This window comes from Haliotis rubra, unplaced genomic scaffold, assembly GCF_003918875.1.
Source record: "Haliotis rubra isolate DU_JTF1 unplaced genomic scaffold, ASM391887v1 Scf937, whole genome shotgun sequence".
Lineage (NCBI taxonomy): Eukaryota > Metazoa > Mollusca > Gastropoda > Lepetellida > Haliotidae > Haliotis > Haliotis rubra.
In genome coordinates, this window is record NW_025767676.1 from 252,698 (window position 1) to 379,061 (window position 126,364).

At 38.9% G+C, this 126,364-nt stretch overlaps 7 protein-coding genes across 7 annotated transcripts; 6 read left to right on the top strand and 1 right to left on the bottom strand.

Moving 5' to 3' along the window:
• The first annotated feature begins 13,071 nt into the window (after positions 1–13,071).
• On the top strand, positions 13,072–34,983 carry LOC124264676 (protein mono-ADP-ribosyltransferase PARP14-like). Its single transcript, XM_046699433.1, has 18 exons — positions 13,072–13,661; positions 14,097–14,951; positions 16,066–16,112; positions 16,640–16,870; positions 18,710–18,931; positions 19,509–19,590; positions 19,928–20,001; positions 21,064–21,294; positions 21,973–22,194; positions 22,385–22,460; positions 24,762–24,869; positions 25,735–25,905; positions 26,294–26,506; positions 27,494–27,660; positions 29,393–29,795; positions 31,043–31,179; positions 31,909–32,080; positions 33,330–34,983. The coding sequence occupies exons 1-18, from the start codon at positions 13,331–13,333 to the stop codon at positions 33,617–33,619; spliced, it is 4,032 nt and encodes a 1,343-aa protein (XP_046555389.1). The 5' UTR covers positions 13,072–13,330; the 3' UTR covers positions 33,620–34,983.
• A 3,691-nt stretch (positions 34,984–38,674) lies between these two features.
• Positions 38,675–39,562, top strand: LOC124264678 (innexin unc-9-like). The gene has a single exon (XM_046699434.1). The coding sequence runs from the start codon at positions 38,675–38,677 to the stop codon at positions 39,560–39,562; it is 888 nt and encodes a 295-aa protein (XP_046555390.1).
• Positions 39,563–47,519: 7,957 nt separating this feature from the next.
• LOC124264680 (innexin unc-9-like) lies at positions 47,520–60,213 on the top strand. The gene is made up of 2 exons (XM_046699436.1): positions 47,520–47,680; positions 58,512–60,213. Exon 2 carries the CDS (start codon positions 58,518–58,520, stop codon positions 59,688–59,690), a length of 1,173 nt encoding a protein of 390 aa, XP_046555392.1. The 5' UTR covers positions 47,520–47,680; positions 58,512–58,517; the 3' UTR covers positions 59,691–60,213.
• LOC124264679 (innexin unc-7-like) lies at positions 48,935–49,561 on the top strand. The gene is made up of 2 exons (XM_046699435.1): positions 48,935–49,156; positions 49,244–49,561. Exons 1-2 carry the CDS (start codon positions 48,935–48,937, stop codon positions 49,559–49,561), a joined length of 540 nt encoding a protein of 179 aa, XP_046555391.1.
• Positions 60,214–75,645: 15,432 nt separating the features above from the next.
• On the top strand, positions 75,646–80,500 carry LOC124264683 (innexin unc-9-like). Its single transcript, XM_046699439.1, has 2 exons — positions 75,646–75,865; positions 79,119–80,500. Exon 2 carries the CDS (start codon positions 79,125–79,127, stop codon positions 80,295–80,297), a length of 1,173 nt encoding a protein of 390 aa, XP_046555395.1. The 5' UTR covers positions 75,646–75,865; positions 79,119–79,124; the 3' UTR covers positions 80,298–80,500.
• Positions 80,501–104,280: 23,780 nt separating this feature from the next.
• LOC124264681 lies at positions 104,281–109,210 on the bottom strand. Its single transcript, XM_046699437.1, has 6 exons — positions 108,773–109,210; positions 108,552–108,566; positions 107,726–107,871; positions 107,410–107,413; positions 105,295–105,418; positions 104,281–104,514 (listed from the first exon to the last, which is right to left on the bottom strand). The coding sequence occupies exons 1-6, from the start codon at positions 109,185–109,187 to the stop codon at positions 104,286–104,288; spliced, it is 933 nt and encodes a 310-aa protein (XP_046555393.1). The 5' UTR covers positions 109,188–109,210; the 3' UTR covers positions 104,281–104,285.
• Positions 109,211–109,606: 396 nt separating this feature from the next.
• Positions 109,607–114,516, top strand: LOC124264682 (innexin unc-9-like). Its single transcript, XM_046699438.1, has 3 exons — positions 109,607–109,628; positions 113,340–113,597; positions 113,629–114,516. Exons 2-3 carry the CDS (start codon positions 113,346–113,348, stop codon positions 114,514–114,516), a joined length of 1,140 nt encoding a protein of 379 aa, XP_046555394.1. The 5' UTR covers positions 109,607–109,628; positions 113,340–113,345.
• The last annotated feature ends 11,848 nt before the right edge of the window (positions 114,517–126,364 follow it).

The following is a 126,364-nucleotide window of genomic DNA, read 5'->3' on the forward strand; positions in this document are numbered from 1 at the left end:
TCCTTTTTTCAAAATATTTGATACGAAAATCATTCCTATTCTATTATATGGTTCAGGGGTATGGGGGTTTAATCATTTTGACGTAATTGAGAAAATACATGTATAGGTGAGGTGAGGTGAAATTGGGTTTAACGTCGTGCTTGAGAACATTTCGCTCATATGACGACGTGCATGCGTGTGTATGTGTATGTGCGGCTGCTTGTACTAGCCCAGACTTAAGCTGGTTTTATAGTGCTAGCCCACTGAGATACCATGCCGCAGTGAAGCATGAATACCCCACTCAGACACATTATACTGACTCCGAGCCGACCAGTCCTTGTTGTACCCATTAATGCCGAGCGCCAGGCAGGGACCAACAAGTACCATATTTTAACGTGTTTTGGTATGACAAGGGGATCGAACCCGCGACCTTCCGCTCTCCGGGCGGACGCTCTAACCACTACACCACGGAGGCGGTCAGAAAATACATTTATATACTTGCAAGAAATGTTTAGGAGTGAAAGCAAGTACACCTAATGCCATGGTATATGGAGATTGTGGAAGATTTCCCATGAACATTTTTTGCTAAAACTAGAATAAAACAAAATATATTGGATGTTATATATGCCATCTGATGCCATCACACTAGACAGTGTTATGATATGACTGGGTGACTAACATTTGAGAATTGTTAAATACAGTAGGTTTTGGGGATGTATGACAAAGGCAAAATGTTGACTGTCATACAAATTTTGTGAATAATGTTACTCAATGGATTGTAGCACTGTCATTGTCAAGCAAATGTTTCTATTATAGAATGTTTAAATCCCATATATACTAAGAGAATTATCTGTTTTCACTTAATATCAAGAAATTTCGAAAGGCATTTGCTCGGTGAGGTGTTCCTCACATGACTTGGCAATCGAAACAGGGAGATATCATAAAATAGAGAGATAACATAGAATTTGTACATTTTGTGATCTTAATTGTGTAGAAGATGAATATCACTTCCTCTTAAGTTGCCCATTCTATTGTGAGTTAAAAAAAATGTACCAACATATTATTCTTTATATCCCGATAAGGTGAAATTTTCTTTGTTAATGAGTACTGATGACAATGTTCTTATCCGCAAGTTGTCAACCTTTATCTATCAAGCATTGTCTCTAAGAAATAAACATAATAATTCATAGAATGTTTGTACTTATATTGTTATTTGATATGATATGGTATGATGTGGTGCGATATGATATGATATGATACATGGTATGATATGATATGAAACGACAAAGTATGTGAAATGCGATGTTATATGATGTGATACATTTTGATGTGATATGACATTGTGATGTGACTATATTATTCTTTTCTATGATATTGTGTACTATGTTCTTGTATACTATGGGCCTGTGGCCTTCAGTATGAATAAAGATTGATTGGTTTATAGTATGTGTAGGGGATGAAAAGTGGTGTCACAGATTTGTTTGAGCGCTACTTTACAATGCATTCCGACAGGGCTGGGTAACCGCAACGTCGTATTGGCCAGGCCAGTACCAAGATCAGTATACAATCCAATTACTTCGATTAAAAGTGGAAGTTAACAAGATAAATACATAATATCCTGAAGGCACGAAAGAGAGTCTGAAAAGAATATATTTTGTTTATATTTACGGCATTTTTAATATATACTCATAGAAACGAATAAAGGAACACATGAAAGTACAAGTGTTCCTTTATTTATTTCCAGAATTTCACTCGCAGTGCAATACATACCTTGTGAAGAAACTTATTTGTTTCCATGAGTATATTTAAGAACTGTTAAAATGGCGTTTGCCTCGGCTATGAAAATAGAGCTATCGTCTTGTAATCTATAAGATAGCTTTTGTTGCATGATCAGACACCACGTTACCATACATTCCCAGAAGACTTGGTAACCAAAACAAAACTATGTCATATTGGCCCCGAGCAAAAGCATTCAATTTGTTATTAATTTCAATTATAAGTGGATGTTTAGAAAACATGTTTTTAGTAGCTGAGAGAAAAGAAACAAATAAGGTGCCCGTTAAACATTTATTCATATTATTCCTGCACGACAATAGATGTTGTTGACGTTGTTGGGTATTCTTGTAGGGACTGTGTACCACTTAAATGGATATTGGTGCGGCGATAATTAAACAAACAAGACCAAGATTGATGGTGATTGCTGCTTTGGAGAACTACTACTTTGGACAGCTAGTATAGAAAACGTATACCTATTATATGCAGCAAAGGGCATGACATCGTTGTTTTCGATTTCATAGCATCAATATTCGCTAGATAGATTCTCGTGTGGTGTATAGGCTAATTATCAATATGTTTACTCATTGTTATGAACCATTGTTATACATCGACATTTTGATCAGTCGTGCCACGAATCAATGAAGTTGCCTGATGATGTGGAGTCTTGGATTGTCTGGTGGTTAATGAGTTCTTTCGTAACGACGACGGCGCAGGCTCGTGTGAAGTCTTTTGTCGCCCGCCTTTATACTGCTGAAGTGTTGCTAAAACCGACGCAACGCGATACTCTTTGGGTCCTCTAATAGTAATTGAACATGCCGGCGAGAAGGAGAGACTGACACGGTTCGTGTTTGTCTTAGTTGCTTTTAATCACGTGTGTGATTTCCGGTTGCGAAGATAATGTGTTCCATACAACTTATTACAAATATTAGTGAGTGAGTTAAAATTTATAGTCACATCGGCAATATTTCAGCCGTATTGTGACTAAAACAGTTAATATGATAACAAGAAATATTATAAAATCTGTCGACAAAGGACAGTAAAACATCTAGAATATCACAATTTGAGGTATTAAAACTAGCATTTAACTTAAAAATATATGAACATGAGGGACAATAATAAATAAAAATGGGCTAGATATCGCCAACAATTGAAGGTAAATCACCATACTAAGGACCAAGGGGACTTGCAGTACCTTTGCTACCTGCATGGACCTTAGCTGGATTTACACCATCCCTTCAGCCACTGGCGATTGTAGGGAAATTTAGCCATGATTTAAAATCACAAAGATACTACCATTTAAAAAAACTGGTTAATTTAAATTCCTTTGAAAGTTTCTGGGCTTACGTACCCTCTCAGGAGGACAATACTTTTACGATACTTTAACCCTAGCCACTAACAATCCAAGTTACTAAGCTAAACTACTAATCGTTAAAAAGCATCTATCTACAAAACATAATCCATCAATTAATTCAATTTCTTTTAAAGAACCACCATACAGATATGAAAAGCATATGAATTTCTGTTGAATACGTTGCGACACTTCATTTCCCCAAGTGTAGTCATCTACTCACAGAATGTATGTATTTACTTAAAAAACTTGATTCAGATTATTAACTGACAATAGCTGTAAATATAACATTAGTAGATACAAGTGTTTATCAACTGTATAATGATGTACAATAATAATAATCATATACCTATCATAACGAACACTTTCATCCAATAAACCATTGAGAATGAAGACGTATCCAGGAACGTCATGCTAAACATCATACATTTGACATCATATACAAAGCAAAATATCCCAAACGGTTCCATAGTTTCTGCTGTCCATGTCCTTCGAAATGTTCGGTCGTTCTTGACAATGGGAAATCTTTAAAGTGTTTATCACAGGTTCCTAATGAAATAATTTTGATAAGCGATCTAGAATCCACATGGTTATGTTGCTTCCATTCACAAAGGACCCGTGAAGATCCGGGTTATAATTGGGCTTCAGCAATCCATGCTTGTCGTAAGAAGCGACTGATCGGGTGGTCAGGCTCGCTGTCTTGGTTGATACATGTCATCTTATCCCAATTGCGTAGATCGATGCTCATGATGTTGATCTCTGGATTGCCTGGCCCAGAGTCGATAAGTTACAGACCGCCGCCATACAGCTGGAATATTGCAGGGTTAAACAACCAACCAACCAACCACATTACCAATCTAACAATCTAAACTCACTATTACACAATGAACCGCGATTCTCGACACCACCCCACGTTGTGGATACAGCCACATTTATTTTATACCTGCTTTTCTATTGTTACAAAAATACTTAATACCTGTGATTTATCAGAAGTTTTCTCAAACCCCACAATTTCCCTACTTCATGGCTGGTTTTAAAAGTTGAAGCTATTTTAGAAGATCAGTTTTTACAACATTGGCGTTGCTCCATAGAAACTAGTTCTAAAGGTCAATTTTATAAATGTTTTATAAATTTTATAATTTTGAAAATTACGTATACTTACCCAGAGATATATATTTTCCCACATTAAAACTGAGAACCTGCAACAATAATCTACCAATTGAAACCGGGCAATGGCATTCTATTCCAAAAGAAGAAAGGTTATGTAAACTGTGAAAAGCTAACGTTGTTGGAGATGAGTTTCACTATCTCTTTAGATGTGAAACCCTTCTCCAACAGCGAAATACCTATCTCGCGACACATTGTATGGCTTCAAAAAACATTTAATGTTAAAAAAATTGTTATGTAATAAAACCACAAAACATTTAAAGAACTTAAAGTCATTTATGAATGTACTGTTTAAATCGCTTTATAAGTAATATTCAAATGATCCTGTCCAGTCACTTGCCATGTATATATTTGTTTACCGATGTATTTATATATTCTCATGTACCACCGGTGGTTGGTAGAGGAATAGTGTCTGTCTGCTTCCTTACTATGGACTCATGATCAGCTTCTTCACTGGGAATTTGTAAATAAATGTGGCGAACAAAGCTATTATTACATACATGTTCTGTCTTCAGAGGTTCAGGACAATGTGTCAAAAGTTAAAGTAAACGCAACTTGACGTTTACTGAGAAAACAACAACATGTGAAATGCTGAAATCATGACACCCTTTGAGGAACGATCGGGCATGTTGTTCCTCCAAGATTTCAAAGAGCGTCACACGACTCTTCCTGTTGTTCGATCAAGGTTAGACATACAAAGTTCTCGAATTTCAAGCCTTTGCATAAGTTTATGACAGATGCTACCATTAGGACAGGGTATGCTCACCTGTTCGCAAAATCCTGGTATCGTCACTATTTGATAGGGATTCATAAACGCATGATCATATCTCATAGTGTTAATATCACATCTCATAGTGTCATTCACTTGATTGTCTGGTCCAGGCTTAACTGTTTGCAGACCGATTTGTATAGCAGCAATACTTCTGAATGCGGCGTCAAACAAACACATATTAATGATACAGTCGCAATCGTACAATCGACTCTGCTGTTAGCGGAAGTTTCTTACGAACGTCGAAATGGTTTTGTCGTCTCTATTTATCGGCCTATTCACCCTTTAGAATTTAATCAAATTAAGTGTTATGTGTCAAAAGATTGGCAGCTTTGCTTTATTGTGCCTAAAGTATTGTGACCTGTTTCCTTACAAACACGTATGCAAAAGCGAGGTTACGCTCTGTGCAGTTCTCGCAATTGGATTACTCAACTTTTGCAACGTATGTGAATTACTCAATCAACGACAACCATAATAGGACTTCCCGTAATTGCACAGACATTTGCTATATAAACCTGGTAGACTATCTACATAAATATAAGTTTATCTTCTATTTCAACATATAAAGGTTGCCAGTTCATAGAAAATGTCATACATTTTCCAATGCATGTGTCAACGGGCAATGGTAGGGTTCTTCACATTCTCCAAGTATATTTCTTACTTCAACTGATTTATCAATAAATCAGGGTTCTATGAAAACTGGTTATTGTACAGTCGAACAATTTGTAAACAGAGTAAATATTGTCAATGAAAACAGACTGCGCATTGTTCGTGATAAAAACTTGGAGTCTCTCACGTGGGTTAAATTGAATTGCTGACATGGAAACACTGTTATCGTGGCATGTTATGTATGTACTTTACAAGAATCGATTAATGAATGTATGCCCTTACATGTTGCTAGGCATGTCCGTGGGATGGACATCAATAAATGTGATCAATGGTGAACAAGGACCTCTTGTAAGAATTCCAGAGGGCTATTTTGGTATAACGCCTGAAGCGAAGAGATCGAATCCCTTTCAACTTTGGTGAAGCCACCATCTCACTGAATGAATCCGGTTTAACGGCTGAGGTGAAGCAGATCTTGGACCTTTTCACTTTGGCGAAGCCAGCATTTCACTGAATGAGTCTGGTTTTACGCCTGAAGCGAAGAGATCGAATCCCTTTCTACTTTGGTGAAGCCACCATTTCACTGAATGAATCCGGTTTAACGGCTGAGGTGAAGCAGATCTTGGACCTTTCACTTTGGTGAAGCCAGCATTTTACTGAATGAGTCTGGTTTTACGCCTGAAGTGAAGCAGGTTGAATCCCTTTCTACTTTGGTGAAGCCACCATTTCACTGAATGAATCCGGTTTAACGGCTGAGGTCACATCACATCCACTTTGGCAAACCTAGAGACATAATTTCACTAAATGAGTCTGGTTTAACGCCGCCTGAAGTGAAGCAGATCAAATCCCTTTTCCACTTTATTGAAGCAACCATTTCCCTTTCCATTTTGATGAAGAGTAGACTTTGCTCAAAGTGACATGAAATGTCCATTTTTCACACCAGAAATGGGCTTCAGCCATTATACCCATGTGGAAAATCAATGTGACGAGCGAACTCTTTAACCATTAGGCTACCCATCGCCCTCATTAAGTGAAACAGATCGAGGACCTTTACCTCTTTGGTGAAGTCGATGTTCACAGGCAGGATGCTGACAAACCTGGAGACATAATCACACAACAATGTACAGGTTGTACCCGTCAAACCTGGTTGGCAAGACCTTGTATTCCAGCTCTGTACGCACAGGATTACAGGGGGATACCAATATCCGCTAGCGAGGTAGTGCTTCTACGTGACTATCCACCTCAATACCTCCAGTGGCCTCTCTACAACCCTAGACTGATACACAACAATGCTTCCTGGATCTAGTGAAATCATTTAAGCCAGTGGAGGGCGACACAAGATGAAAAGTATAACACAAATTAGTGGACACGTCCCCAGGGGAAGGGAAAAGTATGTAACAGACTGAATGACGGTCGTTGTAGCAGGGAGAATGCCGCCCGTTATCGACGACGGCTGTGACACGAGAGACTGGACGGTAGTTGTAGCAGGGGCACTGACGATCGTTGCTGACAACAGCTATGACACGAGGGACTGGATATTAGTTGAAGCAGGGGCACTGACGGCCGTTGTCGACAACAGCTGTGACACGAGGGACTGGACGGTAGTTGTAGCAGGGGCACTGACGATCGTTGCTGACAACAGCTATGACACGAGGGACTGGACGGTAGTTGTAGCAGAGGCAATAACGGCCGTTGTTGACAACAGCTGTGACAGCAGGGGCTGGACGGTAGTTGTAGCAGGGGCACTGACGGCCGTTGCTGACAACAGCTGTGACACGAGGGACTGGACGGTAGTTGTAGCAGGGGCACCCACTGACGGCCGTTGCTGACAACAGCTGTGACAGCAGGGTCTGGATGGTAGTTGTAGCAGGGGCACTGACGGCCGTTGTTGACAACAGCTGTGACAGCAGGGGCTGGACGGTAGTTGTAGCAGGGGCACTGACGGCCGTTGCTGACAACAGCTGTGACAGCAGGGGCTGGACGGTAGTTGTAGCAGAGGCACTGACGGCCGTTGTTGACAACAGCTGTGACACGAGGGACTGGACGGTAGTTATAGCAGGGGCACTGGCAATCGTTGCTGACAACAGCTATGATACGAGGGACTAGACGGTAGTTGTAGCAGGGGCCGTGATATTACTGGAATACTCACTCACAAGCATTTTAAGTGTCACATAAAACGGAGTTTGATTTAATAAATTACGTGCAATATCTGACCCTCAGGGCTGTGAGATACTCATTTCTCTGTAAATAATATTGATGTGACATAAAAAGTGCACAGCGGAGGAATTTGTACAAGTTGATGACCAAGTAGAAATGGTTATCTCAAAAATCGATACGCAACAAACTAATGCAAAATCAATATCACGACACCTCATCTATGAATAATTAACACGTTCTATTGATACACACATGATAACATTCACAAAAGAAAAGCGCAATACAATGGATCAAAGATGTGACAGTAGTGATACATGATAGGACCTATTACATACATCACTGGACTTGTCCCGAATTTGTCACGGTTGAATGTCTTGAATGGGACAATTTCTCTGTTGTTGAATCCAGAAAACTATTTGAAGCAGAAACGGCGGCAGAAATCGTCGGTGACTTCATACCGATGCCTCGTCCCTGGTAACGTTCACCCCAGCACAGTTTCACTCCATACAGTTTCACCCCATTTAGTGGTTGTTTCACCCAAGCAAAAACATATTACATGTATTATTATTATCAACTATAACATTGTTTCAATATTCTATTCATCTATGTATAGGGTCTAAACAGCATATTCAAATTGTCAAACAGTTGTTACGACTAAATATTATCTGTGCCATATATTCTGTGTTGAGGGCGATGACACGTTTCACACTGCAGACCATCTTGATGTGGTCTTACTCTCTTCTTTCAGCTGAGGCAGATCTCCAAACATGCAGACGCCATGACACAAATGCAAGTGTAATGTCTAACTCAGTGTTGACTAATTTAAATGTTCATTCAAGTTTTAAGCGTGATGAGATGAGATGTATACTCAATTTTTGGGGGGTGAGACAACTCTTGATTAGGGGTTAAACGACCCCTGATGTGGGATGAATTGACCTAGTTTGGAATTGGGATGGAACAATCTGGGCAAAACGACTTTGGGTGAAACGACCCGGAAGCCTCGTCCCTGCTAGGCTTGAACATAAGACACAAGACTGGTCATAGGATGCCTCGATTTGTCCTCATCTCGTCAGGTACAGCCAGCTCTTAGTTCAACTGTGCATCAACAACTGAGCACGGAGCACACAGCTCTATATCTCGAAGTTGTCAAGCGTCGAGACGGAGCTTGCGTAAATAAGGACAAAGGGAGGTCACTCTGGAGAGACTAGCTGCCGCAGACCACTAGGAAAGCTCGGGACTTTACGATATCCTCATGTTTGCTGCAACTTACATTCATCAGAAATAGACAGGCAACATTCTGCATACGGCTTATCCTTGTGAACCATTATGCATATAGTCGGTTGTGATACACCTGCCATACAAAATATACAATACACCTGTCATACAAAATATACCATACACCTGCGCTATACGCCTGCAATACAATGTAAACCATACACCTGCAATAAAACTTATACCATAAACCTGTTATTTAAAATATATCATACAGTGTTTTACAAAATATGCCATACAAAATATACCATACACCTCATTCACAAAATATACCATACACCTGCAATACAAAATAAACGATACACTTGCTATACAATATACCACACAAAATATACCATAAACCTGCTATACAAAATAAACCATACACGTGCTACACAAAATATGCCGTACACCTGCCATACAAAATATACCATACACCTGCCATACAAAATATACCATACACTTGCTATACAAACTATGTCATACACCTGCTATTCAAAATATACCATACACTTTTTACATAAAAAAATATCATACATCGGCTATACAAAACATATGTATACCATACACCTGCAATACAAATATACTGAACATCATTGAAAACGCACCACTTATAAAATTTCAGATTGTTATAAGCACGTGTAAGGAATTGATATGTCTTGAGTGGATAATAACAGATGGACGACTGACAAAAACAACAACACAGAAAAGACGCTCATTCATTGAAAGGTTCCACAGTCAGAAAGGATCAAACAGACGTGGGGTCAAATCGAAAAGTCAATATCGCGTGTGACCGGCATTTGCATTGAGTCAGTAAGCGTCCGAATAGAGTTTTTGGGGATGACATTCCACTTCTGCAGTAGTGCAGCCTCAAGTTCCCGGATGTTTCGCATCTGTTGTCACCGCGAAAGACTTTGACCAATTTCGTCCCACAAGTGCTCCATGTGGGATACATCTGGCGACTGTGCTGGCCAATGAATAACCTGGATGTGTTGCTGGGCCAGATACTGCATGGAAAGTCTTGTTGTGCGTTGTCCTGTTGGAAAGTATGGACATCTTGGTGGTGATTGAAGACAGATACGATGTGATTCTGAAGAATCTGCTCACGGTAATTAAAAGGGCATTAACTCTCCCTTGACAGACATGAAGGCAGTCCTGTGATTGTAATTTATTCCACCCCAGACCATGACGCTCCCACCACCATTAGGTCTGTCTGAACCACACACTCATCAGCATAACGCTCACCACGTCTACCCCAAACACGTAATCGGCCGTCAGCATTACGTAGATGAAGACGTGACTCGTCCGTGACTACCACACCATGCCATTGTTGTAACCTTTACTGAAAATGCCTGCTAGCCCATTGTAGCCAACCTTGAACTAGTGCAGCAGTCCTGGCAGTCGGCAGTGTTCAATCACTGATATGGACAAGGTCAATATGGCGATCCTGATGGAGCGTCGTAACACGTTGTTGCCAAGGTCTTTGAAGGTCACGGGTGCTGCCTGTCTACTGATGTCGTCTATCAAGCCTAACGATGGTGGAGTGGCCAAGTCCAAGTTATCGAGCAATATCCCTGCTGCTGGTGCCAACCTGAATCATGCCTAGTGCACGTTCTCTTTCGTTAGGTGTTAACCTCGGCATCTCTGTCCTCTTTTAACAATTGTTAGTCAAGCAATTGGAATCGGTTCTCTTACACCTGCTTTTAATGTGACAGTCAGTATGATTTCAGAATGAAAATCGTGCTTTTTTCATGGCGTGGCTGCATGTTGATGCATTTTGGAATTAAGAGTCATACTGTGGACAGGAATTTGTTTCTTAAGCATTTTTTCAACTGGACATGCCTTTCGACTTCATGCTAGTTATATTCATTGATCATTGTCATGCTGAAATCCATCTTGATGAAAATATGGACAATTTTAGACTGGTGTGTTTTCAATGATGTTCAGTATATATAATACACCTACTATACAAAATATACCATATACCTGTTGTACAAAATATACCATACACCTGCTATACAAAATGAACCATGTACTTTTTATGCACAAAAACAATTTGCCACATTTGCATGATGCAGCATCTTAAGGTTCACTCTCACCTAGCCAGAGTGTACCCAGAAAGATATTGTCAAGACAACATTCCTAAGTAAGAGGACACAATCTTAAAGAGAAAGAGATGTATTGATTGTGCTTTGAAACATTACAGACACAGTCACAGACAGGAATCTTTTACAGGTTCGCACCACATCAGAATCTCTAACTTGTCGACAGTTGAGAAATAAGGAAAACGCCAACCCAGAGGGATAACTCGTTTCATATGAAACATCTTAATTCAGAGAAGAACTGATTTTCTATTCCATTACAAAATATCTGGAAAAAGTGGGTATCGAGAGGTGTGGATGGACATCCGAAACGACCGAATCAATTTCTTCTGGCATGGTGCCACAACATAATTTAGCTCATAGTTCGAATCACTGTTTGGACAATATTTTTTGTATAATAGACATCTTGACTTTTGCAATCATTTATTGTTTGTATATGTTATGATTAAGATATATTTCAAAATTTGAACGAAATCGGTGAAGAAATAGAGATTTTAGAAAATTCTACCGCTGCACTCATTACATAAAATACACTTGTGTAGCGATAGAATTTTCTGAAATCTTTATTTCTTCGCCGATTGGAAAGGTATATTAATCATGACGTATATAAACAATAAACGATTGCAAAAGTCTAGATTTTTATTTTTAAAATTATTGCCCAAGCAGTGATTCGAACCCCTGTGATTTAGCTAACGTACCTCGCTCATTTATATTTAAAGATTACAAAGAGTTAAAGCGTTAACACAAGTTCGAGAATATAGACCATATTTGAATAACATGTATGTTCTTTGTATATTCCTGCGACCCTGTGTTCGGTCACTCCATTTGTATCGGGGTTTGGCTTGTTTGATGTTTCACGCTGCACACAGCATGATTCCAGCTATATGGCGGCGGTCTATAAATAATCGAACCTGAACTAGACAACCCAATGATCAACATCATTAGCATCGATCTCCGCATTTGGGATACGATGACATGTGTTAACCCGATCCCGTTAGTTGTCTCTTAGGACAAGCATGGGTTGCTGACGACCAGTTCTAACCCGGATCTTCACGCGTCTACAAACGTCAGTGCGATGGTGAAGGCTAGTGGATAGTTTGTGAGTGGCTAGTCACAACAAAGATCCGGGTTCGACTCCCCATACGGATACAATGTGTGAAGCCCATTTCTGATGTACCCCGCCGTGATATTGCTGGAACGTACAAGAAGTCTCTAAAACATTTTTGTTTAGCCATTAACTCTTTTCCACAGCTTTCCTCAAAAGCGCCGATGAGCAGGCCTAGCCTGGAAATTAGGCGCTATACAAGTGAATTATTTTATGTTTTATTCTATAAATGATCAATCTCACATCCCATTTTCAGCATTGTTCGTTGACAACCACTCATTACCAGCTCGAGAGTATATTATAACCATACCGTTCTGATGTGCCTCGAATAGCGTATGGCGTATGGACATAAACCAACATTCACTCCATCTACAATGGAGACGATCTGAATGTTTACTTACGTTGTGTGCTGATTTGTGTGTTTATGGGTTGATGTGTACAATCTTTTGTTGTCATGCCATTGAGTAAGATATTCAGAGACGAAGATGACCTGGATTTCATACCACACTGAAAGATGAGGTGAGGTGAAATTGGGTTTAACGTCGCCACACTGAAAGAGGCAAACGTGAAAACACAAACATAAACTGCGTCACATTCTATGATACAAGCTGCGGAGCTAACAAACCATTCATGCGTAAACAGTGGCATTGGTGGGTGTGTTGCATTCAGATCGAAAGGCTGCCTTGGTGAAAGTGGGTCAGATCTTTTCATTTCTTGAATCGTGGTGAAATATAATAATAGTGTCAGGTGGGCGCTGGCAACTGCGCATAACGTGTGTGTGCTGTGTTTAAAATGGGAAGATTAGTACGCTGTTATTTTTAGAACAGGGAATTCAGGTAAAATTTCCCTGTGAACCTCCACACCACATGTCATTGGTTGGTTGTATGGTCTCTTTGTACAGAAGCTATTTTGTCACAAGATCATGTTTGTAATCAGTTGCAAGTATAGCTTGTGGCATTCACCATACAGGTTCGACTCGACATTGGACAACTAAGAATAACGGTAGTTGGTCTACCTGTCGGTGTATACTGTGGAGAAAATAACCAGGTCGAACAAACTCATACATACCGATGGCGGAAGACGTTAAACGTTCCGGACAGCAGATCGGGCGCCTGCCCAATGATAAACAGTTGGGTGTGACAGATGTTCTCTTTCCAAGGCATGTACGTGGAGTTAACAGTGACAATGTCGTTGAGGAGAGGCAAGATGATGATAATAATGACGATGGTGTTGTCGTCTATGAAGAAATTGCTCGCAGATTGTTGCTTGACATCCCACGGGAAGAACGGGTGTCTCCAACGGGCAGGCCCGGAGAATCACCACATGCTGCCGTCTCGCTCATCTCGTCTGAAATAAGCTCAATACTCTCTATAGATGGACCTTTATGTTGTGATTTAGCGGGTAAGTACAACATCTGGGTGGGTAAGTAGGCAGGTGGGTAGGTGGTGCTATTCGTTAAACCCCAATAGTACTCACTAATGACTTCGTCATACAGTGTCGTTTATTAACGATGTCTTTAATGTGCACAGCCTTCGATTTCTTCTATATTCACAGTAGCTTTTACCACTACAATGCCTAACGCTGTGACGCTCAAAGGCACATACATGTTTGCATTCAAGAAGAAATGGAAATGTCTATTCAAGGACTGTGGAAATCCCTCATTTGCGAATTGATCTTTTTGTAATCCGAATGCTTTCAACATTTGCTAGTATTAGAGAGACAGATTTCCTTAATCTTGTTCCTTAAGTAGTTTCAACGGTTACTGGGTTTCATGTGAATCGTGGCCAATGTGGTATTTTATTACTTTAATGGGTGTCATTGTTTCCTCTAAAACAGATACTCACTACACGGTCCGGAACCTTGATGTGGATAAGGTTGCTTTCGTCCAGCAATCAAATCTTTACAAGAACATACTTACAACCGCATTACACGATAGGTATGCATCTGTTGAGATTTGCTGGGATCAGAATGGTATAGATACACTTACTGTAGCGATCGGAACGGACGAAACAGACTTGAGTTGTGATCTACAGACATTTACGCGTGACGTTGAAACGACCATCACGAATGTCTTCGGGGACATCAATACAACCCATCTGACCATGTCCCCTAAAGTATGGAAGGAGGTGAACCAGAGAGATTTGTCAGCTTGCTTTCCTCATACTTCTGAAGATGTTTTGGTGATACCCTCTGAGGACATGTCTGGTTTCACCGTGACAGGGACTTCCCACAAAGTTACTTCAGTTATTGCAGCTTTGAGAAATCTCGCTCAACAGGCAGAGGAAAAGTGTATCTATGGACTGGCTCAGAGGATGGTTTCACAAGCGTCCTCTGCACCATACACAAGGGAAGCGCCCAATGAAAGACGCATCTCAGTAGAACGGAGCATATTATTGTTTCTCCAGACACATCGTTCACAAGAAATAGATCTGATCCACAAACTGACAGTTGGTATATCTTTTGATCTGAACACCAACACTATCATCATCCGTGGACAAGAAGGTCACGTTAAAGGAGCAGGGGGACAAATTAATTCGCTCATCTCCAAGGTGATAGCATATTCGTACATTTCCCGGATGGCTGGAGCTAAGAAATATTTCAGGTCGCTAGCTGGCAAAAAAACTATAGAAGCCGCGGAGAAAACCTCCATGTGTATCGTGGATATGATAGACAACTATCCTGAACGGCATGGTGAGTAGAAAAACTTGACTTCTCTGAGTGGCCTTTTTAGAAGTTAAGGTCAAATAAGGACAAACTTTATGGTGAGTGAGTGAGTGAGTTAAAGTTTATAGTCACAGCGGCAGTGTTTCAGCCATATCGTGACTTAAGACAGTTATAAATTCATGACAAATGCACAAATTTTAAAAACCTGTCGACGAAGGACAGTAAAACCAACTAGTATATCACAGTAATAGGAAATAAAACTAGCGTATATCTCTAAAATAGGATTTCAAATTAGGACAATACAATATAAAATAAGGCTGAGGATCGCCAACAACTGAAGGTAGATCACCACTCTAGGGACCACGGGGACTTACAGTACTTTGGCTACCTGCATGGACCCTAGCTGGATTTTTACCATCCCTTCAGCGATTGTACTGATATTTAGCCATAATAAAACAACAAATATTCTACGATTAAAGAGGTGTGCAGAACTAAATTGACTTGGGAAGTTTTGGGACTTACGTACCCTCTCAGGAGGACAATAATTTTACAGTACTTTAACCCCCTTCGAGGATACAGCCACTAACTATCTTAGTTGCTAATTTATTCAACCGATTATAAAATATCATTTATCTATTCACAAAACATATAAATCAAAATTATCAATCAATTCTATTTCTTTTAAACACTCAATGATTAAATGATAGTAAATTTTACTAAAAAGATCCTTCACAGTTTTAACATTGAAATATTTATCCCTTGTGATGGAAAAATCAAACTTCATGGATGAAGAACTTCTTTATTCAGGTGATGCGACGTTTCGATACAGATTCTTGTATCGTTGTCAAGAATCTGTATCGAAACGTCGCATCACCTGAATAAAGACGTTGTTCATCCATAAAGTTAGTCCTTATCTAGGACAACTTGTTCACTTTCGTCAATCGATGACTAGGTTAAGAGGGTTTAATCAATACGTTCGGCTCCATTTGTAATTTACTAAAGTGAGCATTTTTTATAAGCTTTTAGATTAGCAATCCTTCTCATACTCCCATACATCTAGTTGTGTCCAACAAATACATCACATTTCGTATTTTTGAAAAGGTGATACACGTATTTTAAGACCCAACAATATTTGTTTCAGGTGAGACACACGTTCTCCTAAAAGTTGGGAATCTACATACAACAAAGGTATGTTTTAGTACAGACGAATGTAGGGATCGGATGGTAAGTCTTGCTGACTTGGTTGATTACACGTCATCGTGTACCAGTTGGTTTTATCGATGCTCATTGAACCACTTTAATGATCTTCCCGTGATAATCCAAGTCCAGGCTTGTCGTAAGAGGAGACTAACGGGATCGGGTGATCAGGCTCGTTGACTTGGTTGACACATGTCATCGTATCCCAATTGCGGAGATCGATGCTCATGCTGTTGATCACTGGATTGTCTGGTCCAGACACAATTATTCATACACCACCTCTGAATGGGGCGCTAAACAACAAATGCATCCAATTAAAGTGAACAACGTTCAAAATCTTGGGGTATCACGTGAATCCCACTGAAAATGTTGGACAGAAAATATTTTACATGAGTGCTTGCAGTTTGTCTGTTGTATAATTGATTCAAATATCATCTTAAAAATGATTAACATTAGTCTGTATTAATTTTATTATCAATTTTTTTAAAAGTTACTAATTTTGTTTTTATGTTGTTCAGGCTGATGTGATTGTTAACTCGACGAATGAGAAACTTGAACTGTCTTCCGGGCCCTTAACCAAGTCCTTAATCCGCTTTGGAGGCTCTTCCATACAAGGGCAGTGCAAGATGCTTTATCCTCACGGCATCAATGAAGGGGATGTGGTCAGGACAGGCCCTGGAAATCTACGCTGCAAGGAGCTGTATCACTGCTGTCTTCCAAAGTGGAAATCTGGTCATGACACTGACAAGGTGACGATATCAATTATTTAATCATAACCTTTTCATATTTTTCACAGTGATTTCTAACATGCCAGTTACGGAAATTTGGTAATTTAGGTTTTCTGTCTGGTGAGTTAAATAGTTGATGTAATGTGTTGTGTACAGCTGGGATGATGTGTCGTGTGTAGCCGTGAATGACACACCTGACATAATGTGTTGTGTACAGCTGGGATAATGTGTTGTGTGTCCTTGTGAATGACAGACCTTACATAATATGTTGTGTACAGCTGGGATGATGTGTTATGTGTCCTTGTGAATGGCACACCTGACATAATGTGTTGTGGGTCCCTGTGAATGACACACCTGACATAATGTGTTGCGTACAGCTTGGATGGTGTGTTGTGTGTCCTTGTAAATGACACACCTTACATAATGTGTTGTGTACAGCTGGGATGATGTGTTGTGTGTCCTTGTGAATGACACACCTTACATAATGTGTTGTGTACAGCCCGGATGATGTGTTGTGTGTCCTTGTGAATGGCAAACCTTACATTATGTGTTGTGTACAGCTTGGATTATGTGTTCATTGTCCTTGTGAATGACACACCTTACATAATGTGTTGTGTACAGCTGGGATGATGTGTTGTGAATGTGTTGTGTGTCCTTGTGAATGGCAAACCTTTACATAATGTGTTGTGTACAGCTATGATGATGTTGTGTGTCCTTGTGAATGACAAACCTTACATAATGTGTTGTGTACAGCTGGGATGATGTGTTGTGTGTCCTTGTGAATGACAAACCTTACATAATGTGTTGTGTACAGCTGTTTACAGGATGATGTGTTGTGTGTCCTTGTGAATGACACACCTTACATAATGTGTTGTGTACAGCTGGGATGATGTGTTCAGTGTCCTTGTGAATGACACACCTTACATAATGTGTTGTGTACAGCTTGGATGATGTGTTGTGTGTCCTTGTGAATGACACACCTTACATAATGTGTTGTGTACAGCTTGGATTATGTGTTCAGTGTCCTTGTGAATGACACACCTTACATAATGTGTTGTGTACAGCTAGGATGATGTGTTGTGTGTCCTTGTGAATGACAAACCTTACATAATGTGTTGTGTACAGCTGGGATGATGTGTTGTGTGTCCTTGTGAATGACAAACCTTACATAATGTGTTGTGTACAGCTGGGATGATGTGTTGTGTGTCCTTGTGAATGACAAACCTTACATAATGTGTTGTGTACAGCTGGGATGATGTGTTGTGTGTCCTTGTGAATGACAAACCTTACATAATGTGTTGTGTACAGCTGGGATGATGTGTTGTGTGTCCTTGTGAATGACACACCTTACATAATGTGTTGTGTACAGCTGGGATGATGTGTTGTGTGTCCTTGTGAATGGCACACCCTGTGGTGATGCGGTTTGGGTGTCTGTGGTGTTGTGTACACCCGTGGCGATTTGTTGTGTATCAGCTTGAATCACTTTGTGACTTCATGTATTATTTGCAACCGTTAATGTCTTGAACGTCCCTGTGTTTGTTGATTTGTTGTTCACGCCGCACCCAGCAATATTCCAGCTATTTGGCTAATCGACTCGTGACCAGTCCAGTGATCAATACCATGAGCATTGATCATCTTGGATACGATGACATGTGTCAACTAAGTCAGCGGCCTGACCACCCGATCCCGTTAGTCGCCTCTGACGACAACCATGGGTTCTAATTCATGGGTTGGTGTCACTGTGATTTACGCACCTGCTGTACGCGTGTAGTGATATGCCGTATGTCTCTGTGAATCCCACATTTTACGTTATGTGTGTCAGGACATTTGTTGTGATGTGCCATGTGTTCTTGTGTTCAGGTGTTGCGGCAGATAATACGCCAGTGTCTACGGAAAGCTTCGGAAGCATCACACAGCAGCATAGCATTCCCTGCCCTTGGCACCGGCACCGCCAAATATCCGGCTGATGTGGTGGCCAGGGTCTTTAAAGATGAAGTTAGAGAGTATTTGACATCCAACCCTTGCTGTTCCCTGAAAGAAGTTGTCGTTGTCTTGTTTCACAAAGATGAAAAGAAGCTTGAGGTTTGATTTGGTTTTGATTGTTTTTAACGCTGTATGGCGGCGGTCTGTAATAAATCGAGTCTGGACCAGACAATCAAGTGATCAACAGTATGAGCATCGATTTACGCAACTGGGATACGATGACATGTGTCAAACAATTCAGCGAGCCTGACCGCCCGATCCCTTTAGTCGCCTTTTACGACAAGTATGGGTTACTGAAGGCCAATTCTAACATAGATCCTCACCGGTCCTTGAGGTTTGATATTCTAAAGAAGAAGTTGTATTGTATTGAAAGTTTGAGGGCTTTTGCTTCGGAAGTAGTATCTCGAAAGCTGTTGTACAATCAACACAGAACAAATACTGCTCTCTATACTATATAAGTTAGTGAGTGAGTGAGTTTAGTTTTACGCCGCACTCAGCAATATTCCAGCTTTATATCGGCGGTCTGTAAATATTCGAATCTAGACCAGACAATCCAATGATCAACAGCATGAGAATCGATCTGCGCAGTTGGGAACCGATGACATCTAGACTATATAAGATGTATGTTTGTCGATTAATACAATACCATCCTAATGCTGAATAAATTTCCTTACAGATATTCAAGAAGACATTCGGAGATGATACAAAACGGAAAAGAGTTACCTCCCTTCAAGACGAACCCGCGGAGGTACAAAATGGTGAGATGACATACAGTCAATAATGACGTATTGTACAACTTTGCAAATCAGAAATTTTCAGTGTAAGGGAATGTCGATGTAGAATATCTGCGACCACATTCCATAGGGTGTAAGAGGCAAAATAATGAAGACAAGTGTGTTGAAGGTAACACTACTTAGACAATGGTGTCAGTATGTATAGCCGCAGCTTTGTTTGACGTCCGTTAATGACAGCCATTATGATAACAGAACCATGTGATTTGCTGATTGTAGCAAAACAAGTGAAAATCAGTTTGATCATTGACCATCCAGCTTTTGATAAATGTCACAGCTGTATTTGTATAACATATGTTTTAAGGATCAGCAATGACAACCGGCTTTGCTTCCCCTGGTGGTATCCTCTTCAAAGTCGGAGATCTGGCGAAAACAGAGGTACGACATAACTGCATGCTTTACTTATTACACTTCAAAAGGATCGAGTCAGTGCTAACCTTCAGTCCAAAGTGTGATTCCAGATTCTGATTCTGTCATATGTGGTATTTGGTCATTGAGTATGTCCGATTGCTTTAAGGGTGTTTTGATGTGTTGTCATTATGTGACGTCATGTTTCCTTCACGGAGAATAGACCTTTCGAGTCCTTTAGCGTATAGCACTCTTGCGAAACACACAGCAGTGGTTTTATGTTAAGAAAGAATCATAATCAGCGCGATTCGGGATTCGAACCCACGATAATGTTTCTGGCACGCCACTTATCTAAATGTCATAGGACGAATAAACTACCCATGCCCCCATCTGAATATGGGAAGACAGCCTCCGTGGTGTAGTGGTTAGATCGTCCGCCCGGAGAGCGGAAGGTCGCGGGTTCGATCCCCGACCGCGTCATACCAAAAGACGTTAAAATATGGTACGTGTTGGTCCCTGCCTGGCGCTGGGCATTAATGGGTACAACAAGGACTGGTCGGCTCGGAGTCAGAATAATGTGTCTGAGTGGGGTATTCATGCTTCACTGCGACATGGTATCTCAGTGGGCTAGCACTATAAGACCAGCTTCAGTCTGGGCTAGTACAAGCAGCCGCACATACACATACGCACCCATGCACGTCGTCATATGAGCGAAATATTCTCTAGTACAACGTTAAACCCAATTTCACCTCACCTCACCTCTGAATATGGGATCAAATGGATTTGACGTAATGGGGCCAATGGGTATTTGACTTACGTAAAATATTTCATTATGATTTGTTTTGACTTGTCCGTTCAAGCATAGTAGGCTTCTTTTCTGTACTAGACAAATTAGTGATTGATATTATGAACCATGATCACATCCGTCGGTGGATGGTGACAACCACTACGGAGCGTGGTCATCCGATCCATCAAGTCACTCTCTTTTGGGCCACCGTGTTCAGCCCAGAATCGCAAAGAGTTAATTATTGTATGAAGAAAAAACGAATTACTACTATTTACTAAAACATTGAAATATGTTCCTGTTTTCAGAGTGACGTTATTGTGAACACCGCCAACGAGCACCTTGATCTGTCAGTTGGGGGCTTGAGCAAACACTTGGTCAGCGTAGGTGGCGCTATCATACGGACGCAATGTAAGAAGCTATATCCAAACGGTATAAGGGAAGGCGATGTCGCAAGCACTGGGTCTGGCAAACTCCACTGTAAGGAGTTGTATCACTGCTGTCTCCCAGAGTGGAAATCGGCGGAGTATACTGGCAAGGTACATATGGCATTGTTTATGAAAATTATTTAAAAAATGGTTAACCAATCTATCCAAAAGATACTTTATGTGCTTGTGAAATAACATCCTCTCAATTGCTTTACGAGAGGCCAGTGGAATTTGTGTGGTCAAAGGTAAATGGGAATATTTGTTATCTATTTTCTAACCATTATGCTAATGAAGAAGACTGTCGTTTCGGCATTAGGTCAGATTGCACACTCATGGATAACCTGTTATTTCACTTGAGATTTATGTCTTTCAGACAAATGCAGTATTTGAAACTTAAAACAAAAACGGTTGTTCTTGGTCCGTTTTTAAAGTAAATCCAGTATGTCTTCACTTGTATCTGCATTTTAACATTTTCCGACAGATAACTTTAATATTGGTTTGTAGTGAGTGAGTGAGTGAGTGAGTTTGGTTTTATGCCGATTTTAGCAATATTCCAGCAATATCACGGCGGAGGACACCAGAAATGGGCTTCACGCTTTGTATCCATGTGGGGAATCGAACCCGGGTCTTCGGCGTGACGAGCGGTCGCCTTAACCACTAGGCTATCACAACGCCCCCAATTTGCAGCCATTACGCTACACCCGCACACTGACTCATCGACTATGTAACTGTCGATTCCTCTATCATAGATTTCTCTCATTTTTAATGAAATGTGTTTATCCATAACAGTTGCTTCGGTTGACAATACACCTGTGTCTACATAAGGCAGATATAGGAAAACGTCGAAGCATAGCATTCCCTGCCCTTGGAACCGGACTCCGAAAATACCCAGCAGAGGTTGTAGCGACGGCCTTCAGAGATGTTGTCACAGAATATCGCAAAACAAATCCGCACAGTTCACTCAAGAATATTGGAGTTGTCTTGTTTGAAAAGGACAGAAAAACAATGGAGGTAAATATGTTTTTCTCTGTGGTAGGCAAATGAAAGTAGTTTATGGGGCGATCGGAACACACTATAAACGTGAGGCCATTCTTTGACGTCTAAGAGAGAATCGTTCTTTTTTTAAACAAATGCCTAGTGTTTTCTCACTGATGAAACTACCAAAATAGTATAATTAACATGATGGATCTTTTATTTACAGATATTCAACACCATATGTATCAAAAACGTTGAGTGTTGTAGAGAAACCTTCCTCCCCGACGTGAAGAAACAGAGAGGTAAGACAATAAATATTTCCAATTGTTATGTCGTTAATGCTTAGTGGAGACTGGTTACAGTCTGTCAGCAGTAACTGATAACTGAGACTAAATTGTCTGGCGCTGACCGGGTCGTCTTCGGTGACGTTGGTGAATCCTGCATGTCGGTATGGACGTTTGGACGGCTCCTACCAACCTCCTGTTCCATTTGACAAACTGGTGTATTTACGATGTGGTCAGAAAATATCACAAAATAAATTCGCACAGTTTACTCAAGGATATTGGAGTTGTCTTGTTTGAAAGGAATGACAACCCATGGAGGTATAAACAGTTTTGTTCTGTGGTGGACGTTTGGAATTGGGTTATGAGGCGATAGGAACCCGTTCAAAAACGTGCGGCAATTCAATAAGCCATTAAATTAGCATGACTGAATGTACTCTGAGCGGCATGATCAATAGGGGGTATTCATGGAGACTGGGACGACGGTGGTTCGATCTCTTGCCGCGTTACAAAATAGTACTTGTTGTGCCCATCCTTGGTATTACAGGAATGAAATAAGGATTAGTCGCGATCTCGCATTCTCGCACTTTTGGCATTTTTAGTTTGTTTCCAAAGGTCGAGATCGCGAGAATGCGAGATCGCGAGAATGTCCCTTAGAGTATTCCATAGTAAGCTGTGTCTAGGTTAAAGCCTATGATCTTGATCACGACAATCAACCCCCAAATCAACTTGCATTACAACAGTACACTCGATTATATGTTATTCCTATGTGGTATTATATGTGGTATTACCATGTGTTATGGGGGTATTGTATGTGTTATTCCCATGTGTTATGATGGTATTCTATATGTGTTATTCCTGTGTTTTATGGTGGTATTATATGTTATTATAATGTGTTATATGGCGTTATATGTGTCATTCCTATCTGTTATAGATGGTATCATATCCGTTATTCTTATGTGTTATATATTGTATTACATGTGTTATTCATATGTGTTATAGGTGGTATTATGTATGTTATTCCTGTGTTATGGTGGTGTTATTCCTGCGTGTTATGGTGGTATTATATGTGTTATTCCCATGTGTTATAGGTGGTATTATATGTGTTATTAATATGTGTTATAGGTGGTATTATATGTGTTATTATTATGTGTTATATCTCGCATTACATGTGTTTTTCCCATGTGTTATAGGTGGTATTATGTATGTTATTCCTGTGTTATGGTGGTGTTATATGTGTTACTCCTGTGTGTTATGGTGGTATATGTGTTATTCCCATGTGTTATAGGTGGTATTATGTGTGTTATTCTTATGTGTTATATCTCGCATTACTTGTGTTATTCCTGTGTGTTATGGTGGTATATGTGTTATTTCTATGTGTTATGGTGGTATTATGTATGTTATCCCTGTGTGTTATGGTGGTATTATATGTGTTACTCCTGTGTGTTATGGTGGTATTATATTTGTTCTTTCTATGTGTAATAAGTGGTATTATGTATGTTATTCCTGTGTGTTATGGTGGTATTATATGTGTTACTCCTGAGTGTTATGGTGGTATTATATGTGTTACTCCTGAGTGTTATGGTGGTATTATATGTGCTATTTCTATGTTTAATAAGTGGTATTATATGTGTTACTCCTGTGTGTTATGGTGGTGTTATATGTGTTATTCCCATGCGTTATAGGTGGTATTATATGTGTTATTCTTATGTGTTATATCTCGCATTACATGTGTTATTCCCATGTATTATAGATGGTATTATATCTGTTAATCCTATATGTTATAGGTGGTTTTATATGTGTTATTCCTATGCGTTATAGTTGGTATTACTTGTGTTATTCCTGTGTGTTATGGAGGTATTATATTTGTTATTACCATATGGTATGGTGGCAATATATGTGATATTCCGATGCGTTATAGGTGGTATTATATGTGATATTTCTATGTGTTATGGTGGTATTATATGTGTTTTTTCTATGTGTAATAAGTGGTATTATGTATGTTATTCCTGTGTGTTATCGTGGTATTATATGTGTTACTCCTGAGTGTAATGGTGGTATTATATGTGTTATTTCCATGTTTAATAAGTGGTATTATATGTGTTATTCCCATGTGTTATAGGTGGTATTATATGTGTTACTCCTGTGTGTTACGGTGATATAATATGCGTTTTTACCATGTGTTATAGGTGGTATTATATGTGTTATGTATGTTTTGTTATACGTGCCAGTATATGTGTTGTTGCTATGTGTTATGTGTGCTATTGTATGTGTTATTCCTATATATGTCAGACGTGTCACTTTATGTGTTATTCTCTTCAGAATTCCACGTCGGAGATTTACAGCTGGAGGTGAAGGAAGGACACATCCTGGAGGAAGAGGTAGATGCTGTTGTAATTCCGACTGAACTGAACGACATGGCTGTACCTGGTGAGTGATATTATCACAGTTAGATAATAACATAAACACTATACATACTGAATACAAAAAGTAATTGACCATGAATACTTGGGAGGATATGAGAGCTAAGTCCTCGCTTCAAAAAACATATAAGAAAAATAATGATCCCCCAATTTATTTTTTCATACATTTCATAGGTAAATTCAGAATATTTTGTCTATGATTTAGATTATGTTAATATGGTCGTTTTCGTAGTTCAAGCACCATTATTCAGTTGCTGTGACAGTGGCTAATTATGACGTACAGTCAAACAAGTGAACCAGTCTCATGGTTCTGATCAAAGAACTTGATATGGGAAGTTAGTGAGTGAATGTGGTTTTACGCCGCCTTTAGCAATATTCCATCAATATCACGGCGGGGGACACCAGAAATGGGCTTCATACGCTGTACCCATGTGGGGAATCGAGCCCAGGTCTTCGGCGTGACGAGCGAACGCTTTAACCACTAAGCTACCCCACTGCCCCTGATTAGGTGAACGACTCACAATGAGGTTTACCTTGGCACGGAATGCAGAGACAAAATTCTTTGTCATAGTCCAGTGAGTCCAGTGGAAGTTGTTGACTTTACAGGGGTTGGGGGCTTGTTTGTTGTTTAATGCCGCACTCAGCAAATATTACAGCTATATGACGGCGGTCTGTAAATAATCGTGTCTGGACCAGACAACCCAATGATTGACATCATGAGCATCGTTCTCCGCAATTCGGATACGATTACATGTGTCAACGAGGTCAGCGAGCCTGACCACCCGATCCCTTTAGTCGCCTCTTACGACATGCATTGGTTGCTGAAGACTAATTCTAACTCGGAGGGGTTACTTGACCTTTACAATTTTCAGACCCAAACATCAGACGTTCAGGAATCGGGTTTGTTTCCAGACAGGATGGGCCAAGTATTATCGCTGCCTCAAGAGAGTTTTGTGGGTACGACGTAGAGCTGATGATTACCAAGTGCCTCCGTGAAGCGGACAGAAAGAAGGTTGTGTCTGTGGCCTTACCACATATTGCAGGTAATTTATTGAATGGCGTCCGTTTTTATGGGACATTAATACAAAATTTGTGTTTAATCAGTTTAAACAGGGAGACTATATGTTGTAGAGTATCCCTGGTTTAACGTCATGGTTGTTTAAACGCATTGTGTATTAGAGGCACTTGTATCTAATAAAGTTTAAACAGTAAACACAACCGTTCTTAAAAAAGGAAAGCAACTTGTCATTTATAGCAATAGCTGATATTTGAAACTGATTCATGTTATCTAAAATAGATATGAAAGCAGCTGATTTAGGTGGATTGTTTTTGCTAAATATTTAGCTCCGAATTGAGTTACTTAACTGATGTGACTTGACACATGAATGTTTCTTCAAGTACAAATGTTGGCATTCTCTATTATTTTCTTAGGCAACACTGCAGAAGACCTATTCAATTTTGCTTTCATCCGGTGCATCTTGAACATCGTGAACAGCGAGGACAGACTGAAGCATGTCCGACGTTTGATACTTGTACACACCAACACGGTTGCCGTGGAGGAGACAACTCGGATGTTCCAGTACTACTTCGGAACATCGTGCGTGACCGGGTACAGTCTGGGCAGACCGGCCAGCCAGACTTGGGGTAGGAACCCTATTGTTGATGTCTGTGGGTGAGGGAGGAAGTTGATGGGTGATAAAAAAACATCTTGCGATAGAAAGGGTAACAGTTTGTAAATGAGCGAGTAAACAGGTGGAGGTGGTACTGAGCTGCAATAACCAGTGGCTATGGTCAACGTCGGATAAACAAAGGGATAAAAAATATTAAGTCTTTATTCTGGTTTTCCGCAACTGATAACTGGCAAATGTTACACTTGTCTGGAGCTTTTGGACGTTTGACATTGATCATTTCGTTGTTGGTCATTGGTTTCGTAGTGTGGTAGCCATATTGGATTCAAGACTTCGGAGAGCATTTGCTATGTGGACAAGTGTGTGTCCAGACGCGTACAGACGGGCTGGTGCAACTTTCAGTCTTCGGTTGGTCCTGACGGTATCATCAAATCCAATTATGTGCAACATGTAGGCAAATTCTACTTCAAAAACAAAACGATTCATATACTAACATCAAAACATGTTCAGTGAAATTGACGGACATCTCCAGTGTTTCCTTGTGTCTCTCTTCCCCCCAAGAATGTCTTACATTTAAGTTACATTCTATCACGAAGAGCTAAAATATGGGGTTTTTTTATAATAGGTTACAATTTTGTGATTGGTAAATGGCGTATCATCGCATTTCACATGATCGGATCGATGTTCATTTGGTCAATCACTGAATTGTCCGGTCCAGACACGATTAAACAACAAACTACCCACACAAATCATTGGCAGGCGTTCTACACTGCATTCTACAAACACTCAAACAATTACTAACGTTCCGTTAGACAACTCCACGAGAGTTACGTTTATTAATGTAACTACTTTGCTCCAGCATTAAATGGTGTGAAGCGTTTGCTAATAAACGTAAATAAAAGTGTCAAACCGTTTCCATAGCCACAGGAATCTGTATCATGAACGTGTGTTTATGATCCACTACCAAATCACATGAGGCTTGTATAGTCATTGTATTTTCCAGACAATGAGCGGGAGCGAACAATACAAGACGAGCTACACCTGAGAATCGTGTCCGGCGATAGGAAGAACATAAATCAGTGTCGGCAGTTCATTGACGAGCAGCTCGAAGAGAACCTGTGCGTTGACGTCCTCGACAATGAAGTCATCTCTGGTCTTACAGATAAACAAGTAGGTCTACACATACAATAGATGCACTTGAACTGTCATGCATTGAAGAGTGAGTGTGTTAAAATTTAAAGTCACATAGGCAGTATTTCAGCCATATCGTGACCAACACGAATTGAAGATGACAATATCTCTTTTGAACATATCATTTACTGTCCCTTTCGAGATGTTAAAAAAGCAGGACATTTATATTCAAATGCATATCTTAATAATATGTAGACAGAAAGTCAGACATGTAGATATACAAATAGCAGCTAAAGGGTCAGTCGTCATTCATTGGGCTGTAATCAAACACGTACATTCTGTCGGACACCAGCACATCATTAACTCTGAAAATGTTGAACTAGCAAATACACATGAGTACTTGCATACATACACATACAATATATTCGTACAACCTCAGAATACATATCCATATCAACATGCAAACACACAAGTATATACCCAATTCACACCGAACACACGTGCATCTACAAACTCAAAGGCATAAACACATACATAATATATATATATATATATATATATATCACACCGAACACACGTGCATCTACATACATATATATATATATATATATATATATATATATATATACACACACAAGCATACCTTGATACATACATACCTATGCACATACATGCCTGTAGAATCACACACAAGTACATCCATACATAAGTACATACGTACGTACACACATACCCACAAACATACATACATTCATGCACATGCACACAAACAACCATACCTATAAACTATAAACATGCATACATGCATATATACACACGTATAAACAGACATATACATGCATACATAAGTATCACTCTCTCATACATACCAATTACGATGACTATAATGCAAAGGATAAAATGAATATTAACATATACAAACTCTAGATGTTTGATTGGCATTTTAGAAGATGCTATATGATGAACATTAAGAATTTTCTGGGTTTTATCATCTTTTTATTGTTTGGTACAACGTTTCAGGGCTTGTTCTGGCCCCCATCATAAGATAGAACAATGCTTAAGACGTCACAATGCTCTGACGACGCAATACACGTGGAGATTATAATGGGGGTCGTAAAGGATAGAACTGACAGGGCTAATATGAATACATGCTATCATGAATATATAAGAATATTGTTTACTGCAAAATTATTGGATTAACTTCCAAGAAATCTTTCCAAGACCCGAGTTCGATTCCCCACATGGGTACAATCTCTGAAGCCCATAGCTGGTGTCTCGACACTCGCTGGGATAGCATTGGAATATTGCTAAAAGCGTTCTAAAACCCAACTCACACAATCACAAACACGTCACATACTAACAGCGTCACACACTAACAGCGTCACATACTAACAGCGCAACATACAGTCATGTCACACAAACAGTCTCATGATAACGTCACAGTGCCTGAGGACATTTCAGTATTATACTTTGTAGAAAGAAATGCGAACATTAAATATACAAACGATAGATTTTCATTTTGTTCTTTATTATAGGATATTTATATAGCGCATATATCCACGCAACTAGTACATGCTCAAGGCGCTGGAGTGTTCCCTTGATCAACGCGGATGTCTTTTTCTGGCATTCGTTTAACAAACTCAACTCCCCGAGGAGTATCCAACTCATGCAGCCTGTTAGGCACAACGAATTATCACACAGGTTCATCCTCACATTATTCAACGCTCATTTAGCACATGCTACACGATTATAATCTCTATATTTCCCTCAGCTTGAAGACATCAAACAGACGTGTGCGGATCTGGATGTGGAGGCAGAAGTAGATGTTGAAAACCGTCTCGTTCGTCATTCTGGACTAAAGACTGACGTAGAAAAAGCGAAGTTCAAGACAGAAGAACTGTTAAAGGATGTTGCATTTCTTCAAATACAGAAAGAGAGGGCGGAATTCCTAAGGCAGTTCGTGCAATGGTGGGCGGCAGCTCCTGAGGGAGCGATGAAGATGTCTACTATGACCAACGTTTTGATTGAGGAAGCATATTTTAAAAGGCATCGTCAGCCGACAGCAGTAGTGAAGACACTCTTGGGAAATGTCAACATAGACTTCACAACCATGGAATTGATTCCCCAGATTAAACCCAAGTATAAGATTAAGTTATCCAGGAAGCAAATACCAGGTATGTGGTGGGGTCAAAACATGTCCAGTACAACTATGTTATAACTTCTTCAGGTTAGGGCTGGCTAAATTGATAGATAGTTGGAAAAATTGTCAATAAGAGAGTTTATTAATGATTATCGATATGGAAATTGTGCTATTGGTAATATCGTACATTAACTTTTGTGAAAGAAAAAAGTTTAATTTTCTCACACAATCTACAACTTTACAACTTTTTTCATGAGCTGCTTCTCAATTATGTTTATGAATCTGTCTTGATAATATTCCATGTAAAAGCATGTCGCCATTCACTAGTGATGTGAAATATATTCTTTGCTTTCAATTTTGGCAATTTTTCTTAAAGTCACGTCTGCGATGTTAATCGATCGCTATTTAGTTAACGATTATCGATCACTGTGATCTCTATCGATTGCTACCCCTAATTCAGATATATTGATACAGTGAGTGAGTGACTTTAGTTTAGCTATATTCCAGCAATATCACGGCAGAGGACACAAGAAATGGGCTTCAAAGGTAGTACCCATGTGGGAAATCGAACCTGGGTCTTTGAAGTCTCGAGCAAACGCTTGAAATACTAGACTACCCCACCGCCCCTATAGACACGTCGATTGGAAAATGTCAAATTGACTCCCCTCTCAAGACCTGTATTTTCCACGCATATGTGAAGGTATGGTATCTCAGTATAACGGTTTTGGTGTAATTGGATGTCTTGTGAAGACACCTTGCGAATTCATCTCAGAATATGCGTCAAACGGGCCGTCGTGAAGAAGCCGACACGAAAGTGAGTGACTATGGTTTAACACCAGCAATGTACCTCACACATTGTACCTATGTCGAGAATAGAACCCTGGGTTTCGGCGTGACGAGCGGACGCTTTGACCACAAGGCTACACAACCGCCCCTGACACAAAAAGCCATACACCTTGTAACATATGTTATATTTGGGATTACGCTTTCTTAGTAAAGTACAGATTCTAGTACTTTTTGGGGTTGAGTCCCATCCGGGATTCGAACCCGCACCCTCAGAGTCAGGCACCTAATCCCCAGCACACAAAGTCAGACGCCTAGACCGCTCAGCCACCGCGGCTTCCAAATTGTGTATTTCATAGCCATACACCCTGACAGGCCATAAAAAACGACTCAACGTTCAAGGAGGCCCAAGCTTAAACTCATTCACTCACTAATCATATATTGTTAGAATGTCCCTCCCAGTCTATAACATCTAATACAACACCCTTCTCCCTACAGCGATGGCTCTACCTCCGTCTTGGGAAGACATGTGTGGCAAGGATTTGATCGCCCCGTGTGTTACATCTGGGCCGGAATATGATAAGCTAACACAACTGTTTACGAGCAGCGCTGGGAATGTGTACGACATCGTAATGGTATGTAATTTCTTCATCTATACATTATTGACTACAACAAAGAATGAGTAACCAAAGGACGCTGGTCCATTAACAAGAAAGAAGTTGATCATCCATAAAGACTTGTCATTTCTGTTACTTACAACTTCTAGAATGCCTCTCAAACAGTTTGATATCACGGCGGCGGACACCAGAAATAGGCTTCACACATTGTACCCATGTGGAGAATCGAACCCAGGTATTTGGCGTGAAGAGCGAATGCTTTAATTACTAGGCTACCCCCACCGCCCACAATACCCAATAACCTGTTGGGCTATAATATTTTGCCTCAGCACACACATACACCCTCCTCCTTTTCGTATGGTTCTAGTCGTAATATCATCAAGGTGAGGTGAGGTGAGGTGAAATTGGGTTTAACGTCGTGCTTGAGAATATTTCGCTCATATGACGACGTGCATGCGTGTGTATGTGTAGGTGCGGCTGCTTGTACTAGCCCAGACTGAAGCTGATTTTATAGTGCTAGCGAGCCGACCAGTCCTTGATGTACCCATCAATGCCGAGCGCCAGGCAGGGACCAACAAGTACCATATTTTAACGTCTTTTGGTATGACGCGGTCGGGGATCGAACCCGCGACTTTCCGTTCTCCCGGTGGACGCTCTAACCACTACACCACGGAGGCGGTCAATGTCATCAAGGCAATGTCGATCATATCGAAGCGGTTGAAACCTATTTCCTGTTTTTTCTTGCAGATCCGGCGTATACAGAACATGTTGTCATACCAACAGTACCAGATACAGAGGCAGTGTGTGCAGGCCCGCATCCCACACACATTTGAGAAACGCCTCTGGCACGGCACAAGACGTGATGCTCTCTCGAGTATCAACAGGAATGGTTTCAACAGATCCTTCCATGGAAAAAATGGTAAAATACAAACAACCTTCAGACACAACTTAGATTCTGTTCGTGTATGGCTTTCATTTCTATATATCTATTGATATTGACAGAGTGACCTTGTTGTCAAATAGAGCAAAAAGACACAAAAACTCATGGAAACGAATAAAAGAACACACGAACGTGAAAGTGTTCCTATACTCCTTTCCGGGTTCTTGTCATGCTTTATAGTGATTGCAATGTGGGTGAAAATCTGGAAATAAATAAAGGAACAAATGTACTTTCATGTTTTCCATTATTATGTTCCATGAGTATATTTCTGTAAATTTGAACATTTATGTGAACTCGATTTGGCATATAATCCTATACGATGTCTAAACAAATTGGAAAATGAATTAAGGAACACTTGTACTTTCATGTTTTCCTTTATTCGTTTCCAGGAGTATATTTCTGTAAATTTTAAGATTTTCTGTGTAGTTCTGTTCGATTAGGCATATAATCCTATACGATTTCTAAACAAATCATCATTTAAAACCTTAGGAGCACAATTTGGATTCCATTGTCAAGTTATTATGAAACTAGCTACTCAGCTGAGAAATACCTGTCTCTATCCATTCCCCAATGAAAAGGAACGACAAAAGTCTCTTTCTTCCTCAGTTAACATACAAGCCTGATAAGCCTAATTATTTTATATGTCAAGGTCTGTAAACAAAAAAATTAATTTAATGATTCTTACGTATGATGGTTAAATTATAGCGTTTTCTTGGAATTTTGTGTTATGGTATCCTAATAATGGAACTATTGTACGCGTTGTAAGCAAATTTCAATATAATGCTCAAAATTCAATTGTGAAATTCAAATTCTACCAAGCAAAGTTTGTGATCATTGTTAGGCTACAGAAAAATACCTGTTTGTTTTTAATCCTGAGAAGGTTTACACCGGTTATGCTTTTAAAATGTTCTTAACGTCACCTGGAACTGACGTTACGATGATTGTTCCAACTGTAAAGTTGTGCGATTTATATCATGCAACAATCAATATTATTGTATATATCAATGTTCAAGTACTACAGGTGTTTTACTCATATATGCATATCATATACATAGTTTGATTCACATCGTAATTCATATTATGAGAATCATTCAGACAACTAGAATAAAGAAAACCTATTCATTATGCGACTGTGCCTTATATAATCTTTTGGGGCATCTATTCTATTTTACAAATCATATTTCTTTAATTTCCACATTTTCAAATAATCATATTTTTCTCACCACAGGAACAAAGTTTGGGAAAGGTGTATATTTTGCGACAGAAGCTAGCTACTCAGCTAAGAAGGAACTGTCTCCCAAAGATGACCAGGGCTTCAAGTATATCTACCTGTGCCAGGTTCTCACGGGGAACTTCACGAAGGGGGATGAGAAGATGTTGGACGCACCTTTCATGGACAAGGGCAACTCCATCCGTTACGACACTGTGGTTGACAACGTCAAAAGTCCAACAATGCACGTTGTATTCAGGGACACGCAGGCATATCCTGAATACCTATTTGTCATAAAAGAAAGATGAATGAGCGAGTGAGGTTATTAAACCTTGATTGTAATAGGAGAGGCCGAAGTAATGCAGCTCGTTTACAGCTTTTAGAACAGGGGTATGCTTCTGGGGAACGGTTGCCCTTGTCGTTTACGGTGATTCATTTTGTTGTACAGAGCTTCGTCCCTTCAGAACGCCAGACACGTTTGATGACAGGATTCGCGTAGATTATGTTTGAAGGTTTTATCCTACCACTTTGTGCTGACACACAGAAACCCTGCCCAGAACCCCATTGATCAATCAGTCAATCAATAGATCAATCAACATGGTGCTTCTGAACCTTAAAACACAATCAGAAACTCTGGTTCTGGCTGCAGTAGTATCACATCTTTATCACGGTCTACCGTGGTGTTTCACGAACCTATTGTGATGAGTGTAAATATGAAACATAAACGCCAGATAACAACTTTTATCGAGTCTCTTCCAACACCAGGTGTCCATGAAAAGCATGAGCATGTCGGGCCTCTATGGGGCATCCACTATGTGAAATACGAAGGTATGATTTGCTGCTTAGCCCACAAAGCAGTACCCTGCCAAACACACCATAGATCCGGGTCCAATGGTAATCAACAAACTGCAGCATATCTTGCCGCCAGCTTGATTGAAACATCACTACATTCTAATGTGTACAAGTTCATTTCATCCAATTTCCTTTTTGTTGTGCATTGAAGATTTCATCCAAGTTCACCAGACCGCCCACGCTATCTTGCTCGTTCAATATGGATTGTCATCTCCCACAAGGAATTATGTCCCATTAACAATCCCATAATGCATCAGGTTTCCGGAGAGTACTCCAGCAAAGGCTGCCAGTACTGTTTTTCTGTTTTCCCATCGCCAGCACCCAGTGAATTTCTATTCTGACGTTGAATGAACACTTTTCTTACAGCAAATTCCCACCGATGTGGACATGTATGCCCTAGTGTGATAATATAAAAACTCTTACGCTTGCTCACACATAAAATCCCCAGGTCAACTTGACCTTCTCCATCTTATAATAAATGCTGGCTTTTTTGTTTGTACATTTGTACCGCCTTGTACAAGCAGTTATGCATAGGTCTATTTCTGTTCACCTAACCGAAGTTCACCATCTTGTGTTTTGATGCTGGAACCCTAAGACGGCAACACATCTTAAGATTGCCCATGTATTTATTTTATAAATTCAATTTTCTACATTTCCCAAGACTTACAAACCACCTGGAGATTATGCAATGCTATCGTATAAAGTACCTTCAATAATGGATCTAAAGGTAGACTGATGTGATCGTTTAAGATCAAATATGTAATCTCTTCTTAACGTCTGTATTGAAGTAAACATTTTTTTTTGTAGTAAACAATGTCAACACACGTGTAATTTTTTTTAAACAAACTAACACAAAAGCTTAAGTTTTAGGGCTTGTCACCACAAAATCATAAACTTCGCTTTCTAATATTTACTTCTAAGTTTCCATAGAAGGAATTTAAACAGTTTTAGGGGTTTTCTTGACTGACTGTGCCCTGATGTTAGCATTGTATAAAGGAAAATAAGAATTTGTTAATGAAGCGTCGCATATTCCCCGTGTCCATATTAACACCCTCGCGGGATTTGTTTCAACAAGAAATCTCCGGCCTTGTAACATATGTCAAATTTGGAATGACACTTTCTGTGTGAAGTACAGAATCTAGTACATTGTAGTTATTTTGACTGACCCCATCTTTGCTTCGCAGCGCTCTAACCCATTCGTCCACCGCGGCTTCCACAATATGGATGTTTGACAAATGTGTAATCTAAATCGTGTCCTTTGTGTACCTCTCTGACAAGTGTAAATTGCCACAGCTCCACGGGCGTCTCTATCCTTTGAACTCATATGTATGTAGGGCTCGGTTCGATCAAGCGCCACCCGTGAAGGTCCGGGTTACAATATGATCTTCAGTAACCCATGCTTGTCGTAAGAGGCGACTAACGGGATCGAGTGGTCAGGCTCGCTGACTTGGTTGACACATGTCATCAGTTCCCAATTGCGCAGATCGATGCTCATGCTGTTGATCACTGGATTGTCTGGTCCAGACTCGATTATTTACAGACCGCCGCCATATAGATGGAATGTTGCTGAGTGCGGCGTAAAGCGCAACTCACTCACTCACACGATCAAGCGCCAATAGTGTTAGGACCATCTCAAGTAATTATCGCCTTGTGAAGACTCGGGTCAGCAATCCGTGCTTGTCGTGAGAGGCGTCGAAAGGGATGTGGTGGTCAGTTCCTATGACCTCGTTAATGCAAGTCATCGCATTCCCAAGGTGCAGAACGATGCGCATGATGTCAGTCACTGTGTTGTCTGATCCAAATTAGATTATTTTACACACCACCGTCATTTAGCTGGATTTGTGCTGAGCATTCAACAATAAACAAAGTTAAAGTGGTAAAAATTGTCCTTGGGCTAGGTACGCTATGTTGAACGGGCATCCTGGACACGGGTTGGAGTTATTTTGAGGTACAAGTTAAGTTCATTTTGGTAATATTACATCAGTATTCAATGAGTGTTCGCTGTGTGTAGTATTTTACGCTCCGCTCAGTAATACTTCAGTTTAATCGTGGCAAGGCTCACCAGCGATGTTATTCATTCTTTATACTTGCCGAGTATGCTAGAAATGTTTCAATCGAAATCAAGGATTATCGAATTTATCTATGTTGTATTTTCAAGGTAATGACGTTTTTTTATTAGCAAGGTAGTGACGCAAATGTATCAACATTCTGAAATAATGAATTGTTTGAGCTTTGAAGTAAAGGACTTCTGAAATGTTTGTTCAGTTACCTAGCAACGAGTTTCAATACATCAACAAATCAGTTGTATGTGTTGTTGATAAAATCATGGGTATAGAGTTTTGTTTTGTTTTGTTTGTTTGTTGCCTAACGGCGCACCCAGCAATATTCCAGCTATATGGCGGCAGTCTGTAAATAATCGGGTAACTTTCCCAACATCAATATGTATCGATTAGTGTATGTTTATACGGACGCAAGTGTCCCAATAAATCATTTGTGTTCTCCAGAAACAAACATTTCTAAATCTGTTTGACATGAATCATTGTGGGTGATCATCACAGGCTCATTTTTCATCAATATATCCATGGAGTCATACAGTGCTTTACAAATAGTTCTACACATGTTATCATTAAACATGCAGTTATCTCAGTTTTGTAAACAACATTCCAATATTTATAAGCATCCAGGCTATATTCACTTAATGTAATGAATACACCATATTTCCTATTAAGTCATCATTCCGTATGACATAGGGCGTCGTAAGTATAGGGGTGGGTATATGGGTGGGACTGTAAATGGCGATGCGGTGGCAACAATTACATTATTAAAAACAAACGTCTTATCCATTCTTATATCCACAACTACCAATCAAATAGTGCTCTCACACATACGTCCATTTAAAATATAAATATAAAATATAGTGACATAACAAGGGGCATATTGGCTGTTTGATATGCATGATAAACATTCACAAAGCTTTATATTATTTATATTATCTTTATTAGATAAGTTAGAATTATGTTTAGGTAAAAATAACACAAATAACTAACCTTAGCTATATGTCAATGTCTTGTTCAATTATAAACGGTGTAAATGAATACTACGGAAGAAAGCTATACATGTAGTTATATAATGTTAATCAAATAAGAGAATTGAGATGTCACATAGTTTGAGACAGACATGGAATAACCTGTCTACCCTTTGATGAAATGGAATTTATTTTCTTGGAGTTTTAACTCCAGCACATACAGCCGTGCTAAAACTAATACAGATAAAAACAACTTGAAGTGACAAATATAAAATTCTATTCCTGAAAACTATCTACACAATATCCTGTTGCAAAAACATAATAATAACAATAATAATAATTCATCAAAACTACTAAATCAAATAGTATTTTTTATAATATCGCTGAACAATATAATAGTAATCATAGCACTAACGTGAGTGAGTGAGTGAGTTTAGTTTTACGCCACACTCAGCAACATTCCAGCTATATGACGGCGGTCTGTAAATAATCGAGCCTGGACCAGACAATCCAGTGATCAATAGCATGAGCATCGATCTACGCAATTGGGACACGATGACACGTGTCAACCTAGTGAGTGAGCCTGACCACCCGATCCCGTTAGTCGCCTCTTACGACAAGCTTACTGAAGATCAATATTCACGGGTCAGTAAGCATACAAAGGACAGCCAAATGACTATATGAGAAAATCAGATGTGTATAGTGACTGCAAAACATTTTATAATTTTAACCGTATACAATACACAACATCGGTGGCTGTATGGCATAAAAGAGACACAGTTCTATGTACATCATCATCTCTGCTAAGTGCGGAGCCCATCGCTAATTCCGACTGAATCATAAGCTTGTGTGTGAATCACTCGAATATTTACAGACCGCCGCCATATGGCTGGAAAATCAAAGTATATCATTAATTGATGTTTTAATTCCCACATAGTATTTTGATTTTCCATAGTGGTTATATCACACTCAACCACTGGTGACCTGCAGTGACATCATTCAGGAAACAGAAGCTGATTAAGTCCCCTTGATCCCCAGTGAGTGAGTGAGTGTAGTTTTACGCCGCTTTTAGCAATATTCCAGCAATATCACGGCGGGGGACACCAGAAATGGGCTTCACACATTGTGCCCATGTGGGGAATCGAACCCGGGTCTTCGGCGTGACGAGCGAACGCTTTAACCACTAGGCTACCCCACCGCCCCTTGATCCCCAGTAAGATAGTCTAACTTTGGTTGTTTGGGGTCATACCCTAGTTTTAGGGTATCCCAAATAATCGAATGAAACGGTATTTGTTTTAATATTGATGTGGTTAGTTTTTTACCTAAACTGGAATAACTACATTACTGTTTGACTTTCCTTTTTCGACAGGTATTTGATAATACCTAACTTCTTCTCATCACGATATCCCGATGGGATGTAAAATGTATCTCGCTCACCTACTTAAATACGACACATATATTTTCTTTTTCTAAGCACATATGTTAAATGTATGGGAGCAAATGTTTTGTTAAGGTTTTAGATAACAATGGCAGGATTAAGAGCAGGATTGAACGTGGATTAGATCAGGATTATGTCGACTCCATCAACAGTTTCTGGACAGTCATTCTATTGGCCGTGTGTTCTGTGGGATCATTCGCCGTGCGTTACATCACTACACCCATCAGTTGTTGGTGCCCTGCTCAATTCACACAGTCTCAGTACTCGTACACGCAGGAAACGTGTTTTGTGAAGGGCTTGTATGCTCAGAAGTCAATATCTAATAATTATGACGACGAAGAACCAGCCACTATCCCCTCCTACCACCTCTGGATACCACTCATACTCTTCTTCCAAGCCCTGGCTTTCAAACTACCCAACATCATCTGGAACAGCAGCAAGCACTTGTTTACTTTCAATATGGAGGAAACTGTGGAGTCCCTGAAAAGTGTACAACTGAACAATGTTGACAATCGCCAGGTCATGTTCAGTAATGCAGCCCGAGTATTTGGGAGTCTGCTTAAAAGACATCGAATCGTTCTGGCTCTTCTGTACCTGTTTGTGAAGCTTCTCTTCTGTGTCAATCTAATAGCAACGTTGATTTTTCTCACAACATACTTCAGACAATACCGGGCAATCAGGTATGGAACCTATGTTGGTTTTGATATGGACTCCATCATAAACCCGTTGCTTGTAAAAGATTGTTATTGCAAATTTGAAATTAACTGGATGAAGACATCTCACAGATACACAGTTAAGTGTACTCTGCCAATCATCGAAATCTATGAGAAGTTGTTCACGTTCTTGTGGTACTGGGTCTTCCTCATGGCTGTCATCACCATCCTTAACCTTGTCCTGTGGGAAGGCTATCTGATGGAGGACTTGTCTTGTCCATGATCTCCTGGAATTCCATCGAGCTGGTGTCAGCGAAGCTCACCCAACATTTGTACTAAGTGTTTCGGGAACAATAAGAGGAATTTAATGCTCAGTGAGATCTCTACGAAAGAAAACCGGGTACTGGTGCTGTCGTACCTGCATCATCAGTTACTAATGCAGCTTTACCAATGACTGACCTCGCCTCGGGTGACCCAAACCTGGAGAAAGTGCCCATGCTGTAATGACAGAACTGGTCATCAAGCATGCTCAAAGCACTAACACACAATCTGATTATTATTACTCTGAATAACCCAAGCTTCTGTGAGAAGCTAGAGGGTTAATAGTTACATGACTTATCCCACTGGGTACCCATTTTCTGCTGGGTGAACAAAGGCGATTTTGAACAAACCCACTTGCCTGAGGTGAGACCACATGTGTTACCTGTGCTTTGTTGTGGGGCAGGACGGAAGTCCTAGAAACTCTCAGGAGTTAAGCTCCAAACCATCCGCCAATCCAAGGACTCCCCGCTCCCAACGTTGCTTAACTTCAACTGATTTGTGACCTGAGCTCTATGCACAGGACTAAACACCACCACCTTAGAGTAGTTGTGAATATGAATGATCGACTCACAATTTCTTATGTGTATTTTGTTGATGAACGCACCACGTGGTGTTGGTGTCGCAATTCATCGGTCTTTAGTGCCACAGTATCATCGTTGTAGTGGTCGGGGCAGGCCTTAAAGGGCCACTGATCCAGAGCGATTAATGTTTCCAGCCAACAGTCTAATTACGAAACCTAGCTGCAAACTGGTCAGCCCTTGCTCCCTCGACCGTGACGGACACGGGGACTGGGCTACTGTCCACCTTGGCAGAATTTCTTCAACCTAATCAGTGGGACATTAGGAAGGGTGGATGCCCATCAGATGCCGTTATTTGAAACTATCCCCGGCAGTTCTTGTCTGATTGTAATAAAGTATCCCTGCAGTGTAGGCTTTTCGGATTTTCTAATGCATAAATGGCATAGTGACTGATCCAATTTGATCCTATTTACCTCGATATTTAATCGTGTAAAAATATGATGTCCATTACGTATGCTATGATATCAAAAACACACATTTGATATATTTGAATCCATAAACTAAACAACCCCACTTTGCAATTGCAAAATAAATCTGAAATGTTACTAAGGTACATAGGTATATAGAGTTTTTAACTAAGTACACAGCAAATGCTTATATATATTTCTTATGTAACAATAAGAACAGTGTCGGCCTATAGGTTTTTTTAAGCAATCAAACTTGCATGCAATACAGCGATTACTACTCTCTTGTTGTAACCCTTGTTTGGTGGTAAACCTACACATGTTATTTGTCATCATTCACTTGATGGTCAGTTAATGAATTTATAATAGGTATAATTAGTGATAGCACCACTCAGATTATCCAACAAACGTTCCCATTTGGCATTTCTAGTGTCTGGAGTAAATACTCATCATTATATCATTTCATTTTATTTATTTCTCGAAACCACCCACGGTGGTACATTAGACATAATGGCTTATATATACAGTAAACATCAAGATGACAGAATATACATGAATATAAATTATAAGTTACTTGTAATACATCAGATCGAACATGAATACATCTACATGGATAAGTCAAACAGATCATATATACACACAAATGTCATACGAATAAACCAGGCGTGGAAACAAGTAACGGATGGAAGTTTTTTACGGAATGTAGGGATTATCTCCTAAGTTTTGATGATAATTTAAGGTATCTGGAGAGGTTACGTAGGATGCTTGTTTCTTTTGATAGAAGAAAGATTGCCATTTTAGATAAGTTTGGGAATTGGCAGAATCTTTTGGGAATATATACTGAGTCAAAAAAGAAACTTCACAAAATGTAATTTGAAAAATAATGAATAATTTTTCTCTGATGATACATCTATGTATCCGAAATGGGATCTCTATCTTTCGACTCTAGAAAAACGTTAGCAAAACCCACTCAAACCCATCCATTCGTCGTGCAAATGACGTTAGTGCCAAATCAGGTTTTGCACGTGCAGTCGATCACGTGATCTTCGCATCGAAGTTTTCTTCATATGCACGTGTTTGCATTGGCCTCAAGAATTGAAAAAAATACTTTTAAACCACAGTTCTAACGGTACTTGAAATGCCACGATTGTCAAATGTGCAACGTGAACGTGGCGTTGGCATGTTGCAAGCGGGAAGATCAGTTATTGACGTCGCAAGAGCAATGGGTTGCAGCCGTCGTACTGTGTGTGACTTGCGAGGTCGTCTACAACAAACTGGCACCACTTCTGATCGCCCAAGGTCGGGTCGTCCACGTGTGACGTCACGAGCAGAAGACCGTCAAATTGTCCTACGTCACCTACGTGACAGATTTCTGCCAGCTACACGAACCAGGGCTGAGATGTTTAGAGGTCGACTGTCCTCACAGACCATTTGAAATCGGTTGCGGGCTGCCAATCTCCATTCTCGACGTCCATATCGTGGGCCAATATTGACGCCGTTTCATCAACGTCAACGTCTGCTGTGGGCCCAACGTCACCTCCGATGGACCCAGAGAGACTGGAATCGAGTCGTCTTTAGCGATGAATCCAGGTTTACCCTCAGATTCGCGGACGGTCTGGAGATGACGTCGTGAACGGTATGCCCAATGTTGTGTACAGGAAGTCGACAGATTCGGGGGCGGAAGTTGCATGGTGTGGGGTGCTTCCTGTGGGAACAACCGTTCCCGACTTCTGGTCTTCCGTGGAAACCTCACAGCTGCTGCTTACCGCGATCAGGTGCTCACCCCTGAACTCGTTCCTTTCATGGCGGCTCATGGCCCAGGTCTACAGTTCCAGCATGATAATGCTCGGCCGCATACCGCGATGTTGACACGAAATTTCCTTCAAAACGCTGCAATCTACGTCATGGACTGGCCATCGAGGTCCCCTGACCTTAATCCAATAGAGCACGTTTGGGATGCATTTAGGAGAAGGCTTCGTTGTCTTAGGAACCAACCTCAGAATTTGCAGGAACTTGGCGCTGCCTTGCAAGAGCAATGGCGCAGAATCCCCAACCACGTGTTCACAAGCATCAGGCAGTCGATGAGGAGACGCTGTTTGGCAGTGGTGAATGCGCGGGGCGGCCATACACGATATTGAACTGAGAAATTTCGCATTTTTATTCTTGTGACTTGACATTCTGTATACCAATGTTTTGGAACGGCGGTGTAGCCTAATGGAACTGATTATGGCACTGTCAGTGTATCGAGTACATCACACAGATCTCAGCAATGAAATAATAACAATTTAACCATCTTACCATCTCTTGTTCTTTTATAATGCCCTGAAGAAAGAATGTGAAGTTTCTTTTTTGACTCAGTATATATAGATCTCTCTTGGGTGAAGGTTTCGCACTTGAAAAGGTAATGGAACTCATCTGCTATAAATTGAGGTCTGATGTGGCAAATATATTACATCTTAAGTAATATACACATGGAAGTGCAGTAAGAGGAATTATCAGCTGAGTTACAAACAAACATTGATCAAAGGATTAACCGACAACACGCTGATTCATTAATTGCTTTTATCCTGCATTGCGGATTTGTCAAAAGGTAGTGTTTATGTATGTAGATTAACTAATCTATACTGAATACACCCTGTCGTAAAGTCTCTTCGTAAAAACAACGTCCTTCTTCAAAGGATTAACCGCCAATACATTGATTGATTGCTCATTATCGGCTAACTAAATTACTTTTTTTAAAGAATGGCGGACATCATGCAAATAGTTGCCAGGTGGGCTATCTTGGGTGACCAATGGGACTATACACCAATGTGAAAAACCTGAAACGATAGATCACTTTTTCACATATTAGACTGTTAAAAGACACATGACATGGAACAGGATATTTTGTCAGTTGCAGATGAATGGCATCTCATTCCTTTATGTGGATATTGATGGATACATTCCCTGAACAAGGTAATAGCCTGATATTGTTGCAATAACTTTGGTCTGTTTTAATTTTAATATTTGCATTTTGGTTTTATTTATTTGTTATGGCATTCAACAGAATCTTTTTTTTTTGCTGTGAAGTGTAATGAGACAGACAACATACACTAGGTCGCACTTAGGGCGTCTGTGTGAAATATGATACACGTTGGCAATCTATAAGATGTCTAGGTATTACAGTCAACATAATGAATACAAATATGATAATTAACTAATTAGGATTATAACACAAAATACAAAGACGTACATTGACTTTGTTATTTCAGTCCTAACAATTATTACCACTAGCAGATGGTTAAACTTAAAATGTTTTCATTTGTTATCAAAATAATGCCATTTAATACAACATTCAGATTGACTAGTAGTGAACCCAAGCTCACTACTCTCCCCAAGACTCCCCATGTACTTAGTTAGCCTTACTTTCAAAACAATGCTATTATATCGGACTTCTCACCAAATTCAAGGTCAAACTATTTCTTAAATGAAATTCTACATCCATTAACGTTAACATTTTTATAAATCAAAATTTTACATCAAAATCAGCATTTTTATCAAGGTGAATATTTTTCTATAAGAAACCAAATTATTCATCAAAGTCTACATAATTTTACAACAAAATCAACGTAAGATTATCGAGTAAAAAAGATTTCATCTTTGCTGATCAGTCTATACTTATACTATCAATTGCACATGAGGGTGGCGCAGCAGAGGTAACGAACCAGTCATGAATTCTGGGATATCATCCGGGTATTCTCTGGAGAAAAACAATAACAAAAGCAACAACCAGTCCACGGAAATTGCTCTGGATCAGTGGCCCTTTAAAGCACATGTATGTTTCTTAGTAATTACACAAGCTCACGAATAGACTCCTGAAATTCAAAAATATATCCATAGTAAAGATGGCTGAACCAGGATTCATAATCTGACGTTTGTAGTTTGCTGCACTTTTCGGAGGGAAATGTGTAAACTAGCCTACATCGAAATGGATTACACCGTGGTCAGTTCAAGCCTTCACTTCTTTGCGCAAACATGAGAGAATTGTACCATGTTTCAATACTTTTATCTGTGAACATTTTGCAAAAAGACCATCAGGGTTCTGGAAACGTGGACACACACACACACACACACACACACACACACACACACACACACACACACACACACACACACACACACACACTAACACACACACACACACACACACACACACACACACACTAACACACACACACTAACACACACACTAACACTAACACACACACACGATACGCCCGCGCACACACACACACACACCTCATCACCTATCGAATTTAGCGAAGTATTCTTAAATAAACGAACACAACATATGTAATAAGGTTCAAAGTTTTCAATGAACAACCCTTACAACAAGTACACTTACTGTGCAAAAAGTGGAAAATGGGAATTATCACTGATTAAATATTGTTGATTTCATTTACCTCCCTAAATTTCCATACAGAATGTATGCTCTAGAAATGTTCCAGACATGCATGCTCTGTACTGTTTATATTTGTTCCTGGGTCAGTATGACACACAAATAAACAGTTAAGCGATATCGAGGGGTATATGGTGTTATGTACCCTCGTGTGTGAGCCTATATTGCCTCGTGCGTGACCCTATGTACCCCGTGTCTGAGCCTATAAGTACCTCGTGTGTGAGCCTATATGTACCTCGTGTGTGAGCCTATGTACCCCATGTGTGAGCCTATATGTACCTCGTGTGTGAGCCCATGTACCCCGTGTGTGAGCCTATATGTACCCCGTGTGTGAGCCTATGTACCCCATGTGTGAGCCTATATGTACCCCGTGTGTGAGCCTATATGTACCCATGTGTGAGCCTATATGTACCCCATGTGTGAGCCTGTGTAGCCCCCCCGTGTGTGAACCTATATGTACCTCGTGTGTGAGCCCATGTACCCCGTGTGTGAGCCTATATGTACCTCGTGTGTGAGCCTTTGTACCCGTGTGTGAGCCTATATGTACCTCGTGTGTGAGCCTATGTACCCCGTGTGTGAGCCTGTTTACCTTCTGTGTGAGCCTATGTACCCCTGTGTAAGCCTATATGTACCTCGTGCGTGAGCCTATGTACCTCGTGTGTGAGCCTATATGTACGTGTGTGAGCCTATGTACCGTGTGTGAGCCTATGTACCCCGTGTGTGAGCCTATATTACCCTCGTGTGTGAGCCTATGTACCCCTGTGTGAGCCTATATGTACCTCGTGTGTGAGCCTATGTACCCGTGTGTGAGCCTATATGTACCTCGTGTGTGAGCCTATGTACCCCGTGTGTGAGCTATGTATGTACCCGTGTGTGAGCCTGTTTACCCCGTGTGTGAGCCTATATGTACCTCGTGTGTGTGAGTACCCCGTGTGTGAGCCCTATGTACCTCGTGTGTGAGCCTATGTACCCCGTGTGTGAGCCTATATGTACCTCGTGTGTGAGCCTATGTACCCCTGTGTGAGCCTATATGTACCTCGTGTGTGAGCCTATGTACCTCGTGTGTGAGCCTATATGTACCTCGTGTGTGAGCCTATGTACCCCGTGTGTGAGCCTATATGTACCTCGTGTGTGAGCCTATGTACCGTGTGTGAGCCTATATGTACCTCGTGTGTGAGCCTATGTACCCGTGTGTGTGAGCCGTGTGTGTATGTACCCCGTGTGTGAGCCTATTTACCCGTGTGTGAGCCTATGTACCCCTGTGTGAGCCTATATGTGTGAGCCTATGTACCCCTCGTGTGTGAGCCTATGTACCCCGTGTGTGAGCCTATATGAAACTCTAGTGTGGGCCTATGTACCCCTGTGAGTAAACCTATATGTACCTCGTGTGTGAGCCTATGTACCCCTGTGTGTGAGCCTATATGTACCTCGTGTGTGAGCCTATGTACCCCGTGTGTGAGCCTATTTACCCCGTGTGAGCCTATGTACCCCTGTGTGAGCCTATATGTACCTCGTGCGTGAGCCTATGTAACCTCGTGTGTGAGCCTATATGTACCTCGTGTGTGAGCCTATGTACCCCGTGTGTGAGCCTATTTACCTCGTGTGTGAGCCTATGTACCCCTGTGTGAGCCTATATGTACCTCGTGTGTGAGCCTATGTACCCCTGTGTGAGCCTATATGTAACTCGTGTGTGAGCCTATGTAACCCGTGTGTGAACCTATATGTACCTCGTGTGTGAGCCTATGTACGCCGTGTGTGAGCCTATATGTACCTCGTGTGTGAGCCTATGTACCCCGTGTGTGAGCCTATTTACCCCGTGTGAGCCTATGTACCCCTGTGTGAGCCTATATGTACCTCGTGTGTGAGCCTATGTACCCCGTGTGTGAGCCTACACACCTCGTGCCACACTGCATACCCAGAGGTATCTGATGACAACCAATTTATCTCATGGACATGCATTCATACAAATCTGGAATATAGATGTCTACAGTTTCACCTTTTTGACGCACATTAGCCACGATATTTGACTTTATGGAATACATTCGGGTAAACATCAGTTCCTCACAGAAAACCCGAGGTTCTTATACAGCAGACATTTCGAGAATGTTACTCGAAAATAAGCAGATTACCCCAAAAGTGTTTCGATTGGTTTCATTTGACATTTGTACGTCGGCTGGAACGGGCAGCATGAAAGATAAGCGTCCGCTCCTTACGCACCATACGCTAATATTGTAATACAATGCACGATTGTATTCAGTAATAAAAACAAAAACAAATACAAAAAATAGCATGCGAACTTTGGTACAGCAACAGTTAATCAACGTGGTTTTGATAAAGATCACTGGGTTTCATTTCCCTCCATCAACGGTCCATATAACAGGAAACCGGAGAGTTCGATGTTCTCATCTGAAATGTCAGTACTGACAATTTGCTATTATTACCGCTCCTACGAAGACATTAAGTGGATGTAATAATGTTAGCATAGAGAGACATAACCCCTCTTCGCCACGTTCTGCAGCCAATCCTAACAACTATAACGCGACAGAGCGTTTGCTATCGTCAGTACTGTTGAGTTCTGTGTTGGATGTGAAGCAAACCGTCTGTACTGTTACCCTGGGAGGAGATTCATTTCAGGTACAGGATCAATTCACTTTATCATTGTAAGTATAGCTGTTGTAATGTTACGTTATTTACATTCAATATGTCATACTTGCTTCCAGAGGGGATATATTAATCAGCAACACGTGGATGAACACCGAGTGAAGTATTTATGATTCGGAGGTTCTATTTAATTTGACAAAAAGTATTCCAATAATGCCACCAAATAACCGTCTGAATAACGGTTTATTTGATAATGGAAAATCTGTTTTAGTGTGAGTCGAGCACAGCGCATCTGTGTGATGCCCTAGCTTTGAAACGTGGTATATTTAACAAGTGCAGTTCATCGTCAATTTATATTCTGTACAAAGAAATGTCAGTTCGTTAAACGTTACTCGCAGACGATACTCATAATAACTGCAGTGGCACGTAAGTCCATCTAAATCAGAGTATATAGTATTAATTAATGTTTTCATTCCCCGATAGTATTTTGATTTTCTTTGTTGGTTTGCGTTACACGAAACCACAGGTGACCAAAGTGATGACGTGAATCCTGCTGGGAAATCATTCAGGAGGCAGCAGTCCCCATAATTCATAGTGCAGTAGAATCACTTTGGTTGCTAGTGGTTTTTAGCTTAGTTTGAATTTAATCAATATATATCTGATGAAAAAAGTGTTTGTTTTGATATTCATGTGGTTTTTTAATGCCAAAACAGTGATAACTACCTTACACTTTGACTTTCTTTTGTCGACAATAACTAATTTCTTCTCATTACGATATGGATGCAATACTGCCGATGCGATGTAAAATTTAAGTCACTCACTCACTTAAATACGATACATAGAATATATTTTCTGTGCACATCTCTTAAATCAATGGCGCAAATGTCGTGAACGTTCTTACTCGACTGAGCAATCCAGTTTTGGTTTCGTTTTAGACAACAATGGCAATATTAAGAACACGGTTTGGACGTGCATAAGATCAGGATTATGTCGACTCCATCAACAGTTTCTGGACAGTCCTTCTATTGGCCGTGTGTTCTGTGGGATCATTCGCCATGCGTTACATCACTACACCCATCAGTTGTTGGTGCCCTGCTCAATTCGAACAGTCTCAGTACTCGTACACGCAGGAATCGTGTTTTCTGAAGGGCTTGTATTATATGAAGTCAATGCCTGATGATTATGACGACGAAAAACCGGAACCTGTACCTTCCTACCACCTCTGGATACCACTCATACTCTTCGTCCGAGCCCTGGCTTTCAAACTACCCAACATCACCTAGAACAGCAGCAGGGATTTGTTCACTTTCAATATGGAAGAAACTGTGGAGTCAATGAAGGGTGTACAACTGACCAATGTTAACAATAGCAAGGCCGTGTTCAGTGATGCAGCCCGAATATTTGGGAGTCTGTTGAGTAGAAATCGAGTCGTTCTGGCTCTTCTGTACCAGTTTGTGAAACTTCTATCCTGTGTCAATCTGATAGCCCAGTTGATGTTCCTGACAACATACTTCAGACAATACCTGGCAATCAGGGTTGGATCCTATGCTGGCTTTTATATGGACTCCATCATAAAACCTTTGCTTGTAAAAGATGGTTATTTCAATTTTTAAATTCACTAGATGACGAGAACCCACGTTCAGTGCACTCTACCAATCACCGAAATCTATGAGAAGATGTTTACCTTCCTGGATGTTTGCCTGGCTGCCATCACCATCCTTAACCTTGTCCTGTGGGTAGGCTATCTATTTCTGCCGGTCCTAAGAGAATGCAGGATAGCTGCCCATGTCAACGCTGCCAAAGGATCTCGCCCTGATGAACACTCTCTAACTCGATTAATCAACAATTTCCTTGGAATTGATGGAATACTTGTCTTGTTTATGATCGCCTGGAATTCCAGCGAGCTGGTTTCTGCGGAGCTCACCCAACAAGTGTACTAAGTGTTTCTGGAAAAGGAACAGGAATTTAATGCTCAGCGAGATCTCTACGAAGGGAAATTTGGTATTGGTGCTGTCGTACCTGCAGCATCTGTTACGAATGCAGCTTTACTAATGAGTGATCTCGCCTCTGGTGACCCAAACCTGGGGAAAATGGCGATGATGTAATGCCAGCCTACATCAGCCTGGATTTCACCGTGGTCAATTCAAGCCTTGTCGTCTTTGCACAAACATGAGAGAATTATAGCATGTTTCAATGCTTTTATCAGTGAACATATTAAAGAAACAACATCCGGGAAAGGGAAGTGGAATTGAATGCTCAGCGAAATCTATACACAGGAGAAACGAGAAGTGGCGCTGTACCTGCAGCATCAGGCACGAATGCAGCCTGACCAATGAGTGATCTCACCTCTGGTGACTTAAACCTGGAGAAAGTGCCCATGCTGTAATGACAGAACTGGTTACCAAGCATTGGATTTGCTTAATCCAGAAGTGGCGTATTTTAACAACTTGTTTGACTGCATTTACTTGGTTATTTTACATAGTTCGTGTTGTCGCCAGCTATATGTCAAAGCATAGACAATCTTTTCCGATTCTATTTCGTGCCTTCAGGCTATGAAAATCTTTCTTGTAAACATCCACTTTTAATAGAAATTATTGAACTGTATAATGAACTTGCTACTGGCCAATGCGACATCGTCTTTTGTTGGTTACCCAGCCATGTTGGCATTTCTGGAAACACAATGGCTGATCTTGCTGCTAAGGCAGCACTCAACAAATCTGTGACACCAGTTCTTATACCATACTCTGATTACAAAGCTAGCATTAGAACCTACATCCGTGATCTGATGCAGAAGAAGTGGGACACCCAAGTAGGTATCAATAAACTGCATGAAATAAAACCCTATATTGGTTACACCTACTTGGGTTGTCAGTCCAGATTTGGGGAGGTCATTATGCAACGATGTCAAATTGGTCATACGCGTTATACTCACAAATACCTGTTAAAAGGTGAAGATCCTCCTTTTTGTATCCCTTGTGATGAGAGAGTCACAGTCAAGCATTCTCCATCATAAGGGATAAATATTTTAATGTCAAAACATCGAAGGATCTTTTAAGCAATGTTAATTATCATTTAATAATTGAAGTTTTAAAGGAAATAGAATTATTAAGTAAATTTTGAATAATATGTTTTGTAAATAGATAAATGGTATTTTAAACATGGTAGTATAAATTAGCAACTGCGATTGTTTGTGGCTGTACCCTCAGAGGGGTTAAAGTATCGTAAAATCAGCCAGAGAGGGTACGTAAGTCCAAAACTTTCAAAGTTAAATTTAAGCTTACTAGATTTTTAAACGTAGTATTTTTGTTCTTTTAAAATTCGGCTAAACATTTCCTACAATCGCCAGCAGCTTAAGGGATGGTGTAAATCCAACTAGGGTCCATGCAGGTAGCAAAGGCACTGTAAGTCCCCATGGTTCCTGGTATGGTGATCTACCTTCAGTTGTTGGCGATCTACAGCCTGGTTTTTTTATATTGTATCGTCCTCTATAGTTAAAGTATTTTAGATTTAATTACTAGTTTTAAATACATATCTGTCATAGTCTAGTTGGTTTTACTGTCCTTTGTCGACAGATATTTTATATTGATTACCTTGTTTTCATCGCTATATGTCTGTAATATTACCGATGCGATGTAAAATTTAAACTCACTCACTCAAAGCTTTGACATTAAGGTACAAGAGTTCATTACATTTTGGCATTTTTGAAGCATGAATATCATTTCGGGAACATTGTCAGCCGAAACATTAGTTATACTGTCAAAATACTGTATTTTTTTTATTTAGCATTTTGGTTGCCTTATATTTCAAGAGTCCTAACTAGAATCCGAAGTTATCGTTATCGTAAATGTGGATGATCGACAATTTGTAGTTTGCACTTTTTTATGAACACACCGTGTAGTCACAGGTATTGTTTTTCTTGCCACGGTATGATTGGTTTGGATTGGGTGGGACCTGGCTGAAGCACATGTATATAGTTCATAGTAATTACACAAGCTCACTAATGGATACATGAAATTCAAAGATATATGGTACAGATGCTGAACCACGATTCATAATCTGAAGTTTCCCGCACATTCCGGTGTAAACTAGTCTACATCAGCCCCTTTTTCACCATGGTCAATTCAAGTCTTCTCTTCTTTGCACAAACATGAGAAATTTATTCAGTTTTATCAGTGAACATTTTACCAAAAAAGAACATCAGATTTCCGGAAATGTGGTGCCATGTGTACATACAATCGCCTATCGAATTTGTACTGCACGTATTCCAAACAATAAACAAAGACAACATTTGTAATGAAGTTCAACGTTTCAAAGTACACTTACTGAGCTAAAAATGGAGTGGATATTAATGGGAATGATCAAGATATATGTTCTGATTAAATATGTTCCAATCTAATCTTTACTACCTATATTGTACATTTCATATATATATATATATATATATATAAAGAAAGTGATGAGATTACCGAGCGTACAGTAGTACATATATAAGAAGAAGTATCTGAAATTATCTTCAGAAGATAAAAGTGAAACATGTTGGAAGATCCGTGTCGTGTGGTTATTTCAGAAACTTCTTCTTATATATATATATATATATATAAGAAGAAGCTTATATATATATATATATATATAAGAAGAAGTTTCTGAAATAACCACACGACACGGATCTTCTCCAACATGTTTCACTTTTATCTTCTGAAGATAATTTCAGATACTTCTTCTTATATATGTACTACTGTACGCTCGGTAATCTCATCACTTTGAGATATATATATACGCACAAAATGTCCAAAATATTACAGGTGTTCAGTCATAAATATCACACCTTTTAAGCTCTAGAATGTTTGTCCCTATTGTGACGTCAAAATACAGGTGTTCAGTCATAAATACATATATATAGTAATGACGTCATGCTGTAACCGCTACAATCTCCTGAAGAGTAAAGAACGAAACATGTTGGAGAAAAAGTCATTCTGTTTTTATTTATCTATGTGATATATCTATACGCACAAAATGTCCAAAATATTACAGGTGTTCAGTCATAAATATCACACCTTTTAGCTCTAGAATGTTGTCCCTATTGTGACGTCACAATATATAAGTAATGACGTCATACTGTAACCGCTACAATCTCCCTGAAGAGTAAAGAACGAAACATGTTGGAGAAAAAGTCATTCTGTTTTTAAACGGTAGATTGGCATGCTTGATAACCTTATCCAATATTTAATCGCCCTGATTTGTGAAAATATGGTAAGCAAGTAATTGCGACATTCCCCATATACCATAACATTTGATGTGCTCATCTTTGCCCCGAGACTTTTCTTACAGGCAAATAAATGTACTTTTTCTATGGTATCAAACTATTTCTATCCCCACATTTCCGCATCATACAGTAGAATTGGTTTGATTTTAGCATCAAATATTCTGAAAAAGGATGTTAAACTTAAATTTCCTAGTATTTGTATACCACGAAATATACACCAAGGTATTTATAAGAAGTGGTTGTCTCTATGGTACTTTATAATACCATTTTCCCCTTTTTGATAATAAGTCAATAATTTATTTTGTAACGTCACTGGTTGGTCATTATGTAACAGCAAAATCATGATCATCACTTTCAGTATTTCTCTCATTATATACATTTTCAACTGAAAACAATGTTCTAAAGTAGTGAAACCATTATTGGTTTTGAAACTTTCACGAGCCACACGGCAACTTCAACCATAATCATAACCACATCTTGACCCTCAGTGTTGAGAAGAAATTGCCATCGGTTTGCAAGAATACCAAAGACATTCTCCATGACTCTCCCTGCTCTGGAGATCCTGTAGTTGGCAATCACTTCAGCTTCTGACAGACCTCTTCTTGAGTAGGATTTCATTAGATATTGATGAAGGGCAAATGCATCATCTGCAAGTATGAAGTAAAGCATATCCAGATTATGATTTGGCAATGGTTCAGGTTCGGGCAAGCATATGCTGCCATCTTCTATACACTCCTTCAACTCTGGGGCATTAAAGATTTGTGCATCTTACGCATGACCCAGGCCTCCGACGCCCACCTATAGAAATCTGTAATTAGCCTCTTCAAGGGCCAACAGGACAATGGAGAAGAAACCCTTGTAGTTGTTGTAGAGGTTTCCACTACCAGGTGGCTTACGAATCGCGACGTGTTTTCCATCGAGGACATCAACAGCATGAGGGAGATTCCATCTCTGCTCGAATTCCAGACTGATGGTCTTCGAATCCCCTTGAGTGACAGGACATGAATAGTGTGTCTTGACACTCTGAAGTGGTAGGAGAGGGAGGAGTACTTGTCTCCAGAGGCTAGATGCCTTATGGTAACTGCTAAATTCAGACCTGTGTGCAGAGCTTTCCTAAAGTTGGTGTCTTTTTTGGTTAGTCTGGGAGACAGGGAATGAAGCAGTTCATCAAACATATCAACAGGCATTCGCAGATAGTTGAAGAAATGAGACATGTCTTCGAATCTAAGTTCAGATAGGAGATTGTCATAGTTTCCAAAGTTCAGTCTTCTTTGCAACCTCAACCACGGATGTACTCAAAACCTTCTTTTTGGTGCCTGGTTCCTTCCGTATTGATAGATATCTATCTCCAGTCCCATATGTTGTTGCAGCAGAAGAAGTAGTTGTGCAGCTGTAAGCATGTTCCTGGATAATAAGAATCGGCTGTCATCGTCAGCTTTTATATCAAAGAATTGGGACCATTTTGTGGTTTGGAGGCCGATTTTACGTTTCTCTCTCGCTAATTATATATACTTTACTCGGCCTCGATCGGAAATATTCGCGTGTAATCGGCAATTACGGCAATGAGTCTTCGATATCGTAAGCCTTACATCAATGTGTCGGCGAGCTTCTAGAGGAATCGGGAGTGAATCGTAGACATATCGCCGCAGAAACGTGATTTAAACGTAGCCAATCGGCCAAAACTGGGTGAAATCGTATCAACAACAGGTGCTCAATCGCAGTGTTATCGGCATTTATACGTTATTCTACAGTCTCTTCATCGTCTATTACGTAGGTTTACCGTAGATACTGCGTAGAAAAGGAAAATATAAACAAAAACTGTCCGATTGAGAACGATAACTTCGTAGGTGACGAATCGGGACTAGTCGGGTAGTCTTGATTGGTCGTAGCCCAGTGAAATGGGGGTATTAGAGTCGGAGCCAGATCGCCCGTTCCTTATGTGCATGTTCAGTACAGCACAGCTTTAAATCAAGGAAATATCTACCAAAGTTGTTCATTATCTTATCGGGAGAATAACGTCTTAGATTAAAATTATCGCATATAGAATTTAGTACTGAAAAGTTTTGATTTTCAACTTGTTCAAGTAGATCATCTCCAACAAAATCTGCCTCTGTACCTGTTCGTGCATTGAAGTCTCCACCGCATAAGATATAAACATCTTCATAAACATCAGCAAGTATATCTAGGAGACTCTTGAAACATACTGATACCATTTTAACAAGATAATGATGGTGTGTTGTATCAGGTAGATGATTCTTGGTGTACATAAGCACATGAATATAACAGATCACGATCTAAACCAAACTGTTTTTGAAACATAATACATACATCATTTACAGTAATATTAACCACAGTACAAACTTCTCAAATTCTTTCCTTATCAGACAGATGTTCCACCAGATAGTCTGCCATAGTTAGAAATTCGTTCTGCATGTTTGGAAATAGAAAAGAAGTCTGGAAACACATGTTCTAAATCTAAGTCATCTGCCCAAGTCGCAGTTAAACGTATTATATCAAATAGGTATCTAATAAAGTCAGATTCACAGAGTCTATGTATAATACCTGATATGTTCCAAAATATAAAATATATGTCTTCAGCTGATATAATATGGTTTTCCTTAGGCATATCACTATTGTCTTCACAACGATTTGATGTCGGTTTTGTGTCCTGGAGGAACGACGAAGTGTACTGATGGTGTTGCTGCTGCTGTTGTTGTTGTTGTGGCTGTGGCTGTTGATTGCTGCTGTTGCCCTGGGAGGAGGTGTTCTCTAGAGATATCAGTGGCGGTCTCATTAGATGTGATCTCTCTTGGTTCATCCAGCAGCTTATTCCCCTTAAAGATAAACCTTCTGTCCTAGAAAGCTTTTGTCTCTGTGCTGCTGCGAGGTCATTGGCGATGCCTGTTCCATTCTCCCTTACAATATCCCTCATTTTTACACTATGCCACGTGTCCTCCCAATACAACATTCTCACAAAAACAGGGGCCTATTAGAATCTGATTTTCTCTTAGATCCCCTGCGTGCCCTCTCCATGTCTCTTGGTAATAGTGGTGCTAATTTCGTAACCTCTCTAGCAGTGTTAAGTACATGAAGAACCTTGGCCTTGCTCTCAGTATGACTCTCTTCAGCTGAAGACTCTGATATGCCATACAACACCATATTGTATCTCCTACTCCTCTGTTCCTAATCCTCTATCCTTTTCTCTAACTCAGATGGGTAGTTGTCTGTATCTATAACCCTGTCATTCAGAACATCCATATCAACTCTAAGTATATCTTGTTCTTGTTTAATTTCAATCCTTAGAATAGTGATGTCAGACTTGAGATATTTTATGTCCTCTTTGACTGATTTGATTTCTCCACACATCCTATCCTCTGAATCCTGAACCCGTTTCAAAATATTGTTTTCTATTTCCTCCATTAAATATGCCCCGAGCTATCGGCTGACAACAATTGTATCTTACATACATGCATTCATACAAATCTGGAATATATGTCCACAGTTTCATTAAGTGTTTACGCCATTTTGACACACATGAGCCAAGATGATTGACTCTACAGAATTCATTCGCACATTCAGTTCATTTCAGAAACACAGAGATTCTTCTACTAGTTAACTAAAGTTACCCAAAACGTGTGTCGATCGATTTCACTTGGCATTAATACTTCGCCTGTGAACAAACTGCATGGAAAATGCCCGCTCCTTAACCAATCAGTCACGGCTCTCATTATTAAAAATAAACAAGAAAAAAAACGGCAAATTTGAGTCCGCAACAATTAATCGACTTGGTGTTGAACAAGATCACTCGAATTCATTTTCCTAGCATAATCGGTCCATGTTGTAGAAACCAGAGAGGTTAAAAGTACTAATGTACTCAAATGTCAGTCTTGATAATTTGCAACAATTACCGCTACACAGAGGCTAATTTGACATAATTAATTAATTAATGCATGCATGGCAAGACTAATCAGATTGACTCACATTCTGCAGTCATTCCTAACAACTATAAGCGTTTACTATCGCCAGTACTGTTGACTTCTGCAGTTGGATGTAAAAGTAAACTGTCTGTACTGTTACCCTGTGAGGAGGTTCAGACAGGCTAATTTCACATACCCACTTCAGGAACAGGACCCCTTCACTAAATCATTGTAAGTATAGCTGTTGTAATCTTACGTTATTTAGACTTAATAGTGTATACTTGCTTCTACAGGGGATGGTCATATATCAATCAACAACTCGTGGATGAACACCGAGTGAAGTATATTTATATAGCGCCTGCTTCCAAAAGTATTTGCTTAACGGCGCTGAAGAAGAAAGTCTGAAAAGTCTATGAGAGGGAGATTGTTAACAGGTGTCTTTTTAAAGAGTCTTTAGAGTTAATTTCTCTGATAGTGATAGGGAGGCTGTTCCAGAGTAGTGACGCTGCAGCTTAGAAGGCTCTATCACCTATAGTAGTCTTGGTGGTTGGCTCGGAGAGAAGAAGTGAGTTGCTGGGAGTATGGGGAATTACTAGATTCTTCAGATATTTTGGAAAGTCATTATCATAAATGCAGCTGTGTGTGAGGAGAAGCTTGAAATTGATTCTGAATTATCAATTATATGTTCGCATATGTGTCGAGATATTCTGTTGACATTTGACATAAAGTATCCCAATATTGATGTCTTTCAGTGGCATTTAGAAGTTGTACATTGATGTCCAAGATATTTTTATGGATTAAACTTCTTTTTTAATTTCTCTCACGACGTTTTGAGAGCCTGAACCATCCCCGATCAGGATATCCCAATATTGTCAACAAATAAGTGTCAAATTGCAAATATATTTGATAATGGAAAATATGTTTTACGACTCGTAGTGTGAGTCGAGCACAGCGCAGCTTTGTGATGTCCTAGATTTGAAACGATGTACATTTAACGAGAGCAGCTCTTGGTCAATCTTTTCTGTACAAAGAACTGTGAATTCGATAACTTGAAGATGTTATTAATATGAAATGCGGTGGCACGTGAGTCCATCTAAATCAGAGTATATAACATTAACTAATGTTTTAATCCCCAAATAGTATTTGGATTTCTTTATTTGTTTGCGTTACACACAACCACTGGTATTCAAAGTTATGGCGTAAATCTTGCTGGGAAATCATTCAGGAATCAGAAGTCCACATAATTCCCATAATTCATAAATATATATGGTTTGGACGTGGATTAGATCAGGATTATGTCGACTCCAACAACAGTTTCTGGACAGTCCTTCTATTGGTTGTGTGGTCTGTGGGACCATTTGTCATGCGTTACATAACTACACCCATCAGTTTTTGTGCCCAGTTTTAAGCCTAGTTATAATTTATTCAAAAATATTCTGATGAAAAAGTATTTGTTTTAATATTGATGTGTTTTTTATACCTAAACTGGGAGTCGTAAAGCCGCAGTTTGACTTTCTTTTGTCGACAATAACTAACTTCTTCTCATTACGATGGATGCAATACTGCCGATGTTATGCAAAATTTAAGCCACCCATTAACTTAAATACGATACATAGAATATATGTTCTGTGCACATCTTTGAAATCAATGGCGCAATAGGTGCGAACCTTTCTTACTCAACTGACAAATGCTGTTTTGGTTTTGTTTTAGACAACAATGGCAGGATTGAGAGCATGGTTTGGACGTGGATTAGATCAGGATTATGTCGACTCCATCAACAGCTTCTGGACAGTTCTTCTATTGGCCGTGTGTTCTGTGGGATCATTCGCCATGCGTTACATCACTACACCCATCAGTTGTTGGTGCCCTGCTCAATTCGAACAGTCTCAGTACTCGTACACGCAGGAATCGTGTTTTCTGAAGGGCTTGTATTATATGAAGCCAATGCCTGATGATTATGACGACGAAAAACCGGAACCTGTACCCTCCTATCACCTCTGGATACCACTCATACTCTTCTTCCAAGCGCTCGCTTTCAAACTACCAAACATCATATGGAACAGCAGCAAGCACTTGTTTACTTTTAATATGGAAGAAACCGTGGAGTCCCTGAAAAGTGTACAATTGACCAATGCCGAGAATAGCCAGGTCATGTTCAGTGATGCAGCCCGAATATTCGGAAGTCTGTTGAGAAGAAATCGAATCATTTTGGCTCTTGTGTATCTATTTGTGAAACTTCTCTCCTGTGTCAATCTGATAGCCCAGTTTGTGTTCCTAACAACATACTTCAGACAATACCTGGCAATCAGGGTTGGATCCTATGCTGGTTTTGATATGGACTCCATCATAAAACCTTTGCTTGTAAAAGATGGTTATTGCAATTTTCAAATTCACTGGATGACGACAGTCCACGATTATACAGTTCAGTGCACTCTACCAATCACCGAAATCTATGAGAAGATTTTCACCTTCCTCTGGTACTGGATCTTCCTCCTGGCTTCCATCACCATCCTTAACCTTGTCCTGTGGGCAGGCTATCTTTTCCTTCCATTCCTAAGAGATGGCAGGATAGCTGCCCACGTTACCGCTGCCAAAGGATCTAGCCCAGACGAACACTCTATAACTCGATTCATCAGCACTTTCCTTGGAATAGATGGAGTACTTGTCTTGTCCATGATCTCCTGGAATTCCAGTGAGCTGGTTTCAGCGAAGCTGACCCAATATTTGTACCAAGTGTTTCTGGAAAAGGAAGAGGAATTTCAAAATGCACGAGGAATCTACACAGGAGAGCCTGGAGGTGGAGCTGGACCCACGGGAACAGAAGCGGCGTTACCAATGACTGATCTCGCCTCTGGTACACCTAATATGGAGAAAGTGCCTATTATGTGATGACCGATACATCGGATTTGTTTACTTCAGAAAGTATAATTTCAGTCAACTACCTATTTATCTAATGGTATTTCTTTTGGTGACTTTACACATTTGGTGTTCTCGCCAGCTTTATGTCAAATCATTGACATTATTGTTATAAGATTTCATTACCAATGAAAAGTCAGCAGCCCAGAATGTCTTACGGAGTAGAGTCTTTGTGGATGATAATTTTGCACAGTTTGAAGCGGAGGCATCATTTCCAGAACATTGGGAACATCGTCGGCAAAAACTTTCGTTACACTGACAGGCTACTCTATTTACTTTGGTTAGCATTTAAGTTGTTACTGGGTTACGGTGCTATCTTACTTTAAAATATACATGATAAACTCACAATTTCTTATGAGTACTCTATTGATGCATACATCATGTCGTGTTGCGTATGAACGTGGAAGTAAGTGGGGTTGGGCTGAGGACATGTATGTTTCATATTAATCACTGGAACTCACACACAAATATTAATAAATCAAGATTCTGCGTCACAGATTTGCATTGAAATTATTCCTAAGTTTAAACGAAGACAAACATTTTCATATGGTTTAATTTTTTTAAACAGCACGCAAAAGTACTTTTGTATTTACTACGCCTAGAAAGTAGGAGACATTGAGAGTCATCAAGACAAACCTTCTGAACCACCTGGTTGTGGCGAAAGGAAATCTTTAAGATCAGATTTGTTCAAACTGATAAAAATCCATCTTTCGACCAGTGACAGCTTGGCTCATATTGTTTGATCATTGAAATGTCTTGGAAAGATGATGTAGCGACCAGAACTAGGATACGACCAGAACAAAGACATTTCCAAGCAATTTTGGAAAGATGATGTTTCCAAGACTTTCCAATTTTGGAAAGATGATGTTTCCAAAAATTTCCAATCTTGGAAATATCCACAAGGGGAGATAACTGGTGGGTGATGGTAAATTATTGTTCTGCATGGGCTAATTGCAATAGTGGCATGGGGCGGCATGAGTGTTTCATGGGGTCGTTAAGGCGACTGGCGGTAGTCTTTGATGTTTGTTGTTGTTTTAGTAATGATTGTTTAAGGGTTAACGAAAGGATTATCGACTTGACTAGTCGAAATTGCAGTGAACACATTTTAAGTGTTCAATGTTGTGGGTGAAAAGTGAATTTGTCACGTTGAGTTTAAATATGTATCATCATAAGCTTATATCTAGTCAGTGAGAGTTAATTTCGTACAAGGGCCACCGACCCGTTTTACAATTATAAAGATGAAAATACAATCCAGCGCCATATATAATATTAAGCTGTATGCTAACGTGTACAATGTCTCATTTAATCTTATACTCTATATTCAAAAACTTCGCTCTTTTGTCAATGTTTCACATGGATTATTTATGTAGTATTGTGGGAGAAGGCTGTTTCTCAGATCACAGTAAAATGAACATTCAATAAAGAATTGGTACTCTGATTCAATGGTAAGTACAATACACAGAGGGTAGAATCACTCATGTTGTTTTATATTTACTTTTCGCCCTTATTCCAACATTAAAGGATGGTCTGAACAACGAAACTTACTCAAAGCAAAACGAATCGTTGCGTTGCTGTCAATCGTTGCGTTGCCGTCCTGGGGGGGTCGAGTGATGGTGTCACCATGCACTAATTTCCACCGGACCCCGCAGTTCGTGCTAAATCATTTAGTAAATGGGTTATGTTTGTGAGTGCGAAGCGAGCGTTGTGGAAGCTTGGAACGATATCTTAAATTTGTCCAGATCGCTTCGCGGAAGTTAAAGAATCAAACTACTTACTACTTGTAGTACAATATATATATGATTGATGACCAAAAATATTTTCCATGACACAACTTGAAGCATAAAGATTTCTTTCTCGGCAGCGAGGTCGTGGTGGAAGTGACAATAATATTGTAAGTAGTGTTATATTGACACCCACCTCGCTTCCTCGAGAGAAATTGTTATGATATAAGATATGTCACGCAAAATCCTATTGGGACATCAATCAAATACATATTGTACTACCAGTAGAAAGAAGTTTTGATTTTGTAACTCGGTGAAAACAAACCTAAATAGCATTTATTCTCAGACTCGCGGATGTTCGCGACAGGGCGCTGCCATTTTTAATAATCGTAACATGACGGGCTAAAGTCTGTTAAAGAATTAATGAGATTATGGTTTGTTTTCATCAAGTTAGAAAAGCAAAACTACTTTCTACTCGTAGTTAAATATGTATTGGAATCATGGCCAACAGGATTTGGCATGACACAACTTATAACATAACGATTTCTTCCTCGGAAGCGAGGTGGGGGTCGAAGTGACATACTGCGCAATAAATATCTTGCTACATTCCCATGGTTAATGTCCACTCACCAGTATGTAGATACTAGTCAACGTGCGTCTTTCTATTTGGTCTTATAATCCTAATTAGTTTATTATCATACTTATGTGCATTTTGAAGCTAAATAAAAATCAGGCGATCTGCCTTTACTTATAACTTGAATATCTAGACATTGTAAATCATGACGAAATCATGGATTCTGTGGAATGCTGCGACAAATGAATAAAACCAAATGCAATTATTAAAACTAAAACAAGTAGTTATAATGATGTCAGGCTATTATTTTGTTCGAGGAATGTATCCATCAATATCCACAAAAACGAGCCGTATGCCATTCACCTGCAGCTGTTCCAAATGATGTGTCTTTTAACAGTCTAATACATGTTCACGAAAAGTGATATATCGTTTCAGGTATTTTACATAGGTATATAGTCTCATTGGTCACCCAAGATAGCACACCTGGCCAGTAATTGCACAATGTCCGCCATTCTTTACAAAAAAAGTAATTTAGTTAGCCAATAATGAGCAATCAATCAATGTCTTGGCGGTTAATCCTTCGAAAGAAGGAAGTTGTTTTACGCAGACACAGACACGACAGAGTGTATTCAGTATTGATTAGTTAATCTACATACATAAACAATACCTTTTGACAAATCCGCTGTGTAAGATAAAAGTAATTAATCAATCAGCGTGTTATCCGTTAATCCTTTGATCGATGTATATTATATTGGGTATTTACTCCAGACACAAGAAATGCAAAATGGGAACCTTTGTCGGGTTATCTAAGTGGTGTTACCTGTTTTAAATTCATTAACTGACCATCAAGTGAATGATGACAAATAACATGTGTAGGTTTATACCACCTAACACGGGTTAAAACATGGGAGTATTAATTGCTGTATTGCATGTGTAAACCTATGGGCCGACACTATTTTGACTATACGGACAGAACTTCATTGTTGCATAAGAAATACATATAAGCATTTGCTGTGTGCTATAACTGTATGTACCTATTTACCTAAGTAAATTTTCAGAGCCTTCTAGCAATGGCAAAGTGGGGTTGTTTAGTTTACGGATGCAAATGGATCAAATGTCATTTTTTTAATATTATACGTCATATTGTTACATGACGTGAATAAATATCGAGGTAAAAAACCCACAGAAATGGGATCAATTATGATGAGTCAATATACCATCCACGCATTAGAAAACCTGCAAAAGCCCACACTGCTTTGATACTTTAATACAATCAGACAAGAACTACCGAGGAAATGTTCAAATAACGGCATCTGATGGGCATCCACCCTTCCTACTGTCGCACTGTTTAGGTTGAAAAAATTAACCGTAACCGAGATGAGCGAGGCTGATCATAGTTTTCACTATCACTAGCGACTGGTCTCGAACAAATAAGGCCCAGCGACACCAGGCAATTACGACAGAATCGTTTATGAAAACAAGTTGTAACTCGGAAAGGGGAGCAGGACAAAAGCCACCCAGTTATTTTACAGAGAGGACAATTACCACCCATATTGATTTTAATGTATACTTTGATGAATAATTTGGTTTCTTAAAAAATGTATTCACTTTGATAAACATACAGCTTTCATTTTTCACAACAATTGTCACGATTTCTGTTCCTGCTGAGCTGTAGGCTCGTTCGATATCTCGCGATGTCATTATCGCGATAATGCACCGAGGAGATTATCAAAGGAGTGGATTGCTTAAGCGGTGCAACTTGTATTGTGTTGGATTTAGTTGATTGTGTGAATAAGGAAGTTATCATAATATAACACTGAAATCAAGTTGATGTTAGCTTGATAGTGTTCCATGGTCAACATAGCAGTGTTGATGAAAATGGTAATGTATTATACGCAATTTACTTTAATACTCCCGACTTTCATGCAAATGAAAGGATCCAAAAACAAACGGATAGTGTCATACTTAAAATTGATGTTTATTTATATTCGGAAAAGAATTTTCAGATTGCACATATGTTGCCAAGAAGACAGAGAAAGATTAAATTTCATAAAAACATACCATGTACAAATTTACAAAAATATGTTACACAAATTTACATTTTCTTCAAAGCATACCGAGGCGGTTGGGGTAGGGTACATGTATAATTGTCAATTACTATTTATGCTACAGACTCAATGTATTTACCAACAAAACAATTACTTGATAATTACCGGAGAAATTATCTCTAATCAAATGTCAGCAAGCTTTTATAAACATGACTGTAGTTCAAAGTTGAAACAAATGGTTTGGGTAGCCTAGTGGTTAAGGCGTTGGCTCGTTACTCCACAAAGACCCGGTTCGATTCCCCACATGGGTACAATGGGTGGAGCCCATTTCTGGTTTCCTGCATCGTGATATTGCTGGAATATTGGAAGCGGCGTAGAACTATCCTCACTCTAAAGCATTCCATATTCCGTGTTGACCCATGAAAGATCCTTCTTCATGACCGGTAATTCTGATTTAGATGGCGGACCACGCACGCGTCTGGTCTTTGGGATGGCTCCTTGTCCTTCTAATGTTCGAAAACTTGCATCTGCAAGCCTCTTTGCTGTCATTAGTTCCCTTGATTCCACCTTCGGTCTTACTATGAAGAATTTGACGCCATCGTCGTTCATGTCACTTTCCTCTGATGACATCAATTGCGTCTTCTTTAGGGCTTGTTCATATTTGGCTCTCTTGTATTCTCTTGTATAATATTTAACATATCTTATTAATGACCTTCAGCTGTAAACAATTAAATTTGTCCTTCTTTCAAAGGGTTAACTGCCAATAGATTGATTGCTCTTTTTGGCAAGGGTGTTTTCTATTATCTACATAATAAATGATACAAATATATAAAACATAATATATACAAACTTATAAGAAGTTTATAGCACTAACACAAGCAAATTTGTTTTGAACGTTCTTGATAAATCATATTGTTAAAGGTCACATGCAACCAAAAATCAAACATAATTAAAACACAATTATCACTTATTCATGACATAATATACATTGCTGATTATGAAAAACATATAAACAAAATTATAAGCGTACAATCGCAAAATCAAAAGTGCAATATTTTGTACTTCGGGTTTACTTCCCAAGAAAAACGAAGCAGCCGGGATACCGAACCCAGTCAGAGCGAGTGGGTGTGCACTCAAGTGTAACGGCTGGTTCATTTGCAGACGCCCCTCACGGTTCATTATGTGTGTATATACCGAGATGTTAGATTTTGTAAATACATCCTCATTTTTGTGTATAACATTTTGCAATCAACAGACATCATAACATGTCATGTGTACAAGTATCACACCTGCCTGTCTGTGTAATTACATAATGTGACAGAGACCGAACGCCATTAATCAATACGTTTTGTTTATGGTGTATATCCTGATAGGTGTTAAGTTCAAATTGCATGTGATCGAAGCTGTGTATTGAACATTGTCATTAGCAGAAAGGCAGGCAGACACATAGGCGTCAATAAAACAGACACTTGTCTGCGACAACGACATATCTGTGTCACAGTTAGCTATTCTGTCAACGCTAAATAATGACATTGGTTTTTAAGTATCGAACTGAGAAAGTGACTCGGTAAGAAGAACGTGATGAAATAGACAAATGAAATTATATAAACAGTTAAATTGGTAATATACTGTCATAACATTAAAAGCTCGCGCCTGTGAAATATAAACGAAACATTTAAAAAAATAGCTCACACCAAAGCCTTCACCGAGTATTCACCGGACAACCCGCTGCGCGAACCTATCGTTTTTGTCATCGCAATATTTTTCAACTTTATAAGTTGAATTTGCATTTTTGATGATTTGTTTCGGTAAATCCATACCGAAAGGTATCAGAATCTGCAAAGTTGTGTTTTACGTTGCATGTGACCTTTAACATAACGCTAGGAACACTACTTACATTTTTTTTTAAATGTGTTATTTTTGTTACAATCTATTTGAGATTTGATTTTCCTTGACTTCGTTGTAGAGATTATGTCGTTCAATGTTGAGACTGTTGCTCTGCATGCGCAGTCTTTCTGACTCCATCTCCATGAGATCCATTCTCTCCTATCTCTTGTTCAGAATGAACATATACCGGTAACCGTTTACACATAGATATCGTCAACCACGAAAAGTAGGAAGAAACTTCGTCTAACTGTGCATTTAGCACAACTGAATTTGTGGAAATAATGGTGAAAACTGTCATTTCCAAAGTTCTTATAGCAAATTTCTGCAATAAAATGAATACCTCACAACTTGAGTGAACTAATTTATAAATCAAAGTGACTGTGTGAACTCACTAACATGGATTCAATCTCATACTGGTAGTCTGGTATACATGTCTTATTTCTTTCCTTGAATGAACACGTTTTTTCATCTTGTAGAATCCCTTAAAACAACACCGTAGTCAAAACATCAAACCTTTTTACCTTGACCCAAATGTCTAACGTACCATTAACCTCGATAATGATACAAGAATGACAATTCGACAATTTTTATTACTCAAAAAACCACCTTTGGGGGTACAAGAGCATATTTTAACAACAATTTATGTACAATTCATATGCATGCGTCTTAGATAGACAACTGAATATAATAAATAATTCCTTATACATATGTGCAGTTCCCTATATATAAATAAGTGAATATATTTATTGGTGGATTAACACAAACGCTTATTAAAGATTGGTTAGCATTTTTTGCAACTGTATGATAAAATTCGACAAAAATTTCTTATATCTAGTTGTCGTTGGCGAGAGAACAAGAACTAATTTAGATATGTTGTTAAGATATTTTGTGGTGGGTATATATTGTTCACGATATGAGTTAAGTGCCGGACATTTAAGAATATAGTGTAATTCGTCACCGATTACACTTAAATTACAAAGTGTACAATATCTTTCATCCCTCGGTATACTTTGCCATCTTCCAGTCTCAATTGGCAGGTTTACATTTAAAGTTCTAAATTTTAAAATCGGCACAGAAATATATTTCGGTAAAAGTAGGTATTTTTCAAAAGCAAGTGATTGTTTGTAATGTTGATAATACATTCTTTTCGGGCTAGATTTGATACTTTCCCTCCACTGTTGAATAAACTGGTCTGTTAAAACTTGTCCAGCTTTCAGAGCTAGAGAAGACGTGGTATATACCGAGGGATTTACAAATACATATGATAATCCAATCCTATCTAGTAAACCCTTGATATAGTGAATCCAAGGATCCGACTTAAAATTTTTATTGTATTTATTTAAACTGTAATTATATAACACATGGGATAATTTAAGTGTATCAGTATATGTTAGTTTGTGCCAAAAGGATAACATACGTTGGTATATTTTTATAGATATTGGAGTTCTGCCAAGTTCGCCGTAAACCATAAAATTCGGCGTACATTTCCTTAGTCCAGATGCAAGTTTCAGAAATTTTAGATGTATATTCTCTATTAGGTCAAGTTTTCAAACCCCCACAATTCTGATCCATAGGTTAAAATAGGTGTTATCATCATATCAAATGCCGATAATAAACAATCTAAGGGTAAATTCAAATTTCTTGATTTTTTTCAGCAGGCTATACATAGCCTTTGTAGCGTTTTTCGGTTATAGTTTTTATGCTAGTTACCATTCTTTTGTTTCTGTGTAGTTTTATACCAAGATATACATAACTGTCGACTAAAATAAGATTTTGGTCCCCAAATTTAAATGTCATTTTTGATTTAGCCGCTGGGCCCGAACCGAATACTAAAATTTTGGTTTTTGATACATTTACATTGAGTTGCCAATTAGTGCAATATTCATAGAAGGAATCAAGAGACTTTTGTAGGGCTTTAGGAGTAAGGGCAAATAAAACAGTGTCATCAGCGTAAAGTAACAATAAAATTTGCAGCCAGATTTGTATTTCATTTTCATTAGATAATTCCAAGTTAACTCCTTCGCAACCATTTTCATACAGATTATTCTCTAGATCATTTAGAAAAATTGAAAATAAAAGTGGCGATAAGTTCTCTCCTTGCCGTACCCCTTTTTGACATGGGAAATAATCGGATGTACTGTTTTGTGTACTTACTGTTGACTTAATGTTACGATACATACTTTTTACAAGCTCAAGAAATCTTCCATGTATACCGGACTTTTGCATCTTCGTCCATAGACCGATTCGCCAGACAGTATCAAATGCTTTTGTGAAGTCGATGAAGGCACAGTAGAGCTTTTGCCTTTGTGATGTCAGTATACTATTAACTGTCCGCAAAATAAATATGTTATCGGATATTGTAAAATGTTTTCTAAAGCCTGCTTGAGCGGGAGTAATGATATTGTTTTGTTCAAACAATGAATATGGGAACCCTTACTCTATGCATCGACAAGAATACCTGTCAAACAAGCATGGAGTTGCTATTGGCGTGGCGTCGTGTTCTCATTGCAGGTTTTAACATTTTCAAACGTATATAATTGTCACCACAGCGACAAACCTATTTTACAGTTTAGAATGCATCCAACCTGACTCCTAGGAGCGGTTGATAATTCAAGACATAGATAATCACAAGCATCTAGACTTGACCCTTCAAAATAATGTAACTGGGATATTAACATAAATTCCATTGGCTGGCTTATTATGAAATTAATCTCTTGTATAAACTGGAATCTTTCAAATGTATATTTGTCTCTGGAATCATATCTTGTGGGCTTGTGGGCTGATTACCTTGATCTAAAATGAAATGTTATTAAAACATTCAGTAACGTTTTGCTTGTAAATGATCACATTAATCTAGATAGACTTATGATTCAGTAAAAGGGAATTCATTTGAGTATCTGCTTCAATCCGCACATGTTTGGACAACACAACCAATTTTCTATTGACAAGTTAAAGAGATTTTCGTGAATACGCCCATTGCATAACACCGTTATTGAGCACAAACTCAAATGGCCTCTCCCTTGTGACAGGTGTTAATTGGAGAATGTATTCTACTACGATTAGTTCCCATGAAGTAGACTTGTAAATATATAGAGTGATTACCCCCAAGACCTGTTGATCTCGAACAAAGGCCAGTTAATGTTTTAACAGGCACAAGGTTGATACAAAAGTTGAAGGGGTAAAGAAATGAAATAAGCCTAAACTGAATTTGACATTTTCATGACATAATATATTTGGTGTTGCCACAATTAATCATCGGAAGATAAAACATATCATGTGAAATATATCTCAACTATCATTTGGAGGGCCTTTAGCGATCTTCTTAAATCTGCCATGCCAACACCCCAAGTAATAATAAGATACATAATTTTCAAATCATGTATGACCTATTTCAACTTATTACTGACCCTACGAAGGTCACCCCAAACTCTAGCACTTTGTTAGATATTAGTAGATTAATCAATAACTCTCGCGAGACGTAGACCGTATCATCCCCGTAGACGTTGAGTGAACACATGAATCAGTATCATTATAATCTCAGTGAGCTAAACTCAGTAAATTCGATCACATTTCAAAACAAGTTCAGATTTTTATAGCACCCAGTCTCTTATTCCCGTATAACAACACCGACGCAACATGAACGAGATTATACTGTAATAACAAAATCCTACTTCACGGGAATACCCCATTACGCCTTGGCACGGGTTATACTTTCATGACATGTAATACACTCGGCTGGGGTGGGTGAGTTGAAATTAAACATATTTGCGCGTTTGTGGATAACAACTAAAACATACACTTGAAACTGACTTTTGAAAATGCTCGCCATACTAGCGGTAAATAGAACAGTCAACATCAATTTTTGACACATAGAACAAGAAGAATGCAGATGGGTGAAGTTAAACTAATATATAGAATTGGTTCCTAGTTGGTCGCATAGGACGGCGAATAGTAAACACCTACTCTATATCCCAACTTTATAAAAATTATCACTTCACGCGTGAAACACAGTTGCATTGATATCAAGCACAAAGGGATAATATGAATATATGGCGTATTCCTGCAGTTTTCATGAATAAATATGTCACATGCAAGATACATTATCAACAATAAGAACTCTAACAGATCAAAAAGATTCGTCAAATAGTTCAGTCTATACACTCATGGAACATGTGTTATATTTGGGATTACAGTTTCTTAGTAAAGTACAAATTCTAGTACTTTTTGAGTTGAGCACCATCCGGGATACGAACTCACACCCTCAGTCAGGCACCCTATCGCCAGCACACAAAATCAGCCTCCTAACCAACTCAGCTACCGCGACTTCCACAAAAAATGGAAGTCGGACAACTGGTAATCTAGACTGCGGGCTTTGTGTACCCCTCTGATAAGTGTTAATTGGCACGGCTCCCACGGCCGAAAGCTATGATTACACAATGCCATACACTCATGGGCCGGGGATCCTTGGGGAAAAGGAGAAATTGAAAGAAGTAGTGGTAAAATCCTTCCTAGATTTCCAAAAATTTCCAAGCCTTGGAAACATCATCTTTCCAATTTTGGAAATTTTTGGAAATACGATCTTTCCAAATTGGAAATTTTTGGAAATCACCATTTTTTTTCTTGTGAAGGATAAACAGCCCACAATTCCGTAAAACCCTATCTACTGCGACACTGATCCCGGTCAACGCTAGGACTTTAGGTGACCAAAGAGTGGGAAATTTTTGTATATGTTTTCGTGGGGTAACACAGAATTAGATTTATCATTTACATATTGTTTTGCGAATATTTACCCACTCTTATTTGGAAACACCTTCAGAATTTCTAATTATTTTTGTACTCGTCAATTATTCACTCGTTCATATTGTGTGGCAATCCCCACTCAAAGCAAGACATAAAAAGCGTTATTTAATAATTCGAAAACATCCGGTATTGTTTGAAAAGGAAAATATTAACTGAAATCTGTTTCTGCGTCACTTAATAATACAGAATCGTTCATATTAATTAAAATGGTTCAAGCACTAATTTGTGTTTCTTAAATTATGCTGATTCTTTGCGTTGTAATAAGCTTCGTAACTGTAAACAATTTTCCGCATTCAGATGTTCGGGACCGAATTTGCTGCATTCAGACTAAAAAGGCAAAACAGATTGGGTATAGCATGTTTTATATATCGCTCAGAACGAATGAAGTGAGAGTGTGTATATCATGTACTCGGGACGATAGAAGGGTGGTGGTGGTGGAATTGGGTTTAACGTCGTGCTTGAGATTATTTCGCTCATATGACGATGTGCATGCGTCTGTATGTGTATGTACGGCTGCTTGTACTAGCCCAGACTGAAGCTGGTTTTATAGTGCTAGCCCACTGAGATACCATGCCGCAGTGGAGCAGAAATACCCCTCTCAGACACATTATACTGACTCCGAGCCGACCGGTCCTTGTTGTACCCATTAATGCCGAGCGCCAGACACGGACTAAGTAGTACCATATTTTAACGTTTTTTTGGTATGACGCAGACCCGCGACCTTCCGCACTCCGGGCGGACGCTCTAACCACTACACCACGGAGGCGGTCCCATAGAAGGGACTCAGATCGATATAGACAGGAGGGGTATTGGATATGTTGTATTATGCACTCCTCAGAATGCTAAGATGTCGGACACATGCATCTTCTAAAATCTCTAACGTTCATTGCTATTTGACACAACCTGTCCACTCATGCACGCTATATAAGTGCCTTGATCTTAATTTCACTAAAACGGGAATCCCTCTGCCAATTTACACATAAAGGCTGTAATATTTTCGATGATGACAGGAAATATGATATCCATGTAATATTACCGATGGAAGCTGGGCAGTATCCCATGAATATAATATTCCTGATGGAGTCAGGAAAGCATGATGTCAACGAAATATTCCCAGTGGAAGCTGGGCAGTATGAAATGATTCATGAATATGATATCATAACCATATGTTATAGTAACGAACACCCATATTGACATAATTACAATTCAAGTAGTCATGAAGTGTAAATATGTCCCAATTTTAGTTTCATTATCTACATTTGCATATTATTAAATCTAAATGAGAACTGAAGACATTTTGGAGAAACAATTCCATCATCTTCATCTTCAACATCACTATATTGTAACTATTTTAAGATGAAAACAGAATATTTGTCTCTTATCATGACTTACTCAAATGCATATGCTACCATTATCTATATGCTTGTCCGGAAATATACTGAGTCAAAAAAGAAACTTCACATTCTTTCTTCAGGGCACTAAAAAAGAACAAGCGATGGTAAGATGGTTAAATTGTTATTATTTCATTGCTGAGATCTGTGTGATGTACTCGATACAGTGGCAGTGCCATGATCAGTTCCATTAGGCTACACCGCCGTTCCAAAACATGGGTATACAGAATGTCAAGTCACAAGAATAAAAATGCGAAATTTCTCAGTTCAATATCGTGTATGGCCGCCCCGCGCATTCACCACTGCCAAACACCGTCTCCTCATCGACTGCCTGATGCTTGTGAACACGCGGTTGGGGATTCTGCGCCATTGCTCTTGCAAGGCAGCGCCAAGTTCCTGCAAATTCTGAGGTTGGTTCCTAAGACCACGAAGCCTTCTCCCAAATGCATCCCAAACGTGCTCTATTAGATTAAGGTCAGGGGAGCTCGATGGCCAGTCCATGACGTTGATTGCAGCGTTTGGAAGGAAATTTCGTGTCAACATCGCGGTATGCGGCCGAGCATTATCATGCTGGAACTGTAGACCTGGGCCATGGGCCACCATGTTAGGAACGAGTTCAGGGGTGAGCACCTGGTCGCGGTAAGCAGCAGCTGTGAGGTTTCCACGGATGACCAGAAGTCGGGAACGGTTGTTCCCACAGAAAGCATACCCACACCATGCAACTTCCGCCTCCGAATCTGTCGACTTCCTGTACACAACATTGGGCATACCGTTCACGACGTCGTCTCCAGACTTTATGCCTGCCGTCCACGAATCTAAGGGTAAACCTGGATTCATCGCTAAAGACGACTCGATTCCAGTCGCTCTGGGTCCATCGGAGGTGACGTTGGGTGAAGATCACGTGCAAAACCTGATTTGGCACTAACGTCATTTGCAGGACGAAAGGATGGGTTTGAGTGGGTTTTGCTAACGTTTTTCTAGAGTCGAAAGATAGGGATCCCATTTCGGATACATAGATGTATCACCAGAGAAAAATTATTCATTATTTTTCAAATTACATTTTGTGAAGTTTCTTTTTTGACTCAGTATATATGCTTTTCAAAAATACCAATAACAAACAATCGACATCATTTTCAGGCCATGAAAAAATTTATGTGAATTGAGGGATTTAACTATCCATACAATAATACAAAACTTCAAACCTTGGACCCTCTACATTTTCATCGGAGATGATTTGCTTTCATTTTTATGAATGCGTTTAATGACTGAACTAGTTTTAGGGGTTATTTTACCATATATATGAACATTCCTATGGTTGATAATTTACACATTCTCTCCTTTTGAGGGGCGGTGGGGTAGCCTAATGGTTAAAGCGTTGGCTCGTCACGCCGAAGACCCGGGTTCGAATCCCCACATGGGTACAATGTGTGAAGCCCATTTCTGGTGTCCCCCGCCGTGATGTTGCTGGAATATTGCTAAAAGCTGCGTAAAACAAACTCAGTCAGTCTCTCCTTTTGATATCCCATATATTTTCACATACGTGCCCTGGTTTACAAATACAAGAGTCCACATGCTCTTGATCTGCATAACAAATATCTGATCATCATCACCATTCTTTTATTATTTTTAGATTTCTTTATTGAAAGAGAAACAATATATAGAGTCACATCCAGTACCTATATATTAACAGAATATATGAAGGTATTTATACATAGTTTTGTCCTAATTTCATCATCAGAAAAATATGCTACACATCCTTGTTTACCCTTATAAGGAATCTGACAAAAATTATAGAATCTTAAATATAGTTAGCACTAAATATACAAAAGCTTTCCTAGTAATGTTCCATGAAATACAATGTGGATTGAATAGGAAAATAAGGCAATATTTCAGAAACTATTCGACCGATCAAATTTTGCATGCACCTCAGTAGTAGTATACACAATGGGGCTACGGGATTAGGGACTTCCCAAGGGCTCAATTGTTTAATTGAGCCCTTGGGGGCACCTGGTCCCGTAGCCCCATTGTGTATACTACTAAAGACATTTAGCAGTTGGACAAATATGAATTCATGACATGTTTTTTATATGAATAACGACTGATATTCTGTGTATTGATATGAACCAAGTAATTGTGTCGGTTTTAAAGGTGAAGAATATTTTTCCCACGTGATTTGTTTAGCTTGATATTGAATTGTTAAAGCAAACTCTTGAGAGAGGGAGAAAATTCGTTTTAGGGTATGTTGTTGTGACCTAAAGGAAACTAAGCGTGAATACCCTGGAGTGGGGGCGGGTAATGCAACGGCACTTCAATTTTAAAACAGGTTTCCCCCCCCCCAAAAAAAATATGGTATTTTATTTCACACCAACACCGCCGACTCACCCCCACCCCCAAAATATGGTATTTTTATTTCACACCAACACCGCCGACTCGAACCTGAAACGTACCGCCTCGTCATATAAAATGTTTAACTTCTAATCAGACGCTGCCATAAGTCCAAAGAACGCGAGTAATTGTAATAAGAATTTCAATAAATGAGAATCAAGAACATTATTCAGATAATTTCTTTATTATTATTTTTTCCGACCGACCGACCAATGTTCAGAATTTGGTGGCTACATGAAAGACTGTGTCCGTTGTCACATGCAACCCTGTGAAATTGGACATTTTCCGAAACCCAAATTCGTTCTATAATTCATGTGCAAAAGTATAGTTCGTATCACTGATATCACCATCGGAGAGAGAACATGACACTGATTTTGCGCAGGCAATTCTGCTGCGTTAATTGTTTGAATGAATCCATGTATCCATATGGGTAAGGGAGTTTTCGTGTCAATTTGTCCAGGTCATTTGGAAATTGATCTTTCAAATTTACGAAAGAATCTAGTCCCTTTTTCAGCAGATTTTCAGACAGTGAATCGAGCGAACTTGATAGAAATTTACAAAAATCTAGGAAGTGAGTGAGTGAGTGAATTTAACATTTAAATTCACATCGGCCATATTGCAGCCATATCGTTAATAAAGCAGGTCATACGTTAGCAATGGTTAATATTGAAGTAAAAACACTGTCGACAAAGGACAGTAAAACAACTAGAATATCACAAATTGAAATATTAAAACTAGCATTTAGCTAGAAATTATTTGACTATTTGCGACAATACAATATGAAAACAGGTTATAATTATAGTCTGACCAGAAATTATTGAGAATTTTAGGAATATGTTTAGTTTACTTCGCCTGTAAACAAGCTGCATGGAAAATAAAAGCCCCCTCCTTAACCAATCAGTCGCGGCTCTCATTATTAAAAATAAACAAGAAAAAAAACGGCAAATTTGAGTCCGCAACAATTAATCGACTTGGTGATGAACAAACTCACTCGAATTCATTTTCCTCGCATAATCGGTCCTTGTTGTAGAAACCAGAGAGGTTAAAAGTACTAATGTACTTAAATGTCAGTATTGTTAATTTGCAACAATTACCGTTACACAGAGGCTAATTTGACATAATTAATTAATTAATGCATGCATGACGAGACTAATCAGATTGACTCACATTCTGCAGTTATTCCTAACAACTATAACGCGACAGAGCGTTTGCTATCGCCAGTACTGCTGACTTCTGCAGTTGGATGTAAAGTAAACTGTCTGTACTGTTACCCTGTGAGGAGGTTCAGACAGGCTAATTTCACATACCCACTTCAGGAACAGGACCCCTTCACTAAATCATTGTAAGTATAGCTGTCGTAATCTTACGTTATTTAGGCTTAACAGGGGATAGTCATATATCAATCAACAACTCGTGGATGAACACCGAGTGAAGTATATTTATATAGCGCCTGCTTCCAAAAAGGATTTGCTTAACGGCGCTGAAGAAGAAAGTCTGAAAAGTCTGTGAAAGGGAGATTGTTAACAGGTGTTTTTTTAGGGCTTTTTAAAGAGTCTTTAGAGTTGATTTCTCTGATAGTGATAGGGAGGTTGTTCCAGAGTAGTGAAGCTGCAGCTGAGAAGGCTCTATCATCCATAGTAGTCTTGGTGGTTGGCTGGGAGAGAAGAAGTGAGTTGCTGGGAGTATGGGGAGTTACTAGATTCTTCAGATATTTTTGAAAGTCATTATCATAAATGCAGCTGTGTGTGAGGAGAAGCTTGAAATTGATTCTGAATTATCAATTATATGTTCGCATATATGTCGAGATATTCTGTTTTCATTTGGCATAAAGTATCCGAATATTGTCAGCAAATAACTGTCAAAATTGCAAATGTATTTGATAATGGAAATTATGTTTCACGACTCGTAGTGTGAGTCGAGCAAAGCGCAGCTGTGTGATGTCCTAGTTATGAAACGAGGTACATTTAAGAGAGCAGCTCTTGGTCAATCTATATTCTGTACAAAGAAATGTGAATTCGATAAACTTGTAGATGTTATTCATATGAAATGCAGTAGCACGTGAGTCCATCTAAATCAGAGTATATAACATTAACTAATGTTTTAATCCCCAGATAGTATTTAGATTTTATTTATTTGTTTGCATTACACACAACCACTGGTATTCAAAATGATGGCATAAATCCTGCTGGGAAATCATTCAAGAATCAGAAGTCCACATAATTCCCAGTGAGGTGGAATAACTTTGGTTGCTAGTGGTTTTTAGCTTAGTTTTAATTCATTAATATATACGGTTTGGACCTGGATTAGATCAGGATTATGTCAACTCCATCAACAGTTTCTGGACAGTCCTTCTATTAGTCGTGTGGTCTGTGGGACCATTTGAGATGCGTTACATAACTACACCCATCAGTTTTGGTGCCCAGTTTTAAGCCTAGTTATGATTCATTCAAAACAATTCTGATGAAAAAGTATTTGTCTTAATATTGATGTGTCTTTTATACGTAAACTGGGAGTCGTAAAGTCGCAGTTTGACTTTTTTTGTCAACAATATCTAACTTCTTCTCATCGCGATATGGATGCAATAATGTCGATGTGATGCAAAATTTAAGTCACCCATTAACTGAAATACGATACATAGAATATATACTGAGTCAAAAAAGAAACTTCACATTCTTTCTTCAGGGCACTATAAAAGAACGAGAGATGGTAAGATGGTTAAATTGTTATTATTTCATTGCTGAGATCTGTGTGATGTGCTCAATACACTGACAGTGCCATAATCAGTTCCATTAGGCTACACCGCCGTTCCAAAACATTGGTATACAGAATGTATCAAGTAATGATAAATCCCGTTTCTCGCCTTCTCACCTTTTTCTTAAAATAGCCACAATGACAAGGTCAAGAATACGTATTTTGTAGTTTGATACTGTAACTTCTGCTTCGCTTTCCTATTATATTGTTGTCTGATGGCATTTAAGTGTTGAACAATAAACACATACATACGCTTGTCAGGGTATATGCAGATCCAGTGTGCACCTGAAGAGCCGTTGCACGGCGAACGATCTTGTGCAGATATAAAGGAGATTTGACAAGAAGAAATATTTGGACTCATATTTTATATATTTATTGCTTATGCACCTGCAGAAATCACTTGTTTATATATATATATATATATATAAAGAATATATATTTCTTATGTGTACATGTGTAGAAATATTTAGATGGAGTATTCTTACCCACGATTCTTAAAAATATTTACAATAATATTACAGAATGAAGCAAGTTTTCTAAAATAGCTTCTTATTGATATTGAGTAATGTATACATGTTATGAAAATTTGGTATGGTATAAAAATATGGCTTTAAATATACTGAGTCAAAAAAGAAAAAGCGCCAAGTTCCTGCAAATTCTGAGGTTGGTTCCTAAGACCACGAAGACTTCTCCCAAATGCATCCCAAACGTGCTCTATTAGATTAAGGTCAGGGGAGCTCGATGGCCAGTCCATGACGTTGATTCCAGCGTTTTGAAGGAAGTTTCATGTCAACATCGCGGTATACGGCCGAGCATTATCATGCTGGAACTGTAGACCTGGGCCATGAGCCGCCATGAAAGGAACGAGTTCAGGGGTGAGCACCTGGTCGCGGTAAGCAGCTGTGAGGCGGATGACCAGAGGTCGGGAGCGGTTGTTCCACAGAAAGCACCCACACCATGCAACCCGAATCTGTCGACTTCCTGTACACAACATAGGGCATACCGTTCACGACGTCGTCTCCAGACTCTATGCCTGCCGTCCGCGAATCTGAGGGTAAACCTGGATTCATCGCTAAAGACGACTCGATTCTCTGGGTCCATCGGAGGTAACGTTGGGCCCACAGCAGACGTTGACGTTGATGAAACGGCATCAATATTGGCCCACGATATGGACATCGAGAATGGAGATTGGCAGCCCGCAAACGATTTCGAATGGTCTATGAGGACAGTCGACCTCTAAACATCTCAGCCCTAGCTCGTGTAGCCGGCAGAAATCTGTCACGTAGGTGACGTAGGGCAATTTGACGGTCTTCTGCTCGTGACGTCACACGTGGACGACCCGACCTTGGGCGATCAGAAGAGGTGCCAGTTTGACGACCTCGCAAGTCATACACAGTACGACGGCTGCAACCCATTGCTCTTGCGACGTCAATAACTGATCTTCCCGCTTGCAACATGCCAACGGCACGTTCATGTTGCACATTTGACAATCGTGGCATTTCAAGTACCGTTAGAACTGTGGTTTAAAAGTGTTTTTTCAATTCTTGAGGCCAATGCAAACACGTGCATATGAGGAAAACTTCGATGCGAAGATCACGTGATCGACTGCACGTTCAAAACCTGATTTGGCACTAACGTCATTTGCACGACGAATGGATGGGTTTGAGTGGGTTTTGCTAACGTTTTTCTAGAGTCGAAAGATAGGGATCCCATTTCGGATACATAGATGTATCATCAGAGAAAAATTATTAATTATTTTTCAAATTACATTTTTGAAATCAATTGTGCAATAGGTGCGAACCTTTCTTACTCGACTGAGCAATGCTGTTTTGGTTTTGTTTTAGACAACAATGGCAGGATTGAGAGCATGGTTTGGACGTGGATTAGATCAGGATTATGTCGACTCCATCAACAGTTTCTGGACAGTCCTTCTATTGGCCGTGTGTTCTGTGGGATCATTCGCCATGCGTTTCATCACTACACCCATCAGTTGTTGGTGCCCTGCTCAATTCGAACAGTCTCAGTACTCGTACACACAGGAATCGTGTTTTCTGAAGGGCTTGTATTATATGAAGTCAATGCCTGATGATAATGACGATGAAAGACCGGAACCTGTACCTTCCTACCACCTCTGGATACCACTCATACTCTTCTTCCAAGCCCTGGCTTTCAAACTACCCAACATCATCTGGAACAGCAGCAAGCACTTGCTTACTTTTAATATGGAAGAAACCGTGGAGTCCTTGAAAAGTGTACAATTGACCAATGCCGAGAATAGCCAGGTCATGTTCAGTGATGCAGCCCGAGTATTTGGAAGTCTGTTGAGAAGAAACCGAATCATTTTGGCTCTTCTGTATCTATTTGTGAAACTTCTCTCCTGTGTCAATCTGATAGCCCAGTTTGTGTTCCTAACAATATACTTCAGACAATACCTGGCAATCAGGGTTGGATCCTATGCAGGTTTTGATATGGACTTCATTATAAAACCTTTGCTTGTAAAAGATGGTTATTGCAATTTTCTAATTCACCGGATGACGACAACCCACGATTATACAGTTCAGTGTACTCTACCAATCACCGAAATCTATGAGAAGATGTTCACCTTCCTGTGGTACTGGATCTTCCTCCTGGCTGCCATCACCATCCTTAACCTTGTCCTGTGGGCAGGATTTCTCTTCCTTCCATTCCTAAGAGATGGCAGGATAGCTGCCCATGTCAACGCTGCCAAAGGATCTCGCCCTGATGAACACTCTATAACTCGATTCATCAGCACTTTCCTTGGAATAGATGGAGTACTTGTCTTGTCCATGATCTCCTGGAATTCCAGTGAGCTGGTTTCAGCGAAGCTGACCCAATATATGTACCAAGTGTTTCGGGAAAAGGAAGAAGAATTTCAAAATGCACGAGAAATCTACACAGGAGAGCCTGGAGGTGGAGCTGGAGCCACGGGAACAGAAGCGGCGTTACCAATGACTGATCTCGCCTCTGGTACCCCTAATATGGAGAAAGTGCCGATTATGTGATGACCTATACACTGGATTTGTTTACTCCAGCTAGTATAATTTCAGTCAACTACTTATTTATCTAAAGGTCTCAAGGGGCAGAGTCTTTGTGGATGATAATTTGGAACATTTTGAAGCGGAGGCATCATTTCCATAACATTGGGAACATCGTCGGCAAACACTTTCGTTACACTGACAGGCTACTCTATTTACTTTGGTTAGCATTTTAGTTGTAACTGGGTAGCGGTGTTATCTTACTTTAAAATATACATGATAAACTCACAACCTCTTGTTAGTACTTTATTGATGCATACATCATGTCGTGTTGCGTATGAACGTGGAAGTAAGTGGGGTTGGGCTGAGCACATGTAGTTTTCATATTAATCACTGGAACTCACACACGAATGTTAATAAATCAAGATTCTGAGTGACGGATTTGCATTGAGACAAACATTTTCATATGGTTTAATTATTTTAAACAGCACGCAAAAGTACTTTTATATTTACTACGCCGAAAAAGTAGGAGACATTGAGAGTCATCAAGACAAACCTTCTGAACCACCTGGTTGTGACGAAAGGAAATCTTAAGATCAAATTTGTTCTAATGGTCGGTGTGATGAGAGTGTGGCGTACAATGGCTCTGAAAAGGTCGGTGGTCAAGTTACTTTGAAGCAAACGTCACTGATATAGGGTGATACTACCTCTGTTGGGTATCCATGCACAAGGCATGATTCTGATGAGTCGACCAGTGACAGCTTGGCTCATATTGTTCCCCTGGTCATTGAGAGCTGCACTCTGTTCATTGAGAGTAGTGGGTTGATTTTGACGTTCATCTACACGTCTATAGCGACCAGAACTAGGATACGACCAGAACAAGGATAAACAGCCCACAATTTCGTAAAACCCTATCTACTGCGACACTGCTCCCGGTCAACGCTAAGACTTTTGGGGGAATTTTTGTACATGTTTTCGTGGGGTAACACAGAATTAGATTTATCATGTACATATTGTTTTGCGAATATTTACCCACGCTTATTTGGAAACACCTTCAGAATTTCTAATTATTTTTGTACTCGTCAATTATTCACTTGTTCTTATTGTGTGGCAATCCCCACTCAAAGCAAGACTCTCGTGATTTTCATAAAAAAGTGTGATTTTAAAATGCAAACATAATGTAATCCGGTATTGTTTGAAAAGGAAAATCTTAAATGAAATCTGTTTCTGCATCACTTAAAAATACAGAATCGTTCATATTAATTAAAATAGTTCAAGCACTAATTTATGTTTCTTAAATTATGCTGATTCTTTGCGTTGTAATAAGCTTTGTAACTGTAAACAAGTTTCCGTATTCAGATGTTCGGGGCCGAATTTGCTGCATTCAGACTAAAAGGCAAAAGACATTGGGTATAGCATATATATCGCTCAGAACGAATGAAGTGAGAGTCTGCATATCATGTAATCAGGGCGATAGAAGGGAAAGGATATATATCGCAAGTGTTATATGTCACTCAGATCGATTTTTGACAGGAGGGGTATTGGATATGTTGTATTATGCACTCCTCAGAATGCTAAGATGTCGGACACATGCATCTTCTAAAATCTCTAACGTTCATTGCTTTTTGACACAACCTGTCCACTCATGCACGCTATATAAGTGCCTTGATCTTAATTTCACTAAAACGGGAATCCCTCTGCCAATTTACACATAAAGGCTGTAATATTTTCGATGATGACAGGAAATATGATATCCATGTAATATTACCGATGGAAGCTGGGCAGTATCCCATGAATATAATATTCCTGATGGAGTCAGGAAAGCATGATGTCAACGAAATATTCCCAGTGGAAGCTGGGCAGTATGAAATGATTCATGAATATGATATCATAACCATATGTTATAGTAACGAACACCCATATTGACATAATTACAATTCAAGTAGTCATGAAGTGTAAATATGTCCCACGTTAGTTTCATTATCAACATTTGCATATTATTAAATCTAAATGAGAACTGAAGACATTTTGGAGAAACAATCCCATCATCTACCAGCAATACAACCAAAACTACTTATTGCATATAACAGATCATCATCACCATTCTTTTATTATTTTTAGATTTCTTTATTGTAAGAGAAACAATATAAAGTCACATCCAGTACCTATATATACTGAACAGCAAAAGAAACGCAAGTTTCGAAAAATTCAATTTCATGAAGGTAAGCGTTCATGTTTATGGAATGTTCATGGTAAAGTGACGTAATGATCCCAGATGAGATGATGCCATGCAATTTGACGTCCATACGAAACATTCGCACAAACACACCAACAGTGCAGCAAAACTATTATTTTAGCACGTGCATCGACGGTTATGGATGAAAAGCATGCATTTCACTCTGAGGTATCCTTTATAAAGGTTTGTGTCAAAAAACAGTTCAGTATTGACGCTAGGAGGTGTACACGCCACACAAACGAGGCCTAGATTTACGACTGAGCAGAGGGGAATGGCCATTGGAAAGTTACACGGAGGTAGCACTGCAACCGCTGTAGCTAGACAATTGGGCTGTCATCTTACCACCATTACACGATTTGCTCAACGTCATCAGCAAAGCGGGTTGCTGCTGATCGTCCCCGTACCGGACGGCAACGAGTGACAACTCATGCGCAAGATCGGTTCATCCGGGTCACTCATCTAAGGAACCGAACTCAAGCAGCAACAGTCACAGCAGCCTTAGTTCTTGGGTCAAGGGGAGCAGTGCCAAGCGATACAATTAGGCGCCGTCTTCGGGCTGCTGGAATCCACTGCCGAAGGCCATATGTGGGGCCAATTTTGGCACGTCAACAACGCCAGCGACGTTTGCAGCCCTCACACAGCAAGGGTGTCGATGGATTATCTGGCTCAGAACAACATTAACGTCTCTTTCCCCGGATATGGCTCCCATTGAACATTCTGGGACGAAATTGGACGGAGGATTGCTGCTGGTAGACAGCTACTCACACTTGCACAATTGGAATAGAGATTGGTGTTTGAGGGGAACTAGTTGCATCAGGCATTCTTTAAAGAACAAATAAACTTTGTTTTTTTCTACTCTTTTAACTATTACATATGAAAGATTTGTGGTCAGTCTTATGCGGAACACCACATTCATTCTTAAAGAACTTGTGGTTAATTAATACCGATCGATTAAAGTGGCCAAAAAGTCGCCTGCTTCGCTCTCGCCCGCCAACGAAACCACAGACAGGTTACGTAACTCTGTCGCCAGAGCACTGCAGTGACGTCATATGAGGAACGATTTTCAGTTAGTTGTAAAGACTGTGTGTAGCACGCTCATCATTTTGATGATTTCTCGACATCAACGACGACATGCCGAATCGTTGCTTTGTCGTCAATTGCTCCTAGGGGTCGGGCGATGGTGTCACCATGCCCAGATTTCCACAGGACCTCGCAGTTCGTGCTAAATGGGTTATGTTTGTGAGTGCGAAGCGAGCGTTGTGGAAGCCTGAAACGATATCTTACTTGTGTTCAGATCGCTTCACGGAAGTTAAAGAATCAAAACTACTTACTAGTTGTAGTAAAATATGTAAATGATTGATGACCATAAAGATTTTCCATGACACAACTTGGAACATAACGATTTCTTCCTCGGTAGCGAGGTTGTAGTCGAAGTAACAATAATACTGTAAGTAGTATTATATTGACACCCACCTCGCTGCTACGAGAGAAATTGTTATGTTATAAGCTATGTCATGAAAATCCTATTGGCCATCAATCAAATACATATTTTACTACCAGTAGAAAGTAGTTTTGATTTTGTAACTCGGTGAAAACAAACCTAAATAGCATTTATCCTCAGACTGGCCGATGTTCGCGACAGGGCGCCGCCATTTTTGAAAATCGTAAAGTGACGGGCTAAAATCTGTTAGAATTAATGAGATTATGGTTTGTTTTCATCAAGTTAGAAAATCAAAACTACTTTCTACTCGTAGTTAAATATGTATTTGAATCATAACCAAAGGATTTTGCATGACACAACTTAGAACATAACGATTTCTTCCACGAAAGCGAGGTCTGGGTCGAAGTCACAATACTGCGCGATAAATTTCTTGCTACATTCTCGTGGTTAACGTCCACTCACCAGTATGTAGATACTAGTCAATGTGCGTCTTTATATTTGGTCTTATAATCCTGATTTGATACGTATAGTGCATTTATAACAGGACTGTGATATATAATCCTGAGTGTAGTCTGTCTCATTACACTTCACGGCGAAAACAATGATTCTGTTATTATGAATAAAAACAAAATGCAAATATAAAATAAAACTAGGAACAATGTCAGGCTTGTTCGAGGAATATCCATCAGTATAGTGTGCCATTCATCTGCAGCTGTTCCAAGCGATGTGTCTGTCTTTTAACAGTTTAATATACGAAAAAGTGATAAATCTTTTCAGGTATTTCACATTAGTATATAGTCTCATTGGTCACCCAAGATAGCACACCTGGCAACTAATTGCATAATGTCCGCCTTTCTTTAAAAACAGTAATTTAGTTAGCCAATAATGGGCAATCAATCAATGTATTGCCGGTTAATCCTTTGAAAGAAGGACACCGACACGACAGAGTGTACTCAGTAAAGATGAGTAAATCTACATACATACACACTACCTTTTGACAAATCCGCTGTGTAAGATAAAAGTAATTAATCAATCAGCGTGTTATCGGTTCATCCTTTGATCGATGTTTATAATGTTGAATATTTACTCCAGACACAAGAAATGCCAAATGGGAACCTTTGTCGGGTAATCTAAGTGTGTATCTACATACTGGTGAGTGGACGTTAACCACGAGAATGTAGCAAGAAATTTATCGCGCAGTATTGTGACTTCGACCCAGACCTCGCTTCCGTGGAAGAAATCGTTATGTTCTAAGTTGTGTCATGCAAAATCCTTTGGTTATGATTCAAATACATATTTAACTACGAGTAGAAAGTAGTTTTGATTTTCTAACTTGATGAAAACAAACCATAATCTCATTAATTCTAACAGATTTTAGCCCGTCACTTTACGATTTTCAAAAATGGCGGCGCCCTGTCGCGAACATCGGCCAGTCTGAGGATAAATGCTATTTAGGTTTGTTTTCACCGAGTTACAAAATCAAAACTACTTTCTACTGGTAGTAGAATTTAACATTTAATGTCACATCGGCAATATTGCAGCCATATCATGACTAAAGCAGGTCATACGTGAGTGAGTGAGTTAGAATTTAACGTCACCTCGGCAATATTTCAGCCATATAGTGACAGGTCATACGTTAACAATAGTTAATATTAAAGTAAAAACTCTGTCGACAAAGGACAGTAAAACAACTAGAATATCACACATTGAAATATTAAAACTAGCATTTAGTTAGAAATTATTTGACTTTTTGCGACAATACAATATGAAAACAGGTTATAATTATAGTATGACCAGAAATTATTGAGAATTTTAGGAATATGTTTAATTGGATTTCTAGTATAAACAACCTTGACCAGCCATTAAGTGCTTGGTTTCATTCAAGAGAGACAACTCCGTTCATCCTTTTCATTAGTTTGTGACTTGTTATCCCCCTTTGTTTACTTGCTAGCAGACGACATTTTCAGTGATTCTCAGTATTGATGATTTAGAGAAGAGGAAGTTGATTTTGGAGGATAATAACAAGGACCTCAGATCAGCTAAAGTAGAACATAGAACAGGCATCCCTTTGTCAACTGTTTATTGCAAATGGATATGGCATTGAGCACCAGGAAGGCGCAGGTAGGCCCAGAAAATTGTTCTTTGTGGCTGTTTCCTAATACACTGAAATTCTGGACCAAACAAACTGAAAAACCTTTGTATCAGCGCCCAAAGTACAGTAAAAAATTTAACGTGTGGGGTGGCATATCTGTGTTAGGGGCAACGCCCCTCTGTGTATTTAAAGGGAATATGAACAGTGAGCGGTACACAGATATTCTCGAGGGACATTTACTTCCATCTGCTCACGTGTTCTTTAGACATTTTTGGATTTTCCAGCAGGACAACGACTCAAACCATCGTTCAAAGCATTCACAGGCCTGGTTTTGGACCCAAAATATGACATTATTAGATTGGCCAAACTATAGCCCTGACCTAAATCCAATAAAAATGTTTGGGGACTTATGAAGGAAAATGTCAATAAGAAAAATCTGACAAATATTGCTGAAATGAAAGAAGAGGTGGTCCGATATTGGGACAGCATGGACCACGACTTTCTAACTTCTTTGATCAGTAGTATGCCCCGCCGCATTGAAGCCTGCATTGATGCCTATGGTGACTTGACAAAATACTAACTGTTTACCTGTCTTTGAATCTGGAGTTATGTTCTGCTAATATTCACATTAAATGAGTAATGAGTGAAAAAAATTAAAATTACAATCTTTAAATTCTAAATAATTTCTGGTTGTACTGTAGATCGCCAACAACTAAAGGTACATCACCATACTAGGGACCATGCAGACTTACAGTACTTTTGCTACCTGCACGGACCCTAGCTGAATTTCTAGGAAAACGAGATTTATATCCACGCTAAAGGATAAAACTGTATGCAATCGATATTTCGCCAATCGAATGATTCGGCTGCCTTGAGTATCAAATGAGTGCCACAACGCTCGCTGTTATGTAACACAACATGGACCTTTTGCCTAACTGAAAGTTCAAATTATACACTATTCTGTATTTCCCGTTCAGATGACCGTGATCTATCCTTGTATCGCTACCATGCTCCCCACCACGTAAACCGCAGTGTGTAGTAGTAGCAATTTCTCCTCTGTCTTGTGTTAAACGTATAGGAACTGAGTTTGAAAACATTTTCAGAAGAATCATATTCTTCAAAATAAATGCCCGAAGGTCCTTGATATGTTGAGAGTTGTCTCGAATACAAAGTTTGGAGATGATCAGTAAACCCTTCTCCAAATGTACCGAATACTTACACGCTCCAAACTGGATTATGGTTCCATCGTCTATGACGGAGCTTGTAAAAGCAACCTATCTATCCTAGATTCTATCCACCATCAAGGTCTGGGACTTTGTCTTGGATCCTCCCGAACTTCTCCCATTGACAGTCTTTACGTCGAGGCCGATGAGCCATCTTTAATACATCGCCGTCTCAAATTATCTTTGCAGTATGCAACAAAATATTATTGTAACGTGTCCAGCCCTGTCCAGCCCTGCCTCTGTGCTTTTTTAATCCTCTTTAAGATAATCTATATAAAAAGATATTCTCTTATCCCACCCCTTGGAATAAGAATAAAACCTTTCATTTCTGCTGCTAAAATTGAGCTAAATAATATATCTCCTTCCTCCTCCTTAACAACTAGTAAGTCCACAAGCCGATCTTGCATATGCTACTTATAAAAATCGGAAACAAATCAACTACAATACAGACAAGAATATGACCAATTACGAAGTAAATATAATACATGTATAAATCCTGATTTACAGATGGGTCCAAGGATGGAGGCGCAGTTGCTTGTGCCACTGTCATTGGATCCAGAACAATATCTTCTAGATTACCTGATAGCAGCTCCATTTTTAACAGCAGAGGCTATACTGCCATATTATCAGCTCTTAAATGTACCCAGAAACATTCTGAATATAAACAGTTCATAATATTTTCAGATTCTCTCTCCTATCTTCAGGCTATATAAACGTGACTTCTTAAAATCCTCTTTTAATTGAAATTATTGAATTATTTAATGTTCTTGCTACTGGCCAATACAACATCGTCTTTTGCTGATTACCCAGTCATTTTGGAATCGTTGGCAACGCGATGGCTGATGCTGCACTTCTTATACCATACAGTGATTATAAACCTGTCGTTAGATGTTGCATACGGGATCTAATATGCTGAAGAAGTGGGACACCCAAGTAGGTGTCAATGAACTACATGAAATTAAGCCAGCTATTAGTTACACCTCCACTAAATGCCAAAGAAACGTTACCCTCCTTCCTTAATGATGGAGGTACCTATCTTCAGCTGGCGTTGTGATGCGTGGACGTCCACTACTTTGGTCTGTCTACGGTGATATAACCGTATTAGCAAATTTGGTGGCATCCCTAGGGCGTTGGCAACAGCACGCTGTATGTCGACCCCATCTGCACCATCCCAATGGCTCTTTCTCTACCTTCAGCTGTTAATCTTGGCACATTTCTCGTACTTGTGTATCAGATCATGTCTTCTAGGTTCTCTTTATACCCTATAGAATCATTCAACATGTGAAATGGATGTAAATACTGCTTGAATATTGCGATTTGGTGATTGATATTGCTATGTGTAAACAGAAAATGGAAAAACGTAACTTTGCAAGCAAAAATGTTAACAAAGATAATTTTAGATGTTTCTTAACATTTTTTCACAATATCAAAGACACGTTTTACTTGTTTTCACTCATGCAGATCAGCAGAAAATGTTTTTAAAAGAATAGGAATGATTATTTTTACAATTCTACACACTCAACAACAGTTGTTTCTTGCTTTTATATAGTTGAAAAATGGTGACTTTAAATGGTTTATCATTGTCCCAAAGCAGAATTTTATTTCAACCTTTCTTTTGGACATCAAAATCACTATTATTTTTTTTTCGGCATGGACGAATATAGGACAATATAACTCTTCTGAAAAAGATGCATTTCACCAAAATATGAATGCATTTGAGAATTTGCTTTCGTGATTTGCATAAAGCTGTGTTGTTAAGCTTTCTTGTAAACTATAACCTTTTAAAATATCTTTGATAGTTGTTCAGTAATTCATAAAGGTAGAAGGGTAACGTTTCTTTTAGCGTCTAGTGTACTTGGGTTCTCAGTCCAGATTTGAGGTAGTAATTGTACGACGATGTCATATTGGCCATTCAAGATATACACATGAATATTAATTTTGTTTTACAGGTGAAAATCTACCATTTTGTATTCCCTGTGATGAACGAATCACGGTCAAGCATGTCCTGTTTGACTGTATTGATATTTCCATTACAAGGGATATTTATTTAAAGCTTCATCCACAAAGGATATTTTAAATAACGTTAGTTTTAATTTAATTGTTAATTTTTAAAAGCAAATAGAATTGATTGACAAATTTTGATTGATTTGTTTTGTACACAGATATATTTTATTATAAATTGGTGAATTAAATTTGCAACTTATATTGTTAGTGGTTTTGTATCCTCGAAGTTGGTTGAAGTACCGTAAAATTATTGTCCTCCTGAGAGGGTATGTAAGACCACAACCTTCAAAGTAAATTTAAGGATTCCAAGGTTTCTAATCGTAGAATATATGTAATTTTTATTCATGGATAGCTTTGTCCATAATCGCTTACATCTGAGGGGATGGTGTAAATCCAGCTAGGGCCCATACAGATAGCAAATGTACTGTGAATCCCAATGGGCTCTTATATAGGCTGATCTTCTTCCAGTTGCTGGCGATGTATACCCCGTTTTTATAATGTGTCGTTTAAAAACAAATATTTCTAAACTGCTAGTTTTAATCTAAAGCTGTGATATTCTAGATATTTTACTGTCCTATGTTGACAGGTTGTCGTACCGTTAAAGATTGATTTTATCTAATTTGTTTCATTGTTATGATGTGGATGAAATATTACTGATGAGACTTTAAATGTTAACTCACTCATTTACTCATCACGATATAAATACAATATTGCCGATGCTATGTAAAATGTAACTCACTTAAATATAATACATAGAATACTTTTTTCTAAGCACACATTTTAAATGTATCTCGCAAATGTCGTGAACGTTCTTACTCGACTGAGCAATGCTGTTTTGGTTTGGTTTTAGACAACAATGGAAGGATTAAGAGCATGGTTCGGACGTGGATTAGATCAGGATTATGTCGACTCCATCAACAGCTTCTGGACAGTCCTTCTATTGGCCGTGTGTTCTGTGGGATCATTCGCCATGCGTTTCATCACTACACCCATCAGTTGTTGGTGCCCTGCTCAATTCGAACAGTCTCAGTACTCGTACACACAGGAATCGTGTTTTCTGAAGGGCTTGTATTATACGAAGTCAATGCCTGATGATTATGACGACGCAAAACCGGAACCTGTACCCTCCTACCACCTCTGGATACCACTCATACTCTTCTTCCAGGCCCTCGCTTTCAAACTACCAAACATCATCTGAAACAGCAGCAAGCACTTGCTTACTTTCAATATGGAAGAAACCGTGGAGTCACTGAAAAGTGTTCAACTGACCAATGCTGATAATAGTCAGGCCATGTTCAGTATTTGGGAGTCTGTTGAGAAGAAATCGAATCCTTCTGGCTCTTCTGTACCTGATTGTGAAGCTTCTCTCCTCTGTCAATCTGATAGTACAGTTTGTATTCCTAACAATACACTTCAGACAATACCTGGCAATCAGGGTTGGGTCCTATATTGGTTTTGATATGGACTCCATCATGAATCCATTGCTTGTAAAAGATGGTTATTGATCTTATTGATCTTGTTCCTGGGGACGTAGCATCTAAATGTAGCTATAATCTTCGCAACTCTGATGATATCTCACTTCCTTTCTCGCGATTAAAATTTTCCCATGATTCTTATTTTTCATCCACAATTAGAATGTGGAATGAACTTCCAGTTGAAGTGAGAAAAAGCGAGTCATTGAATTCTTTTATATCGAATATTGTTATAAGACATAAAACTGCTCCTCAATACTTTGATTCTGGACCGAGAATCACTAACATCATCCTTACAAAACTACGTTACACCTGTAGTCAGTTGAATTATGATCTATTCCGTGCTGGTTTAAGAGATAACCCAAGTTGTTCTTGTGGAAATGTTTGTGAAAATTCTTATCATTACTTTATTTGACTGTCAATTATATACAGTACAGAGAACTATCATGATGACTAATTTACGCAGTATTACAAATGTGGATATAACCTATGAGTTATTACATGGCAATGCAGATCTGACTGTTCACATAAATCAAAACATATTTAAAATTGTTCAAACATATATTTGTCATTCAAAACGATTTTCTTAAATGTTGCAATTGTTCCTCTTTTTCCCATATTTCTGCTCTGTTCTTCTCTGTCCATCTTGTAGAATGAATGTAAATAATACTATGTAAATACTACGGAGAGGGTGTTCTAAGTTGTATAACTTGTACCCAATCCTTTTCTCATGAATAAAATATGTTTAAAACAAAGATGGTTATTGCGATTTTTATATATACCAGGTGCAGAATTCTCACAGGTATAGAATTCAGTGCACCTTGCCAATCACCGAAATCTATGAGAAGATGTTCGCATTCTTATGGTACTGGATCTTCCTTCTGGCCCTCATCACCATCCTTAACCTTGTCCTGTGGGCAGGATTTCTCTTCCTTCCATTCCTAAGAAATGGCAGGATAGCTGCCCATGTCAACGCTGCCAAAGGATCTCGCCCTGATGAACAGTCTATAACTCGATTCATCAGCAATTTCCTGGGAATTGATGGAGTACTTGTCTTGTCCCATGATCTCCTTGAATTCCAGCGAGCTGGTTTCAGCTGAGCTCACCCAACATTTGTACCAAGTGTTTCGGGAAAAGGAAGAGGAATTTAATGCTCAGCGAAATCTCTACACAGGAGAACTGGGAAGAACTGCTGTCGTACCTGCAGCATCAGGAACTAATGCAACTATACCAATGACTGACCTCGCCTCTGGTGACCCAAACTTGGAGAAAGTGCCAATGCTGTAATGACAGAACTGTCACCAAGCACTGGATCCAGAAGTGGCTTATTTTCACTAATTGCTAACTTGTTTGATGGTATGTCCTTGTTTTTTCCACATAGTTGACGTTCTCGCCAGCAAGATGTCAAAACGTTGATATTATTGTAACAACAATTCATTACCATTTTGTCATTTTTATATCATTTCGGGAACATTGTCAGTCAAAACATTAGTTATACTGCCAAATTACTGTATATTCCTGTATTAGCATTTTAGCTGTCTTTTATATTTCAGGAGTCCGAACTAGAATGCGTAGTTGTAAATGTGAATAATATACACGTGCTGGTGGTGTCACAATTAATCAGTCTTTAGTGCAAGTGTATGAACGTTGTAGTGGTCGGGGCAGGCCTTAAGCATAGGTATGTTTCTAAGTAATCACACAAGCTCACACGTGTTTCGATACATTTATGGGTGAATATTTTACCAAAAGAACATCAGGGTTCTGTAAATGTGGACCCATATATATATACATAGTCATCACCTATCTAATTTAAACTGGAAGTATTCTTAAATATACGGAGACAAGATCTGTAATGAGGTTCCAAGGTTTCAATCAACAATGCACTGTACACTTGCTGTACTAAGTAAGGAGTGGATAATGGTAATCATCAAGACATATCTCTGATTAGATAACGTTGATTTATCATTTGCATCCCTAAGTATCCATACAGAACATATGTTCTGGACATGTTCTAGACATGCATGTTTTGAACTGGTTATATTTATTTCTGGGTTTGTATGGCACACAAATAAACCGATAAGCGATATCGAGGGGTATCTTGTGTTGTATACCTGGTGTGTGAACCTATGTACCCTGTGTGAGAACCTATGTACCCTGTATTTGAGTCTATGTACCTCGTGCCACACTGTATACCAAGAGGTATCGGATGACATCCAATTTATCTTACAGGCATGCGTTCATACAAATCTGCAATATATGTCTTCAGTTTCACCAAGTTCGCCTTTTTATGCACACTATCCAAGACAATTGACTGTATGGAATACATTAGTTCCTTAGAGAAACCCCAAGGTTCTTATACGGTAGACATTTCGAGATTCTTCCTCGAGATTAGCAGATTACCCAAAATGTGTTTCGACTAATTTCATTTCAAATTTGTACTTCATTTGGAACGGGCAGCATGAAAGATAGTTGTCCGCTTTGTACGCACCAGACGCTGATATTGTAATACAAAATTATAATGTATTCATTATTAAAAACAAAACAAAAACAGGAAATAACATGCGAGCTTTGAGTCAGCAACAATTATTCAGCAACAATGATAAAGATCTCTGGAATGCATTTCCCTGCATAAATGATCCATATTACGGGAAACCGGAGAGGTCGAAGTTCTCCTGTCCTGAAATGTCAGTTCTGATAATTTGCTACAATTACCGCTCCTACAAATACATTAATTGGACGTAATAAGGTGTCCTCCCATTTGTGAGAACTCCAAGTTGTGAGACACATTGATTAATGGTTCCACATCCCTACAATGAAAGTGGATCAGCCCAGCCCACTACCCACAGGAGGCATAGTTCATTGATGAGTTGATTAATGAAATAGATTATCAAAGATTATATTTACACAGAAGAAATAGATCAGTGAATATTTTATTTATTCAGAAGAATATGTAATTATGATAACACATATTTATTGACTGGTATAAAAGTTTGAAAGTCATTTTGGTTTTAAACATATTTTATTATTATTTATGAAAATGAATTGGGATTGGTGAAGTATTACTGCTTATGGTAACACCGCCCCATGCAACATAAAATATAAAATGAAATGGAGGATGTGACGTCATTGATATTGACTATTGGATAAATATATTTTTAAGTACATATAAATATATACAGATTACATCAAATACAACTATTCTCTAAGTAGTCATAATTAGAGACTTACAGTTGTGTGTGTCTAACAAGCTACTGTAGGAATATAAATCAATCACAAGAAGGTTGTTGAGTTAATTTCAGGATTTCCCTGTAAAAAAATTTGAAGGTTGTGTTTTGATGATATAATCGTGGACGGATTCAACTATTTTCTGGTTTACACAAGGAGGAAATTCTTTGTTTCCGTTCAAACAATTATCCAGGTTATAACGGGTAGTTGATATCCACAAGAACAACATGGACTGTCTATTTAATGTCTGTTATACATATCGGCGATTGGGTCGCTAGATCCGAGCCTGAGGCGGCACTGAACGATTTGACAAAAACAAGAGCCATAATTAAGATCAATATAAATCTTGTTTTCGGTTTTTGTAATTAGGTTTTAAAATTCTTTGAGACTGCATGACTCTTTGCAATTTGGTAGGGCATTCTATAAATTTATTGTGTCGGGTAGAGGGGTTTGGCATAAAGGGCATTTCGACTGTAAAATTCAGAGTTATTTCAGAGTTACTTCTTAAACTATAGCTTGTAGTTTCGGAGACGGAGTAAATCTGAGTAGGTAAATTAATTTCTCTTTGATCACAAAGTGTTTAATTATTAAAGACATTTACCTGAGTACGTTAATCAATTTATCTTATAAAGTTTCATTAAGTTACCTCCACAAGAGTCAGTTACATAGCAAATCAGTAATTAGCTAGGTTTAATCCATTCCATCAGACAGGGGAGTATGGTGCGTTTTCGTTGTTAAATACCGACTCCAGTGTCTCATAACTGGGAGTCTCACAACTGGGAGTTCTCACAAATGGGAGTAGACAACGTAATAATGTTTGCATAGAGAGATATCGAAAAATATCGAAAATATTTCATCTTTGTGATGTTCTTGTTTGAAACGCGGTGTTCTTTACGAATGCAACTCTTCATCACTGACATTATTACAAGATAATATATATTGAACATGAGTTGAACTTGTTTTCGTAGTTTCAAATGTGAATGGTCGACTCACAATTTCTTAAGTGTACTTTGTTGATGCTCTCAACGCATTGTGTTTGTGTCACAATTAATCGTTTTTTATTGCCACATAATGAACGTTGTAGTGGCCGGGACATGTCTGTTTCATACTTATCACTGAAGCTCACAAATGGACTCCTGAAATTTAAATATATATAGTTAAGATGCTGAACCACAATTCATAATCTGAAGTTTGATATTTACCGTACTTTCCGGAGGGAAGTATGTATACTAGCCCATGTCAGCCTAAAGGCGAGAATTTATGAATGTCAGTTTCTATATTTTCAGGAACAACTGCCTAACTTGGGACTTATTCATTTAACATCAGTACTGGGTCCCATGTCATCGCGCTCATTGATTATCACCTACAGGACCATTTATCCCTGAATTAATTCCTGGCTTCGGTTGCTAATTGTCATTACCTATCAGCGCCAATTAACACCTGGCTTCCCTTGTTTTTATCTTGTTACTGTTGTTCTTTTCACCTGTACCCATATAGCTACCTGTTTGCTAGTTTTTCCATTCACCTTATAACAGAGTAAGAATATATTCCGAAACGCCATGTTCCTCAAAATAGGAAGTTGACGTAAATAAATTTTCACCTTTAAATGTAGGACTTCTAAATGCTGTTCAGGGACGTTTTATCAGCCTAGCTTTCATCAAGGGCATTTCAAGCCTAAGAAAATATGAGAGAATTAGGCTGATTCGATAGTTTAATCAGTGAACATTTTACAGAATGTTCTTCCGGGTTCCGGAAAGGAAGTTTCTGCTATATAAATTAACAATCCACTCTACATATGTATTTAGTGAAGTATAACAGGAGGGGACTATAGGAATGATCAAGACATATCTTCTGATTAAATAATGTTGATTTATCATTTGTGTGCCTAAGTTTTCATACAGAACGTACCATGTTAATGTTGAGTAGCAAACATTGTCCATTTGGGCAGATCGATTCATATCCTACGATACAACAACGCCGAGATGTTCCTTAGTATTCGAAATGATAAAGAGAAGCATCATGGTAGACCAAATTAGGTTCTTATACCTGGAACGTCGTGCCTTCATACATTATATGATATTTAGCCAGGTTCACTAGTTGTAAGTCAAGTCTCTGAAATGAACGTTTTTACAGAAAAAGAAACCTAATTTATCTTCATAATACATTGCAAAAAGGAGCTCGGGGAACGGGCTGCATGGAAAATACATGCCCGCTCCTTTACCGATCAGACGCTAATGTTTTAATAGAGGGTAACATGGCTCTCATTTTTACAAAAGCAGAATATAGCATGACAACTTTAAGTCAGACATGTTGTTGTTAAAGATCACTCGATTCCATTTTCCCAACATAACGGTCCGTGTTAGAGAAACCAGGGAGGTCAAGAGTACTCCTGTCCTGAAATGTCAGTTCTGACAGTTTGCTACAATTATCGTTCTTACGAAGAGATTAATTGACGTAGTAATGTTTGCATGGCGAGACCAAACCCCTTGACTCACGTTCTGAAGCCAATCCTAACAACTATAACGCGACAGAGCGTTGAATATCGCCAGTACTGTTGACGTCTGTAGTTGGATGTGAAGCAAACCGTCTGTACTGTTACCCTGGGAGAAGACTCAAAACAGGCTAATTTCACACAAACACCTCAGGAACAGGGCCCCTTCACTTCATCATTGTAAGTATAGGTGTTGTAATGCTGCGTTATTTCGACTTAATCGTGTAGACTTGCTTCCACAGCGGATGACACAATAGGACATATATTACTTAACAACTGTTGGTTGAATAGTCCTCCCTCTGGGGATACGTAAGTACTTAAACATTCATGGTAAAATAAGCTTACCGAATTTTTAAAACGCAGTATTTTTGTGTTTTAAGACATGGCTAAGTTTAACTACAATCACTAACGGCTGAGGGGATGATATAAACCGTCTAGGTCCATGCAGGTAGCAAAGGCAAAGCAAAGGTAGCAAAGTCCCCATGGTCTCTAGTATGGTGATCAACCTTCAGTTGCTGGTCATCTATAGCCCGTTTTTATATTGTATTGTCTTGCATTATAGTATTTATCTGTAAATCGTATGCTAACATTAGACAGAAATATATACCAGAGTATTATCTGTCAAAACCCCCCCGATGTAGCTTTTAATTTACTATTATGTTCTTGCAATGAACAAAATATTAGAAATCTGTCATTGTTTATAAAACACTACAGTAAGTTAAGAAATGAATTGCTCAAAAATTAGTTAAAACTGACTTCCAGTGATCAACAACATGAGCATCGATCATCAGTTGGGAACCGATGACATGTGAGTGAGTGAGTTTAGTTTTACGCCGCACTCAGCAATATTACAGCTATATGGCGGCGGTCTGTAAATATTCGAGTCTGGACCAGACAATCCAGTGATCAACAGCATGAGCATAGATCTGCACAATTGGGAACCGATGACATGTGTCAACCAAGTCAGCGAGCCTGACCACCCGATCCCGTTAGTCGCCTCATACGACACGCATAGTCGCCTTTTTACGACAAGCATGGGTTACTGAAAACCAATTCTAACCCAGGACCCTCACGGGTTGTTGCATTTGGAAGAACTGCGCCACCATAATGGCTTAATGAACACGTCATTGTCTGGATTGTCTGGTCCAGACTCGAATTGTTTACAAACAACATCGTACAGCTGTAAAACTGTTGAAACAAATATGTACTCATTATAAATCACATCTGTAAAATCGATTTCTTATGGGTGTGGAAAGGTTTTTTTGCGCTTCAATTATCATCTTGAATGATGAAACATTTTCCAACGTCAGGCGAAGATGGCAACCAGTAATAGAGCACAGCCCTTGTGACACTCTGGGTAATGCAGAAGGCTGCAGTATTGGGGAGTCTATATTTTCACCAGAAAGTTTAATTGGTTCACTGTTGTGGTGTCTTCATGTTGAAATTCCGGCATGGTATGTCAGTGAGCCATGTCATGAACCGACTACATTTGCGGACTAGTACACACACGCACACACGCACACACGCACACACGCACACATTTTTCTTTCTGGATAGGTGCAGTAATTTTCCACGTAACGATAAATCCCGTTTCTCGCCTTCTCACCTTTTTCTTAAAATAGCCACAATGACAAGGTCAACAATACGTATTTTGTAGTTTGATACTGTAACTTCTGCTTCGCTTTCCTATTATATTGTTGTCTGATGGCATTTAAGTGTTGAACAATAAACACATACATTCTGGTGCTACACTTGTTGTGACGCTTGTCAGTGTATATGGCAGGCCCAGTGTGCACCTGAAGAGCCGTTGAACGGCGACAGATCTTGTTATCAAATCAAGGAGATTTGACAAGAAGAAATGTCTTATATATTTATTGCTTATACACCTGCAGAAATCACTTGTGTTTTTATATATATATATATATATATATATATATATATATATATATATATATATAAGATAGTGATGAGAATACCGAGCGTACAGTAGTACATATATAAGAAGAAGTTTCTGAAATAATCACACAACATAAACATGATTTCTGAAATAATCACACAATACATATATATTTACACAATTGTATTACCATTATGGCTTGATAAATAAGAAACGCAACATTTTGAATTACAGTTTGATTTCTACAATTCAATAAGAGATGAAAATTTATCAATTTATGGATGGACAAAATATATTTTACGTATAGTGTTTTAGCTGAACATATGAGACGAAAAAGATATTCGTCTTTTGTAACATTATTATTACAGCCTCTACATATTCTATCTTCTCTCTTGATATTCATAAATCTACCTTTTTCAATAACAGATAATAAGATGAACAACGGAAACAAGCTAAAGATATTCTGAATTTCTTAACATTAACACACGACAAATAACATTCAGTATAAATGTGAGTTTTAAAGTTTGAGTAATAATTACATTTTGTAGATACTGAAACTGCTTCTAACTATTTTTGCTGGTAAATATCTTTTGCGTGAATGTATTCAGAAACAATGGTGAATAATTCAACTTTTTCTTCATACCAGAGATGATTAAATACAGTTGAAAACAGTAGCTGTTTGACATCTGTTATTTAATTCTGTTTACCTTCTTTGTTGGCATGGCATGGCATGGTATGGTATGGTATGGTATGGTATGGTATGGTATGGTATGGTATGGTATGGTATGGGATGGGATAGCATTTTTTCGGTAAACGGTAGATTGGCATGCTTGATAAACTTATCCAATATTTAATCGCCCTGATTTGTGAAAATATGGTAAGCAAGTAATTGCGACATTCCCCATATACCATAACATTTGATGTGCTCATCTTTGCCCCGAGACTTTTCTTACAGGCAAATAAATGTACTTTTTCTATGGTATCAAACTATTTCAATCCCCACATTTCCGCATCATACAGTAGAATTGGTTTGATTTTAACATCAAATATTCTGGAAAAGGATGTTAAACTTAAATTTCCTAGTATTTGTATACCACGAAATATACACCAAAGTATTTATAAGAAGTGGTTGTCTCTATGGTACTTTATAATACCATTTTCCCCTTTTTGATAATAAGTCAATAATTTATTTTGTAACGTCACTGGTTGGTCATTATGTAACAGCAAAATCATGATCATCACTTTCAGTATTTCTCTCATTATATACATTTTCAACTGAAAACAATGTTCTAAAGTAGTGAAACCAGTATTGGTTTTGAAACTTTCACGAGACACACGGCAGCTTCAGCCATAATCATAACCACATCTTGACCCTCAGTGTTGAGAAGAAATTGCCATCGGTTTGCAAGAATACCAAAGACATTCTCCATGACTCTCCCTGCTCTGGAGATCCTGTAGTTGGCAATCACTTCAGCTTCTGACAGACCTCTTCTTGAGTAGGATTTCATTAGATATTGATGAAGGGCAAATGCATCATCTGCAAGTATGAAATAAAGCATATCCAGATTATCATTTGGCAATGGTTCAGGTTCGGGCAAGCATATGCTGCCATCTTCTATACACTCCTTCAACTCTGAGGCATTGAAGATTTGTGCATCTTACGTATGACCCAGGCCTCCGACGTCCACCTATAGAAATCTGTAATTAGCCTCTTCAAGGGCCAACAGGACAATGGAGAAGAAACCCTTGTAGTTGTTGTAGAGGCTTCCACTACCAGGTGGCTTACGAATCGCGACGTGTTTTCAATCGAGGGCACCAACAGCATGAGGGAGATTCCATCTCTGCTCGAATTCCAGACTGATGGTCTTCGAATCCCCTTGAGTGACAGGACATGAATCACTGTATCCTTGTAGTAGTCTACAAAGGCTTGGCACACCTCTGGGATGGCTGTGGTGTGTCTTGACACTCTGAAGTGGTAGGAGAGGGAGGAGTACTTGTCTCCAGAGGCTAGATGCCTTATGGTAACTGCTAAATTCAGACCTGTGGGCAGAGCCTTCCTAAAGTTGGTGTCTTTTTTTGTAAGTCTGGGAGACAGGGAATGAAGCAGTTCATCAAACATATCAACAGGCATTCGTAGATAGTTGAAGAAAGGAGACGTGTCTTCGAATCTAAGTTCAGATAGGAGATTGTCATAGTTTCCAAAGTTCAGTCTTCTTTGCAACCTCAACCACGGATGTACTCAAAACCTTCTTTTTGGTGCCTGGTTCCTTCCGTATTGATAGATATCTATCTCCAGTCCCATATGTTGTTGCAGCAGAAGAAGTAGTTGTGCAGCTGTGAGCATGTTACTGGATAATAAGAATCGGCTGTCATCGTCAGCTTTTATAGCAAAGAATTGGGACCATTTTGTGGTTTGGAGGCCGATTTTACGTGTCTTACTCGCTAATTATATATACTTTACTCGGCCTCGATCGGAAATGTTCGCGTGTAATCGGCAATTACGGCAATGAGTCTTCGATATCGTAAGCCTTACATCAATGTGTCGGCGAGCTTCGTGAGGAATCGGGAGTGAATCGTAGACATATCGCCGCAGAAACGTGATTTAAACGTAGCCAATCGGCCAAAACTGGGTGAAATCGTATCAACAACAGGTGCTCAATCGCAGTGTTATCGGCATTTATACGTTATTCTACAGTCTCTTCATCGTCTATTACGTAGGTTTACCGTAGATACTGCGTAGAAAAGGAAAATATAAACAAAAACTGTCCGATTGAGAACGATAACTTCGCAGGTGACGAATCGGGACTAGTCGGGATAGTCTTGATTGGTCGTAGCCCAGTGAAATGGGGGTATTAGAGTCGGAGCCAGATCGCCCGTTCTTTATGTGCATGTTCAGTACAGCACAGCTTTAAATCAAGGAAATATCTACCAAAGTTGTTCATTATCTTATCGGGAGAATAACGTCTTACATTAAAATTATCACATATAGAATTTAGTACTGAAAAGTTTTGATTTTCAACTTGTTCAAGTAGATCATCTTCAACAAAATCTGCCTCTGTACCTGTTCGTGCATTGAAGTCTCCACCGCATAAGATAGAAACATCTTCATAAACATCAGCAAGTATATCTAGGAGACTCTTGAAACAAACTGATACCATTTTAACAAGATAATGACGGTGTGTTGTACCAGGTAGATGATTCTTGGTGTACATAAGCACATGAATATAACAGATCACGATCTAAACCAAACTGTTTTTGAAACATAATACATACATCATTTACAGTAATATTTACCACAGTACAAACTTCTCAAATTCTTTCCTTATCAGACAGATGTTCCACCAGATAGTCTGCTACAGTTAGAAATTCGTTCTGCATGTTTGGAAATAGAAAAGAAGTCTGGAAACACATGTTCTAAACCTAAGTCATCTGCCCAAGTCGCAGTTAAACGTATTGTATCAAATAGGTATCTAATATAGTCAGATTCACAGAGTCTATGTATAAATACCTGATATGTTCCAAAATATAAAATATATGTCTTGAGCTGATATATTTGGGTTTTCCTTAGGCATATCACTATTGTCTTCACAACGATGTGATGTCGGTTTTGTGTCCTGGAGGAACGACGAAGTGTACTGATGGTATTGCTGCTGCTGTTGTTGTTGTCGGTGTTGTTGTGGCTGTGGCTGTTGATTGCTGCTGTTGCCCTGGGGGGAGGTGTTCTCTCTAGAGATATCAGTGGAGGTCTCATTAGATGTGATCTCTCTTGGTTTATCCAGCAGCTTATTCCCCTTAAAGATAAACCTTCTGTCCTAGAAAGCTTTTGTCTCTGTGCTGCTGCGAGGTCATTGGCGATGCCAGTTCCATTCTCCCTTACAATATCCCTCATTCTTACTCTATGACACGTGTCCTCCCAATGCAACATTCTCACACAAAAAACAGGGGCCTATTAGAATCTGATTTCCTCTTAGATCTCCTTTGTGCCCTCTCCATGTCTCTTGGTAATAGTGGTGCTAATTTCGTAACCTCTCTAGCAGTGTTAAGTACATCCAGAACCTTGGCCTTGCTCTCAGTATGACTCTCTTTAGCTGAAGACTCTGGTATGCCATACAACACCATATTGTATCTTCTACTCCTCTGTTCTTAATTCTCTATCCTTTTCTCTAACTCAGATGGGTAGTTGTCTGTATCCATAACCCTGTCATTCAGAGCATCCATATCAACTCTAAGAATATCCTGTTCTTGTTTAATGTCAACCCGTAGAATAGTGATGTCAGACTTGAGATATTTCTTTGACTGATTTGATTTCTCCACAAATCCTATCCTCTGAATCCTGAACCCTTTTCAAAATATTGTTTTGTATTTCTTCCATTAAATATGCCCCGAGCTATCGGCTGACAACAATTTTATCTTACAGACATGCATTCATACAAATCTGGAATATATGTCCACAGTTTCATTAAGTGTTTACGCCATTTTGACACACACGAGCCAAGATGATGGACTGCAGGATTCATTCGCACATTCAGTTCATTTCAGAAACACAGAGATTCTTCTACTAGTTAACTAAAGTTACCCAACACGTGTTTTGATCGATTTCACTTGGAATAATACTTCGCCTGTAAACCAGCTGCATGGAAAATAAAAGCCCGCTCCTTAACCAATCAGTCACGGCTCTCATTATTAAAAATAAACAAGAAAAAAAAGAAGCAAATTTGAGTCTGCAACAATTAATCAACTTTGTGTTGAACAAGATCACTCGAATTCATTTTCCTCGCATAATCGGTCCATGTTGTAGAAACCAGAGAGGTTAAAAGTACTAATGTACTTAAGTAGGTTCCTTACCATTTGACAAAGTCTCATGAAAATGCTTATATTTCCACTCTGTATGTAAAAACACGTGCTCAATTCATTTCTGTAATAAAAAATAGGGCTTACCCTGCTCGTTTTTGAGAAAATGGGGGTTCCAATCTGGGAGAGGGTGTTGAAAAAATCAAAACATCACTTTTTTTTGCTTTTATGAAAATGTGAATAAAATGTTTCATTGATTGAATAATTATGACTTATTTTGAATAAAAGTTCATAGATATATGTGATTTAAGAATAGAAAATCTAATGATTTACGGACGTTTATAAGCATTTTCAATAAAATGTTTGTTTAAGCACATTTTGTTATTGTTTTTCCAATATAACAATCTTGATCAATGAATCTCAAAAATTGTACGAAAAATGATTTATTGGATAGATATAACATTAAACAACATCATTAAACAGAAATATGCATTTGTATCCAGGTTAACTTTAATAATAATCATCACAAATTTCACATGCCAGGTTCACTTCAGATCAAGGGGAGATAACTCTTGTTAGGTCACAACAGACACTGGTTCCAAAAAACTCTTTTTTTCTGCTGGAAATAAACCAAAAGTCTTCTAATTAATTATGGATACATATCTCCAAACATTTTGCATATTCTTACAAGTTCAAACAAGTACATCTATATACAGTTGGTTGATATGAAAACCATGTCAGAGAAAGTAGATATTCTTGCAAAGTGAAGTCATGATTTTAGAGCCAAACAACTTCATTTCCTACAAGGAATAACAAGGTTATAGTTTGCACCACAGATATACCTGAATATTTTCTAACATTTCTCATTCCTATATTACTGTAGTACTGAAAACTGTTTTGATCAGTGAATACGAACAACATAGTGCTTTGAAAGTACAAATCCGCCAGGGTAATAATATGTAAGTAGCTCCTTGAGGAGGCATTAGTGCCTGGATATGAACATGCTGTGGCAGTCAAACTACCCATCAAAAGTCTACACTCTCACTGTTGAAAAAGTACAAGTCAAAATACTTCAATTCTTCACTGACTATACTCACAAATGGTCAAAGTTACAATATGATATCACTTTTCCGGTAAGATTCCTTAGGTTTTGGATAATCTATACAAGTGGTTGTTGAGGCTTTTCTTTGAATGGTTAATGTCACTCCACTTTACTATTTCTACATCGTAATTCTTTCGGATGTGTGACAGAGTGGTTGTATCATCATCCATGATGATATACTTTATGTTTGATTCATCTGTCGAGGATTGCTGCAGGAGCTCGACACCCAGGCTTGACTCCATGGATTTGGCACTGCCAGACCAGTTATACCTGTAAATACATTTATGTAGGAATGAACATAAATGTAATAAAGTAAATACCAAATGGCACATCTTAGAGGCTTTTATTTTTGGATAATCACAGAATGGTTTTCAGATTATGAAACAAGGTGTGTTTGTCAAACACTGATGCCCCCGGGTAAAATGTGTCCTACGCCAAGGTAAAGGTCACAAGGTCTAAATTCATGACCTTATCTGGTAGGTCTTGTTGCAAGGAATACACATGTCAAGTATCAAAGGTAATCACTAACCAACTTGAATCTGTGCTTGAAATAGGTGTTTCTAAAAACAAATAAATTGACTTTGGCAATAAATAGAGCATTATATTTGTGACCATATCCAGGGGATATGAAAGTGATTTATCATCCAAAACTGTGTTCCACAGGAGATATCACTTGTGTGAGATCAGACGATATCTCCTTGGAGATATCGTTTTGACACTAGATTTTGCACAATGCCCTGACAATGCTATGATGTCATGAACTTGATGACGTCACAATGCTATGACATTGCTGCACTGCAAGTCTAATGGCAGTACTGTGTTCAGAGCTGTACATTTTTCACTGAAAACTAATAAAGAGTGATTTGGGATGATAAATAGAATCTCACCCTCGTGTCCTCTGATATCAAATATATCAACACTCGCTGATAAATGTAAAAATATCCTCAGCAAGCCTCGGATATTTGTTACTTTATCAACTTGGGTTGATATAATTGATATCAAAAGACACAAGGGTGAGATTCTCTATATAATGAAAGTAAATGCTATTACCTGCAATCATGTTTAGGCACAGTGATATTGTTCTTGCTTCCATTTTCAGATATCCGACAAGTGTTTTTTTGTGAGCCATAACTAACTACGTTTCCTTTGTTTTGACCAATCAAACATCCATGACCTAAAATAAAACAGGATAATTATTATTATTTTTCTTATCACTTTATTTCCTTTTTCATGGGTACATAATTACTATGGATAATTATTACGCCTTCCATGCTTCAAAGGAATATCTCCTTAACTTCAAGAAGGTTCATGACGAAGGTCGAAGAAATGTAAAATGTTCGAAATAGACTATTGAAAATACAGAAAAATAAATACAAATTCTAGAAATTCACTAAAGCCCTTGTTTTTTTGACAGTGCATCTCTCTGGCTAAATTAGAAGACATGGTCAAAGTATGAAAAGTATCAAGTAAATATTTTTTATGTAATAGGTCGAAGGAAATTTTAACTTTCATGAAAAAGACTAAGTACCAAAAATACAGAAAAATGTGTAAAAATTCTAGAAATTCACGATAGCCCTGTTTTTTGACAGTGCATATCTCTGGCTAAATTAATAAGGCAATTCAAGACATCAGCAAAGTATGAAAATATTCGGGTGCTGCAATTTTTCTTCTGGGACCAAGAATGCTTGCCTATAATACATGTTTACTTAGAGTAGAGGCATGATATGTACCAGTGACCCTAAAGTCACGAAATGAGAAACGAACAAATTTAAAGGTCACATGCAACAAAAAAATCAAACATAATTAAAACACAGTTATCACTTCTTCATGACATATAATATACATTGCTGGTTATGAAAAAACATATAAACCAAATTATAAGTGTACAATCGCAAATCAAAAGTGCAAAATTGTGTACTTTGGTTGACTTCCCAAGAAACGAAGCAGCCGGGATACTGAACCCAGTCAGAGCGTGTGGGTGTACACTCAAGTGTAACGGCTGATTCATTTGCAGATGCCCTCACGGCTAATTGTGTGTGTGTGTGTATATAGAGATGTTGGGTTTTGTAAATACATGCTCATTTTTTGTGTATAACATTTTGCAATCAACAGACATCATAACATGTCATGTGTTCAAGTATCACACCTGCCTGTCTGTGTAATTACATAATGTGACAGAGACCGAACTCGGGCCATAAATCAATGCATTTTGTTTATGGTGTATAGCCTGAATGGTGTTAAGTTCAAATTGCATGTGGTCAGTGATAGCAGCTGTGTATTGAACATTGTCATTAGCAGACAGGCAGGCAGACACACAGGTGTCAATAAAACAAGACATTGAGTTTTGTCTGTGACAACGACATATCTATATCATAGTTAGAAATTCTGTCAGCTAAATAATGACATTGCTTTTAAGTATCGAACTGAGAAAGTGTCACCGGTAAGAAGAATGTGTGGTGAAATAGACAAATGAAATTATATAAACAGTTAATTTACTGTCATAACATATAAAAAGCTCTCGCCTGTGAGATATCAACAAAACATTAGAAAAATAGCTCACACCAAAGCCTTCGCCTAGTATTCACCCGACAGCCCGCTTCCAAGCTGCGCGAACCTATTTACTTGCACACGTGCTATGAGCGCAGCCCAGCTGTTGAAACCCGTTTTCCCCAGAGAAGTCTGGGGAAAATTAGTGAAACGTTTGAACTCTGATTTAGTGTGGTTTTTTTCATCGCGTTATTTTTCAACTTTATAAGTTGAATTTGCATTTTTGACGCTTTGTTTCGGTAAGTCCATACCGAAAGGTATCAGAATCTGCAAAGTTGTGTTTTACGTTGCATGTGACCTTTAAGAAGTCTTAGACTAATGAAAGTTTCAAGAATACAGTCCCAGTCCTACAGCATTGGATAGCATGATCTCACTCTACTAGTAGTGCACAACAAAATATGTGTTACCCAACATAAGTGAAGTAACAGACTTGCCTGATTTTGAATTGTAACTGCCAGTACTCCTCCTCTGCCAGCCCATGTCATAGCTTGCTGTATGTTCAACTGGTTGAGAATTGTCATCTGTTGTTTCTCTGGCAAGTGTAAATTGTAATCTCTACCTGAAGGGATTCCTGTGCAACCAAAAATATTAAATTGAAACTATTTTTTTTAAATGTACCTAACTGCAAGCCATACGAAATTGTCCTAATTTCAAAGTGTATATGAGTGTTATCTAGAGTAACAAATAGACTAACATCAATGAAAAATGAGACAATGAATTATTATGTTATTTTGTGGCTGCAGCCTTTCTTCTTTAACAAAATCCTATCTTTGTGTAGAGGGTGCATTACTCTTCCTACTTTAATAATATTCTACTTGAAAAATAAATACAGTGGAATATAACTTATCTCTCATCGAGAGGCGGGTTAAGTATATAATACAATTGGTTATGTGTCCTTTTGTGGTATTTTGCTTATATTTTGCAATACACGTACCTGGCATGAATTACGGGCTACTTCTTCAATCAGTGGTCCCATTTCTCTCTCTCTTCTCTTCAATGTGCGATCAGATAAGGGTGGTATATTCATTGCAGCCAGCCAGTTGGACACACATGTTTGTCCAAGCCCAGAGTGCAGCATAGCTGTAATATCAATATTATAAATCAAACCATAAAAAATGATGACAATTATATTTAAAACGCAGACCAATGATGTTCAAACCGACTTTAATTTCCATAATAATTACAGACAGCAAACCGAGTTTCTTTTATATGATAGGCCTTGCGGCAAGATATGTTATTTGTTTTCCACAAGAGGACAACTGTTCAGCATTAAAATTAGTAAAGTTTCAGTTTTCATTAGCTGTAATATCTGCACATTACATGGATCATTATTCAATTATCATAAGTAGTTGCAAAAAGAGTGGTAAACATAAGAATGCTTTGAAAAAAAATACTCATTCTGTTTTGTCAAGGATAGTATGTGAACAGCGTGTATGAGAGTAAAACATGCAAAGCAGGAGGGTGAAGAAAGTGGGTTAGGAGTTTCAAGGGAGTGAGTTATATAGGCTGAAATAGATATGACTACGAGGCACTACTCTACTGAGGTCTTTCATATCTTATTACTTGGTTTACAGATTTAAAAATGCTAATGACCTTTCAGAAATAGATGTACATGTTCTGCCCACATCTTTCATTGTATTTCCCCTGAACAAGCAAATTGTCCCAAAATGACAATTTATTCATTTATCTGATCGATGAAATGGCTGCACTGTTTCGTAAACCAAGTTATGAAACATCTCTGTGTAGTTGATGATACTTACTCATGGTATTGCATACTGTAATTGAAATATTTGATCATAATTATTCATAACTTTTTAAAATAGATTTATAGACATTATTTTTTTAAAATAAATAGCCTATGACATTTATTTCATGGATTTAAAAATAATAATACTGAAAGTTAAAGTTAAAACTTATGTCTTCAACATTTGACAATATTTAGTTACAATGAAACGTTAACTTTTGTACATATATTTCATACCTGCAGCAGCTTTAGTGTTGACATCATAAATGGGTACACCACGATTACCAGTTGCAGCATTCTTGTGACTTTTCCCGTTAGGAGCGCTGTTTAAAAAAACACACTCACACTTTATATACAGGAGGCTAGCAAGTCCAATCCTGGTTTCTGACTGAATGTTCTGTAGAAGCAGATGGCTAGAGCACTCACTGCAATAGAGTCCCTTGCAGAGCGTATCAAATTCCACAATTCTTCGACCAGTGATGCACGAAAACTGGGGCTCTGTCTGAAGTCCGTCTGTCCGTGTCACACTTTCTCCTCTGTCCGAAACAGCTGTTTCTTGCAAATCAACACACTTATCGGTAAGGTCACTCCCAAAGCGCTTGTATGTTGACTTTCTTATCTTGTTTTCCCTCTTAAATGCCCTTGATGACATGAAACGTCCCTTTCGCAATCTATCCATCGTTGTTAACAGTTCGCGAACGGAAGTAATTGCTATCAGTGGAATTTACCGCGAGGTAAGGAAAAGATAACTCTTTCACCGGATACACGCTGTTACATGCAATTGGTGTACAATCAATGGTATGGAACCTCCTTAACTGTCAGTATTGATAATTTGCAACAATTACCGCTGTACATAGACTAATTTGACGTAATTGATTAATTAATGCATGCCTGGCGAGACTAATCAGATTGACTCACATTCTGCAGTCATTCCTAACAACAATAATGCGACAGAGTGTTTACTATCGTCAGTACTGTTGACTTCTGTAGTTGGATGTAAAGTAAACTGTCTGTACTGTTACCCTGTGAGGAGGTTCAGACAGGCTAATCTTACATACCCACTTCAGGAACAGGCCCCCTTCACTAAATCATTGTAAGTATAGCTGTCGTAATCTTACGTTATTTAGGCTTAATAGTGCATACTTGCTTCCACAGGGGATGGTCATATATCAATCAACATCTCGTGGATGAACACCGAGTGAAGTATATTTATATAGCGCCTGCTTCCAAAAAGGATTTGCTTAACGGCGCTGAAGAAGAAAGTCTGAAAAGTCTGTGAAAGGAAGATTGTTAACAGGTGTTTTTTTAGGGCTTTTTAAAGAGTCTTTAGAGTTAATTTCTCTGATAGGGAGGCTGTTCCAGAGTAGTGAAGCTGCAGCTGAGAAAGCACTATCACCCATAGTAGTCTTGGTGGTTGGCTGGGAGAGAAGAAGTGAGTTGCTGGGAGTATGGGGAGTTACTAGGTTCTTCAGATATTTTGGAAAGTCATTATCATAAATGCAGCTGTGTGTGAGGAGAAGCTTGAAATTGATTCTGATTTATCAATTATATGTTCGCATATGTGTCGAGATATTCTGTTTTCATTTGGCATAAAGTATCCGAATATTGTCAGCAAATAACTGTCAAAATTGCAAATGTATTTGATAATGGAAATTATGTTTCACGATTCGTAGTGTGAGTCGAGCACAGCGCAGCTTTGTGATGTCCTAGATTTGAAACGAGGTACATTTAAGAGAGCAGCTCTTGGTCAATCTATATTCTGTACAAAGAAATGTGAATTCGATAAACTTGTAGATGTTATTCATATGAAATGCAGTAGCACGTGAGTCCATCTAAATCAGAGTATATAACATTAACTAATGTTTTAATCCCCAGATAGTATTTGGATTTTCTTTATTTGTTTGCATTACACACAACCACTGGTATTCAAAATGATGGCGTAAATCCTGCTGGGAAATCATTCAAGAATCAGAAGTCCACATAATTCCCAGTGAGGTGGAATAACTTTGGTTGCTAGTGGTTTTTAGCTTAGTTTTAATTCATTAATATATACGGTTTGGACCTGGATTAGATCAGGATTATGTCGACTCCATGAACAGTTTCTGGACAGTCCTTCTATTAGTCGTGTGGTCTGTGGGACCATTCGAGATGCGTTACATAACTACACCCATCAGTTTTGGTGCCCAGTTTTAAGCCTAGTTATAATTCATTCAAAACAATTCTGATGAAAAAGTATTTGTCTTAATATTGATGTGTCTTTTATACGTAAACTGGGAGTCGTAAAGTCGCAGTTTGACTTTTTTTGTCAACAATATCTAACTTCTTCTCATCGCGATATGGATGCAATACTGTCGATGTGATGCAAAATTTAAGTCACCCATTAACTTAAATACGATACATAGAATATATACTGAGTCAAAAAAGAAACTTCACATTCTTTCTTCAGGGCACTATAAAAGAACGAGAGATGGTAAGATGGTTAAATTGTTATTATTTCATTGCTGAGATCTGTGTGATGTACTCAATACACTGACAGTGCCATAATCAGTTCCATTAGGCTACACCGCCGTTCCAAAACATGGGTATACAGAATGTATCACGTAATGATAAATCCCGTTTCTCGCCTTCTCACCTTTTTCTTAAAATAGCCACAATGACAAGGTCAAGAATACGTATTTTGTAGTTTGATACTGTAACTTCTGCTTTGCTTTCCTATTATATTGTTGTCTGATGACATTAAAGTGTTGAACAATAAACACATACATTCTGGTGCTACACTTGTTGTGACGCTTGTCAGGGTATATGGCAGATCCAGTGTGCACCTGAATAGCCGTTGCACGGCGAACGATCTTGTGCAGATATAAAGGAGATTTGACAAGAAGAAATATTTGGACTCATATTTTATATATTTATTGCTTATACACCTGCAGAAATCACTTGTTTATACATATATATATATATATCATATATATATACATGTATATATATATATATATATAAGAATATATATTTCTTATGTGTACATGTGTAGAAATATTTAGATGGAGTATTCTTACCAATGATTCTTAAAAATATTTACAATAATATTACAGAATGAAGCAAGTTTTCTTAAATAGCTATCCTATTGATATTGAGTAATGTATACATTTTATGAAAATTTGGTATGGTATAAAATTATGGCTTTAAATATACTGAGTCAAAAAAGAAACTTCACATTCTTTCTTCAGGGCACTATAAAAGAACAAGAGATGGTAAGATGGTTAAATTGTTATTATTTCATTGCTGAGATCTGTGTGATGTACTCGATACACTGTCAGTGCCATAATCAGTTCCATTAGGCTACACCGCCGTTCCAAAACATGGGTATACAGAATGTCAAGTCACAAGAATATAAATGCGAAATTTCTCAGTTCAATATCGTGTATGGCCGCCTAACGCATTCACCACTGCCAAACACCGTCTCCTCATCGACTGCCTGATGCTTGTGAACACGCGGTTGGGGATTCTACGCCATTGCTCTTGCAAGGCAGCGCCAAGTTCCTGCAAATTCTGAGGCTGGTTCCTAAGACCACGAAGCCTTCTCCCAAATGCATCCCAAACGTGCTCTATTAGATTAAGGTCAGGGCAGCTCGATGGCCAGTCCATGACGTTGATTCCAGCGTTTTGAAGGAAGTTTCATGTCAACATCGCGGTATACGGCCGAGCAATATCATGCTGGAACTGTAGACCTGGGCCATGAGCCGCCATGAAAGGAACGAGTTCAGGGGTGAGCACCTGGTCGCGGTAAGCAGCAGCTGTGAGGTTTCCACGGATGACCAGAAGTCGGGAACGGTTGTTCCCACAGAAAGCACCCCACACCATGCAACTTCCGCCTCTGAATCTGTCGACTTCCTGTACACAACATAGGGCATACCGTTCACGACGTCGTCTCCAGACTCTATGCCTGCCGTCCGCGAATCTGAGGGTAAACCTGGATTCATCGCTAAAGACATCTCGATTCTCTGGGTCCATCGGAGGTAACGTTGGGCCCAAAGCAGACGTTGACGTTGATGAAATGGCGTCAATATTGGCCCACGATATGGACATCGAGAATGGAGATTGGCAGCCCGCAACCGATTTAGAATGGTCTATGAGGACAGTCGACCTCTAAACATCTCAGCCCTAGTTCGTGTAGCCGGCAGAAATCTGTCACGTAGGTGACGTAGGGCGATTTGACGGTCTTCTGCTCGTGACGTCACACGTGGACGACCCGACCTTGGGCGATCAGAAGAGGTGCCAGTTTGTTGTAGACGACCTCGCAAGTCATACACAGTACGACGGCTGCAACCCATTGCTCTTGCGACGTCAATAACTGATCTTCCCGCTTGCAACATGCCAACGGCACGTTCATGTTGCACATTTGACAATCGTGGCATTTCAAGTACCGTTTGAACTGTGGTTTAAAAGTGTTTTTTCAATTCTTGAGGCCAATGCAAACACGTGCATATGAGGAAAACTTCGATACGAAGATCACGTGATCGACTGCACGTTCAAAACCTGATTTGGCACTAACGTCATTTGCACGACGAATGGATGGGTTTGAGTGGGTTATGCTAAAGTTTTTCTAGAGTCCAAAGATAGGGATCCCTTTTCGGATACATAGATGTATCATCAGAGAAAAATTATTCATTATTTTTCAAATAACATTTTGTGAAGTTTCTTTTTTGACTCAGTATAGTTTCTGTGCACATCTTTGAAATCAATTCTGCAATAGGTGCGAACCTTTCTTACTCGACTGAGCAATGCTGTTTTGGTTTTGTTTTAGACAACAATGGCAGGATTGAGAGCATGGTTTGGACGTGGATTAGATCAGGATTATGTCGACTCCATCAACAGTTTCTGGACAGTCCTTCTATTAGCCGTGTGTTCTGTGGGATCATTCGCCATGCGTTACATCACTACACCCATCAGTTGTTGGTGCCCTGCTCAATTCGAACAGTCTCAGTACTCGTACACACAGGAATCGTGTTTTCTGAAGGGCTTGTATTATATGAAGCCAATGCCTAATGATTATGACGAAAAAACCGGAACCTGTACCCTCCTATCACCTCTGGATACCACTCATACTCTTCATCCAAGCCCTGGCTTTCAAACTACCCAACATCATCTGGAACAGCAGCAAGCACTTGCTTACTTTCAATATGGAAGAAACCGTGGAGTCCCTGAAAAGTGTACAATTGACCAATGCCGAGAATAGCCAGGTCATGTTCAGTGATGCAGCCCGAGTATTTGGAAGTCTGTTGAGAAGAAACCGAATCATTTTGGCTCTTCTGTATCTATTTGTGAAACTTCTCTCCTGTGTCAATCTGATAGCCCAGTTTGTGTTCCTAACAACATACTTCAGACAATACCTGGCAATCAGGGTTGGATCCTATGCAGGTTTTGATATGGACTCCATTATAAAACCTTTGCTTGTAAAAGATGGTTACTGCAATTTTCTAATTCACCGGATGACGACAACCTACGATTATACAGTTCAGTGTACTCTACCAATCACCGAAATCTATGAGAAGATTTTCACCTTCCTGTGGTACTGGATCTTCCTCCTGGCTGCCATCACCATCCTTAACCTTGTCCTGTGGGCAGGATTTCTCTTCCTTCCATTCCTAAGAGATGGCAGGATAGCTGCCCATGTCAACGCTGCCAAAGGAACTCGCCCTGATGAACACTCTATAACTCGATTCATCAGCACTTTCCTTGGAATAGATGGAGTACTTGTCTTGTCCATGATCTCCTGGAATTCCAGTGAGCTGGTTTCAGCGAAGCTCACCCAACATATGTACCAAGTGTTTCGGGAAAAGGAAGAAGAATTTCAAAATGCACGAGAAATCTACGCAGGAGAGCCTGGAGGTGGAGCTGGAGCCACGGGAACAGAAGCGGCGTTACCAATGATTGATCTCGCCTCTGGTACCCCTAATATGGAGAAAGTGCCGATTCTGTGATGACCTATACACTGGATTTGTTTACTCCAGCTAGTATAATTTCAGTCAACTACTTATTTATCTAAAGGTCTCATGGGGCAGAGTCTTTGTGGATGATAATTTGGAACATTTTGAAGCGGAGGCATCATTTCCATAACATTGGAAACATGGTCGGCAAAAACTTTCGTTACACTGACAGGCTACTCTATTTACTTTGGTTAGCATTTTAGTTGTTACTGGGTAGCGGTGTTATCTTACTTTAAAATATACATAATAAACTCACAACCTCTTGTTAGTACTTTATTGATGAATGCATCATGTCGTGTTGCGTATGAACGTGGAAGTAAGTGGGGTTGGGCTGAGCACATGTAGTTTTCATATTAATCACTGGAACTCACACACGAATGTTAATAAATCAAGATTCTGAGTGACGGATTTGCATTGAAATTATTCCTAAGTTTAAACGAAGACAAACATTTTCATATGGTTGATTATTTTAAACAGCATGCCCAAGTACTTTTGTATTTACTATGCCTAAAAAGTAGGAGACATTGAGAGTCATAAAGACAAATCTTCTGAACCACCTGAAAGGAAATCTTAAGTTCAAATTTGTTCTAAAGGTCGGTCTGATGAGAGTGTGGCGTACAATGGCTCTGAAAAGGTCGCTGGTCAAGCTACTTTGAAGCAAACATCACTGATATAGGGTGATACTACCTCTGTTGGGTATACATGCACAATGCATGATTCTGATGAGTCGACCAGTGACAGCTTGGCTCATATTGTTCCCCTGGTCATTGAGAGCCGCACTCTGTTCATTGAGAGAGTAGTGGGTTGATTTTGACGTTCATCTACACGTCTATAGCGGCCAGAACTGGGATACGACCAGAACAAGGATAAACAGCCCACAATTTCGTAAAACCCTATCTACTGAGACACTGCCCCCGGTCAACGCTAAGACTTTTTGGGGATTTTTTGTACATGTTTTCGTGGGGTAACACAGAATTAGATTTATCATATACATATTGTTTTGCGAATATTTACCCACTCTTATTTGGAAACACCTTCAGAATTTCTAATTATTTTTGTACTTGTCAATTATTCACTTGTTCTTATTGTGTGGCAATCCCCACTCACAGCAAGACTCTCGTGATTTTCATAAAAAAAGTGTTATTTTAAAATGCAAACATAATGTAATCCGGTATTGTTTGAAAAGGAAAATCTTAAATGAAATCTGTTTTTGCATCACTTAAAAATACAGAATCGTTCATATTAATTAAAATCGTTCAAGCACTAATTTATGTTTCTTAAATTATGCTGATTCTTTGCGTTGTAATAAGCTTTGTAACTGTAAACAAGTTTCCGTATTCAGATGTTCGGGGCCGAATTTGCTGCATTCAGACTAAAAGGCAAAAGACATTGGGTATAGCATGTTTTATATATCGCTCAGAACGAATGAAGTGAGAGTCTGCATATCATGTAATCAGGGCGATAGAAGGGAATGGATATATATCGCAAGTGTTATATGTCACTCAGATCGATTTTTGACAGAAGGGGTATTGGATATGTTGTATTGTGCACTCCTCAGAATGCTAAGATGTCGGACACATGCATCTTCTAAAATCTCTAACGTTCATTGCTATTTGACACAACCTATCCACTCACGCACGCTATATAAGTGCCTTGATCTTAATTTCACTTCAGCCATATATACGGGAATCCCTCTGCCAGTTTACACATAGAAGCTGTAATATTTTCGATGATGACAGGAAATATGATATCCATGTAATATTACCGATGGAAGCTGGGCAGTATCCCATGAATATAATATTCCTGATGGAGTCAGGAAAGCATGATGTCACCGAAATATTCCCAGTGGAAGCTGGGCAGTATGAAATGATTCATGAATATGATATCATAACCATATGTTATAGTAACGAACACCCATATTGACATAATTACAATTCAAGTAGTCATGAAGTGTAAATATGTCCCACTTTAGTTTCATTATCTACATTTGCATATTATTAAATCTAAATGAGAACTGAAGACATTTTGGAGAAACAATTCCATCATCTACCAGCAATACAACCAAAACTACTTATTGCATATAACAGATCATCATCACCATTCTTTTATTATTTTAGATTTCTTTATTGTAAGAGAAACAATATAAAGTCACATCCAGTACCTATATATACTGAACAGCAAAAGAAACGAAAGTTTCGAAAAATTCAATTTCATGAAGGTAAGCGTTCATGTTTATGGAGCGTTCATGGTAAAGTGACGTAATGATCCCAGATGAGATGATGCCATGCAATTTGACGTCCATACGAACCATTCGCACAAACACACCAACAGTGCAGCAAAACTATTATTTTAGCACGTGCATCGACGGTTATGGATGAAAAGCATGCATTTCACTCTGAGGTATCCTTTATAAAGGTTTGTGTCAAAGAACAGTTCAGTATTGACACTAAGGAGGTGTACACGCCACACAAACGATGCCTAGACTAACGACTGAACAGAGGGGAATGGCCATTGGAAAGTTACACGGAGGACTGCAACCGCTGTAGCTAGACAATTGGGCTGTCATCTTACCACCATTACACGACTTGCTCAACGTCATCAGCAAAGCGTGTTGCTGCTGATCGTCCCCGTACCGGACGGCAACGAGTGACAACTCATGCGCAAGATCGGTTCATCCGGGTCACTCGTCTAAGGAACTGAACTCAAGCAGCAACAGTAACAGCAGCCTTAGTTCTTGGGTCAAGGGGAGCAGTGCCAAGCGAGACGATTAGGCGTCGTCTTCGGGCTGCTGGAATCCACTGCCGAAGGCCATATGTGGGGCCAATTTTGGCACGTCAACAACGCCAGCGACGTTTGCAGCCCTCACACAGCAAGGGTGTCGATGGATTATCTGGCTCAGAACTACATTAACGTCTCTTTCCCCGGATATGGCTCCCATTGAACATTCTGGGACGAAATTGGACGGAGGATTGCTGCAGGTAGACAGCTACTCACACTTGCACAATTGGAATAGAGATTGGTGTTTGAGCGGAACTAGTTGCATCAGGCATTCTTTAAAGAACAAATAAACTTTGTTTTTTTCTACTCTTTTAACTATTACATATGAAAGATTTGTGGTCAGTCTTATGCGGAACACCACATTCATTCTCAAAGAACTTGTGGTTAATTAATACCGATCGATTAAAAGTTGCCAAAAAGTCGCCTGCTTCGCTCTCGCCCGCCAACGAAACCACAGACAGGTTACGTAACTCTGTCGCCAGAACACTGCAGTGACGTCATATGAGGAACGATTTTCAGTTAGTTGTAAAGAATGTGTTTAGCACGCTCATCATTTTGATGATTTCTCGACATCAACGACGACATGCCGAATCGTTGCTTTGTCGTCAATTGCTCCTAGGGGTCGGGCGATGGTGTCACCATGCCCAGATTTCCACAGGACCTCACAGTTCGTGCTAAATGGGTTATGTTTGTGAGTGCGAAGCGAGCGTTGTGGAAGCCTGAAACGATATCTTACTTGTGTTCAGATCGCTTCACGGAAGTTAAAGAATCAAAACTACTTACTAGTTGTAGTAAAATATGTAAATGATTGATGACCATAAAGATTTTCCATGACACAACTTGGAACATAACGATTTCTTCCTCGATAGCGAGAGTGTAGTCGAAGTAACAATAATACTGTAAGTAGTATTATATTGACACCCACCTCGCTGCTACGAGAGAAATTGTTATGTTATAAGCTATGTCATGCAAAATCCTATTGGCCATCAATCAAATACATATTTTACTACCAGTAGAAAGTAGTTTTGATTTTGTAACTCGGTGAAAACAAACCTAAATAGCATTTATCCTCAGACTGGCCGATGTTCGCGACAGGGCGCCGCCATTTTTGAAAATCGTAAAGTGACGGGCTAAAATCTGTTAGAATTAATGAGATTATGGTTTGTTTTCATCAAGTTAGAAAATCAAAACTACTTTCTACTCGTAGTTAAATATGTATTTGAATCATAACCAAAGGAATTTGCATGACACAACTTAGCTATAGAACATAACGATTTCTTCCACGGAAGCGAGGTATGGGTCGAAGTCACAATACTGCGCGATAAATTTCTTGCTACATTCTCGTGGTTAACGTCCACTCACCAGTATGTAGATACTAGTCAATGTGCGTCTTTATATTTGGTCGTATAATCCTGATTAGTTTAATATCATATCTGCTGATACTTATAGTGCATTTATAACAGGACTGTAATATCTAGACATTGTATAGTTTTCCAATGTGAATCATAATTCGCACACACACCCTGGTGTATGTTGTCTGTCTCATTACACTTCACGGTGAAAACAATGATTCTGTTGAATGCTACGACAAATGAATAAAAACAAAATGCAAATATTAAAATTAAAACAGATTAAAGTTATAGGAACAATGTCAGGCTATTACCCTGTTCGAGGAATGTATCCATCAATATCCACAAAAACGAGTGATATGCCATTCATCTGCAGCTGTTCCAAGTGATGTGTCTGTCTTTTAACAGTTTAATATACGAACAAGTGATAAATCTTTTCAGGTATTTCACATTGGTATATAGTCTCATTGGTCACCCAAGATAGCACACCTGGCAACTAATTGCATAATGTCCGCCTTTCTTTAAAAACAGTAATTTAGTTAGCCAATAATGGGCAATCAATCAATGTATTGCCGGTTAATCCTTTGAAAGAAGGACGTTGTTTTTACGCAGACACCGACATGACAGAGTGTGTTCAGTATAGATGAGTAAATATACATACATACACACTACCTTTTGACAAATCCGCTGTGTAAGATAAAAGTAATTAATCAATCAGCGTGTTATCGGTTAAACGTTTGATCGATGTTTCTAATGTTGAATATTTACTCCAGACACAAGAAATGCCAAATGGGAACCTTTGTCGGGTAATCTAAGTGTGTTACCACTAATTATACCTGTTATAAATTCATTAACTGACCATCAAGTGAATGATGACAAATAACATGTGTAGGTTTATACCACCTAACACGGGTTACAACAAGGGAGTATTAATTGCTGTATTGCATGTGAAAACTTATGGGCCGACACTGTTTTGAGAATACAAACAGATTTTTATATGACATGATTAATATCGAGGTAAAAAAACACAGAAATAGGATCATTTTGGATCAGTCATTATACAAATAAGGCCTAACGACACAGAGCGATTTTGACAGAATCGTCTATGAAAACAAGTTGTTACTCGGAAACTAGGCAAAGCAGGAGACAAAATTAAATGACAGAAGATTGTGAGAACATGTAGCTTTCATTTTTCACAACAGTTGTCACGATTTCAGGTTTATACAAACCTGTAAACAAGATATATTTTCCCCTGAAATGTAGATGAATTCTGCATCGGCCCTCATATCTATTCCTCATATGACGTCACAGAGACGCCCCGCTCTGATTGGTTGAAATTTCGTTCGCGGGTGAGAATTGTGCACTGTTGTCAAAAAGGTCGATTTAAGTTCATTAAAGACCGAAGTGAGTTGTTTTAATGACGGGGTTTCATTTATAGCGATGCCAGTTAGTGATTTATGTATTTGTCCCCCACTAGAGTATATGTGATCTTTAAGACTCTAGTGAACTCAATGAGGCCACGTTGCTATGCGCTACTAAAGAGACTGTCACTTTTCGCGTTCAGGGGTACCTCCATTTGACGGACTGTGATCAATTTGAACTTATTGCAATTCAATATCAACAGCAACATTTAGCTGTGACATTGACAGTGTTTTCTATAGAATAAATGATTAGACATAATTTGGGTTGTCTACTATTCAAAAACTTGACAAAAAGCCAGACTTGCGTTTCTTTTGCTGTTCAGTATATTAACAGAATATATGAAGGTATTTATACATAGTTTTGTCCTAATTTCATCATCAGAAAAATATGCTACACATCCTTGTTTAGCCTTATAAGGAATCTGACAAAAAAGATAGAATCTTAAGTATAGTTAGCACTAAATATACAAAAGCTTTCCTAGTAATGTTCCATGAAATACAATGTCGATTGAATAGGAAAATAAGTAAATATTTCAGAAACTATTCGAACGATTTTCATCAAAATTTGCATGCACCTCAGTAGTAGTATACACAATGGGGCTACGGGATTAGGGACTTCCCAAGGGCTCAATTGTTTAATTGAGCCCTTGGGGGCACCTGGTCCCGTAGCCCAATTGTGTATACTACTAAAGGCATTTAGCAGTTGGACAAATATGAATTCATGACATGATTTTTTTATGAATAACAACTGATATTCTGTGTATTGATATGAACCAAGTAATTGTGTCGGTTTTAAAGGTGAAGGATATTTTTCCCACGTGATTTGTTTAGCTTGATATTGAATTGTTAAAGCAAACTCTTGAGAGAGGGAGAAAATTCGTTTTAGGGTATGTTGTTGTGACCTAAAGGAAACTAAGGTGAATCCCCTGGAGTGGGGCGGGTAATGCAACAATTTTAAAACGGGTTTCTCCTGTGCTGAGGGCAGCATTTTTATTTTTTGTGTGTCTCATCGCCCAACCGACCCTTCTAATGTTATTGCCGACAGCTATCAAGTGCTTGGTTTCATTCAAGAGAGACAACTCTGTTAATCCTTTTTCATTAGTTTGTGAACAGTTATCCCACTTTGTTTACTTGCTAGCAGACGACATTTTCAGTGATCCTCAGTATGGATGATTTAGAGAAGAGGAAGTTGATTTTGGAGGATAATAACAAGGACATCAGATCAGCTAAAGTGATTTCACATAGAACAGGCATCCCTTTGTCAACTGTTTTTCGTGTTTTGAAAAATATTGCAAATGGATGTGGCACTGAGCACCAGGAAGGCGCAGGTTGGCCCAGAAAATTGACTGTCGGTTACAGGACGCGGCTTGGTATTCTTGTTTCTAAAAACAAACGAAGGAGTTTAGAAAACATAAGGCTGGATATGATTGATAGAGGAACTGTGGTTGTCTGTAAGGAGACAATTAGAACTGAGCTGCATGCAATGGGTTGGCAGAAAAGTCGAGGAATTCCATCACCGATCATGAAACCTGAACAAAAGGAGGAAGGTTGAATTGGTTCTTACAGCATAGAAATATTAACTGGGGCAATGTGATTTTCTCAGACGAAAGTTCTGTGTGGCTGTTTCCTAATACACTGAAATTGTGGACCAAACAAACTGAAAAACCTTTGTATCAGCGCCCAAAGTACAGTCCAAAATTTAACGTGTGGGGTGGCATATCTGTGTTAGGGGCAACGCCCCTCTGTGTATTTGAAGGGAATATAAACAGTGAGCGGTACACAGATATTCTCGAGGGACATTTACTTCCATCTCCTCACGTGTTCTATAGACATTTCTTGATTTTCCAGCAGGACAACGACTCAAAATATCGTTCAAAGCATTCACAGGCCTGGTTTCGGACCCAAAATATGACATTATTAGATTGGCCAAGCTATAGCCCTGACCTAAATCCAATAGAAAATGTTTGGGGACTTATGAAGGAAAGTGTCAATAAGAAAAATCTAACAAATATTGCTGAAATGAAAGAAGAGGTGGTCCGATATTGGGACAGCATGGACCACGACTGTTCACCTGTCTTTGAATCTGGAGTTATGTTCTGCTAATATTCACATTTAATACGTGAGTAATTAGTGAAAAGAAAAAAATTACAATCTTTAAATTCTCAATAATTTCTGGTTGTACTGTAGATTGCCAACAACTAAAGGTAGATCACCATACTAGGGACCATGCAGACTTGCAGTACTTTTGCTACCTGCATGGACCCTAGCTGAATTTCTAGGCAACGAGATTTATATCCACGCTAAAGGTTAAAAACTGTATGCAATTGATATTTCGCCAATCGAATGATTCGGCTGCCTTGAGTATCAAATGAGTGCCACAACGCTCGCTGTTATGTAACACAACATGGACCTTTTTGCCTAACTGAAAGTTCAAATTATACACTATTCTGTATTTCCCGTTCAGATGATGGTGATCTATCCTTGTATCGCTACCAAGCTCCCCACCACGTAAACCGCAGTGTGTAGTAGTAGCAATTTCTCCTCTGTCTTGTGTTTAACGTATAGGAACTGCGTTTGAAAACATTTTAGAAGAATCATATTCTTCAAAAATAAATGCCCGAAGGTCCTTGATATGTTGAGAGTTGTCTCGAATACAAAGTTTGGAGATAATCAGTAAACCCTTCTACTAATGTACCGAATACTTACGCGCTCCAAACTGGATTATAGTTCCATCGTCTATGACGGAGCTTGTAAATGCAACCTATCTATCCTAGATTCTATCCACCATCAAGGTCTGGGACTTTGTCTTGGATCCTCCCAAACTTCTCCCATTGACAGTCTTTACGTCGAGGCCGATGAGCCATCTTTAATACATCGCCGTCTCAAATTATCTTAGCAGTATGCAACAAAAAATTATTGTAATGTGTCCAGCCCTACTTATATCCTCTTTAAGATAATCTATATAAAAAGATATTCTCTTATCCCACCCCTTGGAATAAGAATAAAACCATTCATTTCTGCTGCTAAAATTGAGCTAAATAATATATCTCCTTCCTCCTCCTTGGCAATTAGTAAAACCACAAGTCGATCTTGCATATGCTACTTATAAAAACCGGTAACAAATCAACTACAATACAGACAAGAATATGACCAATTACGAAGTAAATATAATACATGTATAAATCCTGATTTACAGATGGGCCCAAGGATGGAGGCGGAGTTGCTTATGCCACTGTCATTGGATCCAGAACAATATCTTCTAGATTACCTGATGGCAGCTCCATTTTTAACAGCAGAGGCAATACTGCCATATTATCACCTCCTAAATATACCCAGAAACATTCTCAATATAAACAGTTCATAATATTTTCAGATTCTCTCTCCTGTCTTCAGGCTTTATATACATGACTTCTTAAAATCCACTTTTAATTGAAAATTCTTGAATTATTCAATGTTCTTGCTACTGGCCAATACAGCATAGTCTTTGGTGATTACCCAGTCATTTTGGAATCGTTGGTAACGCGATGGCTGATGTTGCACTTCTTATACCATACAGTGATTATAAACCTGTCGTTAGATGTTGCATACGGGATCTAATGCTGAAGAAGTGAGACACCCAAGTAGGTGTCAATGAACTACATGAAATTAAGCCAGCTATTACACCTACACTAAATACCAAAAGAAACGTTACCCTCCTTCCTTAATGAAGCTGGCGTTGTGATGCGTGGACGTCCACTTCTTGGTCTGTCTACGGTGATATAACGGTATTACGGTGGCATCCGAGGGCGTTGGCAACAGCATTGAATGTCGACCTCATCTGCACCATCCCAATGGCTCTTTCTCTCCCTTCATCTGTTAATCTTGGCATATTTCTCGTACATGTGTACTTGTGTATCAGATCATTTTTAGGCTCTTATACCCTATAGAATCATTCAACATGTGAAATGGATGTAAATACTGCTTGAATATTGCGATTTGGTGATTGATATTGCTATGTGTAAACAGAAAATGGAAAAATGTTATTTTGCAAGCAAAAATGTTAACAAAGACAATTTTAGATGTTCCTTAACATTTTTTCACCATATCAAAGACACGTTTTACTTGTTTTCACTCATGCAAATCAGCAGAAAATGTTTTAAATGACTGAAATCATAGCAATGATTAGTTTACAATTCTACACACTCAACAACAGTTGTTTCTTGCTTTAATAGTTGAAAAATGGTGACTTCAAATGGTTTATCATTGTCCCAAAGCAGAATTTTATTTCAACCTTTCTTTTGGACATCAAAATCACTATTATTGTTTTTTTTCGGCATGGACTAATATAGGACAATATAACCCTTCTGAAAAAGATGAATTTCACCAAAATATGAATGCATTTGAGAATTTCGTGATTTGCATAAAGCTGTGTTGTTAAGCTTTCTTGTAAACTATAACCTTCTAAAATATCTTTAATAGTTGTTCAGTAATTCATAAAGGTAGAAGGGTAACGTTTCTTTTGGCGTCTAGTGTACTTGGGTTCTCAGTCCAGATTTGAGGTAGTAATTGTACGACGATGTCATATTGGCCATTCAAGATATACACATGAACATTAATTTTGTTTTACAGGTCAAAATCCTCCATTTTGTATTCCCTGTGATGAACGAATCATGGTCAAGCATGTCCTGTTTGACTGTATTGATATTTCCATTACAAGGATAATTATTCAAAGCTTCATCCACAAAGGAGATATTTTAAATAACGTTAGTGTTAATTTAATTGTTAATTTTTAAAAGCAAATAGAATTGATTGACAAATTTTGATTGATTTGTTTTGTACATAGATATATGTTATTATCAATTGGTGAATTAAATTTGCAACTTATATTGTTAGTGGTTTTGTATCCTCGAAGGTGGTTGAAGTACCGTAAAATTATTGTCATCCTGAGAGGGTATGTAAGACCACAACCTTCAAAGTAAATTTAAGGATTCCAGGTTTTTAATCGTAGAATATATGTAATTTTTATTCATGGCTAGCTCTGTCCATAATCGCTAACATCTGAGGGGATGGTGTAAATCCAGCTAGGGCCCATACAGGTAGCAAATGTGCTGTGAATCCCAATGGGCTCTATATAGGCTCAAGAAGATGATATACTTCCAGTTGCTGGCGATGTATACCCCGTTTCTATATTGTGTCGTTTAAAAATAAATTATTTCTAAACTGCTAGTTTTAATCTAAAGCTGTGATATTCTAGAAATTTTACTGTCCTATGTTGACAGGTTTTCGTACCGTTAAAGATTGATTTTATCTAATTTGTTTCATTGTCATGATGTGGATGAAACATTACTGATGAGACTTTAAATGTTAACTCACTCATTTACTCATCACGATATGGATACAATATTGCCGATGCTATGTAAAATGTAACTCACGTAAACATGATACATAGAATACTTTTCTCTAAGCACACATTTTAAATGTATCAAGCAAATGTCGTGAACGTTCTTACTCGACTGAGCAATATTGTTTTGGTTTTGGTTTGTTTTCGATCAAGATTATGTCGACTCCATCAACAGTTTCTGGACAGTCCTTCTATTGGCCGTGTGTTCTGTGGGATCATTTGCCATGCGTTACATCACTATACCCATCAGGTTTTGGTGCTCTGCTCAATTCGAACAGTCTCAGTACTCGTACACACAGGAATCGTGTTTTCTGAAGGGCTTGTATTATATGAAGTCAATAGCTGATGATTATGACGACGAAAAACCGGAACTTGTACCCTCCTACCACCTCTGGATACCACTCATACTCTTCTTCCAAGCCCTGGCTTTCAAACTACCAACATCATCTAGAACAGCAGCAAGCACTTGCTTACTTTCAATATGGAAGAAACTGTGGAGTCAATGAAAGGTGTACAACTGAACAATGCTGATAATAGTCAGGCCATGTTCAGTGATGCAGCCCGAGTATGTGGGAGTCTGTTGAGAAGAAATCGAATCCTTCTGGCTCGTCTGTAACTGTTTGTGAAACTTCTCTCCTGTGTCAATCTGATAGCCCAGTTTGTGTTCTTAACAATACGCTTCAGACAATACCTGGAAATAGGGTTGGATCCTATGTTGGCTTTGATATGGACTCCATCATAAATCCGTTGCTTGTAATAGATGGCTATTGCGATTTTGATATAAAGCAGGTGCAGAATTCTCACAGGTATAGAATTCAGTGCACTCTACCAATCACCGAAATCTATGAGAAGATGTTCACATTCTTGTGGTACTGGATCTTCCTCCTGGCTATCATCACCATCCTTAACCTTGT

What these genes read in the sequence shown, in the direction of transcription:
- LOC124264676 (XM_046699433.1), top strand. Translation starts at nt 13,331, where the DNA reads ATGGCGGAAGACGTTAAACGTTCCGGACAGCAGATCGGGCGCCTGCCC. An exon ending in CTGGTCATGACACTGACAAG is followed by an intron (nt 16,871 to 18,709) that starts GTGACGATATCA and finishes TCTTGTGTTCAG; the next exon opens with GTGTTGCGGCAGATAATACG. An exon ending in AGGACAGAAAAACAATGGAG is followed by an intron (nt 22,195 to 22,384) that starts GTAAATATGTTT and finishes TTTTATTTACAG; the next exon opens with ATATTCAACACCATATGTAT.
- LOC124264678 (XM_046699434.1), top strand. Translation starts at nt 38,675, where the DNA reads ATGTATGGGAGCAAATGTTTTGTTAAGGTTTTAGATAACAATGGCAGG.
- LOC124264679 (XM_046699435.1), top strand. Translation starts at nt 48,935, where the DNA reads ATGGAAGAAACTGTGGAGTCAATGAAGGGTGTACAACTGACCAATGTT. An exon ending in GACAATACCTGGCAATCAGG is followed by an intron (nt 49,157 to 49,243) that starts GTTGGATCCTAT and finishes TAAATTCACTAG; the next exon opens with ATGACGAGAACCCACGTTCA.
- LOC124264680 (XM_046699436.1), top strand. Translation starts at nt 58,518, where the DNA reads ATGGCAGGATTGAGAGCATGGTTTGGACGTGGATTAGATCAGGATTAT.
- LOC124264683 (XM_046699439.1), top strand. Translation starts at nt 79,125, where the DNA reads ATGGCAGGATTGAGAGCATGGTTTGGACGTGGATTAGATCAGGATTAT.
- LOC124264681 (XM_046699437.1), bottom strand. Translation starts at nt 109,187, where the DNA reads ATGTCATCAAGGGCATTTAAGAGGGAAAACAAGATAAGAAAGTCAACA. An exon ending in GTGCCTAAACATGATTGCAG is followed by an intron (nt 104,515 to 105,294) that starts GTAATAGCATTT and finishes ATGTATTTACAG; the next exon opens with GTATAACTGGTCTGGCAGTG.
- LOC124264682 (XM_046699438.1), top strand. Translation starts at nt 113,346, where the DNA reads ATGGCAGGATTGAGAGCATGGTTTGGACGTGGATTAGATCAGGATTAT. An exon ending in CTAATGATTATGACGAAAAA is followed by an intron (nt 113,598 to 113,628) that starts ACCGGAACCTGT and finishes TATCACCTCTGG; the next exon opens with ATACCACTCATACTCTTCAT.